The 144,179-nt window shown below is 39.4% G+C and overlaps 1 protein-coding gene across 1 annotated transcript; it reads left to right on the top strand.

Annotated features, from left to right (window-relative positions):
* The first annotated feature begins 39,347 nt into the window (after positions 1 to 39,347).
* On the top strand, positions 39,348 to 132,490 carry TACR1 (tachykinin receptor 1). Its single transcript, XM_060117406.1, has 5 exons — positions 39,348 to 39,736; positions 106,007 to 106,201; positions 123,241 to 123,391; positions 130,457 to 130,653; positions 132,199 to 132,490. Exons 1-5 carry the CDS (start codon positions 39,348 to 39,350, stop codon positions 132,488 to 132,490), a joined length of 1,224 nt encoding a protein of 407 aa, XP_059973389.1.
* The last annotated feature ends 11,689 nt before the right edge of the window (positions 132,491 to 144,179 follow it).

The raw sequence follows: 144,179 nt of genomic DNA, 5'->3' as shown, positions 1-144,179 counted from the left end.
GACAAAAGGATAGGGCTGGAACCTGCACCAGTGGGAGGGAGCCGTGAAGGAGAAACGGTTTCCACACACTAGGAGCCCCTTCGCGGGCGGAGACTGCGGGTGGCGGAGGGGGAAAGCTTCGGAGCTGCGGAGGAGACCGCAGCCACAGGGGTACGGAGGGCAAAGCAGAGAGATTCCCGCACAGAGGATCGGTGCCGACCGCCACTCACCAGCCCGAGAGGCTTGTCTCCTCACCCACCGGGACGGGCGGGGCTGGGAGCTGAGGCTCGGGCTTCAGTCAGAGCGCTGGCGGCGTGAACACAGCCTGAAGGGAGTTAGTGCGCCACGGCTGGCCGGGAGGGAGTCCAGGGAAAAGTCTGGAGCTGCCGAAGAGGCAAGAGGCTTTTCCTTCCCTCTTTGTTTCCTGGTGCGTGAGGAGAGGGGATTCAGAGCGCTGCTGAAAGGAGGCTCCAGAGACGGGCGCGAGGCGCAGCTGAAAGCGCGGACCCCAGAGACGGGCGTGGGACGCTGGGGCTGCTGCTGCCGCCACCAAGAAGCCTGTGTGCGAGCGCAGGTCACTCTCCACACCTCCCCTCCCGTTAGCCTGTGCTGCCCGCCACTGCCACGGTCCCGGGCTCCACAGACCACATCCCCGGGAGAACGCACGGGCGCGCCTCGTGCTGACGCAACGTCACGCCTCCGCCGACGCACGCTCGCCCCGCCTCCGTGCCCCTCCCTCCCCCGCGGCCTGAGGGAGCCAGAGCCCCCGAATCAGCGGCTCCTTTAACCCCGTCCTGTCTGAGCGAAGAACAGACGTCCTCCGGCGACCTCCACGCAGAGGCGGGGCCGAATCCAAAGCTGAGCCCCGGGAGCTGTGTGAACAAAGAAGACAAAGGGGAAATCTCTCCCAGCAGCCTCAGAAGCAGCGGATTAAAGCTCCGCAATCAACTTGATGTACCCTGCGTCTGTGGAGTACCTGAATAGACAACGAATCATCCCAAATTGAGGAGGTGGACTTTGAGAGCAAGATTTATGATTTTTTCCCCTTTTCCTCTTTTTGTGAGTGTGTACGTGTATGCTTCTGTGTGAGATTTTGTCTGTATACCTTTGCTTTCACCATTTGTCCTAGGGTTCTATCCGTCCGTTTTTCTTGGTTTTTGTTTTTTTTACTTAAAAAATTTTTTCTTAATAATTCTTTATTTTAATAACTTTATTTTATTTGACCTTACTTTATTTTCTTTTATCCCCTTTCTTTCTTTCTTTCTTTCTTTCTACTTTTTCTCCCTTTTATTCTGAGCCGTGTGGATGAAAGGCTCTTGGTGCTGCAGCCAGGAGTCAGTGCTGTGCCTCTGAGGTGGGAGAGCCAACTTCAGGACACTGGTCCAAAAGAGACTTCCGAGCTCCATGTAATATCAAACGGCGAAAATCTCCCATAGATCTCCATCTCAACACTGACACCTAGCTTATCTCAATGACCAGCAAGCTACAGTGCTGGACTCCCTGTGCCAAACAACTAGCAAGACAGGAACACAACCCCACCCATTAGCAGAGAGGCTGCCTAAAATCATAATAAGTCCACAGACACCCCAAAACACACCACCAGACGTGGACCTGCCCACCAGAAAGACAAGATCCAGCCTCATCCACCAGAACACAGGCACCCTCCAAAAGGAAGCCTACACAACCCACTGAACCAACTTTAGCCACTGGGGACAGACACCAAAAACGACGGGAACTACGAACCTGCAGCCTGCAAAAAGGAGACCCCCAAACACAGTAAGATAAGCAAAATGAGAAGACAGAAAAACACACAGCAGATGAAGGAGCAAGATGAAAACCCACCAGACCTAACAAATGAAGAGGAAATAGGCAGTCTCCCTGAAAAAGAATTCAGAATAATGATAGTAAAGATGATCCAAAATCTTGGAAATAGAATAGAGAAAATGCAAGAAACATTTAACAAGGACCTAGAAGAACTAAAGATGAAACAAGCAACGATGAACAACACAATAAATGAAATTAAAAATACTCTAGAATGGATCAATAGCAGAATAACTGAGGCAGAAGAACGGATAAGTGACCTGGAAAATAAAATAGTGGAAATAACTACTTCAGAGCAGAATAGAGAAAAAAGAATGAAAAGAACTGAGGACAGTCTCAGAGACCTCTGGGACAACATTAAATGCACCAACATTCAAATTATAGGGATTCCAGAAGAAGAAGAGAAAAAGAAAGGGACTGAGAAAATATTTGAAGAGATTATAGTTGAAAACTTCCCTAATATGGGAAAGGAAATAGTTAATCAAGTCCAGGAAGGACAGAGAGTCCCATACAGGATAAATCCAAGGAGAAACATGCCAAGACACATACTAATCAAACTGTCAAAAATTAAATGCAAAGAAAACATATTAAAAGCAGCAAGGGAAAAACAACAACTAACACACAAGGGAATCCCCATAAGGTTAACAGCTGATCTTTCAGCAGAAACTCTGCAAGCCAGAAGGGAGTGGCAGGACATATTTAAAGTGATGAAGGAGAACAACCTACAACCAAGATTACTCTACCCAGCAAGGATCCCATTCAGATTGGATGGAGAAATTAAAACCTTCACAGACAAGCAAAAGCTGAGAGAGTTCAGCACCACCAAACCAGCTTTACAACAAATGCTAAAGGATCTTCTCTAGGCAAGAAACACAAGAGAAGGAAAAGACCTATAATAACAAACCCACGCACATATGGTCACCTTATCTTTGATAAAGTGGCAGGAATGTACAGTGGAGAAAGGACAGCCTCTTCAATAAGTGGTGCTGGGAAAACTGGACAGGTACATGTAAAAGTAGGAGATTAGATCACTCCCTAACACCATACACAAAAATAAGCTCAAAATGGACTAAAGACCTAAATGTAAGGCCAGAAACTATCAAACTCTTAGGGGAAAAACATAGGCAGAACACGCTATGACATAAATCACATCAAGATCCTTTCTGACCCACCACCTAGAGAAATGGAAATAAAAACAAAAACAAACAAATGGGACCTAATGAAACTTCAAAGCTTTTGCACAGCAAAGGAAACCATAAACAAGATGAAAAGACAACCCTCAGAATGGGAGAAAATATTTGCAAATGAAGCAACTGACAAAGGATTCATCTCCAAAATTTACAAGCAGCTCATGCAGCTCAATAACAAAAAAAACCAACAACCCAATCCAAAAATGGGCAGAAGACCTAAATAGACATTTCTCCAAAGAAGATATACAGATTGCCAACAAACACATGAAAGAATGCTCAACATCATTAATGATTAGAGAAATGCAAATCAAAACTACAATGAGATATCACCTCACACCAGTCAGAATGGCCATCATCAAAAAATCTAGAAACAGTAAATGCTGCAGAGGATGTGGCGAAAAGGGAACACTCTTGCACTGCTGGTGGGAATGTGAATTGGCACAGCCACTATGGCTAACAGTATGGAGGTTCCTTTAAAAACTACAAATAGAACTACCATATGACCCAGCAGTCCAACTACTGGGCATATACCCTGAGAAAACCATAATTCAAAAAGAGTCATGTACCAAAATGTTCGCTGCAGCTCTATTTACAATAGCCCGGAGATGGAAACAACCTAAGTGTCCATCATTGGATGAATGGATAAAGAAGACGTGGCACATATATACAATGGAATATTACTCAGCCACAAAAAGGAACGAAATTGAGCTATTTGTAATGAGGTGGATGGAGCTAGAGTCTGTCATACAGAGTGAAGTAAGTCCGAAAGAGAAAGACAAATACCGTATGCTGACACATATATATGGAATTTAAGGGGAAAAAAATGTCATGAAGAACCTAGGGTTAAGACAGGAATAAAGACACAGACCTACTAGAGAATGGACTTGAGGATATGGGGAGGGGGAAGGGTAAGCTGTGACAAAGTGAGAGAGTGGCTTGGACATATATACACTACCAAACTTAAAATAGATAGCTAGTGGGAAGCAGCCGCGTAGCACAGGGAGATCAGCTTGGTGCTTTTGACCACCTACCTAGAGGGGTGGGATAGGGAGGGTGGGAGGGAGGGAGACGCAAGAGGGAAGAGATATGGGGACATATGTGTATGTATAACTGATTCACTTTGTTATAAAGAAGAAACAGACACACCATTGTAAAGCAATTATACTCCAATAAAGATGTTTATAAAAAAAAAACCTTGAGGTTATCATTAACTCTGTTCTGTCTCCACATATATATCCAAGATGTGGGTAAATCCAGTTGATGCTTTCTTCAAACTATATCCAGAAGAAGACCATTTCTCACTACCTCTATGTGGTGGCTCAAGCTGCTGTTCTTTTTTAGATTCTGCAGGAGTCTCCTGACTGGTCTCCCTGCTTCCACCCTCGCCTTCTTCCCTGGTTTCCACATAACATCTGAAGAGATTAATTTAAAACAAAGTCTACCTAAGTCACTCCTCTTCTCCAGAACTTCCAGTGGTTTCTCATCTCACAGAGTAAAATCCAAAGTCCTTGCCAGGCCCCCAAAGACCAGCTTCTGGTCATGTCTATGAATTCCTTCCCTTCTTCCACTGCACCCTCACTAGTTTCCTTCCCATTCCTCAGTCATTCGACCAGGCTCTTATCTTGGGTTTTTTCTCTTGATTTTCCACCTGTTTGGGAAGTTCTTCCAACAGGTTTCACAAGACTGACTTTTTAATTCCTTTAAACAGCTCCGCATTTTTCAGCTTCTCGGGAAGATCTTTCCTAACTCCCCTGTGTGAAGTAACATCTTCCCTCTGTTGTCTCACTATCTCTTCCATCTCTGCCTTATTTTTCTGCATAGCATGTATCACTACCTAATATGTGAGGTTGTAGTTTACTTGGATATTGTCTCTCTTTCCTGTGCTAGAATGTAAGCTTCACAAGAGCAGGAACTTCGCTGTGTGACTGCTATATTTTCAGGCGCATAGGATGCTCCCAGTAAATGTTTGTTGAATGAATGAATGGAGATGTACAACCAGTTCTGTGCTCTGGCCCTGGTCCTGCAATAAAGAGGACAAGCTCCTTGGCCTATTTGAAATATCTGAGGCAGTTGACCCCATACCTGGCCCTCTCCAACTCTCTTCCTTTAAATGGACCACCTTAACCCTCCAGTTCTCAGTGATGTCTCACTGAAAGGAACCATACTGTGCAATCTCTATCTCTGTAGCTTGCCTTGACGGTTGTGGAAGAAAGCCAATGTATTTGTGGAGTCTAATGAATTTTTCAAGTCATTGATTCCGGAATTCAAATGCATGTTTTGTTTTCCTATAACTGAATTTAATTTAGTTGTTAAGACTGTATTTCCACTAACCGTCGAAAACTTAATCATCAGTTCAAAGTAGCTCTGATAGTCTAGCTTTATGGCAATTCAAGATTTTTATACCTCCTTTTATTTTTGTCCTCTTTGGGACAAGATTGGAGCTGGGGAGGCTGAGCTATCTTCCTGTCATTAAAGGAGGGAACTTCTGTCCTATGTACCATCCTCTTTCCTTCTTGGCCCTGGTAAGATTCTCTTGTCAGATCCATACTCCTGTCTTTACCTCAGGACAAAAACACCACACCTTTCACCCTCCTCATCCTGAGCACAGACCCCTTTGGGATATTTCCTCTCAGAACTTCTTGCAGTTCCTTTGCATGGCTCAGGAAGTCTACGCTGGAAGTTATGGATGTATCCTTGTTTTATGGGGTCTGTACTTTATATAATTTGGGAATGGGGGCTTTTTAAAGAAATAAAACATACAAAATTAGGAAAAAGTGAATTTTTACTTTTAGAGAGAAGAAATTACAACAAATTTAACATTTAAAAAAGTTGAGATACCACAAACATTACAAAATCTAGAAAAATACTTTTACTTAATTTATTGTCTTAGCTCAGTAGTAATTTTGCTCCCCCCACCCTCTTTTCTAGCATGTTTTTCCATTACCTCTTAAGTTACAACAATTTTAGAATATTTTTTAAAGAAGTAGAATAGAAAGATAATTCAGTGTTTCCTTCAGGATGGTTGATAAAACATGTGGCTTCACAGGCAGACATAAGCTCTCTTGAACGTATTAATACAAGCTGTGCCTTCCTAATAAAGAGATTTTGGTAAATTCTATTTTGTATGCTTCTCATTAAAAAAAAAAAAGTTGAGTATGTTTCCAAGAAGAGAGAATGTCTATGTTGACAAGATGGTAGTGAGAACCAAACTGTCAGTTTACAATTTTACACATTGTTGTTTAGAAGAATTTCCCACAGATTAACCTCTGGTGCCATACATTTCAGCTATGGTTTCTTCTCCACTACCCACATTTTTCTGGTAGTTCTGGGCACTACAAGGTATATTCATATTATAATATGTTCTTTGACTCTGAATCTTTCCATCATGATGTCAGATAGGACAGCACAGTTTAAGGTAATAAGAGTATTCCTGGAAGATACTTCTACACTAAGGTGACTATGTAAAGTGTCTGCTAGCCATGTAAATATATCCAATACATGCAACTGGTATGTATTATCAACTAACCTTTCTTTTACACAGATCTCAAACATTTTACCCTATACAAGGGAATTGTGACTGAGAGGCAGATGGAAAAGAAAGAAACAGTAGTCTTAGGTGATTGCAGCTAAGATATCTTACTTGTGAACACATTTTGCCCCCCCCACCAGGCTTTATAAGAGGGAGGTCCAGAACTTAAGTCTCCTTAGCTTCACAGTAATTTACTCTTCCCTCTGCAGGGAAGTGCTGATTGTGTGAAGCTGCCCTTAGGCACATATACCCAAACTCTTCCCTGGGAAATTGCCACTCCACCATTCAAGAGCAATGTTGGATGAGACTTGAGACTCCCAGGCTATGCTCTGAAAAGTGAATTCCAAGGACACATCCTATGCTCTCATATTGGCCCTAAAAATATGTCTTAAGTTCCCATCACATATGCAGCACCTGAAACTTGAGGTAAGGACCTGATTCTATTCTTGGATATCCCAGCAGCATCAAAGTTCTCATTAACTTCCTGCTAGTTTTCCCTTATTGCTGGTGGAATTCTTACCTCATTTAAAGAAGAAAAATTTTATGATATTACACCTTTTCTTTTTCTAACTCTGTATGTTATGGTATAAACTCCACACCTTTTGTTCTCCAAGCTTGGTCCTTGTTCTTTCTAAGCTAGACCATTTTGTTTTAAGAATTCAAAATGAAAATTATTTCCCTCTCATAAACCCAGTTCTTATAAATCAATAGTGCACTGGCTTTCAAGACTATTCTCTTAACCCAAGATTTGAAAGTCTGTTTGAGAACCAAAAAGTCAAGAAAATGACTCTTTTTTGTCTATGTGTTTGCTTCCTCTGAGTGCTCTTTGGGAAAAAAAAAAGCTACTTCTGACAACTAAACAAGGGAAGGTAGACTATGGGACGGGAAAAAGCAATCTATCAACATCTCAACATATGTTTCTGCTTTAGAAAGTACTGATTTGGGCTTCTAGGTACCAGAAAGATTAACTAGAGTAATTGTGATAAATTATTATCAATGGGGGAGCTGTGATATCAGTAAGAGTCCCATTAGACACAAATAGAAAGGGATTTAGGTGCTTCCAAATTTTTGGAAGGGTTTAAAATAGCAGGTTCTAGGCTAGGTCTCTAGAAATGACTTTTGGAACAAAACTGACCAAGAGATCTGTACTTGTGCCATAATTAGAAATTTGGTAAATCAATAAGACATTGTACCCCATTCTGGCTCCAGGATCACACACCACTCCATTTCTAACTGAGGATCAAACAGCTGCCACCAGAGGAGTTAGCTCCTGGACATTTACATGCCAATTAGAGCCATAATTAGCAACATGGATGTCTCACATGCTGTCACCTCCTCCCTAAGAACTCGGTTCTAAATTCAGGCCTCACATGAATGCATCAGATCATTTTAGTGCAGAGACATCTGGAACATATAATTTTCAGCTTCCCAGCCTCTGTAGTAGAAAAGAGGAAGGCACACTAGGAGGAGGTTGGAAGAGATGTTAGCGTCCCAACTTGTCATCTACCTGCCAGAGCTGTGTACCTTATCCTACCTCTGGGAGCTACATCTTTGTCTCGTCCCTTCTGATTGGCATATAATCCATTCCACCTTGGATCTTCCCGGAGGTAAACCTATGTCTTCTTTTACCTGATGGAATTTCTATAAATAGCCCTAGGACTATTCATCCCCATGAGATAGCCTTGAATGTAAGTGTGTTCTTCCACTTCCATCCCATTTGTCTTAGATTCCGGGGTGTGACTTGTGTACAAACCAAATTTTGATGCTGGAAACAATCTAGCTTTACTTTCCAAATGACAAGTTTAAAAAAACTCATTTTGGTACAAACAATGCTCTCATAAAGGGTCCTAACATCAATGATTGAAATTCTGATTTCTTGACACAAAATTGGAGAGATTCAGGTTGTTTGTACTGTGAGAGTCTTACTTTTCTCAACAAACATGCATCTTGGCTATAAAATATTGTGTGGGGTCATGACCCCATTAAATTCTGTAAATTAAATTTCAATTGTTTATTATAGTAAATTATATCAGACCAAGAATAAAGGAGTCTATAGAAACAATATCATTTAATCATGGAGAAACTGAAAGCATTTTATTCATGATGGAGCATAAATAGCATGTTTAGATTTCATTATTTAATAAAAATTGATATAAATTAGCTTTTCTCCTAATTTAGTTTCATTCAGGCATTCCTTTTATTTCCTCTTAATTCACTCATTCATAGAGTCAGTACAGAAAGGTATGAAAGACATTAATCTTAATCTCATAATAATTTTAGCAAAGGTCCCTTGTTCATGTCTAGGTAGTATTTTACTTCCTTCCATTGTGACACTAAAATTCAATATGTTGGTAGGATGAGTGGTAGGAGAAATAGACACAGGTTATAACAATGCATACAGTTATCTGGAATCTTCCAACAATGTCATTAGGTGTCCTCTGGGACATGACCTTCCTTCCATCACCTTCTACCACCTGGCACTCAATGAGTTGGCCATACTTACATGAAAGCACTTCACATACTCCTTTTGACTTCAACACTGGCCTCACAGGGAACCCCTGTGGCTGTGCCTAGGCACTGTACACTTCTGCCTCCTGCACTTCTCTATTACCCGTATCAATCTACCATTCGACCCTGGGCCTTCTGATCCTTGAAAGTGTCCTGGGGTGGAGTGTTCCTCAGGTACTATAGAAGTGTCCCTTGGATGGAGGGACCCCCACCTCAGTGTGGATCAGGACTCCTGCCCACTTTTATCCCCTGTAGCTGGAGTACGGCAGAGTGCCCAGTTCCTCTCCCTTGTCTGTGAACAAGGACATGGACCCACATTATCAGGTAAGGAAATGTTGTAAGGATCTGTCTCCATACCAGGAATAAAAGTTGGCAATCAAACATTCATCCACTTATTTTCTTTGGAGCCTCTGTACTCCTCTGAATCCCTAGCTACCCCCCAACACACACACACACACACACACGCACACACACACACACAGACACACCCCTGTAAGCTATGAGAGCAGATGATTTTGAAATCTCATATGTCACCAACCCCATAGCAGAGTTCTTGGGTGACAGTGGGAGCTGCTGCCTCTGCAGCTGGTGCACAGATAAATTCAAACCTGCTATATATGTTTATTGAAGTATAGTTCATGTATTGGTTTGGCCAAAAAGTTCATTCAGATTTTTACATAAGATGTTATGGAAAAACCCAAACGAAATTTATGGCCAACCCAATAAAATATTACATAAGTTACAAGTGTACAATATAGTAATTCACAATTCTTAACGTTATACTCCATTTATAGTTATTTTAAAATATTGGCTATATTTCCTGTGTTATAAATATAAAGATGAATTTATCCTTATGCTTGTTTTATACATAACAGTTTGTACCTTTTAATCCCCTACCCCTATATTGCCCCTCCTCCCTTCCCTCTCCCTGTTGTTAACCACTAGCTTGTTCTCTATGTCTGTATGTCTGTTTCTCTTTTGTTATATTCATTTGTTTGTTGTATTTTTTAGATTCCATGTAAGTGATATCACACAGTACTTAAAACCGGCTATTTTTAAAAGGTCCATTTGCTGCTTTCAGTCAACCCATACTGTTGTTTACATATGGCCTTCCTGTTACTCTCTTGCTACCTTAATTTTGTTTGGTTTTGATTTAAAGCTTTGTTTTCATTGTACATGAAAAATTAAAAAAGGAAAACACAAAAAAGAAATCTCTCTACATTCTTACATCTATCTCTTGAGCCCAAGATGTCACAGTCCTTTCACAGCTTATTGCTTCAGCCTAGAATATTAATACATGTCTTTCTAAAAATTATGGAATATTCCAGACACAGAGAGTTGTAAAGAATGACATAACAAATGGCCAAGTGTCTACCATGTATCTGACTTAAGATGCAAAATATTATCAATGCATTTGAAGACTCCTGTATACTTCCTGATCAAATTTTCCTCTCCGCCACAGGTATTCTGATTTTATTCTGATACACATTTCTTAACTTTTCCTATGCTCTTTGGTCTATTTATTTTTAGGTAACGCAGTTAAACTGGGGAGTATTCCCTGGCTCTCCTTTGCCCCAGTGGTATCTGTTTTCAGCACGGACCTGTATAATGTCAGGGAATAGAGGGAGGTGTGGTCTTGATTTACAACGGAAAACCTGGCTTCTAAGGTATCTCACCAGATCCTCACACCTGGCCGCTTTCCAAGACGAGGACGTTGAGATGTCCATACATCCAACCAGCCCCTGAAAGTTGTCAATGTGCCCTCTACCGGCCATGAGCCTCTCCAGGACCAGAGAACTAACTTCACTGAAAATGAAAATCTCTTTTGAGGATGTACCAGGACCTGGGAAGCATCTTCTCTGATTCAACCAGAGTTTCACAAACTGTGCTTTGCATTTTCATCTGGAGAAATGTTTGCTTTGATAAAAAAAAAATGTCAAAGAAACTGAGCTTTAACTTTTATTCTTGCACATGTATATGTTTCAGTCACCATCTTTGTACATACAGATTGGTCCATAGTATAAATTCCTAGATATAAAATTTCAGGATTAAAGAAAATACACATTTCAAAGACTTTTGTACATATTAGAGATTACTCTTTGGAAAAATTGTGTCTATGCACACCTCAACGTTTGAGGGCAACCATGGCTTGATTATTCATTTTAGGTTGTGCTCTTTGCTACATATCAATTAACTTCAACTTATTGGTGGCATTATTAAAATTCTCTAACATTAAGTTTTGTCTACTTGATTTACCAGATTGGTTGGTAGTATGTCAAACTATCTCACTACTGTCTTTCAGCTTACGTTTATCTTACTAACAGTTTATGCTATTTGCACAGAATGATTTTTATAACTTCATGTGACCTATACATGTCATCAATTGTTAAATGATCAATTGTTAAATGTATGTGTGTGTGTGTGTACAGTAAATGTTGTTGAAGAAATGAATGACAGTGCCTAGCCAAGTCCCTGGTATGAGGTACATTTGAAATAAATCCTACCTACCTTTCAGGAGCCCTTTCTGTTACAAGAGTGGGCTGTCTCCTTTTATAATAGACTCTTTGTAAAGCTCCATCATTTCAAATGTGATTTTCTAATCTTCATATTAGTAGTTCCTCCTCGCTTATATTCTTCTTTCATATTCTTTAGGCTCTTTTATCTAATCAAAGGGTGAGACAAGTCTAACTTCCTCCTCACTTTGCCAGCCTGACAGCTGAGGCTTTGGTGGCTGCTTAGAGAGCAAGAATAAAGACCCCGTGGGCATGGGTCTTATAATTTACTGTGTGTAAGAACCACCCAGGGAGCTTGTTAAAGTTCAGAGTAGTGGGTCTCCCCACTATAGAAGCTGATTTGTTAGGTTGAGAGTTAGGTCCTGAAATCTGTATCTTAAAGCACAGCCAGGTGTTTTTGATACAAGGGGTCTTCAAATGACACTTTGAGGAGCACTCTCCATAGGACCCAATTTCTCCCACTATTTAGGGATTTTAGGACTGCCAAAGTTTGGAAGTTCAGCATGGGCTGACATTTTCCCTTCACTAGTATCTCAGATGGCTTATATTTGTTAATTTACAAGGGTAACCTTAATCTGCAAAAAGAAAATTAATCTCTGAAAGCTAATTAAGGGTGTTATCATAAATCTTCCTTCAGACACCAACATCTATAGGGGCTTGCTCTTCTGATTAGTGAGCTCAGGCCCAGAAGGTTTCCCTTCCAGTGTGTCTGCATGGGATATTGATTTTAAAGGCCAAAGAGGAACCTAGGGAATCTGACCCTGCAGCAGGAATTTCTAAAATACAAGATAGTGATATCATAAGTTTGGGCTGTAATAGTTGCTCTAAAACCATGTGCCACCTTGCAGAGGAATGACCATTTCAACATTCAAATCTTGTTGAGGGAATGGGAAGATGAGGGAGGAGCAAAGAAACAGATCAAGGAGAGTTCCCCTATTACTTGTGTCTTGCATCTGTGTAGAGGGTGGGGTCACCTATACATCTGAAGAAAGAAAAAGGGGGAGCGATCAGAATTACAAAGCAGTTGAGGCCAATGGTGAATCCTGTAAAAGTTCTCTGATTCCTCCCAAGCATCTTTTGTACCACATGGTGAATGCTTGATTAGAATCACAAAGACAAGTATCTTACTTATGCAGAGAACATGCATCATACAGACATGAGTTTTGAAAGACTACAGTGTTTCCATGTTTCTGGAATTAGTTGATCACATTGAAACATTGAGATTTCATATAAAAATCCAGGTTTCTGGTTTTCCCTGGAAAATGGGAAGATCTGAACACATTGGGCCCTCACTCTGTCTGGTAACCTTAGTTGGAGCTAAGGAACCAGCTGTCTCTGAGAGAGGCCTCTTAATCTTCCACATCTGCATTCCTCAACTATTGTTTTACCTACCAGTCACCAAGTGCTTTTGGCCTTACACATGATATTTAAAAGCTGCCTTTCACATGTAATGAATTCTTTTCAACTCATCTGAAAGGATATGGTTTCACACTCTTACAGTGAGTTTCCTGTCTTCCAGTAACTGTCCCTGTGGAAGAGGCCAGGGGGGCCAAAGGTATTCCCAAGTCAGCCCTTGTTTGCCTAGCAGAGATGCCTATCGATCCCCTCTTCTGCTGCTCTAATAATGACCTCCAGCAAGGGTGACTTCCAGCAAGAGTGACCAACTCATCCTGATTTGTTGGAGTTATTCCTCATTTTAACACTGAAAGTCCCACTTCCTGGAAAACTCCTCAACCCCAGGCAAGTTGGGACAGTTGCTCAACCTATCTCCAGTTGGCCAAAGGGACTTTGGAATTTGGGGCTGTGGGCATCAAGCTCGGAAGCACATTCTTGAGCTCCACCTGCCCTAGCTTTGGAAAGCTCAAAGCGTTGTCGGGAGAAGTTCTAAGCAACCTATCATAAGAAAACTTGTATGCTGACAAGGGAGGAGCAATTTATGATGTACTGTGTCTTTCTGTAGGAATGGGAAATTAGACTTCTTCCTATTCTTTCTTTGTATATTTAATGTAACTGAACAAGGAATTAATGGTTACGGATGGCCAACAATCTTACCTGGGTGCATCTGCCTCCTGCCCAGCTGGACACTCACTGTGTACCTGGACTCCTGGATCCAAGGGAGAAAGTTTTTCCTGTAATTATAAGGATGGTGGAGATTGGAAAAAGACTGCCTCCATAACACTCGCATCCAATTTTTGACTCAGACATTTCATTTCAAATGTTTTGGGGACTATTGTTTATGAAAGTGGAGGTTAGCCTGTGTCAACTTATAAGATCCAGATACATAGGTGTGGTACAAACCCATGATTGTATCTATCTATGAGTTTTATTTTGTTCACATTCTTACTTTCTTTTACAGTCTAAAAATTAATATGTACTTTTAATGGAAATATCCAAAACATTCAGACAAGTGTAAAGAGAAAAAATAATCCATTATTCCTCACATAAACTTTTATCAACTTTATAATTTTATTTAAAAAATTTTTTATTGAAGTATAGTTGGTTTACAATGTTGTGTTAGTTTCTGGTGTACAGTAAAGTGATTCAGTTACACGCCCACATATTTTTTTTCTTTTTCACATTATTTTCCATTAAAAGTTATTACAAACTATTGAATATAGTTCCCTGTGCCAGTGGTCCCCAACCTTTTTGGCAGCAGAGACGTGCTTCATGGAAGACAATTTTTCCATGGACAGTGGTAGGGGGGAGGTAGGGGGAGAGGGGATGGCTCAGGCGGTAATGTGAGCAATGGTTCAGGCAGTAATGCAAGTCATGGCGAGCGATGACGAGTGATGGGAAACAGCAGATGAAGCTTCACTCATTTACCCACCGTTCACCTCCTGCTCTGAAGCCCTCACCGGTCAGCAGCCCAGAGGTTGGGGACCACTGCCATATGCTATACAATAACTCCTTGTTGTTTATCTATTTTATATATAGTAGTGTGCATCTGTTAATCACAAGCTCCTAATTTATCCCTCCCCCCTTTCCCCTTTGGTAACCATAAGTTTGTTTTCTATGTCCATGAGTCTGTTTCTGTTTTGTAAACCAGTTCATTTGTATCATTTTTTAGATTCCACATATATGTGATATCATATGATATATGTCTTTGTCTGATTTACTTCACTTAGTATGATAATGTCTAGGTGCACCCATGTTGCTGCAAATGACATTATTTCATTCTTTTTATGGCTGAATAATATTCCATTGTATATATGTGCCACATTTTCTTTATCCATTCACCTGTTGATGGACACTTAGGTTGCTCCCATGTCTTGTCTATTGTAAATAGTGCTGCTATGAACTTTGGGGTGCATGTATCTTTTCAAATTAGAGAGTTGTTTTCGGATATATGCCCAGGAGTGGGATTGCTGGATCATATGGTAACTCATTTAGCTTTTTAAGGAATCTCCATACTGTTCTGCATAGTGGCTGCACCATTCCTACCAACAGTGTAGGAGGGTTCCCTTTTCTCCACACCCTCTCCAGCATTTATTACTTGTAGACCTTTCTTTTTTTGGCTGCATCAGATCTTAGTGTGGCAGGTGGGATCTTCATTGCAGTGTGTGGGTTTCTCTCTAGTTGTGGCGGGTGGGCTCCAGAGCACGCAGGCTCTAGTGTGCGTGGGCTTAGTTGCCCTGCAGCATGTGGGATCTTAGTTCCCTGACCAGGGATCGAACCCACGTCCCCTGCATTGGAAGGCGGATTCTTAACCACTAGACCACCAGGAAAGTTCCTATTTGTAAACTTTTTGATGATGCCCATTCTGACTGGTGTGAGGTGATACATCATAGTTTTGATTTGCATTTCTCTAATAATTAGCAATTCAACTTTATAATTTGAATCTTATAATTTGTATCATATAACTCGTATCTTCCTTCTTTCACTTAATGTTACTTCATTAGCAAAGATGCCATTAAAAAAATATTTCACAACTGAGAGAACATAGGTACAGAACCAGTGGAGATGATGCTGATGCTCGGCTAGCTGTGGAGTGGGAGCAAGGTCCTGGAGCTGCCTACTCTGCCAGGCTTTCACCCTCTAGTGACTAATACCTCAAAAATCTATGTCAGCATCAAATATACCTAGAGAGCAATATACTATAGTTATATATGTGGATATAATACATGCACATAGTTTTAAATTAGAAATCAAATGCTACTAAATGGCTACTAGAAGCTACGATTACTATCTTTTTCTTTTCTTCTGGCATTTATCTCTATATTTCAAATACACAAACATACATCACCTGCAATAAAGTCAATAAACATCTAAATGTACACACACACTCATATACACAGATATATACATGTGTCTGTTTGAATATTATTTATTGACTTTATTGTATTACAGGTGAAGTGTTTTGTGTCATTTGTTTATTTGTTACCACATTCTTTTTTATTCCTACTGTTCCATCCTCTTAATATGGCTATATGAAAGTTTGGGAGTCAGTCTGTATTCCTCAGTTTTATCATTTTGACTATGCAAACATTGTTCACTGCTGCTCCAAACTGAGTACTGTGATTACATCTTTCTTAGAGAAGTGGCTTAGAATCTGACAATCTGAGTTTGAATTCCACTCTGGTACCTTAGGTACATCACTGCTCTATTATTCCCTCACTGTATAATAGAGAGATCAAGAATATCAACTTGTTAGGGTGATTTTAAAGATTAAATGAGTTTACATGTAACAAGGCTTAGAACATTAGTCTCATATCAGGAGTATTCAATAAAATTTAGCTATAATTATTGCTCAACTTATTTTGTACTATGGTATTAATATTGCCCCACTAAAATTTTGGCTTTTGTTTTAATCTCTTAGTCTTTTCACACCATTTAATGGTTCTATAAAACACCTCAAACCAACTTCCTACACATTCAGATATATCAGGTAGTCTTTCAGGGTTGAGGGATTTATAAGAGCGGTAGGGCTTATGGTAAGCTGGAGGAGGTATCCACTCAGAGGTTCTCTGTCTGCTTGGTGCACAGCTGTCCCCAGAGCTCTTCTTGCCAACATCCTTGGATTTTCCTGGCCTTCCTTCTATCTGAGACCCTGGCTTACTGAGCCCTATGCTCTTCTCTTTTTGGTGTAACTCCTTGCTTTGGTAGAAATCATCCATCTGTGGCTTCTTGAGAATATTTGAGCCAGGCTAAATTCAGGCATAGTTTTTGAGATTTTGCTTGTCAAAATATGCCTTTATTCTATTTTTCTACTTAATTGACGGTTTGGTTAAATATAGACCTCTAGGTCAAAAATCTGATTTTTGAAGGTATTTTTGTTTTCTGGCCTATAGTGATCCTGTTGAGAAAGTCTACTGCCACTCTCATTCCAGTCTTTTGTCTGAGACCTGATTCTCCTTTCTGGAAGAATTTAGACTCTTCTATTTATCTCCAGTGTTCTGGGATTTCATAATCATGTTTGTGTGTTGTGGTTCCCCCCTTCCACCCCCACCCCCCATTCATTGTGCTGGGCACTCATTGGGCTGAGAAATCTGGAAATGAATATTTTTAGTTCTGGAAAATGTCCTTGCATTTCTTTTCTTTGATCATTTTCGTTCCCACTAATTTAATTAATTCTCCTGTTAGTAGGATGTTGGCCCTCCCAATGGGTTCCCTGATTTTCTGCCTTTCTCATCTTTGTCTTTTCTTCTGCTTTCCAGGAAATAGTCCCAGTTTTGTCTTCCAAACACTTTACTGGATGAATTCTTAGCTATCAGGTGTTTAAATTTCTAAGATGATAGCACCATTCGTTAGCAGCAAATTTAACTTTATGAATAGAACATAATTTACTTAAATTTTCTCCTAATATTGGGCACTTTGATAGATTACAAATTTTTATAGAAAATGAGGCAATAAACATGTAAATATATCTGCAACTATAGATCCAATGAATTCAATACAATTTTTCAAAAGTGAAAGTACTGAGACAAATAATATGAATATTTTAAAGTTCTTTGTTATTGACTTATTTTTCATTTCATTTTTTATTGAAATATAGTTGACATGCAATATTATTAGTTTCAGTTGTACTATATAGTGATTTGGTATTTTCACACATTATAAAATGATATCATGATAGGTGTAATAACCATCTGTCTCCATACAAAGTTATTACAATATTGCTAATGATATTCCTTATGCTATATATTACATCCTTATCACTTATTTTATAACTGGAGATTTGTAACTGTTAATCCAGTTCATCTACTTTATCCATTCCTCTATCATTGGACACTTAGGTTGCTTCCATATCTTGACTATTGTAAATAATGTTGCAATGAACATAGGGATGTATATATCTTTTTGAATTAGTGTTTTTATTTTCTTAAATAAATACCCAGAAATGAAATTCCTGGATCATATGACAGGTCTATTTTTAATTTTTTGAGGAAACTCCATATTGTTTTCCATAGTGGCAGCACCAATTTGCAAACCCACCAGCAGTGTACCAGGATTCCCTTTTCTCTACATCCTTGCCAACACTTGTTATTTGTTGCCTTACTGATAACTGCCATCTGACAGATGTGAGATAGTATCTCACTGTGGTTTTGGTTTGCATTTCCCTGATGATTAGTGACATCAGTCATCTTTTTTATGTGCCTGTTGGTCACCTGCATGTCTTTGGAAAAATGTCATTTCAGGTCCTCTGCCCATTTATTAATCAGATTGGGTTGTTTTTTGTTTTGTTCTTTTGTTTTTTGCTGTTGAGTTGTATGATATGAGTTCTTTGCATATTTTGGATATTAACCACTTATCGTATATATTGATTGTTAATACCTTCTCCCATTCAGTAGGCTGAATTTTCATTTTGTTGATGGTCTCCTTCACTGTGCAAAACTTTTTAGTTTAGTGTGCTCCCTTTTACTTATTTTTGCCTTTATTTCCCTTACCTGAGGAGACATAGCCAAAAAAATATGCCTAAGACTGATGACAAAGAATGTATTGCCTATGTATTCTTCTTGGAGTTTTATGGTTTCAGGTCTTTGAGTTTATTTTTGTACATGTTGTGAGAAAGTTTGATTATAGTTTTCCCAACATTATTTATTGAAGAGGGAGATTTTCCCCCAATGTAGATTAACTGACCATATAAGTGGGAGTTTAGTTCTGGCTGCTCTATTCTGTTCCATTGATCTATGTGTCTGTTTTTGTGTCAGCATTATGACACTGTTGTGATTAGTATAGCTTTGTAGTATATTTTGAAATTAGGGAGCAACTTTGTTCTTCTTTCTCAAGATTGCTTTGGCTACTTGGGTCTTTTGTGTTTCTACACAAATTTTAAAATATTTTGTTTTTGTTCTGTGAAAAATTACTTTGTATTTTGATATGGATTGCACTGAATCTGTAGATTGCCTTGTGTAGCATGTTTATTTTAACAATATTATTTCTTCCAATCCATGAGCACATTATATCTTTCCATTTGTTTGTGTCTTCTTCAACTTCTTTCATAAATGTCTTATTTTTTTTCCTTTTACCTCTTTGGTAAGATTTATTCCTACGTATATTCTTTTTTTATGCAGTTGTAAATGGAATTGTTTTCTTAATTTCTTTTTCTGATAGTTCTATATTAGCGTGTAGAAACACAACATATTTCTGTACATTCATTTTGTATTCTGCCTCTTTAATGAATTCATTTATTGTTTGAATAGTTTGTGGTGGCATCTTTATGATTTTCTATGTATAGTATCATGTCATCTGCAAACAGTGACAAATTTACTTCTTCCTTTTCAGTCTGAATTACTTTTTTCTTTTTCTTGTATGATTCCTATGGCTAGGACTTCCAATAGTATGTTGAACAAAAGTGGCAAGAGTGGGTATCCTTGTCTTGTCCTTGATCTTAGAGGAAAGACTTTCAGCTTTTAATCATTGAGTACGATGTTGGCTATCGGTTTGTCATATAAACCTTTATTACCTTTATTGTGTTCAGGTATGTACCTTATACCTCCTTTGTTGAGAGTTCTTATCATAAATGGGTGTTAAATTTTGTCCAAATCTTTTTCTGCATCTATTGAAATGATCATATGATTTTTTATTCTTCAATTTGTTAATATGGTGTATCCTATTGATTTGCAGAAAACTGAAGCATCTTTTTATCCCAGAGATAGATCCTACTTGATCAAGGTGTATAATACTTTTAATGTACTGTTGAATTCTGCTTGCTAATATTTTGTTGAGGATTTTTGCATCTATGTTTATCAGTGATTTTAGCCCATAATTTTCCTTTTTTTGTGGTATCTTTGTTCTGGCTTTGGTATCAGGGTGATGCTGGCCTCATAGAATGAGTTGGAAAGCATTCCTTCCTCTTCAAGTTTTTGGTATAACTTGAGAAAAATAAATGTAGAATTCCCCTATAAAGGCATCTGGTCTTGGACTTTTGTTTGTTGGGAGTTTCTTTACTACTGATTCAATTTCATTACTGGTAATTGGTCTGTTCATATTTTGTCTTTCTTCCTGATTCAATCTTGGGAGATAGTACATTTATAGGAATTTGTCCATATCTTCTAGGTTGTCCCTTTTTTTGGTGTATTATTGTTGATAATAATCTCTTATGATAATTTGTATTTATTTGGTATCAGGTGTAACTTCTTTTTCATTTCTGATTTTATTTATTTGGCTCTCTTTTTTTTTTTTCTTGCTGAGTCCAGCTAAGGTCATTTTTCTCCAGGTATTTTTTATTTTCCTCTTTGGTTTCTTCAGTGACCTATTGATTGTTTGGTAGCATATTGTTTAGCTTTCACATGTTTGTGGCAGGGTTTCTTCCAGTTTTTTCTTGTAGTTTATTTCCAGTTTCATAACATTGATGACCTATGGAATCATACTTGGAACCAAGATGGAAAAAATGCTTCATAGGATTTCAGTCTTCTTAAATTTACTGAGACTTGTTTTGTGATCTGGCATGTGATCTATCCTGGAGCATATTCCATGTGCACTTGAAAAGAATGTGTATTCTATTGTTTTTGGATGGAATGTTTATATATATATATATATTTACATAGTTATATATATATATTTATTAAGTTTACCTGTTCTAATGTATCATTTAAGTCCACTGTTTCCTTATTGATTTTACGTCTGGATGATCTGCACATTGATGTACATGGGTTGTTAAAGTTGCCTGTTATTAATGTGTTGCTGTCAACTTCTGTCTTTATGTTGTTAACATTAGCTTTATGTATTTAGGTGCTCTTATGTTGGGTGCATATATATTTACAATTGTTATATCTTCTTCTTGGATTGATTTTTTTATTATTATGTAATGTCCTTGCCTCTTGTTACTGTTTTTGTTTTAAAGTCTATTTATCTGATATAAGTATTACTACTGTGACTTTCTTTTCATTTCCATTTTCATGGAATACCTTTTCTCCAACTCCTCACTTTCAGTCTGTGTGTGTATCTTTAGATCTGACCTGAGGTGAGTCTTGTAGGTAGCATATATTTGGGTATTGTTTTTTATCCATTCATACACTCTATGTCTTTTGATTGGATCAGTTAGTCCAGTTACATTTAAAGTAATCATTGATAGGTTCATTTTACCATTATGTTCAACTGGAAAACATCTGATTATTTTTGTAGTAGTTGTTTTTGTTGTTTTGGTTTCTTTCTTTGTCTCCTTTTGCTCTCTTCCTTTTTTAATGTTTTTTTAAACTTTTATGTATGTATGTATGTGTGTATTTATTTATTTATTCAGGCTGCACTGTACAGCTTGTGGGATCTTAGTTCCTCAACAGGGATTGAACCCGGGCCCTGGCAGTGAAAGCACTGAGTCTTAACCACTGGACTGCCAGGGATTTACCGTCTTCCTTTGTTTTTTGGTGACTATTTTTTGTTTTATGTTTTGATTCCTTTGTCTTCTTTGTGTGTGTATCTAGTACAGATTTTTGGTTTGTAGTTACCATTAGGTTTATTTTTAACAATCTATATATTTACATATAATTATTTTAAGTTGCTGATCTCAAGTTTGAAAGCATTTAAACAACCCTGCATAATTACTCCTCTTTCCATGTTTACTGTTTTTGACATCATATTTACATGTTATTATCCCTTAAATATTTATTGTGGATCTATATGATTTTACTACTTTTGTCATTTAACCTTTCTACTAGCTTTGTAAGTGGTTGATCTACTACCTTTACTCTATATTTGCCTTACAAATGAGACATTTCCTCCTGTAAATTTTATTTTTCTAGTTGTGGCCTTTCTTTTCTGCTTAGAGAAGTCCCTTTAACATTTCTTGCGTGAAGCTGGTGTCATGGTGCTGGACTCTTTTAGCGTTTGCTTGTCTGGAAAACTTTTGCTCCCTTCTTCAAGTGTGAATTCTTGGTTGTAGGTTTCTCCCTTTCATCACTTTAAATATATCATTCCACTCTCTTCTGTCCTGCAGACTTTTTGCTGAAAATCAACTCATAGTCTTATGGGTGTTCCTTTCCTTGCATGTAACTAGTTGCTTTTCCTTTGCTGCTTTTAATATTCTCTCTTTATCTTTAACTTTTTGGCATTATAATTACAATGTATCTTGGTGTGGTCTTTTTTGGGTTGAGCCTGTTTGGAACTCTTTGTGATTCCTGGACCTGGAAGTCTGTTTCCTTTGCCAGATTAAGGAAATTGTTACTTCTTATGTCTTCAACTATGTTCTTTGCCTCTCTCTCTTTTGTCTTTCTGTGACACTTATAATGAGAAATTTAGGATGTTTGATGTTGTCACAGAAGTCTCTTAAACTGTCCTCATTTTTAAAAATTCTTCTTTTTTTCTGTTCAGCTTGAGTGATTTTCACTATTCTGTCTTCCAGTTTGCTGATTTGTTCCTCTGTATCATTCACCCTGTGCAGAGGCTGCCAACTGCTGGTGGGTAGGGATGGGTCTTGTCATGGCTGGCTGCACAGCCAAGGGGGTCTAGGTCCTGGTGCTGGGCCACTTGTGGGTAGGGCCAGGTCATGAGGTAGCTGGCTACAGAGTCTGAGGGGTCCTGGGATTAATTCTGGCCCAGTGGTGAGAGGAGCCAAGGTCTCAGTGTGACTGGCTCTGTGGTTAGTTGTCTTGGAGTTAGTGTCAGCCTGCTGATGAGTATGACCATGGACCAGAGGCGTCCCAAGACTGCTGTTGGCCTGATAGTTGTTGGGGCCTGACATGGCTTGCTGCAGGGTCCATGGTGTTCCAGATCTAGTGTAAGCACACTTGTGGGTAGGATCAGATCCTGAGGTGGTAGACTATGGGACCCAAAATGTCCCAGTGCTGGTGTCTGCACATTGATGGGTGGGGCCAAGGCCCAGAGAGTCTTGGGGATGGTACCAGACCACTAGTGGGAAAAGCTGGGTCCTTGGGTCTCTGGCTGTGGGGTTAGGGGTCCCTGAGATGGGTTGGCTCACTGGTGAATGGGGCCAGAATCTAAGGGGTTAGTTCTGGACCATGGATGGTGGAGTCAAGTTCCTGCATCTCTGGCTATAGGCCTGGGGTTCCTGAAGCTGGTTTTGGCCCAGTGGTGGCTGGAGATGAGGCCTGAGGGGTCCCAGAGCTGGTGTCTGTCCCCTGGTGTGAGAGGCCAGGTCCTGGGGCTAATGCTGGTCAAATGGTGGACACAGCTGGGTCCTGTGATCTCTGGCTATGAGAACGAGGAGTCCTGGAGCTGGTGGGTGGCTCTGTTGTTTGGCTCTGGGGCCCTGGGTGTCCTGAGGTTAGAGCAGTCCCACTGGTGCATGTGACCAGGCCATGGGCCCTTGGTGGGTGGGGCCAGCTCCACTAGCTCTGAGCTAGAGGTACTTTGGAGAATAAATAGGAAGTAATTGCATCCACCCTTGAAATTATGAGAAAGAAAGAGAACAGCAGCTATTGGAGGTGAGATAATGAATAAATATCAATAATTAAGTGTGAGCAGGAATTCGGAACAATAGATGACCATGAAATAATAAACAATCTTAGAATGGGGCAGGGGCTTAATCCACTGTACTTGAAAATGAAAGGAAGGATGACCTCAGAAGGCTAGATGACCTAGAAACATTTGGATTATACATTGTCATTATTTGCCTCATTTTTCTTCTCCTGCTGCACTCCATATCTAACTTATTCCCTTATTTGTTCCCCTAAATTGCATCTCTCTTTAGACTTACTTACCTGGAAATTGACTGGAATTATTATGACCTTTTTCAAGCCTAATAATTTATTGTCTACCCTTAGGAGACAGCTTATTTGACCCTAAATTTTTATAATAAATAAGAAACATGATCTTATTCTTTGTAATTATAGTTTCCAAGGGTGATTAAAACAGATTTCTAGCCATAGCTTATAATATGACTGAGACATGAGTCATAGACTCAGCAGTGAAGTAAGCTACTATCTTCTATCCTCCATTGTTTCGATAAGAAGCCAACCATGATTTACATCATTGTTCTACTGTATGAAATACATTATTTTTCTCTGGCTACTTTAATTTTTTTCCTTATCTTTAGATTTTACCAGTTTGACTATGTGTCTTGATGTAACTATCTGCTTGATGTTTGTGTGGCATTTTGAATCTCTAAGTTGATGACTTTCATAGATTGTATTCATTAGTTCTTTAAGAATTTTTTCTCCCTTCTTTCTCTTTTCCCCTTCCAGTACTCCAACTGTGTATGTATTAAGCTGCTAAATAAATGGTTCCACAGGTGTTTGAGGGGCTCTGATGATTTTAAGTCAATCTTTTTCTCTATAACCTTCAGATTAGATAATTCCTTTTGATCCATTTTCAAATCAACTGACTTCTGCTATTTCCAATCTATAGTAAAGTCAATCCAATGAATTTTCATTTCAATAATTTTATTTTTCAGCTCTAGCATTTACATTTGTTTCTTTAACATAGCATCTATTATGCTATTTTCCACTTGATTATTTATTGCTGAGATTTTCCACTTGATTATTTATTGCTCATATATTTTTCTTTAAGTTCTTAAACATATTTGTAAGAGCTGCTTTAAAGTTCTTTTTTGCTAATTACAGCATGTAGGTAAACTTGGGATTGGTTTTTATTTTCACTTCCTCCTTCTCCTTCAGTATGGCCATGATTTTCATGTTTCTTCACATGTCTCATGACTTTATTGAAAACTGGAGATTATGAGTTTTGGAGTTTTAACTGGAGATACTGTACATGTTGAGAGCTGCAAAGTGTCAAGGTGGTCAATCTAGCCAAACTAAATCCTTAGTTCACTTTTTGTGATAGTATAAGCAGGAGGTCAAAAAAAAAAGAGTATTGTTGGCTCTCCCAATGTTCCCAGTGACAAGGGTCAGTTGGATCACTGCAGCTGGGGAACCAAAAGTTCCTGCTATTTTCTGGAACTGGATGCCAGGATGAGAGAGAGGGGAAGAACTAGGACTGTAAAAGACTGAGTCAGAGTAGGGAAAAGTATCCTCTTGGAACTTTGATAAGGAAATCTTGGCAGAGGAGTCTGAACATGTCTTAGCTGAACATCCTCCCCACCCTCCTCCTTCCCCACATAAGGAGGTCTCTGAATGGAAGTGCCTGGGATAGAATTGAAGATATTCATAAGAGCATAGTCAGCCCAGGGATAGGAAGTGACTGAGTCCATTGCTACAACTACCTTCAGAGGACACAGGGCACTAGCTGTGCACCAAATCAGATGTGAAGAGAGCAGCTTTTCTCCCTATGAGGCTTGCTAGGTAAATTTTGTAACTGTCTATGGTCAGGCCTGAAATATCACACATAGGATTCTGACCTGCAGCTAACTCCAGTAGAGGCTTTAGATTCTGTCATGCTCCTCTGGAAAGTGATTTTTTTTTTCTAGCAAGAGTTAACTTGGCTAGACTCAAACTACAAACTGTCTTTGTTTCAATTGGCAGCTGCTAAAATCTTCATTTAGTTCTTTCAGCCTCTGGCTGCTGCTTTGTGATCAGGCTCCCTTGGGTCTCTCCCTTATTTGTGTAGTTTGGCAGCTAATCAAAGTTTTGGACATATTTTAAATGAATATTTTGGGGTTCAATCGCTCTGAAACATCGTTCCTTCTAGAATTTCTCCCATGTAATAAGTTGAGTTGTGGATATATCCACATTGCAATCTCAGGAACCTGTGAACTTTACCTTATATGGCAAAAGATGTGATTAAGTTAAGAATCTTGAGAGGAGAAATTTATCCTTGATCATTTTGGTGGGCCCTAAATGCAATCACATATATCATTATAAGGAAGAAGCGGAGGGAGTTTTGAGACAGACAAACAGAGGAGAAGACGGGCAGAAGAGGAAGAGTCAGAGATTCGAGTGATGTGCCTACAAATGAAGGAATGCCTGGAACCAAGAAGCTAGAAATGGTAAGGGATTGAGTTTCCCTAGAGCCACCAGAAGGAGCATGGTCCTGTAAACACCTTGATTTCATACTACTGATTTTCAGAACTATAAGAGAATAACTTTCTCTTGTTTCAAGCCACGCAGTTTGTGGTAATTTTTTACAGCAGCCAAAGGAAACAACTAAACCTCCTAACTTTCTGGATGCTCTGCCACTCTGACCTTTGTCCTCTGGCACCTCAAGACAGTAAGGCTGTTGAAGTCTGTGGTTTGGTAAATGGAAACAAGAATCATCAAGAAGGAAAAAATAAAGGGAGTTTCATGGTTAAGGTCCCACAGCAAGTTAATGGCCAATCGATGTCATCATTATTTATTTGTAGATGTGGTGTGATTTTTAGGCATTCAGACACTTTCCCTGTCCACGTTGCCTCTGTGGTGCCTAAAATCCTATCATCACTAAGGAGAAGTTTTATATGAATAGTAAAGAATTTCTGGCTTTTAGGGTCTTCCATTATGATGGAACTACTCTCGGATGAGGTAACAACTTCTTCCACAAATGAACATGACAGTGAAACTCTGTGGGGCTCCTGGGCATGGAAGCCTATGCACGTTTCCTCTTTCTTTTTTGAAGGGAATAGACTCCAGCTTCCATGACCTTCCCTGAGTTCCAAAGGGCAGATTCAAACAGCTGCTAATCAGGGAAGGGAAGGGATGCAGAGACAAGGGAGGGGCAATCAAGAAACAATAGTACAACCTTGGGGCAGTTCTAGTTCTGCTTCAAGGGATACACATAACAATATCTTTGAGCTCTTTACAGAACTAAAACTCCCAATAAATGAAAGACATCAGCATTCTTCATTCCAGAGAAGATCACCTTAGGCCAGATTAAAGGAACCGGGAAACTCATCAAGAGATTACCTGAAACTAGATTAAAGGAGTGCAGGCCCTGCACACATCCTAATCTGATCAGCAACCCCACTCTTGAACTTTTGCTATAAAAATCCTCATCGAAGCAATAAAGCTATTCGTTTCAGCATCAACAATATTGAAAACAAACTTAAAACAAGGCTCTGTGGGAAAGAGACAATGTTAGCCATCTTTGGGAGGGTAAGGACATGACCCATGTCCACTGATTTCTACTTCATTCCTTAGCTTCCACAATATTTAGCTTATATATTTAACACTCAGAACTAGGATCAAAGTGTGCTGTTGAGCCAGGCAGATTGAAGGGAAAAGATAGCCTAGGAATGGAAGAAGTGGCAGGAAGATATGTAAAGTAGCTGACCTAAAATTATCTACTAATTAAATTAAGGTGGATTAATTTCTCCAGAGGGTGGCAGGATGCTTTGTTTAGATGGGGTGAGGTAATTGAAGCTGTTCTGTAATTCATCACTGAAGTTACAGCTTATCACTCTTATTTCCCATGGAGGCCTAACCATAAGTAAGCAGAGTATGCTACCCAGAGGTTTGGAATGTGCTTGTTTTATTTCTATTCAAATGCAGTGCTGAACCCAAGTCTTGTGGTTATATGATTGCTAGAGTCTTCAGTGGAAGATTTAATTCCTCAGTACATCAGAATATGTCCAAGTTGTCATGGTAGTGCTGAGCATAGTTGGATATGAATGGCATAATCAATTAAGGAAATCATCAATCTATTAATAAATTAATAAACGCTAATTGACTGTAGAAAAGTGGGTTAAGCATTTTAGGGGGATATAAATAAGTATAAGAAGTCCCTGTCCTTAAATTATGTAGGAAATACTGAAAGGCCATTTTCAGTCCTATACACCTCACCTCACTGTACCAATATTAACCACAACCTGTAGCTTCATTCCAAGTCCATTATAGGTATATCAGGCACTCCTTTCCCTGAGAGAACTCTGGGAATCATTTGCCATCACCAGGCTGCTGTGAGTGACACATGCATGAGACTACATTAACATTGAGACACAACTTCCTCTTCTACCGCTGCATGGGGACTCTTCATTTAACTGGCCTTCTGCCTTAGTTCCTAGGTTTTTGTTTTATTTTATTTGTTTGTTCCTGTTCTTCTTATTAATGGAGCCCAGCCCTGAACACCAGCTCAGTCTCAAGGTACCTGCTACCCTTAGTCTCTTTGCCCTAGCACTAAAGCAAGATTTCTTCTACTTTGGCATTATCAACATTTAGGGTAGAATGATTCTTTGTTGTGGGTGGCTGTTCTGTGGATTGAAGGATGCTCTAGCAGCATCCTGGCCTCTAATCACTAGATGCCATTAGAACCAACTATTTCCCTCCCAGGTATGACAATCAAAAGTGTTTCCTCCAGATATTGCCAAATGTCTTGGTGGGGCAAAATCACCATGAATTCAGAATCCTTACTCTAGACCCTCCTATAAATCTCTCCATTGACTCAGAAAGACTTCCTTTATCTAGGAGTTGTTGACTATAATCATAAACTTCTTACCTTTACTTTTTTATCCTCCCACAAGTAGACTAAGCATTTAATATTTATTTTCTTAATGCTTAGGAGGCTAAGTACTTCCATCCTTGAGCCAAGCTCTACTGAAGATGGATGCTGACTGGAATCAGACTGAGGTTGACAATATCCTTTAGAGTTGATAATTTGGAGAGTTAGCTGGCTGGTTATGCTTAGTACACAAGTTGGCTTGTCCATCCCACTTCTACCTCCCCACCTGATAGAACAGGCTTGTACTTGCCTAACAACTGAGAACACTTAGTACACATTCAGATAGGGCCATGTTTTTTATGGCAAACATAAAACCACAAGAAGGTTCCTAACACTGTAAAGCAGTATACAATAAATGCAGAGTGAAAGATGGCTGCCATTAACTGGGATAATTGTGGAGCATCTGCAACTTGAATTGGGCTTTAAAGAAAGGGATGATTTGATGGAATAAAAGTAGGAGAGTAAAGGAGTTAGTAATTATAAGTGTTTCATGTGCAAAAATTAATATGAGCAGTGCAAAAATTTGGGAAAAACATGATATGCCTTGGAGGGCCAATGTTATGAGGAAATGACCCAGATAGGAAAGAATGAAGATGTTCAGCTGTGAAAATACACAAGAATTTTTCAACAGTAGTTTGAAGGTATGCCTGTCTAGAGTGATTATTATGTAAAAAAAATTTAAGTATCCCTTAGAAGACGCCTGTCTTCTGGCAGAGAGGACCTGAGAAAAGGTGTACTTGATCAGATACACTGTTCATCAACAAAAATACATTGGCAAAATTCTCCTAATTGTATGAAAAGAAATGAACAGGCAAGAAATTTATGAAGTTTTTGAGAAAAATGAATATGGGGACCTGTCTCCAATGTCAAGAGTGAAAGTTTGGGAAAGAGGAGATGAAGCTGGCAGAGTAGAGGGACATAGAGCTCAACCCCTCCTACAAATACATCAAAAATACATCTACATGTGGAAAAATTCTCACAGCATACCTATTGAAAGCTTGCAGAAGGTCTCATCCAACTAGAGCTGCAGGAAAGATCCCCATGTAACTGGGTAAAAAGGAGAAGAGGAATCGGGATGGGACCTGAGTTTCTGGGAGGGAGCTGTGAAAAAGGAAAGGTTCTTTCACTCTGGAGCCTCCTTCACTGGCTGGGAGGTTCATCAAGACAGATAGGGAGATTCAGGGGCTTGAGAGGAGAGTGTGGAAGCTGGCCTGAGGCCAAACAGGGTAGAGAGAGGCCAGCACAGATGGTCCTTGCCACATCATCACACTTCCCAGCCCGAAACATGTACCTGCTGGTGTGTTCAGTGACTGGCTGCTGAAACTCAAGCTTCAGTGGACTGACCTGGGGAGAAAACTCAGCTTTGCTGTGAAGAGACAGCCTGAAGGTCCTGGAGTGTAGCCTGGACCAAAACTGGAGCAGGATGGAATGCAGGTTCACCATAGGAGCCCCATTGTCAACATAGGAAGTGAAGGGCGTGGGTTACCATTGTAGCCTCATTGTGTGCTCACAGCAGGGGACAGCTCCCGCCATCACAGGTTTCGCAAACTTTGTGGGTGCACACATGGGGAGGCAGGGCTAAAATCAGAGCCAATTACCAGCACTCCCACTGTGGACATGGAGTTGTGGCTTTGGGGGATTTTTCCACTGGTGGCTTTGTGAATCTGCACACATGCCTGAGGTACATCTAAGCCAATTACGGGCACTCACACAGCAGAGGTGACACCTGAGGGCAGCATCAGCAACCGTGATCTTTTTGGGTGTGCACAGCAGGTGGCAGGCAGCATCACAGAGCTACACGTCCCAGAAGACAGCTCCTGGCGAAGAACCTGCAATGGCTCCTTTCCCAGAGGGAGCAATCCAGTCCCACCTACCTCACACTGAAGCTTATAATTGGATGTGGGGGCTTCTACTTCAATAACTGGGGAGCAGACTCTGTCTCTGACAGGGCATTGACAACCACAGAGCAAAGAGGTGGCCCCACCCAACATCCACTGCAGGCTCTGGTCACCACAATACCAAGCATACCCCCTATCAAGGGGACAAGGGTCAGCACAATCTGAGGAAAGATGTGGCAAACATCAATAACAAAAAACAAACCTTGAACCAAAAATACTGGACCCTCATAGTCTACACATGGCTGTTCCCAAATAAAAACAACCCTTCAATACCACAGTAGATAACTGTTTCTCCTAAATTCATAGAGTAAAATGAAAAAGCATAGGAACTGCCTTTTTCAATTAAAAAACAACAGAAATTCCCCTGAAAGAATAAACAATGAAACAAACCTCTGGTAGACCAGGCCACCAGAACCTGAATTCAAAAAGGAGGTAATAAAAATGCTGAAGGTACTAAGGAAGACTATTGATAGAAATGTGGATCACTATAGCAAGGAACTAGAAAATATAAAGAGGAGCCAATCAAAATTAGAAAACGAAATTACCAAGATAAAAACCAACCTAGAAGCAGTGAATAGAAGACTAAATGAAACAAGAAAACAAATAAGTTACCTGGAAGATAGAATAATGCAAATCACCCAATCAGAACATCAGACAGAAGGGGGGAAAAAAAAGAAAGCAATATATGAGATCTATGGGATAATATAAAATGACAACCAATTCATCATGGAGTTCCAGGAGGAAAGGAGAGAGAGAAGGGCATCAAAAATGTATTTGAAAAAAAAATGTATTTGAAGAAATTATGGCTGAAAACTTCCCAAACCTAAAGAAGGAAACAGATATCCAGGTACAGGAAGCATAAAGGGTCCCCAAAAGATGAACCCAAACAGACCCACACCAAGACATATAATATACATATTATTATAAACATACAATCAGAAAACATGTTCAGGTAAGACAGATGCTGAAAGAGTTACATGAACACCTGAATAAAACATTACAATAACAGTAAGTATCCTTAAGGAGATTCAAGAAACTAAACAAAAACATTTTGGCTAAAATACTCTACATCTGTATTAAAAGACCCAAGGGAAAGGTTTAGAAAAATCAAGTGCAAGAAATATATTTGAACACAAATCAGAAATACAAAAAAGATGGAATCCATGAGGAAATTTTAAAGAAACTTTCAGAATCACGTTCAAAAAAAATTTTTTTTACTGCAATTCACACAAGGCTGTAATGGAAATAAAAATTTCACAAAACAATACTTACCCTTACTCTATGTGTTATGCACTCTGACATTTCTATTCTGTTATTTCATTTTTTAGATACTAGTTACCACCAAGGGGTGAAGCATAGTTTTTAAAACATTCACAGAATGAATACAAGAGACATAGCATGACAAAAATAAGAGCACCAAAAGGAGAAAAAAAGGACTAATGGAAAAGAGGTAATAATTTCAAAAAATACTAGAAGAAAATTTTCTTGAGATGAAGAAAGGACTCATCTAGTTTCATGCTTCATTTTAAATAACAGACCCCTTTATTTCCAAAACTTGCTTAAAGAGAAGACTGACTCAAAGTACTTGATAAAAGCACAGACCACTGAGCCCCAATCCAGTCCTACCAATTTAGAATTTTTAGGAGAAAATGATAACATGTTTATTTAACAAGCAATTCAAGATATATATATACACTACCAAATGTAAGGTAGATAGATAGTGGGAAGCAGCCGCAGAGCACAGGGAGATCAGCTCGGTGCTTTGTGACCGTCTGGAGGGGTGGGATGGGGAGGGTGGGAGGGAGGGAGATGCATGAGGGAAGGGATGTGGGAACAGATGTATATGTATGACTGATTCACTTTGTTATAAAGCAGAAACTAATAAAAAAATAAAAAAGATATTCTTATCATCTGAGAAATTTGGAAAACACTTAGACCTCTTTTAAGCTCCCCAAACTTTAATGTGCATACGAGTCACCTACAGTCTTTTTTAAAATACATCTTTATTGGAGTATAATTGCTTTACAATGTTGTGTTAGTTTCTGCTGTATAACAAAGTGAATCAGCTATATGTATACATATATCCCCATATCCCCTCTTGCGTCTCCCTCCCACCCTCCCTCTCCCACCCCTCTAGGTGGTCTCAAAGTACTGAGATGATCTCCCTGTGCTATGCAGTTGCTTCCCACTAGCTATCTGTCTTACATTTGGTAATGTATATATATCAATGCTACTCTCTCACTTCATCCCACTTTACCCTTCTCCCTCCCCGTGTCCTCAGGTACATTCTCTACATCTGCGTTTTTATTTCCGTCTTTCCCCTAGGTTCATCAGAACCTTTTCTTTTTTTCAGATACCATATATATGTGTTAGCATATGATATTTGTTTTTATCTTTCTGACTTCACTCTGTATGACAGACTCTAGGTCCATCCACCTCACTGCAAATAACTCAGTTTGGTTTCTTTTATGGCTGAGTAATATTCCATTGTATACATGTTCCACATCTTCTTTATCCATTCATCTATTGATGGACACTTATGTTGCCTCCATGTCCTGGCTACTGTAAATAGTGCTGCAATGAACACTGTGTAATAAGACCTACAGTCTTATTAAAATGCCTACCTAGTTTGATAGTTCTGCATTGGCCCAAGCACTTACATTCCCAAGTAGATTCCAGGTGATGCCAATGTTGCTGGTTCAGGGACCAGGAGTAATACTTTGGCCATAGTTAAAGATTAGATGCTTCACAGTTCATTTTTTGATACATAACATTGATACCAAACCTTATCAAGATAGAAGAGGAAAAAAAGGTAGACATGAATCTCGCTTAGGCAAATAGATGCAAAATTGTTAAATAAAACATGAGCAATTTGATTCCAGCAATGTATCAAAGGAATGATATAGCTTCTGGCCAAGCAGAATTCGTGGCAGGAAGGTTAGGGTAGGTCAGTGTTTGGGTCAGTGTTGGGAAGTCTATCCATTTAATCCATTGTGTCAACAAGTTAGTGAAAAAAATTGCACACTCATATCAACAAATCCCGAAAAAGGCATTAAAAAAAAAGAAATGATATGACATTCCAATGAAAACTTCAAGGCAAAATATAGTAGAAGGAAGCTATTTAAACATAAAAGACTGTTTAGCAAATTTAACAACAAATATTATCCTAAATGGTAAAAAACCAAAGCCATCCTAATTAACTTCAGAAACTGTATGGAAATACCTGCTATCACTGTTTTGAATTCGACTTTGTCTTGGAAGGTAAAGGAAATTCAATGAGACAAGAAAATGCTAAAGGTGTGATTGAAAACTACAGAAACTCAAGTGGAAAACACTAGAATTTTCTTGAATAAGAAATTTAGTAGAATGGCTAGGTCACACTCACACAGACACATATAAACAAATACATATACACAGAAGTCAATAGGCTTTCTTTGATCTAGGGTAAAAAACGAAAATGTTTCATTTACAATAGAAACAAAACACATGGAAATACATTTAATCAAAAGACTGTATCTATTTTAACCAAAATTATAAAATCTTTTTTGAAAGGCATAAAACAAGACTTGAAGAAATAGAAAGGCATACCATGTTCTTGGAAGAAAAAATCTAGTATCGGGGGCCTCCCTGGTGGCGCAAGTGGTTGAGAGTCCGCCTGCCGATGCAGGGGATACGGGTTCGTGCCCCGGTCTGGGAGGATCCCATATGCCGCGGAGCGGCTGGGCCCGTGAGCCATGGCTGCTGAGCCTGCGCGTCCGGGGCCTGCGCGTCCGGAGCCTGTGCTCCGCAACGGGGGAGGCCACAACAGTGAGAGGCCCGCATACCGCAAAAAAAAAAAAAAAAAAATCTAGTATCAAAAATGTCAATTTTGGGCTTCCCTGGTGGCACAGTGGTTGAGAGCCTGCCTGCCGATGCAGGAGACACGGGTTCGTGACCCGGTCCGGGAAGATCCCACATGCTGCAGAGCGGCTGGACCCATGAGCCATGGCCGCTGAGCCTGCGCGTCCGGAGCCTGTGCTCCACAACAGGAGAGGCCACAACAGTGTGAGGCCCGCCTACCACAAAAAAAAAAAAAAGAAAAGAAAAAAGAAAAAAAGGTCAATTTTGTCAAAATCAAATAAATTACAGGCAGTTCCAATTAGAATAGTACAGTAGTCTATTTTTTTTGGAATTTTAAAAGTTGAATTAAAAATACTAAAATTTAAATGTGATGTCCCAAAATAGATAAGAAAACCATGAAATGAGCACTTATGTGAACTTGCCTTACCAGTATCAGAATATTTTATTTCTGTGTTAGTCAGGATAAGCTACTATATCATAGTGAGTAACAAATTAATCTCAAACCCTAGTGCTTTAACACAAGAAGAATTCATTTATTGCTTATGCTACATGTCCATAATGATTTGGCAGGAGACTGTGTTATGCAGTCACTCCGGAATTCCAGATGATTGGGACCTGTCCTCTTGTAGCTGCATCATTTGGGACTTGGCAGGAGACAATATATGGAGAAATCTCTCTCTCTCTCTCTCTCTCTCTCTCTCTCTCTCTCTCACTCACTCTCTTTCTTTTACTCCCTCCCCTGCCCCCCCCTACACACTTCTATGCTTTAGCCTGGAAGTGATACATATCATTTCCACTAACAACCTGTTGGCTGAATTAGTTGGCTCTGCCTCATTGCAAGGGGGCTAGGAAAAGTAGGAGCTCATATGAATTATATGTATAATGTTGCTATAGAAATAGATAAATATATCAGTGGGAAAGACTGGAGAATATAAATATTAAATCACATATATTCAAAAATTTATCCTATGACAAGGATAATGATTTAATTCACTATGAAAGTGGATAGAGCTGTGAAAATGAGCAAACTATATGAAAAAGTATGATATAAAATAGCAAACTCGAGGTGAATTAAAGGCCTTAATGTAAAAAAAAAGAAACAGTAAAAAACTGAAAAGAAAATCTAGGAAACAATGTGAAAAAAGCCAGGATTTGGGGAGGTTCTTTTAAGCCAGAACTTAAAAAACCCGAAAACTATTAAAGCAAATACAGAGTACTTAAAAATTGTTTACATTTTTATGGAAAATACATAAATTCAAGAGATAAATAATAACACTAGAAAAAATATTTGAAATATTCATGACATGCAAAGTGTTTATACCTATAACATACAAAGAGCACCTAGAAAAAAATGACCAGAAAGCAATCCAACAGAAAAAGGGACAAAGACAATTAGACAAATAGACAATTTATAAAAGGGAAAATCCACATAACCAAAAATATTAAAAGAAGTTGTCCAAATTCTCTAGTTGTCAGGAAAATAAACACTATGTATTAACAATGTTAACATATTTTACATATTTTAGACTGACAAAACTAAAAAATCCTTAATATCTATTACTGTAGGTGATGTGGGGAAAACAGTAATTTAATCACTAGTGAAATGTTATAGTGTTATACCTTTTTAGAAAGCAATCTGGCAACATAAAATAGAAACATACAACACATATACATATATGCATATGAATATAAACACAATCCATTACCTAGCAATTCCACTTGGAATCTATCCCATTGAAATAAAACATCGGACTGTGGAGACATAAAAATGTTTACAGCAGCATTGTCTTTAGCATCAAAAACTGGAAGCAAAGTGAATTTTAATACAAATAGGGAAGAGAGTGTATAAATTATGATGCATCTATACCACAAGAACAATAGTTAGCCATTGAAAAGAATGAGTTAAATCTACCTGTTGTCTCTGAAGCATCCAAACAATGTTTTGAGTGAGAAAAACAAAATTCAGGTGATAGTGAAAATCCTATATGTGTAAATGTATGGCTATTGTGCTTGTATTTCTGCCTATATGCTATTAAAGGGCCTGGACAAATAAGAAAGAATTTATACTAAGTTGTCAACAGAATTTTCTTTGAGCCTGGTGGGTCTGTGTTGTGTGCCAAGGAGGAAGTTCAGTAGAAAGGAGAGCTGAGGAAACAAATATCAACTCTTGGAGAAAAAAAGCATATATAGGATCTTACTGATAAAATTTTGCAAAGTTATTCCCTGTGTGGGGAAGGAGTGATGCCAGAGCAAGTCCCTGCTTAGAAGGTGTGTGTGTGTGTGTGTGTGTGTGTGTGTGTGTGTGTGAATTAAGGACAACTTTTGCTACTGTATGGCTGAGGCATTTTATTAATGTGAAACTATCATGAATATGCTTTGTTTTTTATGTGGGAAAGAAATTAACTTCAGCAAATCATATATACTTAGGACATGGCTACCAGTCATGAGGACCCAGGAACAGGAAGGAGCTACCTAGGGCAGCCTCACCTACTCTTCGGGGCCAGGAATGCAGACTCTTGAAGACCAGAGTAAGAAATGTAGGTGTTCTTCTGAGTTAGCTGGACCTTGTGGGACTTTAAGCAGGGTGACATGATTTGACATATGAAATGTATATATGGGATATTCTCCTCCCTTTCACACTCAGCCTCCTCTCATCCTTAACATTCTTCAGGCTTAACATTCAAATCCACAGATATGATTTTCTACACTCTTCCCTGGTTCCCCTCATTGTCTAGATTAATGCCTGCCTCTTCTCTTATCAGGTCTAATACCTTTGCTCGTCATAATACTGCCCATTTTGTGTAGGTAATTGTCTCTTTCTCTGTCACTATACTGTAAATGTTTTCTAGGCTATATCCACAGCACAGTAGTACCTGGTTCAAATTATCATCTTGCCCCACTAATGGAGGATTAATAGATAAATCCTGATTTTTTAGCATTTATTTTAAATTTATTTGTATTTAGCTTTGATTATATACTTAGGATTTATCCTCTTTCTCCCCACCCCACCCGCAAGCATTGAGTAAAATTCCTTTAGAAAAAGTCAGGCCGTCTCCACCGGACAGGGAGAAAGAGGGAAAGATAGCTTTAAGACAGCTTGGGAGGAGAAATTAAAGGTGGACAGACACATACATACTCACGCTCTCTGTCAGCTCTTCGAGGTGGTGGAAGCAGCAGTGAGAGATCCGGAGTGGAAGAGAAGGTGTTCCCTTCCACAAGAAGGCTCTCCTTTGCTGCCTCTCTGAATGGGGTGGGGTGGGGTGGGATGGGGCGGGGTGGGCACTGTTCTTTTCAAGGTATCACTGGAGTTTTCTTTTCAGGGTTTAAGGGTGCTTGGAGGACCAGGCAGTGCAATATGCGATTCATATAAACGCTGAAATTCCAGGATTCAACAAAAGCAGAGTGAACTAGCAGATTCCCCGAAAGCATCGGATTTTAGCCCGGCTTAAATCCATACAATACGTTTCTGAACATTAAAGCGCTTCCCGCGAGATACTTTGCTCCCTCTCAGGAGAAGCGCTCAACCAGGCAGAACGAGTGCATCAACTCGGCTCCCAGCTGAGTGCCGGCTTACTCAAATCCGAGCTTCCGCGCCCATCTCAGCCCACATCCCACAGTTCCGAGTCCCCGCAGTGAAAGGTGCGGGATCGGTCAGAGGGGTAGATGGCCCCCAGAAAGGCTCGGAAGATTCGAGTGCCCACGGAACCTCATCTCCCAGGGCGTCTGGCTGGAACGCCCTCAGAACCTCAGTCCACCTCGGTTTCTGCAAAACGGTTGGCACCTACTGGCGAGCCCCTCCCAGCTTCTCCCAGCGCCCTGTACCAACTTGGCCATTTGAAATGGTCTTGGACTAGGAGAAGAGGCCTCGACGCCCGCCAGGGGCGGGTCTGGGGTGGGGAGATAAGGCGAACAGACATGCCCTCTAGTATTTATGCAAACCTGGCAGCCGGGTGGGGAGAGGAGGAAGAGCCCCCGACGCCACCCCGGGACCGGCTCTGGCCCACAGGCCGGAGAGGCGCGGAGGCAGAGGCTGCTGGTCTCGGGACGGCCAACGCGAGGCCGCAGTGGGTGCTGGCAGAGAGCCCAGAGATGCGCGCCTGGGAGACATACCGCTTCGCAGGGAGCTCAGCCCAGTCCCCACTGCCTGCGCGGGGACCTCATCTGGAGAGCGCCACTGGAGCTTTTCATGGGGTGAGGGTTGGCTGGGGAAGGTGTCCCCAAAGCTTAGAACCTGTCACTGCTTCCCAGGGGAATCGGCCTGCTAGGGAAAGGAACTAGGTATTTTGGGAGTGTTTCGGGCTGGAGCGAGGCCCGGAGCGAGCGCTGGCACGTCGCCCCCACACTTGGCCAACTCCGACCGCCAGAAGCAGGGGCCTCTGCAGAGCTATGGCAGCATTCCTGCCCTCCCTGGATGTTGAGCGTCCATCGCTACAGCTCTTTTGCGAATCCTTCCTTTCCCCTTGGTTCATCTGGGGTTCCAGCTGCGGACCCCATCTGGCGCAGTTACTCCGAGGTGACCTATCTAGCACCCCCTCGAGGAGTGCGTGGGGAACCCGGCTTGCAGACTCTCACAGCAGGTAGCCGCAAAAGGCTTGGTGGCTGTGATGGTGCAGTGAGACAGCTGTCAACAGATGGTGCAGCTGCAGCTCTGCGCAAGGGGGCTGGCGAGCACGTAGCCAGGTACGGCCCCTTCCCAGTGACGTCTTCACAGTGGGTTATAAAGACCTCACGCGCAGGCTGCCGAGGTTCTGCTAACTCCCGAGCTGAGCAGGACCCGAGCCAAGAGGCGCCTGCAAAGCTGCAGACAGTGGCGGCGGTGGCGGTGGTAGTGAAAGCAAAGGAAGAAATCTCCAGCTGGGCGCAGGGCCCCGGAATTCCTGCCACAGGCTCTGAACTTTGACAGGTCGTGCTGTGACTAATACCCCCACCCCCACCTTCGCCCCGAAGTCCTCACGCAGCACAAGGCTTTGCCTTTCCCGCTGCAGATAGGAGGAATAACAGTTGCAAGCAGCAGCAGGTGCAGAAAGGTGGAGGATCTCTGCTTCCTGGAACCGTGACCCGTGGGATTTCTTTCTCTTTTCCAGCTCCACGCAGGAGAGACGCTGTCTCCAGATTACAGAACTCAAGTGCTTTCTGAAGCTCGAAAGTGGAGGAATTCAAAGCCACCAAGGGCATACAGCACATCTAGAAGCTTTTATCTTAGTGCCAAGTCTTCTGCTTACAAAGAAAGAGTTCAGCCCAGAAAGAGCCTGCAACCCTCCTGTCCTGGTTAAACAGGACTCTGACCCCAGGCGCTGGCTCAGGATCCTGCTGCAAAGGATTTGCGTGTGTGTGTACAGAGAGGAAGGTTTAATCGCTTAGCAGAAGAATGGATAACGTCCTCCCTGTGGACTCAGACCTCTTCCTAAACATCTCCACCAACACCTCGGAGCCCAACCAGTTTGTGCAGCCGGCCTGGCAAATTGTCCTTTGGGCAGCTGCCTACACAGTCATTGTGGTGACCTCCGTGGTGGGCAACGTGGTGGTGATGTGGATCATCTTGGCTCACAAGAGGATGAGGACAGTTACTAACTATTTCCTGGTGAACCTGGCCTTCGCAGAGGCCTCCATGGCTGCATTCAATACAGTGGTGAACTTCACTTATGCTGTCCACAACGAGTGGTACTATGGCCTGTTCTACTGCAAATTCCACAACTTCTTCCCCATTGCTGCTGTCTTTGCCAGTATCTACTCCATGACAGCTGTGGCCTTCGATAGGTGAGCTTGCCCTTTGTGGAAAAGGGAAAAAAATCCTTAAAGGAAGATAGCATTGCTATGGAGCTTCAGGGCTGGATAGTGCCTGGTTCAAGGTGGAGATTGGCCACCTGAACCCCTGGATTTATACTGACAGTTAGCTGAATCAGTTGTTGATGGGGGATTTTATCTTATCTCACGATTTTCTTTTCTATTTCTCTTTCTTTTTCTACTCTTTTTCACCCATCACCAGTCTCCCTTCCTTTATGTATACATCCCACCTTTTTTCTTCATTTCTCTCTTTTATTTTCCCCTTCTCCACTCATCTTGCTGACATTTTCCATTCAACTCCTACTTTGCTTCTTTCCATATATTCCTTCTCTCTTTTGCCTTTAAAGCCTGAAGGGGATACCCAGGCTGTGGCCAAGGGGCCAACCCCTGGCTAGGGCTTTGTGAATACTTGCAGGCCTGCTATTCAGCTGTACAGCCTTTTGATACCTTCCAGTTTTAAGTATACATAGGACAACTTTCTCATTTTCAATTTTTCCTGAATATTCAGGAACTTTCTGCTCCCAACACAACTCTCCAATATTATTTGGATGTGAAGAGCATTTTATTAGAATCATGAAATACTCAGGATTCTAATCCAGCTCTCTCTATCCTGCTAGGGGCTCTCATTCAGAAAAGAGAGGCAGTTATGTTGTTCTGAAGGAATTCCACAGTTAAGGATCCAAGAGTTTTTCTAAACTTCTCTGGCCATGTGAGGACAATGTTTTTAGCCTCTCTACATCTACAGAGAAACATGCTTGGCAAAGGCAATTAAAGGCAATTGAAAGCTCTTTCCCTCCTGCACCCAACAGGCTAGGGTTTGAGAGGCTGATGAAAAGTGAAAATGTTGGCATTTTCACATATTGGAGCTACAGTTCTGGAATGAAAGTGTCCTAAGGTGACATGATGGAAAATTGATCATTAGAGCACAACTCTATTTGTATTGACTTTTTTGTGGGTGTCCTAGGTCGCTAATGTGTATATCTATGGGTGTACAAGTGTTAAATGTTTACCTAGGATGTGGAGGTATGTTTAAAACACCTACCACTGTGATTGTAAAATGAGTTCTTTTGATGGCCTTGCTGAGATAAATGAATATGAGAAGCCCAATGAAGGAGCTAAGAGAAAAACTTCAAAAAAATCATTCCCAAATTACTGAATTCTTTTGCATAGATATTTGTAATTGATTTGAGGTCTTTTGCAGGTTCTGTAGTCAATGATCACTTTTAAAATCAGAGAAAACAATGTTTCCTTTGCAGTGATGTCCAAATGCTAATTTTTAAGTTCCCTTTATGCAACTCTTAAGTGCTTAATATGTTGGGTGTAAAATAAGTTGTGGTGAATCAATTTATACTTTAAATGTAGAAGGGAAGCCAATTACTCAAAGTGGTAGTGAAGTGAATTCTTTTGTAAATTTATCTCTTATGCTATTCTGGTTTTTAGATATTTGGTTTGCTGAAAGTGAGGTACCTGTAATCTTTCTGCACTGACTTGCTCTTTTAACTTCACATCAGCCCCCTTAAACTTAGAAAACTCACAGCATGATGTATAACTGATTATATGTGCAGTGAAACCTGGTGCCTTTTCGGCCTTACACACGCTGTCTTGATTATCCCTAAATTAGAGGGGAAGTTGGTATTTTTGCTACACCGGGTACTCGTGTGAGCTCAGGGGAGACCTGACAGTCAGCATGAGCCCAAGCATTCAGTAGCTGATGGAACACCAGAGGACAGCTCTCTTGCTTTGGCTTACACAGAAATGACATGTTCCACAGCCCTTCTCCTTCTCTTTGAACTTAGAAGGTTAGGGGCAAGATTCAGGGTCAAACTCTTCAGTGGGTTGGGCAAGGAGCCAGATTTTGGCTGCTTTGACTCTGGCATCACAGGCTCCACTGTTTCTCTCCAGGCAAACCATAGACCCTGACCCTTCATGACACCTGCTCAGTGAGGTCAGAGGATCTCTGGTGTCAGAGCTGAGAGCAATGACAACAAGAAATGTCACCTGTGCCTGATGTGCAGATTATCAATGGCATGCTCAGGGCTAGAGTTCAAGGTAGAGTTACGGATGATGCCTCAAGGCTGTGTCGCCAAGTCCTCCAAGTGTTCCTTCTGTTTTTCCTTGCTCAGCCTCATGAGCTGAGTAAATTAATCTCCTCAGGCCCTCTGATGAATCTAGCTCCACCACAGGCATGGTCATCAATTCTCTCCCAAGAATGCTTTAGAAAGGAAGAGACCTCCAGCTCTTTCCATATGAATGATCGCTTCTTTCTCCATCATGACAATGCAGACTTTGAGGAAAGGTTAAATTATCTTTTTGTATGCTCCTTGAGTTTTTAACAGGCAATCTTTGAATCATCTTAAAAATGAAAGCAACGTGGTTTTCCAGATTATAAAATTAAACCTTGTTCATGAAGGACATAGAAACAAAAATACAAATCAACCATTAATTCACAATGCAACAGTAACACCTGTTAACAGTTGAATTTCTTTTATGACTATTACACTACATAATTGAAGTCAGAGCCTAGATAATTTTGTAGCTTACTTTTTTCCATTGATATTAATGGAAAACATTAATAATATTTTCCCATGTTATTAAAAAGTCTTCAGTCACATAATCATAGTGGCTTCCTATTATTCCATTTTATGAATGTGCCATTATTACTTTAACCATCTCCCTACTGCTGGGAATCTAGGTGATGTCTAGATTTTTTGCCATTATGATTAAAGTACTAATAAACATTTCTGTATGATAATTTTATTCTGCTTTCTTGAATATTTCTTTAGGGTAGATTTCCCAGAAGTAGAATTACTGGGTCAAATGAAATGAAATTTTTAAAAACATTTCCTCCTAATTTTAAAAGATTATAAACTCTGTGCAGAGCAAGGAACATTTCTCTTCTGTCTTGTTTATCTTCTCAGAACAGAGAAGAGTGCTTGGCACTTAACAGTCACTACATGTTTATTGATTAAATGAATGAATGAATGAATAAAATAATACATGTTCCTGGAAGAACATCATCAATGGCATGCTCAGGGTTACATTAGGCATAAGGCTTCAAGGCTGTATCTCCAAGTCCTCCATTAAAAAAAAATGTAAAGATCTACAATTCCACTATTGACAGTTAACCTTTTAAAAGTCTGGAATGCTAGCTTATACTTTTTCTGTGTTATTTATACCACATAAAGTCACTCATACTTTTTAAGATAAATTTTGGATCATAATAAAAACAGTTTCAGCAGCTGTTTTTTTGTGTGTGTGTTCTGTTTTGTCCCTTAGCATCATATCATGGCCATTTTCCATGTCATGAAATAGTTTTCAAAATAGGATTTTTAATGGATGCATTATATTGCAAGGCTGTAATCATTTATTTAACCATTCCTCTATTTTTAGATGTATATTGTTTCCATTTTCAATGATTATGAGTAACTTGGAAATTAATATCCTTGACATAAATCTTTAGAGCATCCCTTGTTCTTTTCATAAAATAAACTCCTTAAAGTTAAATAGTTAGGTCAAACCGTCTTGGTAAACTATGCCAAATTTCCTTCTAGAAACAAAATGTAAGCAAAGAAAAAACTTCAGCTGCAGATTGTAGAACTAATTTGAATCTTTCTTGTAATCTTTCCATAGAATGAGGGGAGAGAGAGAATGAATGAGGTCCCCTTCAGAAGGAGTACTTATTTACTGAAGGCAATGACTACCTAGAATTTTTAAAAGCTGCAGAGATAAATATACTAAATAATATCATGTCTAACTCTAATTAAACTCCAAAAAAACACCAGGGATTTTACTTTTTAAAACTCCATAAGATTTTTAAATTCCTTCCTATTGTACAAACTAAAAGGTGTGTGTGATGTTTCATGAAATTAGAAGCTGGAGGACACTGAGAGGTGACACCATTTTTCAGGAGCCAGTGATGATGACTGGTTCTAGTTTTGTGGAGCAACATCTAAGAAGAGAGGAGGGGGGATCCAATCCTTAAGCCCCGCAAAACGGGCTACAAAGGCAAAAGGTAACCTGACTTGGAACTTAGCACACAGCAACAGGAAGCTCAGAAAAGCTTTGGTCTGATAACACTGCTTCTCTACCTGGTAGGGGCAGTTATAATTTCATCAAGATGAAAGGTGAAAGTTGCTCAATACTCAGATTGGCTCCAGATATGTTGTATTTGAGTGAAAGAAAACATCTAATGATGGTCTCTGGACAATATGAAATTTGGTCAGGACCAAAAATATAGTTCCTCAGATAGGGGTAATTGTTGAAGATAGAAGAGGGAATGAACTCTCTGAGAGATTAAAAGAGGAACCAAGAGTAAAGACATGCATAAATAACAAAACTCTGCCTATTAATTCCCTGGTATCCATTTCACTCTGTTCCAGTCATACTCAGCTACAAGTCTAAATAGCCTGCTTCCCAAGTCTCTGCTAGACCTGCAGTCTGTCCTTGAACCTCACCTTGTTGACAGACTTGGATCTCAGGGTAGTCCTTCTCCATCACCCAGAGACGAGTCTTAGATCCCAAGATCCTTTACACTAATTTAGATAGATCTTACAATCCATGACTAAGCACCTGAGTGTTGATGAGAATGTCCATTCACTAGAAGCTCATCCACAATAACTGACCCTGTCTTTCCAAATCAGGAATCTCGAATATCAGGGCTGATGCAGATCAACTTGAGTTGTTACATCTTGGATGAGTCATTTTGGCTGCAGAATTTTTCCTGGAGAGGTATAATGCCCACCTACTCTCTGGAGTTGCCCCACTGCACTTACCACATCCTCTCCCTATTCATATGACCCCCCCTGCAGTGTCCTGAATGGTCAAGGCCCTTGGTGGTGAGGATGGGGTTAGCTATCAGAAACATAAATAGGTTCAAATGGGGGAAAATAAAGAGCAATTCTCAATGTAAAAGCATGTAGTAGGAGCACAGGACTTTGTTATTATTATTGTTGTTGAATTAGCAAATGGCAGAATAATGATCGTGAGGGAGAAACACACGGTTAACCTTGGACAAAGATCATCAGTCCATCAAGGGATGGGCCCACCAGGTAAGGTGGTTCCTGAATCAGGGCTTCATGTCTTCCCTCAAAGGGCTTATACTACATAATGAGGCAAATAAGACTGATTTAAAGATAACTACAACATAAGGTGTTATGTGATAGGTTTCACAGGTATTGTACAGACAAATTCTATAGGAGGGAAGAGGAGGGAGGTTATCTAGCAACAGTGATCAAGGAAGACCTCAAATGGTGGCAACTGATTTGGACCTTGAAGATTAGATAAGATTTTTAGAGAAGAAGATAAATAATGATGACATTCTAGATAAAAGAAACAGTGTGACAAAAGTATGGAAGTAAAAAGTTGCAAAGTGTTTGGGGAGAATGACAGGCTGGCTCAACTGAAGCGAATTCACAACCGAATCAGGGAACAAATGGAGGAGTTGGTCAGAAGAAAATGAGTCGATTTTGTTGGATTTTGTGTGAAAATATAATGATTAGTTGGAAATGCCCAACAAGCAGTTTAAGAGATGGGGCTAGAGAATGAGAACCCAGGGACCAAAATGTTTACTTAGGAATTTTCCAAACAGATGGCTTATGGGAGAGTTGAAAATAGAGAACATCTCTTTTACCTATATATGTGTTTCCAGAGAAGAGACCAAAGATTCATGGAAATGTGCTATCAGGCCATAGGAGGGGAAAATGAAGAAACAGAGAGTTAGTGGAATAATCAGGATATGAGGAGTGACAAAAATTAAGAGAGGAAAATTGTGGTGGGTTATATTAATTATAGCGTCATTAGAATCCAAGGATGATGACATTGATTTTGGCAATTAGAGAACATAGGTGAGCTGTGATAGTGTCAGCAAAGTATGATAAGGGGGTATAAAGTTAGATGGCAGTGAGGGAAATGGCCTCTTCCTCATCCATCCATCCATCTATCCATTCATGAAACCATTTTTGAGCCCTTAACTATGTACCAGATGCTGAGGCAGTAAAACATTGCCTTTATCCTTCTGCTCTCTGTCTTCAGCTATTGACGAATTTATGAGCACCGTTATAACCCAATGTAATAAGTACCATGCAGAGGGAGTTTGGAGACAAAGCAAAGAACTGTCCTTCGGAAGATGGGAAACACTTACGGTAAAATAAAGCAAAGAAGAGGAGGGGAGGAGGAAAGAAAGCAAAGTACAGAGAAAACAATGTGGAGTTTGGGTTTTTAAAAATAAACTTCAAGAGCACTGGATCAGGGAATTATCATAAGTATTTATTAATGTTTGTCACTTGGAAACTAGAAAGGAGATTTTATGTTAATAAAATTTATAATGATACCTTATGATGCATGCTCTCCAATCCATTGTCTCATCAAATCTTCATTACCAATGGGGATTGTGTTTCCACCTTGTAAAGACTATTAGAAACAATTTCTTTTAGCATCATCCTCTCCACTCCCTCATAGCTTGGAGACCCATGCAATTTTCATCTATGTGCCTTAGATATCTGCCTGTATACTCCTGCTCAAGGTGGCTTTTGAGTGCTATATCATTTAAGGAAAGTGATGAAAGGGTCCTACTGTGTCAGAGATGATGTTAGAGCACTTTTGACAAGTTTTCACTCAAATAGTAATTCAACCCCACAACCTTCTAGACGAGGTCATTGTAAGAGGATCAAATTCTGCTTAAATATTTTACTCAATTTGTCTCATTTGTTAAATCCATTCCATTTTGAATCATTATAAAATTATTCCTTTTGTTGAAGGAATAATGCCCCTGATTTGGGTCTGCCCTTACTAGTATAATGTCTCTTCCATGTGGCCGTCTCTGATAGATCCCTCCTGAAGCTTCTCTATCCTTGGTTAACTGTCCCTGATTCCTTCATCTTTCCATCTTCGTTGGTCTCTACTTGCTATTCCTGTTTGCTAATGGTCCTTTTAAATTAGAGTTTAACTAATGTCAGGAACTGAACATTACCCTGTTACAATCACCTTGTCCATATCTTCCTGCTGTGGGGCTGGCATACTACCTGGTGACTTTGTCTTCTTAGACTTAGTTCAGGTGTCACCTCCACCAAGAAGCTGACCTTAATCTACAAGTCTAGATGAGGTGTCCTTTTTATATATTCCTATGTCATTTATGCAACTCTCTGTAACTTATTGGTCTCTCCCACACCTCCCTACCCACTAAATTGCAAACACCATGAAAACAGGAATGCTTTATCTGGTTTCCTCTTACCAGCAGCTATCCGGTTGCCTGGCACACAATAGGTACTCATTAAAGTGTTTATAGTGGTTGATATGACTGTACCTCTCTTCTGCACACATCAACCAAAATCTAAAAGCTAGATCCAATGCATCAGACAGACTTCAAAGCACACCTATGATGCTATGCTTTGAAGCAAAAGAAAAATCAGGCCAAATTTATGTCTACCACGGAGTTTTGCTACAATATAGAACACTTTTGGTTTAGAACTCCCTGTTCAAGAATAACTACATGTACTAATTCACCTTGTCTCTTCCATACTTCACTTGACTTGTCCCCACTGGATTCCTGACCCACACTCTGTCCCCAACAGGTATTACACCCCAGGAGAACACCTTTAGTTGAAAGAGGTGTTTATCATTTCTACCTTACCTCCAGTCTATCAAGGCATACTGATAACTGAGATATTTCATGAACACTTCTGTGGCCCAACTGTTGCCAACCCCTCTGGCTTTTTCTCCAACAGCCCTGCTAGCAACAGGAAGTGAACTCTCTGCTTTACTTAGCCTTCCTGAGGCAGGACCAGCAAAAACCTCTCTTCCATCCAGCCCTACAAGTCCTATAACTACAGTGGTTGTCTGAACACCTAGACTATACCATGTTAAAATACCACCACAGACACAGCAAAATTCCAGCAGAGTGGCCTGAGAACGTCATAGACCTGGAGGACAGATGGGGAAACTAACTTACATTGCCCAAACCTTCTCTCTTGCCACATTTAGAAGCTATGATTACAACTTATTAGAAGGGGAAATATGAGGCTCTATGGATAAGAACCCCAGGGATGAAAAGACGGTTTAATGATGCCCATGTGATATAAATCTTAGCATGAGTATTAATATATGAACTGCCTTAGGAACTTTGTCTAAGCAGCCTGGAGTCTGATGCCCTTTCCTTCTCTTTATAATTCTTTACTAAATCTACTTTCCAGTTCAGCTTTATCATTACGTTTAATATTTGGGACTCTCTGTGAAGTGCCTTTCATGTCCTTTGTATAAGAATGTCTTTTAATAACCTTACATCTGACCTTTGATTATGGAGTTTAGTGTAGGAAAGAGCACAAGCAGTGGATTCCAACAGTGGTTCTACCACTTACTAGGTATGTGAATATGGGCAAGATACTTAACCTCTCTGGGCCTCAATTTCCCCATCTGATAAAAGGGATATTAATAAAAGTTACCTTGTGGAATATTGTTGCAAGGAGAGAAGGAAAAGGAAAGGAATGGAAAGATCTGAAAAGTTCCTGATCTGTGATCTCCAATAAACACTGACACACCATTATAGCCATTATACACACCCATTTCTGTCAGCCTCCTCTTGGATTCCTTCTATATTAGGTATAACAGCAATAAGGTGAAACAATTATATCCTTCGCCCCAATAAATATAGTTTAAAATACTTCTAATTGGGTCACCAAACCTGTTGCTAAATGCCATCCAGCTTCTTTCCCACCTGTGGAGATGCACACACCTTCTACCAGAAGCCAAGCATTTGGATATTGTATACTGTTGACTCTTGAACAACAGGAGTTTGAATTGCATGGGTCCACTTATACCCAGATTTGTTTCAATAGTAAATAATATAGTTCTACTCAGTCAGTGACTTGTTGAATCCACAGATATGGAGGAACAGAAGGCAGGCTATAAATTATACTGTGGATTTTCAAGGGTTGGTTCCTCTGATCCCTGTATTGTTCAAGAGTCAACTGTATTACAGCCCAGAAAAACCAAATCATTTTCTTTTATACCATCTCCAAAATTACACAGTCACTTCCTACATCCTGTATGTCCCAAAGTCATCACCCTCACATGAAGCATCATTTTCATGTTTAATGACTAGGGAGAACTTGGTTATAGCAAAAAACTCTTACTTGCTGCATGTGTTTTCGTTGATACTTAATTTGTATTTCTTTTGCCTTTGAACACATCTTCTAAATCTTGGAAGTTTTCTTATAAATCTAGTTTGTATGTATTAAACATCCACTTTCCCTTGTCCTGGGACTAATGCTCAATTTACTATTAAGTATGAGATGGCGTCCTTCCACCTAAACATTTAGCAACATTTTCAAACTTAATCAATTGAACGATCTTACATATTTCCAATTAATCACAAAATTTTATAAATAAATCAAATAAGCTTAAAAATGTAAACATCACATTTAAACTTGTAAATTTCACTAAATATTTCAAACTATAATTGCAAACTTAATACATCTGGTTTTGTTAAAACTTCAGATCCCTAACTGGATGATTTATAAGTAGGAGAAACAAAATCTTTCTCAGAACTTACATAATTCCAGCAAAGCTAATAAATCAAAACTTCTAAATTAACATATCAAATTCTCTTAAAACATGTCAACCTCCTAAGAACTACACTTACAAATTCAATAAATGAGGTTCTCATGAGTATCTAAACAATGACTATGATATTACTTAGTTAAATCTTCTTAAGTATTTCACTTAAAATTATAAATCTGGTAGGTCAAATTCTCTAATATTTCAGATTCTCATTTCCAACATATTAAAAACAATCACACATAAAGTAACATATACTACTCATAAAACTTACTTCTGCACCCACACTTCTTACATAGAAGTACCACTTCTCCACTGTCTATTAACTTTTAAAAAAGGCCTTGCTATGGTTACAGAGTTACACAAGCAGAGGTGGCAGAATCATCTTCTCCTTAAGGGGCCACTGAGTTTCTGGAATCAGGGTTGAGTCAGAGATCTGAATCTGGGTGTGCCTTTCAGGGGTCTTGCCCAGAGCTGCCACCCAATACCCTGTGCCCTTTTCACAGTGGAGCTCTGCTGACTCAGTGCCCAAGGTACCACCCACACGTTGCTACTGGAATTGACTTTTGTAGGCCCACTATGTCTGGTATTTCTGTGGCTTCCTTCAAGTTTTACCCCTTACCAAATTTCATCTTAACATTTTATCATCTGATTTACCTAGATGGAATCACACAGAGCTTCAGACCATACTTAGTTCGCATCCAACTGCTTTACTACCTGAGTAGAACTAGCTGCATACTGTATTCTTTTTTATTTTACCTTCTTATCAACTTCCATTTTGGACTAGCTCATTGATATGGATAAAATGACAAAAAAAAAAAAAAAAACTACCATCTGTCCTGGTTCCTTCAGTTTCTTTTCTGAGACTTTGATGTCATGAAAAATATGTGCCAGAATTTTTATGGATGTATCCTGTCTCTTCACATGAATCATTGAAAACGGAAGGGCCTCCTTAGGGCCCACTGGGCCTTTGGCTTCTGGAACACACAGGGCTGAGTCCATGTTGACAGCCTGGAGGCTTCAGGACACAACAGGGTAGAGTTCATGCTAATGGGAGCCAAGTCTCCTCAGGACTTGCTGGGTCTTCAGCTTTGGGACATTGTGGGGTCCAGTTCACACTGATGGGAGCCCCGTCTCCTCTGGACCTGCTGGGAGGTGGTGCAGCTGAAGGAAAAGGTAATCCACAGGACCCAAGACATGGTAGCTACTAATATACTATTCCCATGGTGCCCCTTAATAACATGAGGACTCCCGGAAAGGAAACAAATATCACAATTTGGTTGAATTTGGTCTGGCCATGTGGCTGACAGGGTCTTTTTCCTTGGCCCGGTGTCAGGTTTGTGCCTCTGAGGTGGGAGAGGTGACTTCAGGATATTAGTCCACCAGAGACCTCCCAGCTCCACATAGTATCAAATGGTAAAAGCTCTCCCAGAGATCTCCATCTCAATGCTAAGACCCAGCTCCACTCAGTGATCAGCAAGCCACAGGTCTGGAAACCGTATGCCAAACAACGAGCAAGAAAGGAACACAACACCATCCATTAGCAGAGAGGCTGCCTCAAATCATAATAAGGTCACAGACACCCCAAAACACACCATCGAGGACAGTGCTGCCCACCAGAAAGACAAGATCCAGCCTCATCCACCAGAACACAGGCACCAGTCTCCTCCACCCGTAAAGCTGGAGTAGCAACCCACTGAAACAACCTTAGCCACTGGGGACAGACACCAAACACAGTGGGAACCACAAACCCACAGCTTGCAAACAGGAGTCCCTAAACACAGTAAGTTAAGCAAAATGAGAAGACAGAGAAATATGCAGCTGATGAAGGAGCAAAGTAAAAACCCACCAGACCAAACAAATGAAGAGGAAATAGACAGTCTACTTGGAAAAGAATTCAGAGTAATGATAGTAAAGATGAGCAAAAATCTTGAAAGTAAAATGGAGAAGATACAAGAAACGTTTAACAAGGAGCTAGAAGAACTAAAGAGCAAACAAACAATGATGAGCAAGACAATAAATGAAATTAAAAATTCTCTAGAAGGAATAAGTAGCAGAATGAATGAGGCAGAAGAAGGATAGGTGACCTGGAAGATACAATAGTGGAAATAAGTACTGCAGAGCAGAATAAAGAAAAAAGAATGAAAAGAATTGAGGACAATCTCAGAGACTTCTGAGACAACATTAAATGGAACAGAATTCAAATTAAAAGGGTCCCGGAAGAAGAAGAGAAAAAAAAAAAAAGGACTGAGAAAGTATTTGAGGAGATTATAGTTCAAAACTTCCTCGATATGTGAAAAGAAATAGACAATGAAGTCCAGGAAGCACAGAAAGTCACATACAGGATAAATCCAGGAGAAACATTCCAAGACACATAATAATGAAATTATCAAAAATTAAATACAAAGAAAAAATATTAAAAGCAGCAAGGGAAAAACAACAAATAAAATACAAGGGAATCCACATAAGGTTAACAGAAACTCTGAAAGACAGAAGAGAGTGGTAATACATATTTAAAGTAATGAAAGAGAAAAACCTACAACCAAGATTACTTTACTGAGCAAGAATCTCTTTCAGAATCAATGGAGAAATTAAAACCTTCACAGACAAGCAAAAGCTAAGAGAATTCAGCATCACCAAACAAGCTTTACAACAAATACTAAAGGAATATCTCCAGGCAGTAAACACAAGAGAAGAAAAAAATACCTACAATAACAAATGCAAAACAATTAAGAAAATGGTAAGAGGAACATATATATTGAAAATTACCTTAAAGGTAAATGGATTAAATGCTCCAACCAAAAGACACAGACTGACTGAATGGATACAAGAACAAGACCCATATAAATGCTGTCTACAAGAGACCCACCTCAGACCTAGGGACACATACAGACTAAAAGTGAGGGGATGGAAAAAGATATTCCATACAAATGGAAATCAAAAGAAAGCTGGAGTAGCAATTCTCATACCAGACAAAATAGACTTTACAATAGACTATTACAAGAGACAAAGAAGGACATTACATAATGAACAAGGGATCAATCCAAGAAGAAGATATAACAATTGTAAATATTTATGCACCCAACATAGGAGCACCTCAATACATAAGGCAAATGCTAACAGCCATAAAAAGGGAAATCGAAAGAAATACAATGATAGTAGTGAATTTTAACACCCCACTTTCACCAATGGACAGATCATCCAAAATGAAAATAAATAAGGAAACATAATCTTCAAATGACACATTAAACAAGATATATATATGGCTGATTCACTTTGTTATAAAGCAGAAACTAACACACCATTGTAAAGCAATTATACTTCAATAAAGATGTTAAAAAATTATTTTTTTTAAATGGAGGGGTAAGTGCCTGTTGGTTTGACAAATCCAGGCTCTCAGCGTGTTTCACATCTGTGCCTAGAGACGTTATGTGCCTCCTGTGTAAAAGGTCTAAACAGCAGTTTCCACTCCTTAGTGGCAAGGCTTTTATTCTTGGAGCCTGGAAGACTTGAATCATCCAAATGGATAATGAGATTTTCCTTTCTTCAGATCAGCTGGGTTACCCTATGTGAACAGAGTCTCATGGCTTTTTCACAGCTTTAGGCGTGCTGAGTTCCTTTACCTCACCTTCTTTCTCAGCATCATAGGTTTCAGATAACAAAATAAATGATGCTCTGTTCTTACAGCTGAACCCAGTACTCTAAGCCATATATGGACTGATGAGCATTCAACCTCACAAATCGCACAACTGCCTGCAGGGACAGTGCTGAACAGTCATACCAGCTACCCTTCCAATCTATCATAGAATATAACAGAGACATTAATTTTTTTTTTTTTTTGGCGATACGCGGGCCTCTCACTGTTGTGGCCTCTCCTGCTGCGGAGCACAGGCTCCGGACGCGCAGGCCCAGTGGCCATAGCTCACGGGCCCCGCCACTCCGCGGCATGTGGGATCTTCCTGGAACAGGGCACGAACCTGTGTCCCCTGCATTGGCAGGCGGACTCCCAACCACTGCACCACCAGGGAAGCCCCAGAGACATTAATTTTTAAAAGCATTATTTGTACATTTAGTGGCATGAGGTGAGATTAGGAGGATAAACTTAAATACCAAACTTGTACAATTACTTAATTAACTAAATTTTACTGTGGAGAAATTTCCTCTTGAATAATTAATATGTTTCATAAGAGTACTTGTCTGACTCTGAAAATGTTTTTAAAAACCTCATTAAATATTCTTCTATAAGATCATGTATAATGGTTACAAAGTGTTATAATTTTAATAATCCCATCTCCAAAAAATTTGTAGGTGTTTCTAACTTTTGCTACAATATGTGATTTGTTATTGGTACGTTTTAGCTAAATTTGCACACAGGCACAATTATTACGATAAATTCTTAGAAAAAAGGCTATTAAGGGTGTCAGATATTTATAAGGCTTTGGCTTCATTCTGCTAAATTGGTATTCAGAAAGTTTTAACAATTTAACAGGATGAATCAGAAAATATAGACCCATTGTATAGGAGTGCTACTTTCCCCATATTCCTAACAATTTCACAGATATATTTTCCAATTTTAAAGATTAAAATTGTTAATTATGATTGATTTCTTACTATTAAGATTGAATATTTTTGTATATTTATTATTCCTTTAGAATTCACTTTTTGTGCATTACCTACTTATGACCCTAGATTTTATTTTATTTTTCTTTTTCAAATTAAATTTAATTTTTTAATACAGCAGGTTCTTATTAGTTATCTATTTTATATATATTAATGTATATATGTCAATCTCAATCTCCCAATTAATCCCACCACCCCCACCCCCCCCCACACCTCTCTTTTCCTCCTTGGTGTCAATAGGTTTGTTTTCTACATCTGTGTCTCTATTTCTGCCTTACAAACTGGTTCATCTGTAACATTTCTCCAGATTCCACATATATGTATTAATGTAAGGCATTTCATTTACTCTTTCTCACTTTACTCTGTATGACAGTCTCTAGGTCCATCCACGTCTCTACAAATGACCTAATTTCATTCCTTTTTAATATTCCATTGCATATATGTACCACATCTTCTTTATCCATTCGTCTGTCAATGGGCATTTGAGTTTATTTTTGTGTATGGTGTAGGGAGTGTTCTTTTTTTTTTTTTTTCTTTTTTGCGGTATGCGGGCCTCTCACTGTTGTGGCCTCTCCCGTTGCGGAGCACAGGCTCCGGATGCGCAGGCCCAGCGGCCATGGCTCACGGGCCCAGCCGCTCCGCGGCATATGGGATCCTCCCAGATCGGGGCACGAACCCGTATCCCCTGCATCGGCAGGCGGACTCTCAACCACTGCGCCACCAGGGAGGCCCAAGGGAGTGTTCTTTTTTTTAAACATCTTTATTGGAATATAATTGCTTTACAATCGTGTGTTAGTTTCTGCTTTATAACAAAGTGAATCAGCTATACATATACACATATCCCCATATCTCCTCCTTTGGTGTCTCTCTCCCACCCTCCCTATCCCACCCCTGTAGGTGGTCACAAAGCACAGAGCTGATATCCCTATGATATGCGGTTCCTTCCCACCAGCTACCTATTTTACATTTGGTAGTATATATAAGTCCATGCCACTCTCTCACTTCATCCCAGCTTACCCTTCCCACTCCCCGTGTCTTCAAGTCCATTCTCTATGTCTGCATCTTTTTTCCTGTCCTGCCCCTAGGTTCTTCATAACATTTTTTTTTTTAGATTCGATATATACAGGTTAGTATAAGCTATTTGTTTTTCTCTTTCTGACTTACTTCACTCTATATGACAGACTCTATGTCCATCCACCTCACTACAAATAACTCAGTTCCGTTTCTTTTTATGGCTGAATAATATTCCATTGTATATATGTGCCACATCTTCTTTATCCATTCATCTGTCAATGAACACTTAGGTTGCTTCCATGTCCTGGCTACTGTAAATAGAGCTGAAATGAACATTGTGGTACATGACTCTTTTTGAATTATGCTTTTTTCAGGGTATATGCCCAGTAGTGAGAGTGCTGTGTAGTATGGTAGTTCTATTTGTAGTTTTTAAGGAACCTCCATACTGTTCTCCATAGTGGCTGTATTAATTTACATTGCCATGAACAGTGCACGAGGGTTCATTAGGGAAGGGTTCTAATTTCACTCTTTTACATGTAGCTGTCCAGTTTTCCCAGCACCACTTATTGAAGAGACGGTCTTTTCTCCATTGTATATCCTTGCCTCTTTTTTCATAGATTAGTTGACCATAGGTGCATGGGTTTGCCTCTGGACTTTCTAACCTGTTTCATTAATCTGTATTTCTGGTTTTGTGCCAGTACCATATTGTCTTGATTACTGTAGCTTTGCAGTATAGTCTGAAGTCAGGGAGTGTGATTCCTCCAGCTCCATTTTTTTCCATCAAGATTGCTTTGGCTATTCAGGGTTTTCTGTGTCTGCACACAAATTTGAAGACTTTTTGTTCTGGTTCTTTAAAAAAAAAAATGCTGTTGGTAATTTGAGAAGGATTGCATTGAATCTGTAATTATTTTGGGTAATGTAGTCATTTTCACAATATTGATTCTTCCATTCTAAGAACATGGTGTATCTCTCCATCGGTCTGTGTTGTCTTTGATTTCTTTCTTCAGCGTCTTATAGTTTTCTGAGTACAGGTCTTTTACCTCCTTATGTAGGTTTATTCCTAGGTATTTTATATTTGCAGTGGTGAATGGGATTGTTTACTTGATTTCTCTTTCTGATCTTTCATTGTTAGTGTATAGGAATGCAAGAGATTTCTGTGCATTAGTTTTGTATCCTTCAAATTTACCAAATACATTGATTAGCTCTAGTAGTTTTCTGATGGCATCTTTAGGATTATCTAAATATAGTATCATGTCATTTGCAAACAGTGATCATTTTTCTTCTTCTTTTCCAATTTGTATTTCTTTTTTTTTTCTTTTTCTTCTCTGATTGCCATGGCTAAGACTTCAAAACTATCTTGAATAATACTGGTGACAGTGGACATCCTTGTCTTGTTCCTGATCTTAGAGGAAATGCTTTCATTTTTTTCACCAAATTGAGAATGATATTTGCTGTTGGTTTGTCATATATGGCCTTTATTATGTTGAGGTAAGTTCCCTCTATGTCCACTTTCTGGCGTTTTTATTATAAATGGGTTGAATTTTGTCAAAAGCTTTTTCTGCATCTATTGAGATGATCATATGGTTTTTATTCTTCAGTTTGTTAATATGGTGTATCACATTGATTGATTTGCATATATTGAAGAATGCTTGCATCCCTGGGATAAATCCCACTTGATCATTTTATATGATCATTTTAATGTGTTTTTGGATTCTCTTTGCTAGTATTTTGTTGAGGATTTTGCATCTATATTCATCAGAGATATTAGTCTGTAATTTTCTTTTCTTTTTTTTCTTTTTTTTTTTTTGTAGTATCTTTGGTATTGGTATCAGGGTGATGGTTGCCTCGCAGAAGCAAGGGAGTTTGGGAATGGTCCTTCCTCTGCAATTTTTTGGAAGAGTTTGAGAAGGATAGGTGTTATCTCTTCTCTAAATGTTTGATAGAATTCGCCTGTGAAGCCATCTGTTCCTGGACTTTTGTTTGTTGGAGGGTTTTTAACCACAGTTTCAATTTCATTACCTGTGATTTGTCTGTTCATATTTTCTATTTCTTCCTGGTTCAGTCTTGGATGGTTATACCTTTCTAAGAAGTTGTCCATTTCTTCCAGGTTGTCCATTTTATTGGTCCTGAGTTGCTTGCAGTAGTCTCTTAAGACGCTTTGTATTTCTGTGGTGTCCATTGTATCTTCTCTTTTCTTAATTCTAATATTATTGTTTTGAGTCCCCGTCTTCTTTCCTGATTAGTCTGGCTAAATGCTTATCAATTTTGTTTATCTTCTCAAAGAACCAACTTTTAGTTTTATTGATCTTTGCTCTGTTTCCTTTGTTTCTATTTCATTACTTCTGCTCTGATCTTTATGTTTCTTTCCTTCTCCTAACTTTGGGTTTTGTTTGTTCTTCTTTTTCTATTTTCTTGAGGTGTAAAATTAGATTGTTTTTTTGAGATTTTTCTTGTTTCTTGAAGTAGGATTTTATTGCTATAAACTTCCCTCTTATAACTGCTTTTGCTGCATCCATGGGTTTCGGGTTGTCATGTTTTCATTGTCATTTGTTTTTAGGTATTTTTGAATTTCCTCTTTGATTTCTTCAGTGATCTCTTGGTTACTTAGTAACGTATTGTTTAGGCTGCATGTGTTTGTGTTTTTTATGTTTTTTCCCCTGTAATTTATTTCTAATCTCATAGCATTGTGTTTGGAAAAGATGATTTCAATTTTCTTAAATTTACTGAGGCTTGATTTGTGACCCAACATGTGATATATCCTGGAGAATACTTTGTGTGTATGTGAGAAGAAAGTTTAATCTGTTGTTTTCGGATGGAATGTCCTATAAATATCAATTAAATCTCTCTGGTCTATTGTGTCATTTAAAGCTTCTGTTTCCTTATTGATTTTCTGTCTGGATGATCTGTCCATTGGTGTAAGTGAGGTGTTAAAGTTCCCAACTATTATTGTGTTACTGTCAAATTCCTCTTTTATAGCTGTTATCATTTGCCTTATCTATTGTGGTGCCCCTATGTTCAGTGCATATATAGTTATATTTGTCATATCTTCTTCTTGGATTGATCCCTTGATCATTATGTAGTGTCCTTCCTTGTCTCTTGTAATATTCTCTATTCTAAAGTCTATTTTTTCTGATATGAGAATTGCTACTCCAGTTTTCTTTTGATTTCCATTTGCATGGAATATCTTTTTCAATCCCCTCACTTTCAGTCTGTATGTGTCCCTAGGTCTGAAGTGAGTCTCTTGTAGACAGCATATATATGGGTCTTGGTTTGTATCCATTCAGCAAGCCTGTGTCTTTTGTTTGGAGCATTTAATTCATTCACATTTAAAGAAATTATCAATATGTATGTTCCTGTTACCTTTTCCTTAATTGTTTTGTTTTTGTAGGTCCTTTTCTTCTCTTGTGTTTCCCACTTAGAGGAGTTCCTTTAGCATTTGTTGCAGAGCTGGTTTGGTGGTGCTGAATTCTCTTAGCTTTTGCTTGTCTGTAAAGCTTTTGATTTCTCTGTTGAATCTGAATGAGATCCTTACTGGGTAGAGTTACCTTCCTTGCAGATTCTTCCCTTTCATCACTTTAAATATATCGTGCCACTCCCTTCTGGCTTGTAGAGTTTCTGCTGAGAAATCAGCTGTTAACCTTATGGGAGCTCCTTTATATGTTATTTGTCATTTTTCCCTTGTTCCTTTTAATACTTTGTCTTTAATTTTTTTCAGTTTGATTACTGTGTGTCTCAGCATGTTTCTCCTTGGGTTTATCCTGCCTGGGACTCTCTGCAGTTTCTGGATTGGGTGGCCATTTTCTTTCCCATGTTAGGGAAGTTTTCAACTATAATCTCTTCAAATATTTTTTGGGTCCTTTCTCTGTCTCTTCTCCTTCTGGGACACTTATAATATGAATGTTTGTGCATTTAATGTTGTTCCAGTGGTTTCTTAGTCTATCTTCATTTCTTTTCATTCTTTTTTCTTTATTCTGTTCCACAGCAGTAAATTCCACCATTCTGTTTTCCAGGTCACTTATATGTTCTTCTGCCTCAGTTATTCTGCTATTGATTCCTTCTAGTATATTTTTCATTTCAGTTATTGTATTGCTCATCTCTGTTCTTCTTTAATTCTTCTAGGTCTTTGTTCTGTAATTCTTCTAGGTCTTTGTTACACATTTCTTACATCTTCTCGATCTTTGCCTCCATTCTTTTACCAAGGTCCTGGATCATCTTCACTATCATTATTCTGAATTCATTTTCTGAAGGTTGCCTATCTCCACTTCATTTCGTTGTTTTTCTGGGGTTTTATCTTGTTCCTTCATCTGGTACATAGTCCTCTGCCTTTTCATTTTGTCTATCTTTCTGCAAATGTGGTTTTTGTTCCACAGGGTGCAGGATTGTAGTTCTTGCTTCTGCTGTCTGCCCTCTGGTGGGTGAGGCTATCTAAGAGGCTTGTGCAATCTTCCTCATGACCCTGGATTTTAAAATTTACATCTCCATGTTTAAGTTACATATTAAATTGCAACAACTGTATATTAAGGATATAGCCTTTTGACTGTCATACACTGCAAATATTTTTCCATGTTTCTGGTTAAAATTTCAATTTCCTCTTCAGTGATATCTTAATTTAAATTATTTTTTTAATAGATACATCCATCTCTCTTTCCTTTTATGGTTTCTCCCTTTGGTTTTATGCTTAGAGAGCCCTTCCTCAACCTAAAAGTAAACAAATATGAAGAAACTACTTCATTTGCTTTTATATTTTAGAGATTTTTTTCTTAAATTGTTAATCCATCAGTAATTTAATTTAGATTATGTCTAATTTTTTAAATGCCATATATGTTTATCTGTTGTCCAAACACTATTTATTGAAAGATCATTTCCCTACTGATTTGAGATTTTTCCTTTGTTGGACTCCGAATTTTATGGATACTTGAGCTGTGTTTTGATTTATCTGTTTTGCTGCCTCACTATTCCTTTAATAGTACTGGCATGAAATTATTCATCTTGATAAATTCTGGTTTCATTATTTACAATTTCTCTATTGAAAAGTCCTAATTGAATTTTTGTTGGAAAAGCATTAAATGTATTAAATTTAGAAATTAACTTTAGCAGTAATTGTTGGCATATCAAGCTTTTTTTTCAATGTATACACATTGTGTATTTTCTATGTATTCAAGCCCATATGTTTTTTTATACATTTTTTGTGTTTTTCTTCATATAACACTTCACATTTCTTTAAACATTTAGCAATTTAATATTTTAAATTGCTAATTAAAATGCAATTATTTCCCCAAGGTTTTTTCTAATGGTTATTGTTGGTGTACTAGAAAGCTATTGATATTTTTTATAATCATTTTGAAACCATGTCTTAATGAACCTTGCATAGCTGAAATCCTGTTTTTCCTGTTGTTTTTCTCAGATTTTCCTGATAGTTGTATAGCCTATAAATTATTATATTTTATATTTTTATTTTATATACAGTGTCTGTGTCCTCCTCTAGCAAAAATTAGATCTTTCAGAACAATATTTGTTAAAACTGGTAATAGTAAGCATCTTTTCCTATCTCTGACTTTTAAGGAAAGTTTCTCTTAATAATACTGTCACTATGTTGGTTTGTTGGTTTAAGAAAGGCATTTTAAAATTACTTCATCAATTTCCTGTTTACCAAGAGAGTTAATCAGATCTAGATTTTTGAAAAGTATAGTTGATATCATGTTAGTTTCAGATGTACGGTGAAGTGATTCAGTTATACATACAGTATATATTATATATATAGTATATATATTATATATAGTATGTATAAATATGAAATATATATATATTTCATACTATTTTCCATTATAGTTTATTACAAGATGTTGAATATAATATCCTGTGCTATAGAGGAAATCCTGTTGCTTATTATTTTATGTATGGTAGTTTTTATCTGTTAATACCATACTCCTAATTTGTCTTTCCCCCCTTTCCCATAGTTTCACCTAGTTTGTTTTCTATATCTGTGAGTCTGTTTCTGTTTTGTATATACATGCACTTGTATATTTTTAGATTCCACATATAAGTGACATCATACATCATACAGTATTTGTCTTTTTCTGTCTGATTTTTTTCACTAAGTGTAATATTATCTAGGTCCATCCATATTGCTGCAAATGGCAAAATTTTCACTCTTTTTTATGGCTAAGTAAAATTCTATTTCATATATATATATATATATATATATATATATATATATATATATCTCACAGCTTATTAAGCCAATCATCTTTGATGGTTACTTGGGTTGTTTCCATTTCTTGGCTATTGTAAATAGTGCTACTATGAATATTGGGGTGTCTGTATCTTTTCAAATTAGACTTTTCATTTTTTTCCAGATATGTACCCAAGAGTGGGATTCCTGGGTCATGTGGTAGCTCTATTTTAATTTTTTAAGGAAACTCCATACTGTTTTCCACAACGGCTGCACCAATTTACATTCCCACCAACAGCGTAGGAGGGTTCCCTCTTATTCGCACTTTCTCCAGCATTTATTATTTGTAGTTTTTGATGATAGCTATTCTGACAGGTGTGAGGTGACACCACATGTGGTTTCAACTTACATTTCTCTGATGATTAGCAATGGTGAGCATGTTTTCATTTGCCTGTTGGCCATCAGTATGTCTTCTTTGGAGAAACGTCTATTTGGGTTTTCTGCCCATTTTCTGAATGGGTTTTTTTTTTTTGATTTTGAGTTTTATGCGTGGTTTGTATATTTTGGATATCAACCCCTGATGGGTCACATCATTTGCAAATATTTCTCCGTTTCCTAGGTTGTCTTTCATTTTCTTAATGGCTTTCTTCACTGTGAAAAACTTATAAGTTTGATTAGGTCCATTTCATTTATTTTTCCTTTTATTTACCTTGGGAGAGTGATCTAAGAAAATATTGTTACAGTTTATGTCCAAGACTGTTTTGCCTATGTTCTCTTCTAGGAGTTTTATAATGTCTTGTCTTATATTTAGGTTTTTAAACCATTTCAAGTTTATTTTTGTATTGGTGTAAGGGAGTGTTCTAATTTCATTGATTTACATGTGGCTGTCCAGCTTTCCCTGCACCACTTGTTGAAGATACTGTCTTTTCTCCATTGTATATTCTTGCCTTCTTTGTCATATATTAATTTACTGTAGGTCTGTGGGTTTATTTCTGGGCTCCCTATCCTGTTCCACTGATCTATATGTCTGTGTGCCAATACCATGCTCTTATGATTAACTTTATAGTATAGTCTGAAGACTGGAAGGGTTATGCCTACAGCTTTGCTCTTTTTCCTCAGGATTGCTTTCAATCTTCTGTGGTTTCATGTAAATTTTAGGGTTATTTGGCCTAGTTCTCTGAAAAGTGTTGTGGGTATTTTAATAGGGATTGCATTAAATTTGTAGATTGCTTTGGGTAGCATGGCCATTTTCACAATATTAATTCTTCCAATCCAAGAGCATGGGCTATCCTTCCATTTCTTTGAATCAACTCCAATTTCCTTTATCAAAAATGTTTTATAGTTTTCAGCATATAGGTCTTTCACTTCCTTGGTTAATTATATTCCTAGGTACTTTTTGGACCTAATTTTAAATGGGATTATTATTTTACTTTCTCTCCCTGATATTTTATTGTTCATGTAAAGAAATGCAAACAGATTTTTGTACATTAATCTTGTATCCTGCTTCCTTGATGAATTCATTTTGTTCTAATACTTTTGGGGTGGAGACTTTAGGATTTTTCTTTATGTAGAAAAAATGATGATTATGTCATCTGCAAATACAGTAAGATGCTTACATATGAATGAGTTCTGTTCTGAGAGTGCATTCTTAATCCCAATTTGTTTGTAAGTCCAACAAAGTTAGCCTAGGTACCCAGTTAACACAAGAGGCTATACAGTACTATACAGTAATAGGTTTATAATACTTTTCACACAAATAATACATAAAAAACAAACACAAAAAATAAAGAAAACATTTTTAATATTACAGTACACTACCTTGAAAAGTAGAGTAGTACAGTACAACAGGGGCTGGCACTGAGTGAACAGGCAAGAAGAGTTACTGACTGGAAGAGGGAGAGGAGGTGGGAGATGGTAGAGCTGAAGGATCATCAGCAATAGGAGATGGAGGGCAAGCTGCAATTTCACTCACTCCTGACGTTGATGGAATGCACGTTTGCATCCTTGAAAGTTCACATCTTGAAGGTTCGTATGTAAGGGACCTACTGTAGTGACAATTTGACCTCTTCCCTTCCAATTTGGATGCCATTCATTTCTTTTTCTTGTCTGATTGCTGTGGCTAAGACTCCAATGCTATGCGGAAGAGAAGTGGTGAAGTGGGCATTCTTGTCTTATTCCTGAATTTAACAGGAAGTGTTTCAGCTATTCACCATTGAGTACTATGTCAGCTGTGGGTTTGTCATAAATGGCTTTCATTATGTTGAGATTTGTTCTCTCTATTCCCAACTTGATGAGAATTTTATCATGAATAGATGTTGAATTTTGTCAAATGCTTTCTCTGCATTTATTGAGATGATCATGTGTTTTTTGTCTTTCCTTTTTTTAATATTCTGTATCACATTGATTGATGTATCCTTGCAAACCTGGAATGAATCCAACTTGATTATGGTGTATGAAGCTTTTTATGTCCTGTTGGATTTGGTTTGATAATGTTTTGTTGAGGATATTTGCATCTATATTCTTCAGAGGTATTGGTCTGTAATTTTCTTTATTTGTAGTATATTTGTCTGGTTTGGGTATCAGGGTGATTGTGGCTTCATACAGTGAATTTGAGAGTGTTCACTCCTTTTCAATTTTTTGAAATAGTTTAAGAAGGAAAAAAAGTATTAGTATAAGTTCTTTGTATGTTTGGTAGAATTCCCCAGTGAAGTGGTCTGATCCTGAATTTTTGTTTGGAGGGAGACTTTTTTTATTACAGATTCTATTCCACTTCTAGTGGTGATCTGTTCAAGTTATGTTTCTTCTTGACTCCGTTTTGGCAATCTGTCCATTTCTAGAAACTTGTCCATTTCTTCAATTTGTTAGCATATAACTATTCACAGTATTCTCTTATGATCTTTTTTTGAGGATTTTTGCATCTATGTTCATCAGTGATATTGGCCTGTAACTTTCTTTCTTTGTATTATCCTTGTCTGGCTTTGGTATCAGGGTGATGGTGGGGCTGGGGTTTGGGACATCGTAGCTTCAGGAATTGAGGTACTTGTGCTGCTACCTAGGATTTGGGCTGCCTCTCTGGTAGACTTCTTCTGGGGCCTATCTGCCCCAGATCTAATGCTAAGCTGTGGTGTGGAGTGGGAAGAGCTGTGGCACTCTTGTTGGGAAATAAATCACTGAGTACACCTGCCCAGGGCCTGTCTTCCTAAGATTCAGCACTTAGCCACTGTGTGTTCTTGTAGCATCAGCCAGTGCATGCACTGACAATTGTCTTCTGGGCTCAGCCTGGATCACAGCTCAGGCAACTTGCTGTGTCTCTGCATAAATAGACTGAATCTTTTCCCTGATCTTGCATCAGGCTGTGGTGTGGAGTTGAGTGGGGTTGGGGCATTCACCCCTTCAGACTGGGAAGTGCAGCAAGGTGGCAGCTGCCTATACAGGTCTCTCTCTGCCTTGATTGTTAGCAAGCCAGCACTGCTGGCCAGTAGAGTCAAGGCTTCCACAGCCCTTCTATCTTTCTCAATATATTTCTCAGCAAGCAAGGGGGCTTGTCTCCTCCATGCAGGACCCCAGGGCTCAGATGTGCAGTTTGTGAGTCAATCTTCTCTCTCCTCAGGGCGAGAGTCCACCTCTGTGGACCTTCTCATCCTTACAGATCCCTCCCAGGATAGCAGGTCCTGACCTGATGCCTTTTTTTTCACATCCTACCTGGTTATGTGGAGATTTTTCTTACAGCTTTGGTTGTATAGGAGATCTTTTGCCAGTTTCCTGTTAGTTTACTGTGAGAATTGTTCCACATGTAGATGTATTTTTGATGAGTTTGTGGGGGTAGGTGAGCTCCATGTCCACCTACTCCACCACCTTGTTCCCACTCCAGATCTAGACATTTAACTTACTAGTTTTTTTTTTTTTTTTTGAGGGGGGAGCATTCATCAATACATTTTTTTCTATTGCCTGGTTTCCTAGTTTTAAACTACTCTAGAGCTCCTAGAATAAACAGTATTTGGTCTTATGCTTGGATCTAAATTTGCTTGCTAATATTTTATTTAAATCTTTGTGTCTTTGCTGTAAAGACCAATTGCCATTTCACCTTTTTTGATGCTGTCTTTTCAAGTTTTTGTTTCAGAGCTATAAGTGAAATAGGTATTTTCTAAAATTTATTCTGTTGGCTGGAAATAAACGAACTTTGGCAAGAAGCTTATGTAGCTTCCCACTTTTTCTCTGTTTACTCATCACACAGTAGTACAGGGCATTTACCAGGTCCTCCAGATGAAGCAAAAGAAAAAAAATAACACAATAGGTTGTTGATTCAGAAAACCAGTGGGAGTGAGGTCGACACAGTAGTTTGCAGATATCACCCTCTCAGTTTAAAAGCCTCACCAACAAATGATATAAACACATGGAAAGAATCCAAGCCACACACGTTTGTGAGAATGATCAGTGCAAAACCAGCCCCAGGCAGAGCAGGAAAGATGCCAACAGTAGTTTTCGGTGAATTGAAGTCCTTAATTAGAGGGAGAGGCTGAGCCTTGATGCACCATCTTTTTTTTTTTTCCTGCCACAATATGCAGTGTCCCAGGAGAGACAACACCTCATGGGCAGACAGATTTGGGGAAAATGAAACAAATAAGCAAAATATAGCAGCAAATACTTTATCAACTTGGGAGTACATTTTGTAAGACATTCAACAAGGCTGTGGTTAGTAAAACTGCTTATATAAGGACCTCAGTTTAGAGAGCAAAATAAGCATTGCAATTTTTAAAATTAAACTTTATTTTTAAAACATGGAGTTTTACTTTTTCCAGACTCTCTCTTCCCAAAACAATATGAATAAGGCAAGCCAATATCACTGATGAACATAGATGCAAAACTCTCCAACAAAATACTAGCAATCCAAATCCAGTAATACATTAAAAGGATCATATACCATGATCAAGTAGGATTTATCCCAGTGATGCAAGGATATTTCAATATCCACAAATCAATCAGTATGATACACCGCATAACAAACTGACAAATAAAAACCATATGATCACCTCAATAGATGCAGAAAAATATTTTGACAAAATTCAATACCCATTTATGATAAAAACTCTCCAGAATGTGGGCATAAAGGGATCATACCTCAACATAATAAAGGCGATATATGACAAAGTGACAGCTAACAGCATACTCAATGGTGAAAAGCTGAAAACTTTCCTCTAAGATCAGGAACAAAACAAGGATGTCCACTCTCACTACTTTTATTCAACATAGTTTCAGAAGTCCTAGCCATGGCAATCAGAGAAGAAAAATAAATAAAAAGAATCCAAATTGGAAAAAAAGAAGTAAAACTGTCACTGTGGGCAGATGACATGATTCTATACATAGAAAATCTTGAAGACACCACCAGAAAACTACTAGAGCTCATCAATGAATTTAGGTAAAGTGGCAGGATACAAAATTAATACACAAAAATCTGTTGCATTTCTATACACAAACAATGAATGATCAGAAAGAGAAATTCAAGAAGCAATCCTATTTACTATCACACCAAGAAAAATAAAATACATAGGAATAAACCTACTTAAGTGGACAAAATTCCTGTGCCCCCAAAACTATGACTATATTAGTCTATGCTACTCTCTAACTTCATCCCAGCTTACCGTTCCCCCTCCCAGTGTCCTCAAGTCCATTCTCTACATCTGCATCATCATTCCTGTGCTGCCCCTAGGTTCTTCATAACCAATTTTTTTTCTTTTTTATATTCCATATATATGTGATAGAACACGGTATTTGTTTTTCTCTTTCTGACTTACTTCACTCTGTATGACAGACTCTAGGTCCATCCACCTCACTGCAAATAACTCAATTTTGATTCTTTTTATGGCTGAGGAATATTCCATTGTATATAGGTGCCACATCTTCTTTATCCATTCATCTGTCAATGGACACTTAAGTTGCTTCCATGTCCTAGCTATTGTAAATAGAGCTGCAATGAACATTATGGTACATGACTCTTTTTGAATTAGTTAAGGTATGCTACACGGTGTGCCTCTACCACATTTTTTTTTAATTCTATCATTTTTCTTAAAGAAGTATTTAGGTTAGGTCATGAAAACACTATATTTTTGGATGACTTTGACCTTCATAAAGCTGATTTTGTAAACTTTTAATTGTATGGCTGTCTTCTGAATTTGCAGATATCACAAAGGAATAACATTTTATTCTAAGATGCACTTTCAGAACCTTCTTTTGTTCATGATGTGCAAATAGATTTCCAGTATGCTTCTGAGTAATGTTAATGGGAAGATTTCCAAAATTTCCTCTTTTTCTTTTCTTTCCTTTTCTGTTTTTTTTTTAATAGTCTGTACTTGTTAGAGTCTTGGTTGGGCTTCTCCAACTCAGTTTTGACTAATTCATCCAATATTCACACTGGATTAGTGATTACCTGATTCACCCACTTACTCTTAATCCAGAACTGCTCAGGTTTTCTCTGCAAGCTGAAGAGAAGACATGGCTCAATTCCACAAGTTGAATTTGTACACAGGGTGTCCTTTTTTTTATTTGCAACTTTCCCTAGGAATTCATTTTTTTGGAAGTCTACATACTTGTTTATATGCAGCTGGTATTTTAGGGTCATTTTCTATTAACTTTTTAGCCATTAATGTTCTTGTCATGATAAATATGCCTGATCTGCTTCTGCTTTATATTATTTGTTGTTGTTATTGTTGTCTATTTACTGTTTTCTGGTTTATACCCTCTTTACTACATGAACTGTGTTTTCTTTGACTTTGTTTCCACTAGTGATTTGAAAGTTACATACTCTGTAGTTAACTTTTGGGGTTCCAATTGTACATTTAAAAAAATTTGACACTATTCTTCTTATCACTGCCAAGGCCAAGAATAAAACTGTATTTGTTGCATAGCTCTATGAAAAAGTAACATTTTAGCATGCATTTTTAATTCCTCTTTACTTTCCCTGACTCACCCAGCTTTAAAAGTTATATATGGGGCTTCCCTGGTGCCACAGTGGTTGAGAGTCTGCCTACCGATGCAGGGGACATGGATTTGTGCCCCGGTCCAGGAAGATCCCACATGCTGTGGAGCGGCTGGGCCCGTGAGCCATGGCTGCTGAGCCTGTGCTCTGCAGCGGGAGAGACCACGACGGTGAGAGGCCCGCGTGCCACAAAAAAAAAAAAAAAAAAAGTTATATATGGATTCTTTTTCTAGTGTAAAACCATTATATTGAGAGGCTTGGTAGGGGTATCAAAGAGCTGAGAGTGAAATCTGAAGTCCTCAGCCTCTCTGGGATCTCCCCAACCTTACTGTCACAGAAAGATATATATGGGACTTCATTTTTATTGGAATATAGTTGCTTTACAATGTTGTGTTAGTTTCTGCTGTACAACGAAATGAGTCAGCTATATGTATACATATATCCCCACCCTCTTGGACCTCCCTCCCACTCCCCCCACATCCCACCCATCTAGGTCATCACAGAGCACGAAGCTGAGCTCCAGTGCTATACAGTAGGTTCCCACTAGCTATGTTACACATGGTAGTGTATGTATGTCAATCCTAATCTCCCAATTCGTCCCACCCTCCCCTTCCCCCCTGTGTCCACATGACTCATGCTTTTATGCTATATATTTTCTCCTTTAAGAGCTATTTTTTAACATTTGTATTGTCTTATAGTAATATTAAACTACTATTAAATGTTGATTTTTATTTAAATTATTGCAGTGTTGGCCATAATCTTTTTAGTCAGCAACTTTCCTTTATTTGGACTCTGTGAGCTGTTTGTCTCCAATTAAATAATGTCTTTGGTGTTGCTGTTGTTGTTGTTGTTTACAAGGAAGGTATGGCTGGTATATTTTCTGAGCTTTTATGTTCCTGAGAACTTCTTTCTGTTGCCTGAACACGTTAATAGTAACTTAGGTAGAAGATTCTCAGACTATAAGATTTCTCCTCCCATAATTTTATAAATGTGGTTCCTTTGTTTTCTGGAATTTTATAGTAGGAAAGAATTATGAGACCAGCCTAATATTTTTTCCTATAGGCAAAATGTGTATCTTCTTGGATGGCTGGTATAATTCTTTTTTAACTCTTCTTCTTTTTAATTTATTAATTTATTTTTGGCTGTGTTGGGTCTTCATTGCTGAATGCGGGCTTTCTATTGTTGCAGCGAGCTGGGGCTACTCTTCATTTCAGTGTGCAGGCTTCTCATTGTGGTGGCTTCTCTTCTTGTGGAGCATGGGATCTAGGTGCGTGGGTTCCGTAGTTGTAGCTCATGGGTTCTAGAGCGCAGGGTCAGTAGTTATGGCACACGGGCTTAGTTGCTCCGCGGCATGTGAGATCTTCCTGGACCAAGGATTGAACCCATGTCCCCTTCATTGGCAGGCATATTCTTAACTACTGCACCATCAGGGAAGTCCCTATTTTTTAACTGTTGAAATAAGAAAAATATATATATCAAAGTGTCTCTAAGTGTGTATTCCCTCTCCCACATACATTGATTTTGTTTAGTATAAGCAGCCCTAGATATTTATTCAACTTAGGAACATTTTTCTTTTATGTCTGAAATCATTACTTCTGCTCAAATTATTTAGTTCTCCTGTTCAAGAACCCTAACTTCCTCATTATTTTTATTTTGTTGTCATTTTCCTTTTCATTCTGGAACAACTTCTAAAGCTGGTTCATTCATTTCTAATTTGCTTTTCTGCAATTGACTTACTCCAATGCTGAAATCACTTCTGTAGACATATTTTTAACTCCTTCAAAATTGTTTCTCATTTCAATCAACTCTTTTTTTCATTCCTGCCTCTTATTTTGGCTATATACTTCTTTTTTAATTTCAGCTTTTATTTCTTTGATCTCATCTTTCATCTGTTTCGTGGAGTTCATATTATCCTGAATACTTTTTAAAGCCCAAAGCAACTGCATTATAAAATTTATTTCTGTAAACCACAGTAAATCTTTTTTTCCCCCAAAACTGTGTTCTTTCTCTGCCTTTTGAGTATGTTCTCCTCCTTTCATAATACACACTCATAATTTATTGGCTCTAAGTTCAATTTTTTTCTATTTATTCATCTTTAAATGTGGAAAGTTCTTCTCAGGCTAAGGTTTACTGTAAGTGCCATATTTTTTTAACTTGGTTTCCCTCACTGTCCACATAATTGCTGATAAGATTCTCATTTCTGATCTTCAGATCAAGTCTTGTTTGATATTTATATGTTCTAGTTCTTTTTTTTTTTTTTTTTTTTTTTTACTGTTTTTCAGTCTTTTATTTAGTATTGCCAGGAGGAGACATCTAATTCTACTGCCTAGTTATCTTTTCATCAGTGACAATGATTCCTACACACTAGTTCTTAACTTACCTGACCCAGTGAATTGTAGGTTTCCTTGCCACATAGTAAATGCTCAGTAGATGTGTTCTCTAGTATTCAACAGAACTCCCAGAACATACCACAACTCCATCAGGCTCAGCTCCTTCCAGCTGCCAACCTGACCCTTCTAGATATAGGCACTCCCAGTAACACAGCATTGTGGGTAAGAACTGATGCAAGAACTGATGCAAGAAAACAGCAATTAATGCCAGGGAAGAAGTAGCAATATGGCTCCAGTTATTCTAGAAGGCAGATCTGGGTTAGCTTCTCTTTCTCCAGTAGAAAGACTCCATGTTTCTAAGGGAAGGATTTGTGGTAGACATATAGCTTTATAAAGCTATGAATGTCCTACCACCCTTTTCCTTTCTCCTACCTGTAAGTTTCCTCAGAACTGTGGTTGATAGAAATTCTTTTTGTTTCCTGGCATAAACTCGGGAATACTCAGAGTTTCCAGTTTTATTGAAAATAGTTTCATGGAATTGAAGAAGTTGGAGGAGAAAAAACATGATTTATTAGATTTTTTAATAAAAAGATAATACAACAATTAATTATTTAGACTTAACTGTGTTCAGTACTTACCAGTTGACCTTTTATAACACAGCATCACCATTTGTTTACTTTGATTTGTGTCTTAGCTGGTACAAGTACTTAATACTTCAAATGATTTAACTGGCATAGGCATATTGTTTGTGGTCTTCTTTCTGAACACTTTCAAGTCTAGAATTAGTTAATAGCCAAGCTAGACTAGAAATAGGTCTCCTATTCCTTGGCCTTGCCTACCAAATTAGCTGCTTTACTTATCTCTCAAAAAAAATACCAATAAAAACTTGTTTTATCAGCTCATGGTTGTTTTAAGAATTAAATGAGAAAATATATCTAAAGCACTTAGTACAAAACCCTTAGAATCGCTATTTCTGTTTTACAAATACAGAAGCAGATGCTCAGAGATTGACAACTTGCTGGAAGCCACAAAGCTTGTCAGAGGCAGAACCAGGGCTGGGACATGGGACAACTGAATTCAGAGCAGAGGCTCAACTCTCACTAAACAGCAAGCATCTCACAGACCACAGATTTCTCTTTTCAGTTTTGCTATCCTCTGGCATGTTACTTTGAGGAATACTCAGCTTTCAGGGCTCAGCTCCCAAATTAGATTATGTTGCAAACAGTCAGCTGTCTCCCTGTGCTATAGCACATGCTCAGCAGGCATTTCAACAAGAATTAATTGATGAAAATATATGACAATCACCCAAAGTTCACAAAAACAACTTTTACCCCTGCTGATAAAAACTAACAGATTCTAAGGTTAGAGTTTTACTTGAAGCTTGGATTAGAGACCCTCTCTTAGGACCATTTCCATTTATCTATTTAAATATATATTTTACCTTGGATAATAGCTGTGCTGTTGCTGCCCCTTATAGTAATCCCTTTTATTAAGTCAGACCCAAAGAATACACAATACGCCTGCTCCACTCAGGAAAAAGGCAGAGAGTAAAGGAGACTTGGGAAGTTTTGGAAATCTCTCCTTGTCCACTATTTCTAATCAAAATTATACTGATTAGGTAGTTACCTGGAATAATGCTTTCCCCACAAATGCCTAGGCATTCACACACCTGAAGATCTCAGAGACATTAACCTGAAATGAATTAGATCACAAAGTAATGAGGAGTGTTGGAGAACCAACCTGGGTCATAGTTAGAACTTCATATTCTCTCTGTCCTCAACTGTCTCTATGATCTTAGAGAAATTCTCAACATAGCAAGGCTTCCATTTTCTCATACACAAAATAAGGTTTAGACCTAACCTATGAGGTGATAATGAGAATTACATAAATCCATATGTGTCTATGCAAGTTCTCTGAGAAACCAGCTCTGAACTAAAGGTTATTTCCATGGGAACTTGGACTCAGAATGCTCCTACTTCCCTGTCTCTAGGTAGAAACACCATAAATTGCTTCACAGTTGTGAATTCTCTCTCAATAGTAAGAAGAGTTTCATTCAGGCTCCTTCCCACATCTTCCTGATAGTGGCCAGTAACCAGAACTGAAAGAATGGAATGAAATATTGAAACTGTTCACCTCAAATTGTCCACATCTTCCTGAATAAAATAAATACATTTATATATTTTTCCTTTTTGGGGGGAATATAGTTACCCCTGGGAGTGAGGGCAGTGCATCCCTGTGCCTGGCCTCTGCCCTGGGGTTCCCATTGATGCCACTTGTCAAGGTTCTGATCCAGGGCTATTTGGGTGTTGCCTGGACTATCTATGTCCCTTTTTATGGCACATTGTACATGAACTGATGGGGAACTAAGTGAGTGCAACCCTCCATTTTCAGCTCTTACTGGTACCTTCTCTGAGCCCACTAAGTCAAATCCTTGTCTTTGTAGGTCTTTAACTTATCTGGGTCCTCTCTTTTAGGAGTGTAAGAAAGAGAAGTGTGGGACCTAATCAAGCAGACAGGTGGCCTTTACTTCCATGGATGGATGAGGAAACTACAGTGGGCATGTGATACAAAGGAAAATGGAAGGGAAGATGATTTGTTCAGGTTTGGTGGAGTGGGGTCTAGCCTTCCTCCATGTCTCAGTTACCAGCTTCTTCCAAGTTAGCATTCTTTCCTCTTTCACTTTCCTTCTCAATGCTTCCCCAACCCCCATCTTACCACTATCACAAACTTGAAATAAAGCTGAGGAGACATCACTTCCAGCCTCTATTTCCAGTCACCAGTGATCCAGGGCAGTGACTGGGATGCTTTGGAGAGATGAGTCCTTTGGAGAGATGGATGGAGCACCCAGCCCCCACCCCCACTCCCATCATGATGGATGAAGAGGTATCAGCATCACCCTGTGGACATACAAAGGCTTTCTTATTTTCCTATTCAACTTAATAGAAATGCAATGTATCCTTACATTGCATTATCTCTTTATCTCCTTTAGGAGAAAACTAAACTTGAATGAACATAACAAAATACAATGTAAAAATACAAATTGGAGCAGGGGTTGGCAAAATTTCTGGAAAAGGTCAATATATTAGTTTCCTAGTTTTTAACAAGTTACCACAACTCAGGTGGCTTAAAACAACAGAATATTAGTTTCTCACAGTTCTGGGAATCAGAAGTGTAAAATCAAAGTGTTAGCAGGTATGCATTTCCTCCAAAGGCTCTACAGAAGAATCCTTACTTGCCTTTTCCAGCTTCTGGTGGTTCCAGGAGTTTCTTGGTTTGTGGCTATGTAATTTCAATCTCTGCCTCCATTGTCATATGGCCTTCTCCTCTGTGTCTGCATGCGTCATCACCTCTGTCTCTTACAAGAACACTTGTCATTGTATTTGAGGCCCATCCTGATAAATCTAGGATGATCTCATCTCAAGATCCTTAATTTCATCTGCAAAGACTCTTTTTCTAAATCAGGTGGCTTTCACAGGGGCTAGATATCAGGGCATGACAATATCTTTTGGGGGGACACCATTCAACCCATGACAGTCAGATAGTAAGTATTTTAGGCTTTATGGGCCATAAATGTTGCAACTACTTTATGTCCCAAATACTTGATTCTGCTACTGCAGCACAAAGGCAGCCATAGACAATGCATAAATAAATGAGTGTGGCTGTAGTCCAGGAAAATTTAATTTATGGACACTGAGATTCAAATTCCATAGAATTTTCACATTATGAAATATTTTCCTTTTTGTTTTTTTTATCAGCCATTAAAAAATGTAAAAACCATTCTTTGCCCATAGACCATATAAAAAGACAGGCAGTAGGCCAGATTTGGCCCACAGGCTGTAATTTGCTGATCCTGGGTTGGAATTATAGAATATATTTTAAATTATCTTGATTTCTTTTTGGAGGCCTCCATTAACCTTCAAATGAGGCCAACTATCTTTTCTGCGTCTTCATTATTCTAAAAGCTTCTGTGTCTTTTGACATACCTTGTGACTGCTCTCCTTTTCAAACCTCTTCCTCCAGCCATGTGGATATGATAAAATGTAAATGTGGCTTCACAAGAAATATGATAATGGAGGATAATATGGTGACTCTCTAAGGCAGGAAGGTGATGGTCTTGACCTTGTTTATGTGTATCTGAGCTATATGACCCATAAGAACAGGATATGGTGACTTCTATGGAAGGAATAGAATCTCCCACAAATGAACTTGGCCAGATGTGCCATTGGGGTGGGAGATGAATGGAGCTAATGACATTAGAGAGAGAGAAACAGAGAGAGAGAGAGGAGAGAAAGGGGAAAGAAGAGCATGTAAACAAAGAGAAGGGGAAATGGGGAAAAGAAGGGAGAGAAAAGAGAAAGAAAGATGAAATCAGGTTGCTAAAGGCAGAAGAGGAAGTTAAATCCAAATAATGCTAAGGTAGCTTGAGGCTTATTAAGCCATACCAGGAGAGAGAGCAATTAGAGACATCTTAGAGCTGAGGAGAATTAAGACGTGTTAGGAGCTGAAATCTCAAGAATGGAGAGAAATCCTTGAAGGCCAAGGGCAGGATGAACAAGAACACTGGATCTTAAGGAAAGTTCCTGACTGTTTGGGGGTTTGTTTTGTTATTTTTTAAATGGCAGACAAGGTGTAACAACCTTCTAAAATTAACAAAGTAAGTTGTATTTAGCAGCCCTTTCCTTTAGTATGGAGAAGTGGCGTCCAGGAGGACTGTGCTTGGTATGAATTTCTGTGAACAAAAGAATGGGGAAAGTTTAGATTTCCAGGGAGAAGGGGCGCTTCCTTAGGCCACCGTGACTGAGGTAGAAGTGGACTGGATGTGGGTTCTGAAGCCAGCTGCACAGGGTGGGCCAGAAGTGGTGATGGGGTCATAACAGGATCTGAGCAGTACTTTGGAGAGTGATTCAGGGGACTCCTCTGACAGCAAGGGGATGCAGGGTGGATGGACAGAGAGAGACTGGGTAAAGAAAACCAGAGGACATAAGACAGTTAAGAGTGTGGGGAGGAAGAGATTTTCTTCTACTCTTCTAGGTTCTCCTGGCTGGTCTAAGAGTTAAATTGACATGAGACAGATTAACAGGAGAAAATCAAATTTTACTAACATGGGAGAGACCCAGGAGAATTGAGTAACTTGCCAAAATGGCCTCAACCTTTATCTTAAATACCATCTTCAGCTAAAGACAAAAGAGGATGTTGGAGCTAGGGGTTTGGGACTTCACAGGGGAAGGCCATTCACATGGAGATGAAAAAGCAAATATTTGATTTAAAAAATTTGCTGGGCCATGCAGAGATAATGGGACACAGGGAGGAATTTTAACAAATGGACTTTTCTAGGTTCCTCCCTCTCTACACACCTAGTTCATACTATAATTATCTATGACGATAGCTGTCTTCCTAAAACATGTCCTCTGTCTACATTCTTTTAGGCATTTAGGGGGAAGGTCAAAGTTTCTTACTGATTCTTTTGGGACTTGAATGTTTTCAGCTTGAAATAATCTGCATGCCAGAGATATTTTGGGGTGGCAAGTTTTGTTTCCCTACAGTGGCCTCTGGCCTCAGTCCAGGCAGGATGAATAAGAGCCTGCACCACAGGTGATGAAAGGGAGAAGAAAGTTGGGAAACCCTTTTCAGAGAGGGACCATGGCTGGGCGGCTAACAGGCTGGCATTTTTCACTCAGATGTGCTGGGTTTGGTCTTGAATCCCTGGTGGTTTTTGCTTGGCTGATTATCTCCCTGGAGCCAAACTTCCAGTTAGAAACCTCCCAGAGTAGGCAGCTTCAGAAACACAGTTCTCCTTAATGACATGCTCAGTCTGGAGGGTCTAACTTCTCCCAAGTGGGCTCCTCAGGGGTGTTGCTGTTTGGGAGTTTTAAGGAACAGGACGTTCATACCTCAGCAGCAATAGTGTGACCCTCATTGTTGGAATCCAAGGGGAAGTCAGGAGCCTGGGAGGAAGGCAGCATCATGCTCAGCTTTCCTATGGGTCAAGCACTGCTTTGGGCACTAGGAGGGGAACCCGAGAGCTAGTGTTCCGCACAGCCAGCCCCCAACCCCCATCCTTCAATTAACCCCCGTCCTTCCGTTAACAAACAAGCTCAACCTTTATTGAAATCCTTCAGCCAGGCTAGTCCTTTACCAAGGCTGATGATGTCCTTATATAGCAGGGACACCTCAGTTGTTTTCTTTGTACAACACCCTGAATAAAGCTGAGTAGTGCTGTACAGAGTCAGCAACTTCAGTAAAATGTTTAATGAGTCTAGTTAGAGTATTTACATAATGACCTATAATTAGCGTGAGTAGAAGAGAGAACGTGCAAGGAGTCAAATTCTTACACATAGGAGTTAAGACTGTCTCCTCTGTTTTGTTCCCTGGGTTTTCCTGCCTGGATCTTCTGCCCTGATAAGTTAAAAGGGTTAGCAGCCGTGTGGAAGGAAATGGGGAATGTGTTGGCTGATTTTCAGGAATCTTGCTGCTGCTTCTCCCTCAGTGATATATACCTACTCTAAGAATTAAGAGGTTTGTTTTAATAGTCTTTGTTCTGATTCTAAAAACGAATCCTAGGTCCTTAGATCTGGAAGAGATCTCAGAGCACAGGCAGCCAACATTGGTATTTGACAAATGAAGTCAGTGACTCTCAGAAGGGAGTAACTTGTCCTGGGTGAGTTACCTCATTTCAATGTCAGGATTATCTTCCCTTTGGGTAATTTTTCAAAATGTCCCACTGCGGTATGGATGACGTCAGAAGATTCCTGTCAACTTCTGCTTCCATGCCATGCCACAGTATCTCATTAATTCAATCAAGGTGATTGTGACTATCGTGTCATTCCCAGTCGGCTATCCTGCTGAACTTTTGCTTAAAACAATTCTTCCAATAGGTCTTGGCCCCATCTCTCTTTGGGATTTAATAGTCATTGACCCATCTACTGAGGATGGCAGAGTGTGTTGTGTAGTCTGCTCTTCCAGGGAGCATGTCACTATTCCCTTAGAAATGAATTACTCAATGGGAAAAGAGTTCAAGTAATGAGGAGAGCTGTGATTGAAAGTCATGTTTAGTGGCATTTATCAATTGTGTATTAAGCATAATTGAACACCTATTGTGTATCAACTGCTAAGCTTGCTGTTTTCAGAGTCAGAAGGAATCAGACCTCTGACACTTCAACTCTTGGCTTTTTGGCTGAACTAAGAGCCTGGATGTCCATTTTCAGGGTTCCCATAGCCCTTTGAACATACATTTATTAAAGTTCTTATCTCACTGAGTTGTAATTCAGTGCTATCACGTTTCTTTCTTTCTTTCTTTCTTTTTTTTTACTAAACTCCAAGCTCTTCAAGAGCAACTCAGTGTCATTCATCTCTGTGAACCTTACCCCTAGCAAAGTGCCTGGTGTTTCATAGATGCTTAATGAATACATTTTGTAGGGATGGATGAAAGAAGGAATAAATGTGGGGCTAAGCCCATTATGTTATCACCACTTGACACTTGTCACTGAAATGTTCCATTAAGGGTTTGGAGAAATGTCAGTGCCGTGAATATTTGAGATCACAGCAACAGAGGGGAAGGACAATTGAAATGTCAGCTGGTTTGGGCCATGTGCCAAACATCCTGGGGTGGGGGGGGTGGTTGGTAGGGATGCTTTCCAGCTAAGTTCTGGGAAGGAACATAGTACTTATATAAGTGCTGGCATCTACTTACACAAACAGGAAAACACTCCACCACCTCACTTGACTGGAACTGGAATTCTGGTCTCCATTTGATGGCTGAAGCAATGCAGGGCATTGTAAAACATTTCAGATCTGTTGGTTTCCCTGGCAGCTTAATTTGAGTCAGTGCAGAAGCACAGAGCAGATCATGTGTCTGTATTAACAAGCCTGTAGAACCTCCCTTGGGCTGAAGAAACAGGACTACAGAGGAAGTGATGGGAAAATTTTTAAGGACCATTATCTCAGCGCCATCATCTTTAACACATTTCATGTTATAACATTGCCTAGAAGTTGGCCAGAACTAACAATAACACCTGTATAACATCTGTTTTATAGTGGTTTATAATTTGTAAAACATTTCACAGTCATTATCACACTTTTTTTGGCAACTGCAACTCCACTTTATAGAAGAGGAAATTGAGACTCATTAAGGTTTGTTGACTTCACACAGTAACTGGTAGATTCCATGTGTACTGTCTCCTCTGTGGTTATTAGCATCACAAGAAATTCAGTAATCCTCATCTCAACTTTGGCACTCCCCAATTCCACTGAAACTATTCTTGCCATTGTGACCAGCAATCTCCTAGAAGCCAAATATCATGGACTCTTCCATTTTTATCTTGCCTGATCCTCCTGTAACAAATGACCATGTGGACTACTTCCTACTTCTTAAGGCAGTCTTCTTTGGTTTCTATGATGCTGTTCCCTCCTGGTTTTCCTCCTCTGTCTTAAAACACACCTTTTCAATATCATTTACTGGCACCTCTGTCCCTGTGCACATTATGTTGGTATTCTCCAGGATTTGGTCTTTGGCCCTTTTCTCTTTGTACTCCACACTCTCCTAAGGAATCTCATCTATGTTCATGGCTACAACCATTAACTTGACAGTGGTAACTCCCAAATCTCTGTTGCCAGATCTCTTATCTGAATTCAAGTTGTATAAGTGATGTGATTGCTGCATCTCTCCACCTATATGTGCAAATTCCACACACTAGATTGTTCTAACATTACAGTATTGGATATGCCCATTCAGCAGGGTATAGTGTTTCTTCACGTATTCAACTTTTCATTATTTCTTTCAGTAAAGGAATATTTAGTAGTTTTCTTCATACAGATTTTACATAATTCAATTTACTTCTAAGTTTTATATACCTTCATGACTATTGTGATATGATCTTATTTCCATTATGATTTATAAATGGCTATGCTAGTATGTAAAGAATCTATTAATTGTTACACATTTGTTTTGAAACCATCTTCCGAAATCTCTAATTAGTTTTATCTGTTTTTCAGTTGATTCTTCTTGGTTTTGTAGATAGGTTATTATCTGCAAGTAATGATAGTTTTCTCTCACTTTACACTATTTAAGCCTCTTACTCCTTTTCTCATCTTAACTGCATGGGCTAGCCTAGAACAATATTACCACCAGCAATAATAATCATTAGGCCACTTCAATTTTTCATCATAAATCTTAATATCCTTTCACTACAAAATTAAATCTATGTATATACTTTATTTTATTGAGGGAATATCATTCTATTTCTATTTTACATTAGTAAATGATGTTAATTTTTATTAACCATCTTATAATTATCCAAAAAAAAGATATTTTTTCTCCTTTGATCTAGGCATATAATAGATGATATTAATAGATTTTCTGCTATTGAATTGTCTTTTCAGTAATTTTTTTTCTAGAAATTGCCCCATTTAATTTAAAAACTGAAAATTTTATTTACCTCAGGGGACCACATTCTAAATTTATTAATTATTGCCTCCCTTTCTAGAATTCCTATTATACTATATTTTTTCTCCTACACTCACCCCTCATATCTCTTATATTTTATGTATTATGTTTGCTTTGTCTTTTGCTTCTGAGTTTTGGGAAAATTTCTGAAACTGAACTTTTGAGTCACTGATGTGATTTTCTTTTTTCTTTTTTTTTTTTTTTTTTTTTGCGGTACGCAGGCCTCTCACTGCTGTGGCCTCTCCCACTGTGGAGCACAGGCTCCGGACTCACAGGCTCAGTGGCCATGGCTCACGGGCCCAGCTGCTCCCCAGCACGTGGGATCCTCCCAGACTGTGGCATGAACCCGCGTCCCCTGCATCGGCAGGCGGACCCTCAACCACTGTGCCACCATGGAAGCCCCACTGATATGATTTTCTATGCTATCTAATCTGTTATTCACTACTACCACTGGCAAATAAAATCTGAAATTTAAAAAGAATTTAAAATTTATAAGATAAATGTATGTTTTAAAAAATTAAATTAGTTTACAAATTTAAATGTTTAAGAACAATATTTCCTGACATCAGATTTTTGCCTTTAGATGGGGTGGGTGCTTAAATCCCAAGTTTTATTGAGAATATGAATCAATTTTGTTTTGTTTCTTGTTATAACTTTTACTTTTTGGAGTAAACTTCCTTCAGAGAACATTTATTCTAATTCTTCAGATGTATTTTCTTCATTCAAATTGCTGAATCATTTCATATAACTGATTTTTCTAACCCTGTTCATGGCTGTGAGTTACAATATTTTCTGTCAGAGATCATGGAGATACTTGTTCTAATCTTAAGTTTAAGAAAAAGAGAAAAGCAGAAGTCTGCAGCTTTAGTTTTGTAGGACTACAGTTGGCTGTGAAGGTTGGGAAAAGGCTATAGCTAGAAACATCTGCACAAAAGAGAACCTGGTGTTGTGATAAATAATTTCTTCAAGGCCATAGCATAAGTCCCTGGTTAACTCTGAACCCCACAGGCTATGTCCACACTTTTAATCATCACAACTCTCAATCCTGGAAGGGCTCCATCTATCAGCTCCCACTGTATTTCCTGAACACTTATGAAACCCATGCTTTTTGTCCCAATCATGGCCCCATGGAGTCCTGGGCCTGCTGCTCAAAGTTAAGAACACTTGTGCCAAGTCAGAATTCCCCTAAACTGTGGAAACTAAGAAAGTAATTACAAACGAAGGCAGTCTCATGGCGGGGAGCTTCACTGCTAAGTAGATGGGAAATCACTCCTCTTCTTCTTATGCACAGAACTGGAGGCATTGGTCACAAGTTAATGAAGACTACTAGCACCACATTTTTACAATATATTAGACAGTATAATGCTGTAAGTGCTCGGTCTCTAGAGCCACACTCCTTGGGTCCAAATGCTAACTCTTTTACTAGCTGTGTGACTGATGAACATAGTTACCTTCCCTGTGCTATGGTGTCTTCATCTGTACTAGGGGGATAATAATAACCCATCAGTGTGGATAGTGATAACACTCACCTATCATGGAGTACCATGATGTAAAGCATTCCAGACAATGGCTACACAGAGTAATCCTCGGTCATTGTTAACTCATGTAAAGGCTGTCATCACTTATGGTTCAAGGAAGGCATCACTCCCTGATTATTCTTTTTTATATTTCTTTGGATATTTCTATGGAAATTTGAGAAAGAGTAGAGTTAAATGTGTAAGCCCAAATGTCTATCTTGTTCCAGAAATTCTGAAGTAATCTTTCTGAAATGAAAGCTGATCATTTCACTCCCTGATTTAAACATTTAAATGTAGTCCATATCAAATAGGGTAAAATTCAAACTTGTTGGTGCCATCAACAAGGCCACCTGGAATCTAGCTCACCTTCCAGCCTTTTTTCTAACCTTCTCCTCTCTCATACCCCAGGCTCCAGCCCAACCAAACCTCTTGGTTCATCATGGTAGTGCACTTTATTTGCTCTATTGCAATTCTGAAGGCTCACTTCAGGTATTGCCTCCTCTGTGAAGCCCAGAGTTGTACCAGCAGACCCTTCCTTGGTATCCACACTGAACCCAGTGCAGGTTTCTCTATAATGTACATGTAAGGCTTTATTCTCAACTGCCATGGTTGTTGGAATCAACTAGGGAGCTTATCAACAATACAAATAATGGCTCTGGAAGATTCCAGTTCATTAGGTTAGGAATCCATATAAATTATAAAACAACTAAGGTGATTCTGAGGAGCAGTCAAATTTGGGTTAGTAGTACCTCCTCTATAGTTAACAACCGCCCTCTGGTTAACAAGCCTCCTCTCTTGTTAGGTCCTCCTTTCTGGTTAACCTACCCTCCCTTCTGATGAGCATGTTCTCCTCTCTGGTTAACTTGCCCTCTCCTCTGGTTAGCGAGCCCTACTCTCTCTAATAGGCCATGGATTTCTTTCAAGCAGGCACCATGTCTTATCTGTCTTATGTCCCCCAAATCGTACACAGTTCCAGGCACTTAAAAATGTGTTGTGTGAATGAATTAATGAATGAATTACTGAATCATCTTTCCCCTAAATGTTCCAGCCTACAGTCTCCGAGGTGTTTCTGTCTTTTATTGTTCATTGCTTTTGCCCACTCCCAGTTGAATATTGGGGACTTAACTGAGGAGCTTATAAGTGAGTCAGAAACCATTGTTTCTACCTTGGCAACATATGCCAGACTTGGTTGTCAAACTTAGAGTGAATCTTCTGTCTTCTTGAGAATGGAAACCCAGGGAATCAGAGGGGTTATTGAGTAGCAGCTTCCTCCTGAGACTTAAATATTTGGCAACTTCAGGCTTGGCATGAGGACTGGCATAAAAACAAAACAAACAAACAAACAAACAAGCAAACCTGAACACCTAGAAAGCACAAGCCAGCATCTTAAATGGACTTAGTGGTGTGCTAGACAGGACATAGGAGAAAGGCTAGAGACTCTAGAATTGAGCCATTCTCTCCTCCACTAGCTTCTACTGGCTGTGTTACTTTAGGCAAGTCATCAACTACTCTGAACCTCAGTGTTCTCATCCACATAAAAAGGGATGAATACAGGATATCACAGGGTTCATATGAGATTAAAAGGAATAGTATATGTGAAAGCATTGAGTATAGTGTAAGAAATATTTCCTCTCTCCTTTCTGTCATATCTTGGGTGTTGGCGTGGAAAATTGCAGCAGAACAGTAGAGAGCAACGAGAAACTTGGGCTTGGACTCTCACAGTGAGATGGGGCAGAGAGTGGGGTATGCAGCTGAAGGAAACTGGAGAGTTCAGTCTAGCAAGTAGACCACAGTTTCAGAAGGTATGAAAAACAGACCATTGAGATAGACCATGCAAGCCACCTTCTTAGAATATCCAAGAATATTCATAGGGTTTCTGTAACAGGAGATGGCATAACACGTTTTTGGCACATAAGAGTGCTCTTTGGGGAAAGGCCCATACCTCATTCATCTGTGTAGTTCTAGTGCCTATTGAGTGACTGATAGAAGACCAATAAATATCTGTATATTGAATAGTGGGAGGACAAAGTCATAGCTTGACACCATCTCTCCCTTGCTCTTTCCTAGTTCCTCAGTCCTCCAGATGATGTGTGATGTGAATAAATTGATGTTTACTGAGGGTCATACAGGCCATTTTGTTCATGCTCCTGCCTTCACACCTGGATGTGCTTAAGCCATTCTAGACAGACTTCTGTTTCCTGTGCTACTCTCCACAGTGCCTAGGATCCACATAGCTTGCTCTTGCATGGTGACTGAACTTTCTTCTCTCAGATAAAGTCATGAGTGTCACAAAACACTGTTATTAAGGAGGGTTTCCTGTTGGAGAGGCATCAAGTCCTGTTTAATGTGTCAGGAAAATTTATCATTTAAAGCTCCAAATGTTTTCTAAGGACGGTGGGTCCCATTATGAGTTAGCTTTGCTCTCCTGAGACCCTATGGATTTGGATTTGCAAACTGAAAGAACTGGAGGGTTCCACATTCTGAAGGGATAGTGACTTGGGATTTCTAAGGCAATCCAAGAGAAGAGAGAGAGCCAACAAGCTGATGTGAGTTACTCAGTGAGACACTCCTGTGATCTCTAAATCCCAGTTCTTACTAGACTCTCCAACTTGTATGGAAACCAATAAAAAGTGAGTTTTACATCCAGGTGAATGAGGGGAAAAAATAGCCTATGCACTTAAGAACTAGTTACAATGGGAACCATGAAAAGAAAGACCATGAGAATCCCCACACATCATGAATAGGGCCTTGAACTTTACCAAGATTACAAAACTAAGAGTTTGAGCCAAATTAATCTGTACCACTGAAGGGCAAGGTAGGGACATCTCAAGTAATACCTGTATCCTCTGAACTTGGCATCAATCTAGACACCACAAAGAATGCATAATTAACATGCAAACTGTCCTTGTCCTCAAGGGGCATACAGTCTCATTGTACAGACAAGACATAAAGCCATTGGACAATGTGCTTTCAGGCTGCATTTTAGTTTCAGTACAGTAATGGAGGTGATTAAAGAAAGGCCTTGAGCAGGGCTTCTTGAGAGGTCAACCTGAGTTGAGTCTTAAAAGGGAGGTGAGAGTATTGAGTATGACAGACTACAAGAACAGCTTTTTCAAGAGCTCCCTGTCAGAATTTAAAACAGACCAGTCAGGAAGTACCCAAGAAGAAAAAAACAGCTCTATACACTGCTCATTTTAAGCATATACCTCAAATAATTTGCCTGTGTAAACTTTGCAGGCAAATTTGGCTTCTTTTTTCCTTTTAATGACTTTTTAAAGTCATTTCACCAGATGGATATTTACCTGACTTGGTTCTTTTTCTAAAATAAAACAAAACAAAAACAAACAAGAATAAAACAAAACAAAAATTTTTGCTGTCACTTTTAGCATCCTACCTTCATTTTCTTTCGTCCTTGGCCTTTTTCTGGATTAATCTGAGTTGGAGAAACTCATGCACTTGCCGCTCACCCAATCCTCTACTCCCAGCAAAGTGTGTAGAGTGTCTAATAGACACGCTATTAATAATAGAGTGTCTACTCTCTACTCTCTTGTAATAGAGCAGGCTACTTTGAGAAATTCGGTTGTAACTTCCAAAGGCCAATGGGTAGAATTATTTCCATTTCCATTGTGGCCAGGAAACGTAGAGATAATCTTACAGTGTCCCAAAATTGACTCTGCATATGATGGGACTTCAATTTCCATTTTAATGGAAACATGTTGATTTAAAAGGAGCAAAAGGGCTTCCCTGGTGGCGCAGTGGTTGCGAGTCCGCCTGCTGATGCAGGGGACATGGGTTCGTGCCCCGGTCCGGGAAAATCCCACATGCCGTGGAGCAGCTGGGCCCGTGAGCCATGACCGCTGAGCCTGCGTGTCCAGAGCCTGTGCTCCACAACGGGAGAGTCCACAACAGTGAGAGGCCCGTGTACCACAAAAATAAAATAAAATAAAATAAAATAAATAAAATAAAATAAAAGGAGCAAAAGCATATTTCTGAATTATATGTCTTCTCTCCCCATTAACAACCTGGACGTGTATGGGCTACATTTTTATTCCAGTTCTGCTGGGGGGCACTGATCAGGGCTGTTGTGTACCTGATACCTGATCTTTCTTACCTCTCTGCCTTATTGATTCCCCTCCTGAATGAGATGTTAGTATCTTGGCTATGTCTCAAATAAACTTACAATTCAGGTTTTTGTTTCTTCCTCAGTGGAGCCTCTCAAATCCTTTATCTTCAGCTCAACAGGAAGGTAACTTTGTTATCAGATTATTGAATGCTGATGATTTACTTGCTTATATATGAGGGAAAGAAAGATCTGAAATATTCAATTATATACACAAAAGTTCCTGGTTCTCTATATGGGGAACCCAGTGTGACTGAAGTGCATAGAAAGATGCTGCTTTACACAGCTTCACTTAGTGGGAAGGAAAGCCCCGTGGGTCAGATAGAGCTAACCAGACCCGTTGTTATGCCTTTGTAGCCACAGCAGGGAAGCCAGAAGCATGGATTCTCCTTTACCACTCTCATTTTAGTAGAAAAATTACAGGTGCTGAAGTCAGACAGCCTGGACTCCAATCTTGCCTGATCCCTAACTCCAGCCCAATAGGCCTATTCAGACAACTCCCTCTGCCCCAATTCCTCACTAGCAATGGGACCTTGGGCATATAATGGAATTACTTTGTGTCTCAGTTTCCTTATGGACAAAATATAAGAGATAATACTTGGGTAACAGAACATTTTATAGGAAATAAAAAACCAGAATAATGCCTGGACAGCCCCAGTTAAACATCCCATATTGAATGCTTAAACAAATGCTCATTTGATTTCCCTTTCCTTTAGAAGTTTAAATTACTGATTTGACTGTTTAGTGCAGGGGTGGGCACACTATGACCAATGGCCCAAAGGCATCCAGCTACCTGTTTTTATAAGTGAAGTTTCACTGGAACACAGCCACACATGTGCATTTGTATGTTGCCTGTGGCTGTCACTCAACAGCAGTTGAGTGAAAAATGGCAGAGTTGAGTATTTGCAATAAAGGCCATATGGGGGGTCAGATCAAGATGGCAGAGTAGAAAGACATGGAACTTACCTCCCCCTGACAAACACATTAAAAATACATCTACATGTGGAACAATTCTCACTGAAAACCAACTGGAAACTGGCAGAAAGATTCCTGTACGACCAAGGCTGTAAGAAAAATCCATATATAATCAGGTAGGACGGGAAGAAAAGTGATGAGATCAGGACCTGTGCCCCTGGGAGGGGACTCGGAGGAAAAGGGAGATTACACAGACAGATACCCACCCTGGGGAGTGAGTGATGAGAGCCAGAGATTGGACGCCCCAATCCTGGGTCTTATGCAGGGAAGACGAGCTCCTTTGGCTGGTTGGAGGACCACTGGAACTTAGAGGAGGGCTGTGGGAAGGCTGAACTCCACTTGTGAGGAGTGCATGCATGCTGGCACGCCCTCAAGACAGAGTGGAGAGGGTGATTAGAAAACTCATCCAGTGGCTGCTGGGTTTCCTGCAACACCTTCAGCATTGCCCCAGCCCAAGCCAAGTGAACACTCCAACCGCACTCACTCCACGTCAGAGCTTCACACAGGATCTAGGGCTGCCACAACCAGGAAGAAAACTCAGCCATGGGACTCAGAGGTGACCTGGTCCTAGGATGGGACAGCAGTGGCCATTGTTGGGGCTTTTACTCAAGCAGCACCTCAGAAAAAACCCAGAACTCTGATAGCGACCACTTTACCACAACTCACACCCTGATATGACTGAAAGATCACACAGGCCTGCCTGATTTGCAGTACAGCTCCACAACAGGGCAGGGTGACAGAGGTTGGGGGGGTGATTGGCAGTGAGAGACAGAGGGGATTTGGACCCAATGCTGTGTCTGAGCAGAGTGAGAGAAATAATTGCTAATACAGGCTTCCCGTGCTTCAGCACTCTCCCCCTCCAGGGCAAAGGTACTGGTGCTAGGAGAGGGGAAAGCACACAGTTAAAAGGAAAAGAAGCCAGCTCAGGCCCATACTCACGGCTTCTGCCCCAGCAACTTAGGATCAGATCCCAACTCCAATAGGGCAGTGTTGGCCACTGAGCAGATGGAAACCCCACCTCACACATGGCTCCAGCTTTATCCCTTCTGTCTCCAACCCCACCTCCTTCCACCTCTTAGCACACCCTGAGGAAAGATGTATCTTGTCTCCATGTCAAATTCAGCTCACCCACCAAAGGCATTGGGCACACACATAGTCTGTATAGTGATGCTCTCAAATAAAAACACCCCTTCAAGACTGCCATAGGTAAATGATTCACCTAAATTCATAGAGGCAGAAAATGTTAAGCAAAATGAAAAGACAGAGGAGCTGGCTTCAATTGAAAATGCAAGAGAAAACTCCTGAAAGAATAAACAATAAAACAGAAATAAGCAATTTACCAAATAAAGAATTCAACTTTGGTAATAAGAAGGTTAACTGAATTAAGACCAAAACCAAAGACACTTTAAAAAACAGAAAGTTACAAACCAATATCTTTGATGAATATAGATGCAAAAATCCCCAATAAGGTGTCAGCAAATCAAATCCAACAATATATAAAAAGGATCATACACCATGATCAAATGGGATTTATTCCAGGGATGCAAGGATAGTCCAGTATTCACAAATCAAGCAAGGTGATACACAACATTAACAAAATGAAGGATAAAAATCACATGATCATCTTAAAAAGTTGGCAGAAGAACTGAATAGATATTTTTGTAAACAGAAAGTGCAGATGGTCAACAGGCACATGAAAAGATGCTGAACATTGTTAATCATCAGGGAAGTGCAAATCAAAATCATAATAAGATGTCACCATACACCTATCAGAATGATCATCATCAAAAAGAACACAAATAACAAATACTAGGATGTAGAGAAAAGGGAAACCTCCTACCCTGTTGGTGGGAATGTAGATTGGTGCAGCCATTGAGGAAAACAATGTGGAGATTTCTCAAAATACTAAAAATAGAACTTCCATATGACCCAGCAATTCCACTTCTGGGTATACATTCGAAAGATAGAAACACTAGATCAAAAAGATACATGCACCCTAATGCTCATAACAGAATTATTTACAATTGCTAAGTGTCCATCAACAGATGAATGGATGAAGGAGATATGGTATGTATATACAATGAAATATTACTCAGCCATTAAAAAGAATGAAATAATGCCAATTGCAGCAACATGGATGAAACTGGAGATTATCATATTAAGTGAAGTACGTTAGACAGGGAAAGACAAGTATCATGTAATATTGCTTATATGCAGAATCTTAAAGAAAATGATACAAACGAACTTGTTTACAAAACAGAAACAGACTCACAGACTTAGAGAATGAGCTTATGGTTACTGGGGGGAAAGGGGGAATAGACTGGGAGTTTGGGATTGGCATATAGACAGACTTTTTCTTGCTTCTTTGTTTCCTGGTGCTCTCATTAAGAGAGCCACTTAAAGGAGCTCCAGAGATGGATGCGAGCCGCGGCTATGAGCGTGGACACCCGAGATAAGCATGAGATGTTAAGGCTGCTGACGCAGCCACCAAGAAGCCTGTGTGCAAGCACAGGTCACTATCCACAACCCCCCTCCTGGGAGCCAGTGCAGCCCGCCACTGCCAGGATCCCGTGATCCAGGGACAACTTCCCAAGGAGAACATACGGCGCACCTCAGGCTGGTGCAATATCACGCTGGCCTCTGCCACCACAGGCTCACGCTGAACTACCTACCCCTCCCTCTACCCTGCCTGAGTGAGCCAGAGCCCCCAAATCAACTGCTCCTTTAACCTCGTCCTGTCTGAGCAAAGAACAGATGCCCTCAGGTGACCTACATGCATAGGCAGGGCCAAATCCAAAGCTGAAATGCAGGAGCTGTGCGAACAAGAGAAAGGGAAATCTCTCCCAGCAGCTTCAGAAGGAGCAGATTAAATCTTCAAAATCAACCTGATGTACCCAGCATCAGTGGAATACCTGAATAGGCAACAAATCATCCCAAATTGAGGAGGTGGACTTTGGGAGCAAAGATATATATATTTTTTTCCCTTTTTCTCTTTTTGTGAGTGTGTATGTGTAGGCTTCTGTGTGTGATTATGTCTGTATAGCTTTGCTTTTCCCAATTGTCCTGGGTTTGGTCTGTCCTTTTTTTTTTTTTTTTTTTTTTTTAGTATAGTTTTTAGTGCTTGTTATCATTGGTGGATTTGTTTTTTGGTTTGGTTGCACTCTTCTTTCTTTTTTTATTACTTAAAATTTTTTTTAATAATTATTTTTAGTTTTTATTTCAATAATTTTATTTTATTTTACTTTCCTCTTTCTTTCCTTCTTTTGGTCCTCACTTTTATTCTGAGCTGTGTGGATGACAGGATCTTGATACTCCAGTCAGGTGTCAGGGCTGGGCCTCCGAGGCAGGAGAACCAGGACATTGGTCCACAAGAGACCTCCCACTTCCATACAATATCAAATGGCGAAAATCCCTCAGAGATCTCCACATCAATGTCAAGACCCAGCTCAACTCAATGACCAGCAAGGTCCAGTGCTGGACACCCTAGGCAAAACAACTACGAAGACAGGAACACAAACCCACCCATTAGCAGAGAGGCTACCTAAAATCATAATAAGGCAACAGAAACCACAGAAACCAAAAAGTTCCACCAGAAGTGGATCTGCCCACAATAAAGACAAGACCCAGACTCATCAACTAGAATGCAGGCACTAGTCCCCTCCACCAGGGAACCTACACAGCCCACTAAATCAACCTTAGCCACTGGGGGCAGAAACCAAAAACAACAGGAATAACGAACCTGAAGCCAGTGAAAAGGAGACACCAAACACAGTATGTTAAGCAAATGAGAAGACATAGAAAAACACAGCAGATGAAGGACCAAGGTAAAAACCAACCACACCTAACAAATGAAGAGGAAATAGGCAGTCTACCTGAAAAATAATTCAGATTAATGATAGTAAAGATGATCCAAAATCTTGGAAATAGAATGCAGAAAATAAAAGAAACATTTAACAAGACCTAGAAGAAATAAAGAGCAAACAAACAGTGATGAACAACACAATAACTGAAATGAAAAATTTTCTAGAAAGGATCAATAGCAGAATAACTGAGGCAGAAGAACGGATAAGTGACCTGGGAGATAAAATAGTGAAAATAACTACTGCTGAGAAGAAAAAAGAAAAAAAGAAAAAGAAAAGAACAGAGGACAGCCTCAGAAACCTCTGGGACAATATTAAATGCACCAACATTCGCATTATAGGGGTCCCAGAAGAAGAAGAGAAAAAGAAAGGGACTGAGAAAATATTTGAAGAGATTATATATGAAAAGTTCCCTAATGTGGGAAAGGAAATAGTTAATCAAGTCCAGGAAGCACAGAGAGTCCCATACAGGATAAATCCAAGGAGAAACATGCCAAGACACATATAAATCAAACTATCAAAAATTAAATACAAAGAAAAAATACTAAAAGCAGCAAGGGAAAAACAACAAATAGCATACAAGGGAATCCCCATAAGGTTAACAGCTGATGTTTCAGCAGAATCTCTGCAAGCCAGAAGGGAGTGGCAGGACATATTTAAAGTGATGAAAGGGAATAACCTTCAACCAAGATTACTCTACCCAGCAAGGATCTCATTCAAATTTGACAGAGAAAATAAAACCTTTACAGACAAGCAAAAGTTAAGAGAATTCAGCACCACCAAACCAGCTTTACAACAAATGCTAAAGGAACTTATCTAGGCAGGAAACACAAAACAAGGAAAAGACCTAAAATAACAAACCCAAAACAATTCAGGAAATGGTAATAGAAATATACATATCGATAATTACCTTAAATGTAAGTGGATTAGATGTTCCCACCAGAAGACATAGACTGGCTGAATGGATACAAAAACAAGACCCATATTTATGCTGTCCACAAGAGACCCACTTCAGACCTAGGGACACATAAACACTGAAAGTGATGTCATGGAAAAAGTTATTCCATTCAAATGGAAATCAAAGAAAGCTGGAGTAGCAATTCTCATGTCAGACAAAATAGACTTTAAAATAAAGAGTATTAGAAGAAACAAAGAAAGACACTACATAATGATCAAGGGATCAATCCAAGAAGAAGATGTAACAATTGTAAATATTTACACACCCAACATAGGTGAACTTCAATACCTAAGGAAAATACTAACAGCTATAAAAGGGGAAATCAACAGTAACACAATCATAGTAGGGGCTTCTAACACCCCACTTTCACCAATGGAAAGATCATCAAAAATGAAAATAAATAGGGAAACAGAAGCTTTAAAGGATACTTTATACAAGATGGAATAATTGACATTTATAGGACATTCCATCCAAAAACAACAGAGTACACTTTCTTCTCAAGGAATCATGGAATATTCTCCATGATAGATCATACCTTGGGTCATAAATCAACCTTTGGTAAATTTAAGTAAATTGAAATCGTATCAAGTATCTTTTCCAACCACAGTGCTATGAGACTAGATATCAATTACAGGAAAAAATCTATAAAAAATACAAACACATGGAGGGTAAACAATACACTACTTAATAACCAAGAGATCATTGAAGAAATTAAAGAGGAAATCAAAAAATACCAAGAAACAAATGACAATGAAAACACCACGACCCAAAACCTATGGAATGCAGCAAAAGCTGTTCTAAGATGGAAGTTTATAGCAATACAATCCTACCTCAAGAAACAAGAAGCATCTCAATTAAACAACATAAACTTACAACTAAAGCAATTATAGAAAGAACAAAAAAAAAGTTAGCAGAAAGAAAGAAATCATAAATATCACATCAGACATAAATAAAAAAGAAATGAAGGAAACGATAGCAAAGATCAATAAAACTGAAGGCTGTTTTTTTTTGAGAAGATAAACAAAATTGACAAACCATTAGCCAGACTCATCAAGAAAAAAAGGGAGAAGACTCAAATCAATAGAATTAGAAATGAAAAAGGAGAAGTAACAACTGACACTGCAGAAATACAAAGGATCATGAGGGATTACTACAAGCACCTATATGCCAATAAAATGGACACCTGGAAGAAATGGACAAATTCTTTTTTTTTTTTTTTTTTTTTTTTTTTTGCGGTACGCAGGCCTCTCACTGCTGTGGCCTCTCCCATTGCGGAGCACAGGCTCCAGATGCACAGGCTCAGCGGCCACGGCTCACGGGCCCTGCTGCTCCGTGGCATGTGGGATCTTCCCGGACTGGGGCACAAACCCGTGTCCCCTGCATCGGCAGGTGGACTCTCAACCACTGCGCCACCAGGGAAGCCCTGGACAAATTCTTAGAAAAGCGCAACTTTCCAGGACTGAACCAGGAAGAAATAGAAAATATAAACAGACAAATCACAAGCACTGTGATTAAAACTCTTCCAACAAACAAAAGCCCAGGACCAGATGGCTTCAAGGGAGGATTCTCTCAAATATTTAGAGAAGAGCTAACACCTATCCTTCTCAAAATCTTCTAAAATATAGCAGCAGGAGGAACACTCCCAAACTCATTCTCTGAGGTCACCATTACCATGATAACAAAAACAGACAAAGATGTCACAAAAAAAAGAAATCTACAGGTCAATATCACTGATGAACATAGATGCAAAAATACTGAACAAAATGCTAGGAAACAGAATCCAACAGCACATTAAAGGGATCATACAGCATGGTCAAGTGAGATTTATCCCAGGAATGAACGGATTCTTGAATACACGCAGATGAATCAATGTGATAAACAATATTAACAGATTGAAGGAGAAAAACCATATGATCATCTCAATAGATACAGAAAAATCTTTTGACAAAGTTCAATACACTTTTATGATAAAAAAACCTCCAGAAAGTAGGCATAGAGGGAACTTACCTCAACACAATAAAGGCCATATATGACAAAGTGACAGCTAACATCATTCTCAATGGTGGAAAACTGAAACCATTTCCTCTAAGATGAGGTACAAGACAAGGTTGTCCACTCTCACCACTATTATTCAACATAGTATTGGAAGTTTTAGCCACAGCAATCAGAGAAGAAAAAGAAATAAAAGGAATCCAAATCAGAAAAAAATGAAGTAAAGCTATCACTCTTTGCAGATGACATGATACTACACATAAACAATCCTAAAGATGCTACCAGAAAACTACTAGAGCTAATCAATGAATTTGGTAAAGTAGCAGGATACAAATTAATGCACAGATATCTCCGGCATTTCTACACACTAATGAGTGAAAAATCTGAAAGAGAAATTAAGGAAACAGTCCCATTTACCATTGCAACAAAAGGAATAAAATACCTAGGAATAAACCTACCTAAGGAGACAAAAGACCTGTATGCAGTAAACTATAAGACACTGATGAAAGAAATTAAAGATGATACAAATAGATGGAGAAATATACCATGTTATTGGATTGGAAGAGTCAATGTTGTGAAAATGACTATACTACCCATAGCAATCTACAGATTCAGTGCAATCCCTATCAAACTACCAATGGCATTTTTTACAGAACTAGAACAAAAAATTTCACAATTTGTATGCAAATGAAAAAGACCCCAAATAGCAAAAGCCAACTTGAGGAAAATGTGGAGCTGGAGCAATCAGGCTCCTGGGCTTCAGATTATACTACAAAGCTACAGTAACCAGGAGAGTATGGTACTGGCACAAAACCAGAAATATAGATCAATGGAACAGGACAGAAAGCACAGAGATAAACCCATGTATATATGGTCACCTTAATTTTAATAAAGAAAGCAAGAGTATACAATGGAGAAAAGACTATCTCTTCAGTAAGTGGCGCTGGGAAAACTGGACAGGTACATGTAAAAGAATGAATTAGAACACTCCCTAACACTATACACAAAAATAAACTCAAAATGGATTAAAGACCTAAATGTAAGGCTAGACACTATAAAACTCTTAGAGGAAAACATAGTCAGAACACTCTATGACATAAATCACAGCAAGATGCTTTTGGACCCACTTGCTAGAGAAATGGAAATAAAAACAAAAATAAACAAATGGTACCTTATGAAACTTAAAAGCTTTTACACAGCAAAGGAAACCATAAACAAGGTGAAAAAACAACCCTCATAATTGGAGAAAATATTTGCAACTGACAAAGGATTAATCTCCAAATTTACAAGCAGCTCATACAGCTCAATATCAAAAAAAAAAAACAACCCAAAACCAAAAACAGAAAATAAAACAACTACCCAGTCCAAAACTGGGCAGACGACCTAAATAGATATTTCTCCAAATAAGATATACATATTGTCAACAAACATGAAAGGATGCTCAACATCACTAATCATCAGAGAAATGCAAATCAAACTTCAATGAGGTATCACCTCACACCAGTCAGAATGCCATCAGCAAAAAATCTACAAACAATAAATGCTGGTCAGGGTGTGGAGAAAAGGGAACCCTCTTACACTGTTGGTAGGAATGGAAATTGATACAGCCACTATGGAGAACAGTATGGACGCTCCTTAAGAAACTAAATTTATAACTACGATATGACCCAGCAATCTCACTACTGGGCATATACCCTGAGGAAACCATAATTCCAAAAGAGTCTTGTAACACAATGTCCGTTGCAGCTCTATTTATATTAGCTTGGACATGGAAGCAACCTAAGTGTCCATCAACAGATGAATGGAATAAGAAGATGTGGCAATATATATAATGGAATATTACTCAGCCATAAAATAAAACGAAACTGAGTTATGTGTGGTGAGGTGGATGGACCTAGAGACTGTCATACAGAGTGAAGTAAGTTAGAAAGATTAAGATAAATACCATATGCTAACACATATATATGGAATCTAAAAAAAAGGAGAAGAAAATGGTTCTGAAGAACCTAGGGGCAGGACAGGAATAAAGATGCAGATGTAGAGAATGGACTTGAGGACATGGGGAGTGGGAAGGGATGAAGTGAGAGAGTGGCATTGACTTCTTTATACTACCAAATGTAAGCTAGATATCTATTGGGATGCAGCTGCAAAGCACAGGGAGTTCAGCTTGGTGCTCTGTAACCACCTAGAGGGGTGGGATAGGGAGGGTGGGAGGAAGACACAAGGTGGAGGAGATATGAGGATATATGTATGTATATATATATATATATATATATATATATATATATATATATATATATATATAGCTGATTCACTTTGTTATAAAGCAGAATGTAACCACCTTTGTAAAGCAATTATACTCCAATGACATTGTTAAAAAAATTAAAAGATCAAAAGCTGTTTTTTTGCAAAGATAAATAGAATTGATAAACCTTTATCCAAACTCATCAAGAAATAAAGGGAGAGGGTTCAAATCACATAGAAGAAATGGACATAGTCTTAGAAAGGTATGACCTTCCAAGACTGAACCAGGAAGAAATAGAAAATATGAACAGGCCAATCACAAGTACTGAAATTGAAACTGTGATTAAAGTCTTCCAACAAACAAAAGTCCAGTACCAGATGTCTTCACAGGCGAATTCTATCAAACATTTAGAGACAAGTTAACACTTATCCCTCTCAAGCGCCTCCAAAAAATTGCAGAGGAAGGAATAATTGCAAACTCATTCTATGAGGCCGCCATCACACTGATACCAAAACCAGACAAAGATGCCACAGAAAAAGAAAATTATAGGCCAATATCACTGATGAACATAGATGTAAAAAATCCTCAAGAAAATACTAGCAATCGAAATCCAACAGTACATTATGATGTACTCCATGATCAATTGGATTTATCCCAGGGATGCCAGGGTTTTTCAATATCCACAAATCAATCAGTGTGATACACCACATAAAAAATTGAGGAATAAAACCCATATGATTGTCTAAATAGATGCAGAAACCCTTTTGACAAATTCAACACCCAATTATGACGAAAACCCTCCAGAAAGTAGTCATAGAAGGAACTTACCTCAACATAATAATGGCCATATATGACAAACCTAACACTAACATCATGCTCACTGGTGAAAAGCTGAAAGCATTTCCTCTAAGATCAGGAACAAGACAAGAAGGTCAACTCTCACCACTTTTATTCAACATAGTTTTGGAAGTCCTTGCCATGGCATTAAAGCAGAAAAAGAATAAAATAAATGCAAACTGGAAAGGAAGAAGTAAAACTCTCACAGTTTGCAGACGACATGATACTGTACCTAGAAAATCCTAAAGATGCCACCAGAAAAATACTAGAGCTCATCAATGAATTTGGTAACGTTTCAGGATACAAAATTAATACACAGATATCTCTTGCACTTCTCTACAGTAACAACAACAAAAGGTCAGAAAGAGAAATTTAAAAAACAATCTCATTTACCATTGCATCAAAAAGAATAAAACACCTAGGAATATAACTACCTAAGGATACAAAGGACCTGTACTCCAAAATCTGTAAGATGCTGATGAAAGTAATTGAAGGTGACACAAACAAATGGAAAGATATACCATATTCTGGATTGAAAGAAGCAATATTGTCAAAAAGACTCTCCTACCCAAGGCAATCTACAGAGTCAATGCCATCCCTATCAAATTACCAGTGGCATTTTTCACAGAACTAGAACAAAGTATGTTAAAATTTGTTTGGAGGCACAAAAGACACCGAATAGCCAAAACAATCTTGAGGAAAAAAACAGAGCTAGAGGAATCAGGCTCCTTGACTTTAGACTATACTATGAAACTACAGTCATCAAAACAGTATGGTACTGGCACAAAACCAGAAATATAGATCAATGGGATAGGATAGAAAGCCCAGAAATAAATTATGATGTACTCCATGCACCTATGGTCAATTAATCTCTGACAAAAGAGACAAGACTATACAATGGAAGAAAGACAGTCTCTTCAATAAATGATGCTGGGAAAACTGGACATCCACATGTAAAAAAATGAACTTACAACATTCTTTAACACCATATACAAAAATAAACTCAAAATGGATTAAAGCCTAAATGTAAGACTAAGACTGGTTACTATAAAACTCTTAGAGGAAAACTTAGGCAGAACATACTTTGACATAAATCACAGCAATATCTTTTTTGATCTGTCTCCTAGACAGATCAAACATAAACAAATGGGACCTAATTAAACTCAAAACCTTTTGCACAGCAAAGGAAACCATGAACAAAACAAAAAGACAACCCACAGAATGGGAGAAAGTATTTGCAAACAATGCAACTGACAAGGGATCAGTCTCCAAAATTTACAAACAGCTCATGTAACTCAATATGAAAAAAACAAACAATCCAATCAAAAAATGGGCTGAAGACCTAAACAGACATTTCTCCACATAAGACATACAGATGACCAAGAGGCACATGAAAAGATGTTCAATATCACTAAGTATTAGAGAAATACAAATCAAAACTACAATGAGATATCACCTCACACTTGTCAGAATGGCCATCATCAAAAAGTCTACAAACAGTAAATACTGGAGAGGGTGTGGAGAAAAGGGAACCCTCCTACACTGTTGGTGGGAACGTAAATTGGTACAGCCACTGTGGAGAACAGTATGGAGGTTCCTTAAGGAACTAAAAATAGAGCTACCATATGATCCAATAATCCCACTCTTTGGCATATATCCAGAGAAAAACATTGTTCAAAAGGATACATGCACCCTAATGTTCATTGTAGCACTGTTTACAATAGCCAGGACATGGAAGCAACCTAATTGTCCATCAACAGATGAATACATAAAGAAGATGTAGTATATATGAAATGGAATATTACTCAATCATTACAAAGAATGAAATAATGTGATTTGCAGCAACATGGATGGACCTGGAGATTATCATAGTAAGTGAAGTCAGACAGGGAAAGACAAATACCATATGATATCGCTTATATGCAGAATCTTTTAAAAATGATACAAATGTACTTATTTACAAAACAGAAACAGATTCACAGAGAAGGAACTTATGGTTACCAGAGGTGAAGGGTGGGTGGGAGGGATAGATTGCCATGTACACACTACTCTTGTATTTAAAATGGATAACCAACAAGTACCTACTGTATAGCACAGGGAACTCTGCTTAATGCTCTGTAATAATGTAAGTGGGAAAAGAATTTTAAAAAAGAATAGACACATGCATATTTATAACTGAATCACTTTGCTGTGCACCTGAAACTAATAGAACATTGTTAATCAACTATGCTCCAATAGAGTAAAATAAAAATTTAAAAAAAACACAGAGATTGATATCTGGATGTGAATGATCCAGAGACTATTAAATGCTAACCTACCCACACCAGCTACCCCAGCTCCTTTTAAAGCTTCCATTATAGAAAGTGGGATTGCTTAAAAGCCTTCATTACAAACAGATTGGTAGATTAAAATACCAGCATCCCTACTGACATCAGGTAGTGTGTGGTTTTAACTTGTTTGCTTTTCCTTTTATTTGTTTGTTTTTAATATGGAATAAATATCTTTGCCCATTTTTTAAAAAATGGTTGCCTTCATTGTCTATGTCTCCAGTGGGAGTCCCAGTTCCCTCTTACCTCTTTGAGGGGCTCTCTAAGATCAGCAAGTGGGTCTGACCCCGTCTCCTTTCAAATTACTGCTTCTGCAGTGGGTCTCAGAAAGTGTGAAATTTTGCATGTACCCTTCAAGCCCAGAGTCTGTTTCCCAAAGCCCTCCAGCTCTCCCATATGCAAACTTGGTTAGCCTTCAAACCCCAGTGTTTGGGGACTCACCTTCCCAGTAAAGGACCTCTGGGATTGGGAGCCCTATGGGGGACTTGGGCCCCTCACTCCTTGGGAAGAACCTCTGCAATTGTGATTATCCTCCTATTTGTTGGTCACCTCACCAGGATTGTGGGTCTTAACTATACCATGTCTTTGCCCCCCATCCCACCTGTATCCCTGTGGTTCCTTCTTTATATATTTAGATGTGGAAAACCTTTTTGGCTCATCTTCACGTCATTCTCACTAATTTTGCTGTGTCCATGGGAGGAGTCGAGCTCAGGGGCTTCCTACTCTGTCATCTTGGCTGCTCCTCAAAACACTCAGGATATTATATTTGGTTTAGACCTTTACTGCATTTTACCCATAGTTCATTTCAGTCCTTAGTCATGTACCCTTTTATGGTAACCCTGGCTGGAGACTCTACATCTGAATCGTATTTGAACCACATTGGTCCACTTGAATAGGACAACTTAGACAACAGTCAGCCACATCCCCTCCTTCAATTCACTCTAAATTGTCACAGGCTCTTGGTCCCATCTGTCTTTGTACCCATTTCTTATGGTCTTGTTTACTGCAATCTTGCTGTCATTTGGTACTTTTTGAAATGAGTCCGCCAACAGTGTTATGAATCTACTTGGGCTTGGAGGCAAAAAATTCATGTTATTTAGAGTTGTACATAACATAGCAGTGAGAATGTGAGAGGCTCTGCCATTACCACAGTGATTTAGTAGATGACTCTGTGTCATCTCTATTGGCTTCTCAAAGACCTCTTTGGTTATAAGTTGTGAGATTTGCCTTAGTTAAGTAGATAAAGTTGCTAGTCAAATGATCTGGCTAAATAAGTTCCCTGAATTCTGATGATTAAAGAAATGTCCTGGAAGAAAACCCCAACTGATGAAATATTAGCAACCTCAGGTAGAAAGACTATGTGCTCCTTATAATGGAAGGGAGGGGAGTAAGGGAAAGGATGAAGTGACCTCTTGTTCAGAGGAAGAGCCAAAGGGTGATGCCCTGTAGAAAGACTGAGTTTTGTTTTGTACAGTTCCCAACATATTGGTCAATGCAGAATTTATTTGACAAATAATTATTGAGAATTTAAGGGCTTAATGTCAAGATCTAGGAAATTCTGAAGACCTGGGTCCAGTGAGATCACTCCTGCAGGATGATCCTGGATGTCTGTATGACAGAAAACACTGAGCAATAATTATTCTCACATATGTTCAGACTGGGAGAAACAAAGGTATAATATGCATGTACTTCTCCTGCTGCATGTATTTTTATTCAACAACCATTTATGGAGCCCCTGCCATGTGCCAAGAAATTTGTATATTCATTTATTAAATTAAGCTTTCATTGAGTATTTACTATATCCTAGGCACTGAGGAAGCCAAGGATACCAGCATGAATAAGTCACAGCAACAACCATCCTCAAAGAATCTGTGGAGGATAAAGAGAGAAGAGATAGCCATGCTCTCAGCTGTCACCCCTCCTGGTCATTTGAACCCAGGGAGATGCAATCCCTCAAAGGAAACTTGTACCATCACAGGAAGAAGTGAGTGGGGATAAGGGAGGGAGAGCAAGGACTGGAATTGCAGGGGAAAGTGTAGAAGAAGGATGTGGAAAGACAGATCTCATAGCCGAGGAAAGACATTCTGTTTGCCAAATGACTTAGGGCTGGTATAGGTGAAAGTTATGAGAATACTGCAGCTTGTCAGAAGATTGGAATTCTTTCTCACAATAAGATTGTTTCACTCTGTGTTTTTAAAAATGTGCAGGCTTATATTTTGCCAGACTTAAAGCACTATATGGAAAGTTCTTTTTATAAAGCAAAATCATGCAAGAGGAAGACAGCACCTCAAGTTTTCATCAGAGAGGCCACATAAAATTCAAATCAGAGCTCATGGCCTGCCATGGGACTGAAACAACCTGAAGTGGAGAACATAATCTACATCTCACACAGCCTCCAGACAGTCTCTCTGGTAGCCTGATGATTAATGCATAAACTAGAAAGACATTTCATTGACTGCCTTCTAGTCCCATGAGCACAATGTAGTCAATAAATATTTATTGAATGTAATTTCCTGGGGCTTGCAGCACTTACTCTGTGATAACTTACTAGCGAATAAGCAAGAATTGTTCGGGGTGGTTACAAATAAATATATAAATGTATGTTAACGGAATCCAAAATACAAATGGACAGTAAGAAAGGAAATATGTATCCTTCTGCAGACAAGTCATCCAAGTGGTACTAGATTTGGGGTAAATAAGAAAGAAGTGCATTACACAAGCCCCAGAAGTGAGAATTGCAAGAGAGAGAAAGAAGAAAGGAAAAAAGGGAGGAAGGAGATTTATAAATGGCTCTATTTCATACAAATGAAAATATATACGTTTTTTAAAGTCAATCTTTTTTAGTGTCTCTGGCTTTATGTGTACAATACTTTCATCTGTCACTGAAATAGCTCCTACACTCAGGAAATGGCAGAGTTAACTGAAATGGGCTTCCAAATTACAATTTTTGCAATAAAAATAAAATATGGCTTTCTGCTATCCATTTGGAGCTACAGCACCAATATGCTTATGTGATCCCCCTTAAGCCCCAGTCACATTAGATTCTGAGCCATGTATCACCAATTCGTCCATGAGGATGACTGTTAGGTTAAATTTGTTTAAGTCTGAACATTTATTCTGAGTTAAAAGTAAATTAAAAATTTGCATTTGAGATAATATCTAAAAGGGACAGTGTAATCACCACATTCTCCCTTGTGCATCCTCTCTAAGCTCCTGTGAAGTCTGAGAATGCACAGACACAGTGAAAGCAAGAGCCTGGGAGGTGCTGAAGCTGAGACAGGCATCTTAACGGCCGCATGTCCAGCTTTGTAGGGGAAAGATCTTGTCTCTTGGAAATTCTTCAGTAAGTAATTCTACAATTTTAATGCAAACACTCAAAAGAGACTCTAGTCATGACCAACCAGGTCCAGCCCTTCAGCAAATTGGAAAGAAGACAATAGTGGTTGCACAAATCCACAGCCATTGGCTCTGATTCTAGGATTGCCACAACCACCACGTGACTAAAAAGGAAACAAAGGTTCCATTGCTGTCAGGCAGCAGGAAAAAGGGAGAACAAAGAGGGGAGTCAAGACTTCTCAGTATTCTTTTCAGGATACCACCCTAAGTATGGAAGGTCATCAGGTCTGCAGTATGCTGGACCTCCCTTGGAAGTAGCCAGACAATGCTTGATTCACTGCAGGTTGAGAGTTGTCTTTGCCCTTTCTTTTTAATTTATTTATTTGTTTATTTATTTATGTATTTATCTATTTATTTATTTATCGTGGTACACGGGCCTCTCACTGTTGTGGCCTCTCCCGTTGCGGAGCACAGACTCCAGACGCACAGGCTCAGCGGCCATGGCTCACGGGCCAAGCCACTCCGTGGTATGTGGGATCTTCCCGGACCAGGGCACGAACCCGTGTCCCCTGCATCGGCAGGCAGACTCTGAACCACTGCGCCACCAGGGAAGCCCTGCTCTTTCCTTTTTATATATAAATGTATTTATTATTTATTTATTTTTGTCTGCGTTGGGTCTTCCTTGTTGCATGCGGGCATTCTCTAGTTGCGGCGGGCGGAGGCTACTCTTCATTGTGGTGCGTGGGCTTCTCATTACAGCGTCTTCTCTTGTGGAGCACGGGCTCTAGGCACGCAGGCTTCGGTAGTTGTGGCATGTGGGCTCAGTATTTGTGGTTCACGGGCTCTAGAGCGCAGGCTCAGTAGTTGTGATGCACAGGTTTAGTTGCCCCGTGGCATGTGGCATCTTCCCAAACCAAGGCTCGAACCCGTGTCCCCTGCATTGGCAGGCAGATTCTTAACCACTGTGCCACCAGGGAAATCCCTGTCTTTGCCCTTTCAATGCTCTGTAGATGGTAGTTGAGTAACAGACTTTATGGCCACCAAATCAACCAGGGAAATTTGCCCAGAGATTTATAGATTACTACTCACCTCCACCACAATATCTTTTGCAAGTCTCTTTCTAATTCCGCTCTCTCCTGACTTCAAGACTACCTACACTTAGTGTCTTTTTGTTAAAGCATAATTATATGTCCCAAATAGGTGATAACATTTTCAGGGTCATGCTGACACTTTTGTGTGTTTGATAAAGGATGGGTACAGTGGCTTGCTGATATGTCATGACTAAAATATTCAAATAAGAGTGGAGACATGGGTATGAAATGTACAGTGTGAGAAGTCAATAATTATGTAATATCTTTTTATGTTGACAGACCATAACCAGACTTTTTATGGTGATCATTTTGAACTACATAGAAATATCCAATCACTATGCTGTATACCAGGAACTAACATAGTGTTATACTTCAAAAACAAACAAACTCATAGAAAAAGAAGGTCAGATTTGTGGTTTTCAGAGGTGGGGGTTGGGGGAGTGAGAATTGGATAGAAGTAGCCAAAAGGTAAAAACTTTTCATTATAAGATAAAAAAGTACTGGGGGTGTAATGTACAACATGATAAATATAATTGACACTGCTGTATGTTATATATGAAAGTTGTTACGAGAATAAATCCTAAGAGCTCTCATCACAAGGAAAAAAATTACTATCAACCCTTAGAATGTATATATATAAACCACTTTGGTGTACAGTAGAAACTAACACTATATTATAAATCAACAATACTTGAATAAAATAAATTTAAAAAAGACTACCTAACCACTTTCCAAAAGAGGGAGAAGGAAAAGATCCTGGGGATTTCCTTCCGGGGAGCTAACATCAGTTCTGATTACATGTGTAAAAGCTGACCTGAAGCATCCTAATATACTTTCATGTACTGAACACTGTCAGTTACAGAGCAGAGAAGGAAAGCCTAGGTCTCTAGCAAGAAAATCTGGGAAAAGGTGTTCTAAAGTTTAGGATGATAAAAGGACAATCAGGGAAGCCTTCATGAAAACTGAGCCATCAAGCTTCTCAGACAGGGAAGATCTAACTAGTCATAGCATGGAGAAGGGAAGAAGTCTCTGAATGCTTCTTGCCCTTCAAGCCAGATGCTCAGCAGGCTCACCCCAAATCCAGCAAAGCACACCCCTTTAAGCCTCTTCAATAATTCACCTGCCATTCCGAATCTGCAGCCTCCCTAAGGCTCTGAGGTATTTATCAGATTACCACTTGAGGTCACACATCCTACTGTCATGTTTTGTGGCTGTTTATTTATATGCATTTTCTCCTTGGAGAAATTAGAAGCTCGGAGTTCACAAGGAAACACCGTGCTCTGCGTGCGGCAGGTGCACAGTGTGAATTTGTAGTGCACATACTGAATGAAATTGCTTTCCTTTTAACCCTGGCCCCAGTTCCAGCCTAGAGATCCTAGAGTCCAAAGACTGTAAAAAAGAATTATGTGGAATTATTTGGAGCCAGCTGACAGCTGTTCTATTTGTCTGCTCATTTCTGAAGTCTCCATTGACTATTCAGTCCCATGGAAGCCAGAAACACCAGCCTGTCAGAGAATCAAATGCATGATTCGGAGACTTTGTCAGATACTTAAACCCCAAAGGCAGTATAAGACATAATTCCTACTCTGAAAAAAAATGCATATTTTAAGGGATGGATCCATGAACTCTGCAATAAATAATTGTTTTCACTGTAGACAATATTTATTGGCAGGTGTTAAGAGTGCAAAATAGTAACAAAGGGATGAGAAAAGAGGTTGCTATGGTTCCCCTTCCCCAAGTGAGGACCCTCTAACCAGGCCAGTGAGGTGGGAGTACTTGACTGCAGCCACTTTGAGTCCAGCATCCTCTGGAGAACAAGATTCCAGGCAGGAGGGGTCCTCACAACATGGGGGAAGGGAGCAGTACCCTAGAAGGGATGTGAGCTGTGTTCCATCCCAAGCTGCTTTGTTCCTGTCCACCACACACCTCAAAAGCTCGGCGCAGGGATGTTAGGGGACTGGGTTAAACCTATCCCTTTAAAAGGTAGATGACTTTTTCAATGCAGGAGGCAGAATTGATGTGACTATAACTGATATGAAATGCTGATTGGAATATTTGTTAATCCTAAAATCTCTGTTGAATCTCAAAGTCTATACACAAATTCAGACGTGGACACTCATTCAGATGACACCACTCAGTGCTTGATCCCAAGTAAGAGATGAAGAAATGGCTCCAGACCTAAAGTCATCATTCACTTTGCTTCCCTCTTCCTGCAGAGAGGTTTCATCTACCCTGGGCTTTGGTATGTTCAAGTGTGTCTGTCTCAGGATGTGGAGAGTCTCTTTCTCTTCATGAAGCATACTTTATTAGCCATACACTTACTTCTAGATGTTCAAAGAATTGGTGAAGATTTCTCTAGGAGCTGTTGGTTTTTTGTTGGCTTTAGGCCACTGCTTTCTCATTCGTACACATTCACTTCCCTTCAAACTGTATGGACCTGTACAGGATTGCCAGCCTTTTAAACTGCCACACCTGGACTTTAAAAACTACTATTTCTATCACCATTATTCCTTAATCCAAAAAAGGTAAAGATAGGCTTTACATTGACTAAATTCACAAAGTTGGTCTTATTTTTCTTATTTCACTGTAAGCCACTGACATATACTTAGGTATCATGTCCCTAGTATAAGGACAAGGATGAAAATTTCTCTCCTGGAATGTTGCTAGATGGGTTCTAAAATATTAGAAATACATGGCTGAGTTTAGCATTTATGTCATAAAAGTCATAAAGCTTAAGGATAGAATATGAAAAAGAAAATAATTGTAAAAATCACCAGGACTCAAAGGGTTTCTGGAGAATTTTTCACTGGGCAGGAACAATGCATAATCATTAATGCAGATTTTGGTGACCAAATTGGAATTTTGTCCTTTCTTCTCTGTTCCAGGTACATGGCCATCATCCATCCCCTCCAGCCCCGGCTGTCGGCCACAGCCACCAAGGTGGTCATCTGTGTCATCTGGGTCCTGGCTCTCCTCCTGGCCTTCCCCCAGGGCTACTACTCAACCACGGAGACCATGCCCAACCGAGTGGTGTGCATGATCGAATGGCCGGAGCATCCCAACAAGATTTATGAGAAAGTGTGAGTAGAGATGAATTTCAGTGCCTTCTTTGCCCTTTCTTGTTCCTTCTTTCTTTTGTTCTTTTGTTGGTTAGGATTTAATTTGTATGTTAGGATTTTATTTGTAAACATTTCTCACAACAACTCTGTGTCAGGTTGATGTGTCCATAATTATCAGGAGACTATTATGTCCCAAATACTATTCTGGACTTTGAATGAAAAGTTTTAAAATATAAGACCTGGATCCTGTTATAGCATACCATTTGGGCACACTACCGTGTCCCTCTTACCAGTGACTTTGCCCTGCCAGTGTCTGCATTTTTTTGCCTGGGAACTTTTTCCTAACCTATAGAATGCCATTTTGCCCTCTTGCACAGCATGCCAGAGTGTAAGGGAATTATCCTTCCCTCCACACTCCCAGCAGCTCTCAAAAACAACTGATGGGGGAACTTCTCTGGTGGTGCAGTGGTTAAGAATCCATCTGCCAATGCAGGGGACAGGGGTTCGAGCCCTGGTCTGGGAAGGTTCCACATACCGTGGAGCAACTAATCCAGTGCACCACAACTACTGAGCTTGTGCTCTGAAGCCTGCGAGCCACAACTACTGAAGCCCACACGCCTAGAGCTTGTGCTCCGCAACAAGTGATGCCAGCGCAATGAGAAGCCCACGCACTGCAATGAAGAGTAGCCCCCGCTCACTGCAACTAGAGAAAGCCTGCACACAGCAACAAAGACCCAACTCAACCAAAACCAAAAACAAAAACAAAAAAACAACCCCCCCACACACACAAACTGATGGGAGTTGGCATATGAACACCCCAGCTCCCTCCCCCTTCAGGTGGGAGGTCTCTGAGGTGTGTGTTTTACTGTGTTCAGGGTTTCCTCTTGGGATTAAGCTCGAGTCACCCTGGTAGCAGCTGGCTCAATGACACAGGCTTTGTTAGTCCCACTCCCTACTGGTGTTTCTTTCTCCTTCCAAATAAGTCATTTGCATCTGAATCTATCTCAGGATGTGTCTTTGGGGAAAATTAAACCAAAACACCTACGGTCTAGGATTTTGCAGCTGGAAAAATACCTATACGTGTGAAATGCATGGGAAGGCAAGGCCAGGACATTGAGAACTTATGAGTTACAGGTTCCCCACAGGACAGGCCTGCTTCTCTTCCAGCCACCTGACCGATCACATTTAGGGTTTTTTAAAGCTATCTTGGCACATTTTCCAAGATTTCTTATCTTAGAGGCAACATTAAAATGGTTTATTCTTTGTTTTGTTCTATTCAAGTGAGCAGCAATTTGACGTTTATATTATCATCAGTTTTCTGGATTCAAAGCACATTGATAACATGGCTCCTTTTGAAAGTCCTCTATAATTTTCCAACCTTGGGCTTATTAAGTGAATTGTAAAAGAAAGACCACTTGTGTTAGAATCAGAAGATCTGGGTTTTAATTACAAGATTGCCAGTTTCTAGCTATGTGACCCTGGGCAAGAACACAGTCTCTCCTCGTTGTTAAATGGAATATGATAAAGCGCTGCCTCACATAAAAAACTGTTTTGAAGAGCAAACAAGATAATGTATTCTCACCTTGTAAGCTATTAAATGCCATACAAAAGATAAGATACTGTTATTGAACTAAATTCATTAGACAGTATAATATAATCATTATAGACCTTTGAACTTATTAAATGGTAAAATGAGACACTGTACCTGTTGGCCCTCTAGATTTGAGGGTCCCAAAGCCTGTTGCACACAGAGTTACACTACTGCATCTGTTCCATGGAGCATGGAAATGTGGCTTGCCAGAAAGCGATACGTAAAGCTCAGACTTTGCCTTCCAGACACAGACAGCGGGATTTAATTGATCAGGCAGTGGGAGGATTAATGCTTAGCCTAGGAGATGTTGAACATTTTTCTTTCAAGTGAAACTACAAGCCTGAGCAGAGTCACAGCGGGAGAAAGAACATAACCTTACAAGTTGTACAGGAGGACTCATGAACATGTTCAAGCCAGAAGCTTCCCCCAAAAGGGAGGAAAAAACCCCTCTGAATTAAAACTCATTATATAAACTGCTTCAGAAACTGCCGTCAACTTCATGGACCTTAGCTCAGTTCTTAGTTCTTGTGATCTTTTCAAAGTCTGATCACCTTTCTTCAACTTTTTGCTTCAAATAAGCACAGTTCTTTTATCTTCCAACAAATTCAAATTTTAACTTGGAAATAAAGGCTATTTTCTCATAGATCTCTGGGATATCATGCAAGAAACAGTAGTGTTTACTGTTTTACTTTTAAACATTTTGCCATTTTATGCTTACTAATGATTAGAAAGTCCCTTTGAGACTCAACGTTTTGGACTGTCCTTTCAAGTTACTTTTAAAGAATTTTGGGTAACTGCTACTGGATGCATGGTTACGTTTGCCATTATTGTTTATTTCATGATTTTAACCTAAAAAAAATGGGCCTGGATTAAGAGCTCCTCATTTTATCTATTCAAGATGTATAAAATGTTTATAGATGCAGTAGTAAGTTGAAAGAGTCCATATTTGCCATTCACATATTGTCTGTGATACAAGCATAAGTGTAAGCTTTTGCAAACCTATTTTATTTTTGTCAGTATCTGTCATAATGCATCATGATATATTTTTTAGGGAATTTAAGTTCCATCAGTTCTAAACTAAGTACTTTATTATATTCTCTTCTATTAGAACTAATGATTGTCATTTCCACAGTACACAGTAATTCCAAATTTGAAACCATAAGGAAACTTTATTTTGAGACAGGGTAAGAGCATAGGCTTGAGAGTTAAATGAGTGATCAACTCCCAGCTACATCTCTCTCTAGTTGAGTCATAATGGTCAAGTTATTCAAGCTTCTAAGCCTAATAGTACAGTCCATATAGAGGTGTTGAGAGAAATAAATAAGGTACTTGCTTAGCTCAGTGCCATGCACATTGGAAAGAATCTAGTGAATGTTACCTACTGTTGTTAGCACCATTCATTGATCTGGGTACATGGGCAGAAAACTGGCAGCAGAGAGTGAGATGGGCAAATGCTTAGGCCCAATTCATCTGATGAATAATTTATGCCAGATAATTACACTAAAAGGTTTTGTGAAAATCTTAGATTGCTGCATTTGCCTTCTGGCTACATGGTTAACCTCTAACCCTGATCATTTATCATTTAGATCCTTATTAATACATGGATTAAATTAAGCACTTTTAAAGAAAGGCAATCCAATAAAAGGACAGGCAAAAGATATCCTTATATGTTAAATGACCAATTAATATATAAGGAGGCACACAACTTCATTCATCAACAGTGAAATGAAAAGTAAAACCATAATGAGATCTTACTATCTACCTATTAGACTAGCAAATGTTCAGAAGTCTGACTAAACTAAGCATTTAGAACTTTTGGTGAAGAACCTTAGTAGACTGCTAAAAGTAAACATTGATAAAACCACATTGGAAAACATTTTGTAGTATCTAGAAAAGAAGAAACTATTCACACCCCATAACCCTGCAATTTCACTCAGGGGTAATTAATTACCCTAGAAAAACTCATGCTATGAACCCACAAACATCTAGATATTGTTTATATCATCTTCATTCTTAAAGCCCTAAACTGGAGATATTCCAAATGTCCATCTTCAGTTAGATGGATATTTTAAATGTGGAACAAGCATGCAATGGAATATTATGTAGTTGACAGAATGAACAAAATGTAGCTCCATGCAGCATAAATGGCTCTTGTAAATAAGGTTTTCTGTTTTTTTTTTTTTTTTTTTTTTTTTTTTGCGGTACGCGGGCCTCTCACTGTTGTGGCCCCTCCCATTGTGGAGCACAGGCTCCGGACGCGCAGGCTCAGCGGCCATGGCTCACGGGCCCAGCCGCTCCGCGGCATATGGGATCCTCCCAGACCGGGGCACGAACCCGTATCCCCTGCATCGGCAGGCGGACTCTCAACCACTGCGCCACCAGGGAGGCCCTAAATAAGGTTTTAAAACAAGCAAAATGAAAGGTGGTAATACTACACTGCAAGCAGAAGTAGTCACCATGAAAGTGAAGACTGTGATTATCTTTCAAGGGAGAGAAAGGGATGTGATCAAGAAGGGACACTAGGAGTTGCTTCTGAGCATATGGCATTATATTTCTCCAGCACAATGGTAGTAGCATGAGTGTTTGCTTTAAAATTACTCATAATACCAAGTAGTTTGACTTATGCACTTTTTCTGGAATTTATGTTTCATTTTTATTTAACTTAAAATTAAATGTTGTCCAAAGGTTTTTGTTTTTGCAAGCTCTCAAGATACTGCTGCCATTGGGATAACCCCAAATTTCCTCCATAAGAAATTATCTTCTGAAGTGTGGGCTCTGCCTGGGGTGACATTCATAAGTATTCGTCTCTGAATTAGCCGAAGTATGGATGGGCCCCATTTCATTCTCATGGTTACTTGCATTTTGCCTTGCTAACTCCTATGTGTCATCCCATTTGGAATTTTTCCAATTGGTCTAAGGGAGGTTAGGACAAATTATTGTCCCTGGAAGGATGTGACAAATGTTAACCAGAGAACAAGCCCATAGTCTCTCCACAGCACTCATCCCTTGCTGCTATTATTCATAAGCACGTACCTCTGGGCTACAAAATGCTACAGATAGACTTGGTTCATCTTCCTGGAAAATCATTTAAAACTTCATTTTGCATTTAAAAATATAAATAAATTATGGGGTATAATGAAAATTCTTATAATTTCTTTAATCACCCATATTACTATCATTTACAAAGGCTCTAACATTTTGATGAATTTCCATCCAGGGAAATATTGTTCTTAGTTTCTTTTGAAGTGTATTGTGTACCTACAAGTCAACACAAATATAGATTGTTTTCCTTTTTGTAACACAAAATGTAGCTTATTATGCACATTGTTCTGTACCCTGTTTTTTTTTTTAACTTAATACGTCTTAGAGATCTTTTCATATCAGTTCATGAAGAGCTTCTCTATTCTTTTTTTCAGCTACACAGTACTCCATGTTATAAATGTACAATATTATTTAACCAGTCACTTTTAATGGACTTGAGATTGTCTCCAGCCTTTTGCTATTGGAGTGCTGTCATGAAAAACCTTTACATTTATCATGTAAGGCTATGTGGAGCATAAAAATCCCAAAAATGGAATAGCTGAGTCAAATTTTTATATTTGCCCTCCATACTAATTTACATTCCCACCAGAAATGTGTGAAAGTCTGTTTCTCCACAGCCTCATCAACAGACTGTATTATCAAGATTTTAGATTTTTACCCACTAAAGTTAAAAATACATTTCTTTTATTAGGAATGGGGTTGAATTTTTTTCATAGTTTGAATCATTTTTATTTACATTTTATAATCAGCCATTTACCATATCATAAAGAATTTCTTATGTCAACATGTTTCTACAATTTGATGTGAACATATATGTGTGTATGCATATGTAAATAATAGTTTTTTAAACTAATCTCCTTCTTTGAAAATTGATTATTCTAGTGATTTCCCTTAGCTGACTACTAAGACAAAACAGCAAACTTCATAAGCAGGCTGCTTCTAGCTACATCCCTAGATCCCTGCAGGGACAGGTTCAATGTCTTCTGCCATCCACTGTTTATGTCTACAATCTGCAGTTATGGAATGTTATTCTAACATTCATGAAACTGGAGACTTGAGTTCATTATTAATATAGTATTATCATAGTTTGTGATTGAGTCCTGCCATAATTTTAGCAACTTGGCAGCTGTGACTGCTCTCGTGAAACTGTGACACTACCTAGGAAGTCCTATAATGGTAGAGTGATTGACTGGTGAGGAAGAAAAATTTCACGGGTAACCAAAAGTAACTCTTCCCGATGGAGAAAAAAAGCACTGTAAAAGACAAATTAAAGTATAAAGAAGAAATATTTGGCTTTGCAAAATGCAAATTCAGTAGCTTTCAAAATTATTTGGATCCAAGCCCACTCTTGAGGATGCTATCCAGGCTGTCAAGTTGCCGTGGCCCTGGAAGGTTATGTGGTAATACCCCTGAGGACAAGGAAGATGAATGAGCCAATATTTCTTTATCAGAGGGCTCACCAATACGGCCAGGTAAAAGTCTGTAATAAGGATGAAAAATGAGAAATACATCCCAAAGAATGAGATTTAGGCAGCCTGGGGAATTTCAGCTTCCCTGAATCATTTATTAATATTGGTCATATGTCATTTTCTGTTAATTAAACTTCTTTGTACATAACTTTGTGGTAAAGTTTTAGCATGAAGTAAGATGTGCTTATCTGAATTACAAATATTACCAATAGTCCTGGGAAAGGAAACTATGTCAGAAAACAGCATCACTCATGACTATAATTACCTGGAGATTTTGTGGAAGTGTACATGAATGTGGATATATTAACTCTAATATAATTCTTTTATTTTTTATAAATTTATTCATTTTATTTATTTATTTTTGGCTGCATTGGGTCTTCATTGTTGCTCTCGGGCTTTCTCTAGTTGTGGCAACTGGGGGCTACTCTTCGTTGCAGTGCATGGGCTTCTCATTGTGGTAGCTTCTCTTCTTGCAGAGCATGGGCTCTAGGTGCATGGGCTTCAGTAGTTGTGGCATGAAAGCTCAGTAGTTGTGGCACACGGGTTTAGTTGCTCTGTGGCATGTGGGATCTTCCAAGACTAGGTCTCCAAGCCGTGTCCCCTGCGTTGGCAGGCAGATTCTTTTTTTTTTTTTAACATCTTTATTGGAGTATAATTGCTTTACAATGTTGTGTTAGTTTCTGCTGTATAGCAAAGTGAATCAGCTATACATATACATATATCCCTTCCCTCTTGCGTCTCCCTCCCATCTTCTCTATCCCACTCCTATAGGTGGTCACAAAGCACTGAGCTAATATCCCTGTGCTTGCAGCTGCTTTCCACTAGCTATCTATTTTACATTTGATAGTGTATATATGTAACTGCCACTCTCTCACTTCGTCCCACCTTCCCCCTCCCTGTGTCCTCAAGTCCATTCTCTACGTCTGGCAGGTGGATTTTTAACCACTGCACCACCAGAGAGGTCCTGTAATATAATTCTTTATTAGTACCAATTGTAACAGAAGACTGTCTTTATTTATAGCATTTTGTCTTTTGTATGTCATGTCCCATCATCTTAGCTGAAATATTTACATTTATACATATCCTTTAGTTTCATTAATAACAATGAAAATTAAAAATCAACTAACTGGTGGAGAATAAGAAGGAAAAAAGAATATTAGAAAAAGTACCTGCAGTTTACTTCCCCAATTTTCCACATTCTTCATTATTTCACAAATAAAAAACAAGTGTGGATCCTTTACCAAGCTGCTCCAGGCCTTGCCAAAAGGGTGTCAGCATATTTGTGGTTCCAGGACTGTTTATGCTAGCTTCTATGATTAATCTCCTCCCTGACACCCACTACATTTATATAGCCCAGCACTCCTAGTATTGTCACTGCTGTTGATGGAAAGCAGTTAAACTGATAAGGAAAAGTGCATTGATATTTCAGGGGAAAATGGTTGCATAAAAGCAAGTGTTTAACCCTGACTCTCGGACAAAATCGTTACAGTAAATAAAGTAAAAAAAAGAAGGAGAAGGAGAAGGAAAATCCTACATTAATGCAGAAACTAGGAAGGTTGCCATAAAAATGCCAGAAATTTCACTACCTTTCTGGTAGATATTGCACAGATAGAGACAAAGAGGAGGCAGTAGCTACCATGGGAAGTCATGTGCAATACATATGGCAACCCCTAATTTGGAGGTGAAAGTGTAAGCCTGAAAAAGATGGGACTACCAAATTTGGGATTCCTTTGTGCTGTCATGTTAAATTTCCAGAGATACCTGAACTTACTGAAAGAGAAAACACAACCAGGCCTGAAAGTGTAATTGAATGTAAGAGTAAATGGACAAGTTTCTACAAAACTGTAAATCACATTAATGCAGCTTGAGAGGGGAAGAATGAAAATACTGTTCAAGAGTTACAATTATAAAAGGCAATGGAATCAAAATTTGTGCAGAAAATTTCTTTCAAATACTTTATAAGCTCTTAATGAGTTCGGAACCATATGGAGAACTTGCTAATTTATTATACGTATTTGGTATGACCTAAATGTAAAAAGTTGACAAACTAAGCTTCAAAAACAAACATTTAGGCCAATTCCATTTCCAACTATAGATAAGAGATCCACACAAAAGAATTCAATATTATATTAAAATAGCAATGTTTTATTTTTTGAGCATGACTTCTTCCAGCAATAACGTTAGTAAGTTATCAGTAAATTGTTATTTTATTTTATCAAATGAATTGGTCAAAGGGAAGTATATATATATTTCTCAATAAATGTCAAAAATAAATTTTTTAAAAGGTAATATGTATTAAAGAAAAAAATAGTTTATATCAGCAATAATCCTTGAGAAAATAAAGTGAATAACACATCTTCTTTACAACAGAAACAAACAAAACCCCAGAAAATTAAGAAATAGGCATTATATGAAGAAAAACAAAAAATCATGCTATTTTAGACTTTACTGAATGGCATAACAGAATATTTGAGAAACACTTCACATGATCCAAAACGTGGAAAGTATCTAAGGGTATATAGGAAACAGTCTCCCTTCTATATACATTTTTTTTTTGTACACCAATGTTCATAGCAGCATTATTCACAATAGCCAAAAATGTGGAAACACCCTTCTGTCTTTATGTAATTCCATGAAGATATCAGTTCTTCTCAAACTATTCCAACAAGTATGTTTAGGTGGCTGATAAAGCAAATCATCTGAAAGAATAAATGGATAAAAATAGTTCAAGAAAATGTTGAAAAATAAGAATTAATTTTGATATCAGCAAAATAAAAAAAAGAAATATAAGAAGTGGCTTACTCTTTCAGATATGAAAATACTCAGTACTGAGGATAGAATTGGTCAATAAAAAACAGAATAGAAATCACACACACACACACACACACACACAGAGAGAAACCCAAGAATATAAAATTTTGTATATAGTATATGCTACAGATAACATGTGAATTCTGAAATGATTTTTCCATAATTTTTTTGGAAACCTGAGAACCCCAAATTCTGTAGGGTTTTGTAACTTGAATGAGTTTATAAGTAACCATTGTGTGTAACCACATAACTCACAGCTACCCACAACTTAGAGAGTCAAAATTACATTAGTGTACTGAAGCCTTTAAGAGGCTTTCCAGTTTTTAATTTTTAAATTTACTTCTTTATATAATATATTCATGTGGTTTAAAAATCAGTAAGTTTAAAAAGTAATCAGAAAAAAGATTTCTCCCTCTAACCACTGTTTAGTTACTTTTGAACTTTTAAATTTAAATTTAAATTTATTTTTTATACAGCAGGTTCTTATTAGTTATACATTTTATACATATTAGTGTATATATGTCAATCCCAATCTCCCAGTTCATCACAGCACCACCCCTACCCCGTCACTTTCCCCCCTTGGTGTCCATATGTTTGTTCTCTACATGTGTGTCTCTATTTCTGCCCTGTAAACTGGTTCATCTGTACCATTTTTCTAGGTTCCACATATATGCGTTAATATACGACATTTGTTTCTCTCTTTCTGACTTACCTTTCACTCTATATTACTGTCTCTAGATCCATCCACGTATCTACAAATGACCCAATTTCATTATTTTTTATGGCTGAGTAATATTCCATTGTATATATGTACCAAATCTTCTTTATCCATTCCTCTGTCAATGGGCATTTAAGTTGGTTCTATGACCTGGCTATTGTAAATAGTGCTGCAATGAACATTGGGGGGCATGTGTCTTTTTTAATTATGGTGTTCTCTGGCTATATGCCCAGTAGTGGGATTGTTGGGTCATATGGTAATTCTATTTTTAGTTTTTAAAGGAACCTCCATAGTGGCTGTATCATTTTACATTCCCACCAACAGTGCAAGAGGGTTCCCTTTTCTCCACACCCTCTCCAGAATTTCTTGTTTTTAGATTTTCTGATGATGTCCATTCTAACTGGTGTGAGGTGATACCTCGTTGTGGTTTTGATTTGCATTTCTCTAATAATTAGTGATGTTGAGCAGCTTTTCATGTGCTTCTTGGCCATCTGTATGTCTTCTTTGGAGGAATGTCTATTTAGGTCTCCTGCCCATTTTTTGATTGGGTTATTTGTTTTTTATAATATTGAGCTGCATGAGCTGTTTATATATTTTGAGATTAATCCTTTGTCCATTGATTCATTTTCAAATATTTTCTCCCATTCTGAGGGTTGTCTTTTCCTCTTGTTTGTAGTTTCCTTTTCTGTGCAAAAGCTTTTATGTTTCATTAGGTCTCATTTGTTTATTTTTGTTTTTATTTCCATTAGTCTAGGAGGTGGATCAAAAAGGATCTTCCTGTGATTTATGTCAAAGAGTATTCTGCTTATGTTTTCCTCTAAGAGTTTTACAGTGTCTGGTCTTACACTTAGGTTTCTAATCCATTTTGAGTTTATTTTTGTGTATGGTGTTAGAGAGGGTTCTAATTTCATTCTTTTACATGTAGCTGTCCAGTTTTCCCAGCACCACTTATTGAAGAGACTGCCTTTTCTCCATTGTATATCTTTGCCTCCTTTCTCATAGTTTAGTTGACCATAGGTGCTTGGGTTTATCTCTGGGCTTTCTATCCTATTCCATTGATCTATGCTTCTCTTTTTGTGCCAGTACCATATTTTCTTGATTACCGTAGCTTTGTAGTATAGTCTGAAGTCAGGGAGTCTGATTCCTCCAGCTCCGTTTGTTTCCCTGAAGACTGCTTTGGCTATTTGGGGCCTTTTGTGTCTCCATACAAATTTTAAGATTTTTTTTTGTTTTAGTTCTTTAAAAAAATGCCATTGGTAATTTGATAGGGATTGAATAGAATCTGTAGATTGCTTTGGGTAGTATAGTCATTTTCACAATATTGATTCTTCCAATCCAAGAACATGGTATATCTCTCCATCTGTTTTGTTCTTAGTTTCTTGTGAGCTTTCCAAAATTCCTTTCTGCTTATCAAAAAGGGTTTGACTATATATTCTAATTGTCTCCTTTCTTAACACGAAGTGTCATATATGACATACCATATTCTTGTTTTTTCCACTTACAGTTTAACTTAGATATCCTTTCCCCTTAATATTGAGCAAATAGTCTCATTTTTTTTCTTTACAGCTGCATAGTATTACTTTGTATAGAAAAAACATAACTTATTTATCTGGAATGATATTGATTTATATTTGGATTGCTCCTAGTGTTTTGCTATTTCAAATAATATTGTCATGAATAGGCTCCACTCTGATAATTTTTCAGTAAAGAAACCTGATGGTTTCGTTTAAACCTTGTGTTTCCCAAATTTACTTGATCATAGAATCCTTCTTTTGATTAACCCCTGATAACATCTCACAGAAATATTGTCCATAATATATATTCTGTTGAAACTCTGCACTAATCATAAAAATGTGTTTCTTTCTCACATCTTAAAATGAATATAAATTCCAAATATATTGGAAAGGAGTGAAAACTTTCAAAAAATAACACTCAAGACAAAACTAAAATGAAAGAGATGGTTGGTTTGAGTATAAACATAGATATAGATACAGGTATAGATACATTTGTTAAATACTGAATGCCAGGAAACTCCATGAGAGAGTTTGGCAAATGACAAAGTGAGGGAAAAAAACCCACAATGTATGAGACAAACCACTGATGTAATTAACATAGAGGAGACCTGAGCACCTGTGGTTGGAGCACCAAGTCCAAACCACTGGACTAACAGAGATCTTCAGGTCCCAGGAATATTAGTCAGTGTGAGCTCTCCCAGAGGCCCTCATGTCGGCAATGAGACCTGCCTCCATCCAACTGCCTGCAAACTCCAGTGGTGGAGGCCTCAGACCAAACAATCAGCAAGGCAGGAACACAGCCCCACCCATCAAAAAAATGAGATGACCAGAAAATATGTTACAGATGAAGGATTAAGGTAAAAACCTACAAGAGCAAATAAATGAAGAGGAAATAGGCAACATAACTGAAAAAAGAATTCAGAGTAACAATAGTAAAGATGATCCAAATAGAAATAGAAATGGAGGCATGGATTGAGAAAATAAAAGAAATGTTTAACAAGGATCTACAAGAACTAAAGAACAAACAGTGACGAAAACACAATAACTGAAATGAAAAATACACTAGAAGGAATCAATAGCAGAATAACTGAGGCAGAAGAATAGATAAGTGAACTGGAGGACAGAATGGTGAAAATAACTGCCATGGAATGGAATAAAGAAAAAAGACTGAAAAGAAATGAGAACACTCTCAGAGACCTCTGGGACAAATTAAATTCACCAAAATTCGAATTTTAGGGGTCCCAGAAGAAAAAGAGAAAAAGATATTTTCTGAGAAAATATTTGAAGAGATTATAGTCAAAAACTTCCCTGACATGGGAAAGGAAACAGCCACACAGGTCCAGGAAACACAGTCCCATACAGCATAAACCCAAGAAGAAACACACTAAGACACATATTAATCAAACTAAAAAACAAATATTCATATTCAAGGAAAAAATATTAAAAGCATCAAGAGAAAAGCAACAAATAATATAAAAGAGAATTCCCATAAGGTTATCAGCTGATTTTTCAGCAGAAACTCTGTAGGATCGAAGGGAGTGCCAAGATATATTTAAAGTGATGAAAGGCAAAATCCTACAACAAAGATTACTCTACCCAGCAAGGATCTCACTCAGATTCAACAGAGAAATGTAAAGCTTTACAGACAAGCAAAAGCTAAGAGAATTCAGCACCACCAAACCAACTTTCCAACAAATGCTAAAGGAGCTTCTCTAAGTGGGAAACACAAGAGAAGAAAAGGGCCTACAAAAACAAACCCTGAACCAGAACCAGCAGCAGCATCACCTGGGAACTTGTTATAAATGCAGATTCTCAGACTTACCTCAGGCATGCTAAGTTGGAAACTGGGTGGGGCCCAGAGTGGGGCCTAGCCCTCCATATTTGTATAAGCCCTCTAGGTGATTCTGAGGCTGGTTTAAGTTTGAGAACCACTGGTCCAAGGTAAGGAGTACCTGTGACTTGACTGCAGTATTCTCCCATCACATCCCTGATTCCAAAAATATGCTCAGCACTCTGAGGGAAAGACCCCACAAAGCTCAGTTAACATGTTTTTATCACCAAGTAAGTATTGGTCTTCAAAAGGGAGGGCTGTTCTTACAGATAGAAGAAGTAGATGCAACCTGCACGTTCCCAGGGTCTCCCTGACACCATAGTCTCCAAACATTTTGATTTCAAGCAGTATCTATACAGCAATCAGGAAGAGGGACTGAGATCAGGTAGGAAACCAGTATGCAGTCACTGCTGCGGTGACTAGAGAACTGAGGCTCCCAAGAAGTCTTCCAGATGAGACAATCAAAGTGAACATTGAAAGTCTGGTAAGACTGGAACAGCCTGTCTGCATTGAACAGCCTGTCTGCACAGAACAGCCTGTCTGCACGGAACAGCCTGTATGCACAGAACAGCCTGTCTGCGTGGAACAACCTATCTGTACATAACAGCTTGCACTAAACACCCTGCTTTGCTGAATCTGTGGCTTGTTACTTTAAGAACTCTTCAAGTTTCTTCAAGTTGCAAATTTTAGCATTCAGAGGAGGCAGAATAAGTGGAAAAACTGTGGGGCTTTGCAAAGAAGTGATTGAAAACAAACTATTGATAAAGGAGAAATTGAGTGAATAAGTGGGTTTTCCTTTTTGGAAAAAAAATATTGCAGAAAATAAGCATAAATAGTAGAAGAAAATATCACTGGGTGACTAGAGCTAATCAATGAATTTGGTAAAGTTGCAGGATACAAAATTAATGCACAGAAATCTCTGGCATTCCTATACACTAAGAATGAAAGATCAGAAAGAGAAATTAAGGAAATAATCACATTCACCATTGCAACAAAAAGAATAAAATACCTAGGAATAAACCTACCTAAGGAGGTAAAATACCTGTACTCAGAAAACTATAAGACACTGATGAAAGAAATCAAAGATGACACAAACAGATGGAGAGATATACCATGTTCTTGGATTGGAAGAATCAATATTGTGAAAATGACTTTACTACCTAAAGCAATCTACACATTCAATTCAATCCCTATCGAATTACCGGGGGCATTTTTTACAGAACTAGAACAACAACAAAAAAAAATCTTAAAATTTGTATGGAGACAAATAACCCTGAATAGCCAAAGCAGTCTTGAGGGGAAAAAAAACGGAGGTGGAGGAGTCAGACTCCCTGACTTCAGACTATACTACAAAGCTACAGTAATCAAGATAGTATGGTACTGGCACAAAAAAAGAAGTACATATCTATGGAACAGGATAGAAACCCAGAGGTAAACCCGTGCACCTATGGTCACCTTATTTTTGATAAAGGAGGCAAGAATATACAATGGAGAAAAGACAGTCTCTTCAATAAGTGGTGTTGGGAAAACTGGACAGCTACATGTAAAAGAATGAAATTAGAACCCTCCCTAACACCATACACAAAAATAAACTCAAAATGGATGTAAATGTAAGACCAGACACTATAAAAATCTTAGAGGAAAACATAGGCAGAACACTCTTTGACATAAATCACAGCACGATCTTTTTTGATCCACCTCCTAGAGTAATGGAAGTAAAAACAAAAATAAACAAATGGGACCTAATGAAACTTAAACGCTTTTGCACAGCCAAGGAAACTACAAACAAGATGAAAAGAAAACCCTCAGAATGGGAGAAAATATTTGAAAATGAATCAATGGACAAAGGATTAATCTCCAAAATATATAAATAGCTCATGCAGCTCAATATTAATAAAACAAATAACCCAATCAAAAAATGGGCAGAAGACTTAAATAGACATTTCTCCAAAGAAGACATACAGATGGCCAAGAAGCACGTGAAAAGCTGTTCAACATCACTAATTATTAGAGAAATGCAAATCAAAACCACAATGAGGTATCACCTCACACCAGTCAGAATGGGCATCATCAGAAAATCTACAAAGAACAAATGTTGGAGAGGGTGTGGAGAAAAGGGAGCCCTCTTGCACTGTTGGTGGGAATATAAATTGATACAGCCACTATGGAGAACAGTATGGAGGTTCCCTTAAAAACTAAAAATAGAATTACCATGTGACCCAGCAATCCCACTACTGGACATATACGTAGAGAAAACCATAATTCAAAAAGACACATGCTCCCTGATGTTCATTGCAGCACTATTTACAATAGCCAGGTCATGGAAGCAACCTAAATGCCCATCGACAGAGGAATGGATAAAGATTTGGTACATATATACAATGGAATATTACTCAGCCATAAAAAGGAATGAAATTGGGTCACGTGTAGAGACGTGGATGGATCTAGAGACTGTCATACAGAGTGAAGTAAGTGAGAAAGCAAAAAACAAATATTGTATATTAACTTATATATGTGGAGCCTAGAAAAATGGTACAGATGAACCGGTTTGCAGGGCAGAAATAGAGACACAGTGTAGAGAAGAAACATATGGACACCAAGGGGGAAAAGTGGTGGTGGTGATGGTGGTGGTTGGGTGAATTGGGAGATTGGGATTGACATGTATACACTAATGTGTATAAAATAGATAATTAATAAGAACCTACTCTATAAAAAATAAATAAAATTAAATTAAAAAATTAAAAAATATATATATCACTGGGTGACTTTTCTCCAGTGACAAGAAGCTGGCTCTGTGATCACAGTCCTGCGTTCTAATCTCAGCTCCTCATTTTACCAGCTGTGAATTTCAGAAAGTTAATTAAATTCTAAGCTTTGGTTTCCTTATCTACAAAATGGGATTATGATAGTATCTACCTAATCATTTGTTTTGAGGATTAAAGAAGATAATGCCAGTAAAGTACATGGCACTGTGCTCTTCACTCAATAAAGTCTAACTTCCAGTTCAGCTATTAATACTATCATTAATGTTATTATGAACACAGTGACCTAGAGTAAACCCCTTACAATATTAGCTGTTCTTCTTCTTCTTCTTCTTCTTCTTCTTCTTATTATTATTATTATTATTATTATTATCAGGAATGCTGAGGCTTTGCATTAAACTCACATCAGAGGGAAAGGCCTATAACTAGCCAGACATGCCAAGGACCATCTGAGAAAAAATACTCTTTCTCAAAATTCAAATAACTTACTAAAATGTCCAACTTACAATGAGCTTCATCTTAAACAGAATAGGATAAGTTGTGCTGTTGTAAGAAACCTCAAAATCTGTTGTTTAACACTGCAAAGGTTTGTTTCTTTCTCATATTCCAATCAGACTCAAATCATTTGGTATCTGTACTCTAAGTGGTAATTCAGAGACCCAGACAGCTTCCATCTGGAGATATATATTTAAGGACCAGGCCTAGAAGTAGCTTAAACTTTGTGGCTCTCACCTACTGATCCTTATTCTAGGATAACTCTTATCTCTCTCCAAGATAATTATGCTTATATCCGTGAAGCCATTTGTCATTTAGGATAGATTGTCTCATTAACCATGATGATGGTTCTCATCTGAATGTACTAGTTAGTCTATGTCCCTGCACCAAAATTGACCCTAAGTTTAAATCTGACAAGTATGCATTGAGCAGTAAAATCACCTCCTTTATTCTAGAGCATATACTTCCATTAACGCAGCCTTAGATTGCATTTTCTCTTTGGAGGGAGAGGTAAGCAATATTGAACTTAACATCAGCTAAAATTGCCATAGATATACAACAGATTCAGTTCCCTCTGATCAGTGTTTGTTCTTCTCTTTTCATTCTGAATAGGAATCTCCATTATGGAAAATGTCCATAAGAAAAACATAAGTTGAAGGGATTTGCTTTCTCTACTTTTTCCATTAACATATCACCCATCCATCCAATGCAGGCGGCTAGCCTTATCATCAAAGCTTATTAATGGCAAATGCTGAGAAATGTAACCATCAAGGCTTGACCAACCCTATTATTTCTTGAACTGACCCCTTCCATCCACCTTGTTGCAGGTACCACATCTGTGTGACCGTGTTGATCTACTTCCTGCCCCTGCTGGTGATAGGTTATGCATACACTGTAGTGGGCATCACACTGTGGGCCAGCGAGATCCCTGGGGACTCCTCTGACCGTTACCACGAGCAAGTCTCTGCCAAGCGCAAGGTGAGCAAAGGGCAAGCAGCACTTAACCCACCCTGGCATACGTGACAGACAGGCAAGCTTATGAGCCCCAGAGCCTCAGGAGACCCAGAGGCAGCAGGCACAAAACTTCCCTGGGTCCTGGGAACAATAGAAGGGAGTGGAGGAAAGGGGAGGGAAGAGATCTTTCTTCAATGTTTTCAGAACCTAGGCCTGCCTGTACAGGTATAAGCCACCTCACTCTCACCTTAAGGCTAATTGAAAACTGTCAAGTCATTAAAACACAAACACACATATTTAACTACAAAAGCATGAAGATATATTCAGTTCTCTTTTATTATTAAAATTTGACAAAATAGTACATTTACTTGGTTCAAACATCAAAAAGTACTAAAAGAAACAAAATTATGGTGATGGAGAACAGACTAGGAGTTGCCAGGATTAGTACTGCGGGAAGAGTCTGTCTACAAAGGGATAGCATGAGTGAGTTTCTTTGTGATGATGGAGCAGCTATGTATCCTGATTACTGTGGGTTTTTCACTTATCTCTGCATATGATACAATTTCATAGAACTATACACCAAAGAAAATGCATGTAAAAACTGGCAAAATCCAAATGCAGTCTGTTAATAGTATTGCACTATCATCAGTTTCCTGATTTTGATCATGTGGCATAGTTATGTAAGATGATATCATTGGGAGAAGCTGTGTGATGGGTACCTGGGAACTCTCTGACCTATTTTTGCAACTTCTTGGGAGTCTTAAATTATTCGAAAATTAAAAGTCAAAAAATATATTGAGTCTTACCAAGAAAGGGCTCCCTCCTTTCTAGGTCCTCCATCTACACAGTTCCCAAATGTGTATGCACGCACACACACACACACACTATGATAACCACAGTTGTTGTTAATCCTTTCAGATATTGTAATGCATTTATAAGCCAAATAAATATATATTCTTTTCTTTCTTACACAAATAGTAAATACACGTTGTTCTTCCTCTCATTTTTATATTTAACAATATCCACAAAATCTTCAAAAATCAATATAGAAAGAGATTTCTCATTCTTTATTTTTCTCTTTCGGTACTTCTTTGCATAGTATTTCATTGTGTGGACGCTAGATAGCTTTTCTTTTTTATTGAAATATAGTTGACTTACAATAGTATGTTAATTTCAGGTGTATTACATAATGATTTGACACTTGCATCCACTAACACCACAATAATTCTAGTAACCATCTGTCCCCATACAAAGTTATTAAAATATTACCGACCATATTCTTTATGCTGCTTATTACATCCCCATGACTTATTTAAGGTTTGTACCCCTTAATCCCCTTCACCCATTTCACCCACCTGCCCATCCCCCTTCTTTCTGGCAACCACCCTCTTATTCTCTACATCTTTATGAGTCTGCTTTTGTTTTGTTTGTTTCTTTGTTTTGTTTTTTAGATTCCACATATAAGTGAGATCATGTGATATTTGACTTTCTCTTAGGATAATACCCTCTATATTCATCCATGTTGTCCCAAATGACAAGATTTTTTAATGTCTGGGTAATATTCCATTGTGTGTGTGTGTGTGTGTGTGTGTGTGTGTGTGTGTGTGTATATAATATATTTTTATATCCATTCCTCTATCAATGGACACTTAGGTTGCTTCCATATCTTGGCTATTGTAAATAATGCTCCTATAAACATCAGGGTGCATGTATCTTTTCAAAGTGTTTTTGTTTCCTTTGGATAAATACCCAGGGGTGTAGTTGCTGGATCATACGGTAGTTCTATTTTCAATTTGTTGAGGAATCTCCATACTGTTTTCCAGAGTGGCTGCACCAATTTACATTTCCACCAACAGTTTACAAAGGCTCATTTTTCTCCACATCCTTGCCAATGCTTGTTATCTGCTGTCTTTGTGATATAGCCATTCTGACATGTGTGAAGTGATATCTCATTGTGGTTTTGGTTTGATGAGTGATGTTGGGCATCTTTACATGTGCCTTTTGGCCAACTGTATGCCTTATTTGGAAAAACATCTCTTCAGGTCCCTGCCATTTTTTAATGCAGTTGTTTGGTTTTTTTGATGTTGAGTTATAGTAGTTCTTTGTATAGTTTAGATATTAATCCCCTATCAGATATATTATTTGCAAATATTCAGTAAGCTGCCTTTTTGTTTTGTTTATAGTTTCCTTCACTGTGCAAAAGCTTTTCACTTTGATGTAGTCCCATTTGTTAATTTTAGCTCTTGTTTCTTTTGTCTGAGGAGACAAATAAAAAAAACTGCTAACGCCAGTGTCAAAAGGGTGCTTTCTGTTTTCTTCTAGAAGTTTTGTGGTTTCAGGTCTTCCATTTAAGTTTTTAATCCAGTTTGAATTTATTTTTATATATGATGTGAGAATGTAATCCAGTTTTGTTTTTTTTTTTTTTTTTGCATGTAGCAGTCAACTTTTCCCAACATGGTTTTTTGAAGAGGCTGTATTTTCCCCACTATAATTCTTGCCTCCTTTCTCATAGATTAATTGACCATACGGGGGTGGGTTTATTTCTGGGATCTCTATTCTGTTCTTTTGAGCTCTGTGTCTGTTTTGTGCCAGTACCATATTGTTTTGATTACTGTAGCTTTTAGTATGTTTTTGAAATCAAGAGCATAATGTCTCCAGCTTTGTTCTTCTTTCTCAAGATTGCTATGGCTATTTGGGGTCTTTTGTGTTTCTGTATAAGTTTTAGAATTATTTGTTGTAGTTCTGTGAACTTGCCTTTGGTATTTTGATAGATTGCATTGAATCTGTAGGTTGTCTTGGGTAGTATGGTCATTTTAACAATATTAATTCTTCCAATCTGTGAGCATGTTATATCTTGGTTTTTGCTTGTGTCCCCTTCAATTTATTTTATCAGTGCCTTATGTACAAGTACAAGTTGTCTACCTCCTTGGTTAGGTTTATTCTTAGGTATTTTATTCTTTTTGATGCAATTGTAAATGGGACTGTTTTCTTAATTTCTCCTTCTGATATTTCAGTGTTAGTATATAGAAATGCAACAGATTTCTGTATATTAATTTTGTATCCTGAAACTTTATTGAATTTGTTTATCAGTTTTAATGGTTTTTGGTGGCTTCCTTAGGATATTCAATGTATAGTATCCTGTCATCTGCAAACAGTGACAGTTTGACTCCTTCCTTTCTAATTTGGATATCTTTTATTTCTTTTTCTTGTCTGATTGATTTGTATAGAACTCCCAATACTACATTGAATAAAAGGAGTGAGAGTGGGCAAGCTTTTCTTGTTCCTGATCTTAGAGGAAATGCTTTCACCTTTTCACCACTGAGTATGATGTTAGCTATGGGTTTGTCATATATGGCCTTTATACGTTGAGGTATGTTCCCTCTATACCTACTTTGTTGAGAGTTTTTGTCATAAAAAGATACTGAATTTTGTCAAAAGTTTTTTCTGTATCTATGAAAATGATCATATGATTTTTATTCTTCAATTTGTTAGTGTGATGTAACACATTGACTAATTTGCTGATGTTGAAACATCCTTGCATCCCAGGCACAAATTCCACTCAATCATTGTGTATGATCCTTCTAATGTATTGTTGAATTCTGTTTGCTAATATTTTGTTGAGGATTTTGCATCCATGTTCATCAGTTATATTGGTCTGTAATGTACTTATTGCCATTTTGTTAATTGTTTTCTGGTTGTTTTTATAGTTCTTTTTTCTTCTCTCTTTTTTGCTCTCTTACCTTGTGGTTTAATGTCTGCCTTTAATGTTATGTTTGGATTCCTTTCTATTTTTTTCATGTGTATCTATTAGAGATTTTTTGGTTTGTGGTTACCATGAGGTTTATATATAGCAAACTATATATACATACACATGTGATTTTTATTTTTTATTTTTGGCTGCGTTGGGTCTTCATTGTTACATGCAGACTTTCTCTAGTTGCGGGTTGTGGGGGTTACTCTTCGTTGTGGTGTGAGGGCTTCTCACTGTGGTGGCTTCTCTTGTGGAGCACGGGCTCTAGGTGTGCAGGCTTCAGTAGTTGTGGCATGCGAACTCAGTAGTTGTGGCTCACGGGTTCTAGAGTGCAGGCTCAGTAGTTGTGGTGCATGGGCACTGTGGCATGTGGGATCTTCCCAGACCAGGGCTCGAACCTGTGTCCCCCACATTGTCAGGCAGATTCTTAACCACTGCACCAAAGGGAAGTCCCACATGTGATTATTTTTAAGTTGGTGACCACTTAAGTCTGAACACATTCTAACCACCCTTCATTTTTATTTGCCCCCCCCTCACATTTAATGTTTTTGACATCATATTTTACATCTTTTTGTTTTGTGTATCCCTTAACTACTTATTGTGGATATAGATGATTTTACTACTTTTGTCTTTAATCTTTCTACTAGCTTTATAAGTGGTTGATCTACTATCTTTATTGTATGTTTGCTTTAACCAATGAGATTTTTCCTCTCATAATTTTCATATTTCTGGTTGTGGTTTTTTCTTTTCCCCTTAGAGAAGTCCCTTTAACATTTCTCGTTAAGCCAGTTTAGCGGTGCTAAATTCTTTTAGCTGTTGCTTGTCTTAAAATTTTTATCTCTCCTTCAAATCTGAATGATAGCCTTGCCAGATAGAATATTCTTGGTTGCATGTTTTATCCTTTCATCACTTTGAATATATGGGGCCACTCCCTTCTGGCCTGCAAAATTTCTACTGAAAAGTCAGCTGACAGTCTTATGGGAGTTCCCATATATGTAACTATTTGTTTCCTCTTGCTGCTCTTAATATTCTCTCTTTATCTTTAATATATGCCATATTAATATGATGTGTATTGGTGTGGACTGCTTTGGGTTCATCTTGTTTGGGACTCTTTGTGCTTCTTGGACATGGATGTCTGTTCCCTTTCCCAGATTGGGGAACTTTTCAGCTATTATTCCTTCAAATAAGTTCTTTGATGCTTTCTCTCTCTCTTTTCCTTCTTGGACCTCTATGATGCAAATATTTGTACACTTTGGTTGTCCCAGAGGTCTCTTAAACTACACTCATTTTTTGTTAATTATTTTCTTTTTTAATTTTTTGTTCAGCTTGGGTGTCTCCCAGTTTGCTGATCCACTCCTCGGTATCACCTAATCCACTAGAGATTCCTTCTAGTGAATTTTTAATTGCAGTTATTGTATTCTTCAGCTCTGTTCGATTCTTCTTTATATTTTCTAATTTTATTTAAATTCTCATTGTGTTTATCCATTCTTCTCTCAAGTTCATTGAGCATATTTATTATCATTACTTTGAAATCTTTTTCAAGTAGCTTGTTTATCTCCACCTCATTTAGTTCTTTTTCTGAGGTTTTGTCTTATGCCTTTGTTGAGAACATATTCCTCTGTCTCCTCAAATTGTGTGTATTTATTCCTCTGTGCTTATTTCTGTGCATTAGGTAAGTTGGTTACATGTTCTGATCTTGGAGAAGTGGCCTTGTGTTGGAACTGTCCTGTGGGGCCCAGCAGTACACTCTCCTCTGATCAACAGAGCTATATGCTCTAGGTGTGCCACCTATGTGTGCTGTGTGGGCCGTTCTGTTGTGGTGGGACTGACTACTGTGGGCATGCTGGTAGGTGAGGCTGGCCCCCAGCCCAGTTCACTGCCGACCCTGCCTTTTGACTGTTGGCCCACTGGTGCACAGGGCCAGGTCCTGGGGCAGCTGGCTGTGGGTCTATGAGGGCCCTGGGGCTGGTACCAGCCCACTGGTGGGTGGGTAACCTCCCAGAGCTGATAGGCTAGAAGAAGAACTCCAAAATGACATTTGCCAAAACCAGTGTCCTCATGGTAGAATGCGCTCCCTAAAATGGCTGCCACTGGTGGTTTTGTCCCCAGGGATGTTCCCAATTGCCTCCTTCTTCTCCAGGAGGCTCTTCAAGGTCAGCAAGTGGGTCTGGCTCAGGCTCCTCTCAAATCACTGCCTCTGTGCTGAGACTCAGAGCATGTGAGATTTTTTTGTGCACTCTTTAAGAGCAGAATCTCTGTTTCCTACAGCTCTCTAGTCCTCCTGTGTGCAAGTCCTGCTGGCCTTCAAAGCAAGAGATTGTGAGGGTTTGTCTTCCCAGTGCAGGACCCCTTAGCTGGGGAACCTGATGTGGAGCTCAGACCTCTTGCTCCTTGGGGAGGACCTCTGCAATTGTGATCATCCTTCCATTTGGGGGTGACTTCCCCAGGGGTATGGGTCTTGACTATACTGCACCTCTGTCCCTCCTATCCATCTCACTGTGATTCCTTATTTATATCTTTAGTTCAAGAAAATCTTTTCTGCTAGTCTTCAGGTCGTTCTCATTAATAGCTGCTCTGTAACTAGTTGGTGTGCCCATGGGAGGAGGTGAGCTCAGTGTCTTCCTACTCCACTATCTTGGCCACACCTCTCTTAGGTCATTTTTTCTCTGAAGGTTTCTTGGGAATAAAAAGGAATGGGTTATATCACCCAGTATTCATAAAACCATGTTATTAATATCCCCTTTAAACATCTGACACTCCCTTGCTGCAGCTGTCCAAATCCCACCCCTTCTCTTTCCCTCTCCCTGAGTCTTCACACGTAGAAGCCTGCTCTGGCTCATTGCCCCTTTCCCTCTGCTGCTTCCTCCCCATTCCTGGGTCTTTCCCTCCTGAACACCCATTCCCCTTTGCTCATTAATCTGGTCTCCCTTGGCTTCTCCAGTCATTGCCCAGAAGTATGGTATAACACAGAAGTTCTCAAACATGAGTGCACATCAGAATAATCAGAAGGCTTGTCAAAGTCTGAATTCTGGGACCCACACACTCAAACTTTTTGATTCAGTTCGCCTGGAATGGGGTCCAAGAATTTGCATTTCTGACAAGTACTCAAGTTATGGTTATGTTGCTGGTCCTGGGGCCATCCTCTGAGAATCACTGACATAATCAATGTCCTTTGGTACCACATACAAATGGTCCTTCCTCCACCTTGAAAGGTGTTATTATAATTACTTTACACTCCATATCACACTGTGCACAGTCAGAGGGAAGGATAAGAGAGAAAATAACCATGAGAAAGGTAGGATGTGCTGGTGGTCTCACCTGTCTCACCCTCTTGCCAGGTGGTTAAGATGATGATTGTTGTTGTATGCACCTTTGCCATCTGCTGGTTGCCCTTCCACATCTTCTTCCTCCTGCCTTATATCAACCCTGATCTCTACCTGGAGAAGTTTATTCAGCAGGTTTACCTGGCCATCATGTGGCTGGCCATGAGCTCTACCATGTACAACCCCATCATCTACTGCTGCCTCAATGACAGGTAAGAACCCCATCCCCCATACTCTCTCCAGGACAAGAAACTAATCATCACACTGTTCAATCCCTGCTGACTGAACCATGCGATGATTAGTTCTCTGTAGTCTTTATCACTCTCTCTTGTCTTACAGCTGGCTTTCCTCATGTAGGTTGGCTACTTGGGGACTACAAAGACAAATTGTCTTCTTGTCACCATGCAGGAATATGAGCCCTGAGGAGACTTTTTTTTCTTTTCCAAGATGAACCAGAAATCCATGCTTTTATGTGAAATCTTCTGACTTTTAAACACTCGTTACTAAGTCAGTAGTAGAGGGTGGGGTGCAGGGGCAGATAAAAAATCCTCTGTGATTAATATATATAAAGCAGGTTGCAAGCTGGATCAAGTTCATGAATTGCTCGATCTGTTCTATGGATTCCATGCACAGAGGGTTGTCCATGCAGACAGAGAGAAAGAGAATCAGAGAGAGAGAGAGAGTCAGAGAGTGATAGTGAGAGAGAGACTGAGAGAGAACAAGAGAGAAAGAGAGAGATTGACGTCCCTAGAATAATTATCCACCACATGGCATCTTTTCCCTTCTCTGGTCTCTCACTTTCTTCTTCCCATCCCATCATAAAATCTGGGCAGCTTTGTCCAGTTTCTTCCAGCACTTCCAGCAGGACAGGGTAAGCAAAAAGAAGTCAGAGCCTCAAAGGCCTGATTCTGCCTTTACTTGGCCACAGGGGCCATGAGAGCCTTCCCTGAAGTGGAAGCCAACCTCAGAAAAGTAAGAGAAGGGAGAGCCATCTAGAATGGTGTTCAGCAATAGGGAATTCACCACTGTGTGCAGAGTCCCCAAGAGGCAGCTGGTATGCCATGGTGGCAGTTCACTCATCTGGAGCACCATCTCAGCCTCTGTGAAAAAGGAGGCAGGAGAAGGAGGGGAGGGGGAGGGAAAAAAGCCTTGTCGCATTTATAGCCAACAGTTATCAGCCTATAACGTGCCTTCTCTGAATGAGACACTCAGGTGTTATGAATTTGGGGACAGATATTCCCTGGGACTTGTCCAAATGGTCTTGTTTGTCTAACTCATGGATTTATCTTTCTTCTAGGAGCCTCATAACATGCCTAAACATTTCTAAGTTTAATCTCCCAAAAGCTCATTCTGAAGGGACATGACTGGCAGAAAGTCAGTGGGCTACTTGAAGGAAAGGACTGAGTCTTGACACAGTATTGTGCATATAGTAAACACTTGGTGAATATTTTTACTGATGTTGAACTGACCCAAAATCAGCTGACCCTGAACGAGTGGAGGCAGCATATTTTAACAGCCACCCTAAGTACAGACATGCATTTCACATGAACTTGGGTTCTAGTCCTGGATTTGACCTTGATCACTGACCTTTGAATCTTTTTACCCTTAGCATCTTCAGCTGTCAATTAATTTAAAAAATAATAACACAGTGTCTCATTTGGGTATGTCCACGTATTAAAGAGCTACCACAATGGTGGGAATACCCTCTGAAAGCAGGCCATACTCAAGGATTACCTCTCCTTCCACTCTCTCTTCAGGTTCCGTCTGGGCTTCAAGCAAGCCTTTCGGTGCTGCCCTTTCATTAGTGCTGGTGACTATGAGGGGCTCGAAATGAAATCCACTAGGTACCTCCAGACGCAGAGCAGTGTGTATAAAGTCAGCCGCCTGGAGACCACTGTCTCCACAGTGGTGGGAGCCCATGAGGAAGACCTGGAGGAAGGCCCCAAGGCCATGCCCTCATCCCTGGACAAGACCTCCAATGACTCCTCTCGAAGTGACTCTAAGACCATGATGGAGAACTTCAGCTTCTACTCCAACATGCTCTCCTAGACTACAGGGCCTTCAGTAGGCGCAGTCACCTTTGTCTTTGTCTTGCTTCATTTCATGCATGGATAAATCCTCAATATAGAGACCATAAGAAACACTCTTGCAGCTTGTGAAAGGGTCAGAATAGTTTAGGAAAAACACTCTATTCTGGAGTCAAAAACCTGCATTCTTCTATGTCTTTGCCACCCACATGCTGTGTGACCCAAAACAAATCATCGAACTTCTCTGAGCCTGTACAATGGGAAGGTTAGACTCGATTTTCTCTACAATCCATTCCAAGATTCTAGAATTAACTTTAATTGCATGTTGGCAATCATTTCAGGGTAATTCCTGCAATGCAGCAACAGATCCGACTGATCTGTTTGCCTAGAGCTGCATCTTATTTCAATAAAGGTGTTCTCAGTCTTTTTTTTTTTTTTTTTTTTTTTTGCGATATGTGGGCCTCTCACTGTTGTGGCCTCTCCCGTTGCGGAGCACAGGCTCCGGATGCGCAGGCCCAGCGGCCATGGCTCACGGGCCCAGCCGCTCCGCGGCATATGGGATCCTCCCAGACCGGGGCACGAACCCGTATCCCCTGCATCGGCAGGCGGACTCTTAACCACTGCGCCACCAGGGAGGCCCTCTCAGTCTTGCTTAGATTATTTTCCTTTAGCTGGTGGCTCATACTGCATCAGCCTCTGCTTGATAAGGTGAACAAAAGGAGGAGCCACATAAAATCTGAATGAAAGATGTAACACTCTCTTCTAAGGACCCATGAAAAGAAGGCATACTTCTGCCCCTTTTTGGCATCTCAATATCTCAGTGCAGTATGGGATTGAGAGCCTCAAGTTTATCTGCATTATGTCCCCAGTGACTGTCCTGAGCAATCAATGCAGATAGAATATGTCCACTGATACTAGCTAATGTCTGTTATGAACCAAGACTCAGGAGAACTGTGCAATACTTAATCTATCTGATCCTTTCTTTTCTTATTTGTAAAACTATGAGCTGAACTACATCATCTAGGTGTCCTTTTGAATTTTAACATTCATTGGTTCAATGATTGTATGAGTCTTTTTGTTGTTGTTGTTCAACCAAAAATTTGTAGTCTCAGGAAGAATAGAAGAAGTCCAGCGAATTAACACCTAGAGATGTAGCAACTGCTAAGACCATGTATCAGTATCCACATATGACATTCTCTGATTTATCCTAAAACTGTGAGCACTTTCCTTCTCCTGAAGATTTTGGCCTTTGACAGAGCAGAGGACTTCGTGTCAAATCCTACATCTCTCTATAAGGCTTTAACAGGCTAAGTCTCCCAGCTGGAGAATGCCACCAGGGAAGAAAAACATGTAGGCTCCCTGCTCTGGCCTTTTGGGTATCTTAGGGCAGGGGCACTCACCTAGATTTTTAGCTTTATACTAGCATAAGGCATGAGTTCAGATGCCCAGTGACTGAGGAGGCTGCACCCTGCAACAACACTTGTGGGAAGAGGCCACCTTGCATCTTCCCTTTAGACTCTCTGAATCTCCCCTTCCTGCTGGCCTCCTGTCTAAAAGAGGTGGGATGATCAATCAACCCTACAGAAGAGTCAGTTGACAGAGAGTCATGAACTTAAAGCTTCGTGTCCTGACACAGTTTGGGGGTTATAGCAGGTGAGTGTGTAGTTTCTTTCTGTCTCCCAGATCTGTGCTTTGTCCAGATGTGGCTGAAAGCAGAAACCTCATGTAACTACCATAAATGCCTTCTTCGTGGTTTGAAGAATACATGCACATATTCTGCATCCATCATGTTGAGGGAGAACCGTGCTGCACATAGGGTTTACAGCCTTTACCAGCTGTGCTGGCCCTAACCCTACCAGGGCATTGACAGGCCAGGAAGAAGCTATATAGTAACAGTATAAGCCAGAAAGACCTGACAGTCATATCCTCCAAAGCAACATGAGAAGGATTAAATAAACTAAGAAAACCAGCTCAGTGCAAATATAGGAATGAAACACATAATTTAGGGGCAACAAAAGTCAGTGCCCAAAGCATTAGTCTTACTTCTGATAAAGGATCATGCCATGTATGGATTATCCACTTCAGAGGGATGTAAAGAACTGGCATGATAATGAGAAGTACCTAAGAAGAAAGTGTTAATGAATAGGGGATATCCCCTCTATGGAAGAGGTTAGAGTTGAATTCAACAAGGTTTATTGAGCACTGGCTCTGGACTTGGCCCTGAGCTGGGGACACACAGCTCCTTCTGTTCTTGAGGAGCCTACCGACAGGCCATTGTTAACTCACCAGTCTTAGTGGGTCTAGGCTGCCCAGCAGGCATGGAGGAAGTTGAGAAGCAGATTTTCCACAGGATTCTAAAGACCCACACTCAACATGGGTAATCGGGCCAAAGACCTTAAGATAGCCTTTTGCAGTGAGAGCCCTCTGAGGTAATTCCAAAGAGAGCATCAGCCAATCCAGGGGAACTGAAGGGATGCGTTTGGACAGCATCATCACTGCACATAATAGGAGTGTACAGTTTCAAATATGGCAGAACATTTGCTCTGAGAGAGCCCAGCAAGCCTTCCTCTGACCCACTCTCCAACACCCATTTAACTTATAAAATTGTTGTCTCCTCCCATGTGTGAGAAACACCATGATCTGCACTGTGCATTTGTCTCATTCTCATAGAAATCTGTCATCCTGTGTTTATCTCCTAAGTGTTTTTCCTTGATATTCTGTTCAGTAGTAATAGAATATAAGGCATCATGGGGCTATCACTGTTATGTTACTTCCAAAATGTGGGATCCAGTTGCTGTCAGTGAGCTATTTGTATTGTGCTGATTCCTCCTCATTCTTCCACGGAGAGAAGCTGATGTATATAATGGACTCTCAGTAGTACCATAGCAACTGAGGGTTGGAGAGGGACACTATATGGCAAGAACTAAAGGATAAGGGTCCTTGTCTTCCTCACCTCCCACTGGAGTGCTAAGACATACTGGAATGTCCTTTCTCTTGGAAGGACTGAGTGGAACCCTTGGAAAAGTGGACTTGGTAGCTAACCTTATTGACCTGGTTTCAGGAAGAATCATGTAAGTGGAGAGGGGTAGTTCTTGAAGTTTCTATGTTTTCCAACCTGAGATCATAGAAAGAATCTCCATATAGAAATAAAGTATGTTTTTAACTGTTTCATGTCACTGTCTCATCTCCAGGGAAACTAAGCACCCTACAAGACGCTGAACGGGGTGGTACTATGAATCTTAATAAATTGCAAAGACCAAAGAATGGAACCCAACACCCAGAAAACTCCTAACTCTGTGACAAAATGGGTTGGCAAGATGTGGGAAGTTTCCAGATGGGGATCTGGGAAGGTAATATGGGATTGTATGAAGTGACCAACAGTGTCACCTATGAGTAGAGCTGTATCAGTTCAGGTCCTCCTAGAAGCAGACACCAAGATAGAGTCAGAAGTGCAAGAGATTTATTGAGGGAACACTTGGGAAAGATAAGGGGTGAGGAAGGTAAGCAGGGGAGGCCTTGAGACCACTATGCAGATCTGACACCTGTGAAAAAAGGGGGAGGGGAAGGTTGGGCAGGAGGAGCTTCCATATGAGGAGCAGCCCTGAGAAAGTCTCAGCTGGCCCACCAGTGTGCAAAGGGTGCCCAGAGAAAAGCCCAGCGGGCAGAAATGGCCAGGCCTGGTACCCTCAACATGCTGGGTCACTGACTGGGAGCTCTCCGGGGAGAGGGTGGTCTGCTCTTGAACGCTGTGGTGGTCCCTGAAATTACAGCAGCTGGAGGCAGGCAGCTGATGGCGCTCCCACTGCCGGGCGTCTCCTGAAGGGACATCTGTACCATCACTTCCACAGGTGCCACCAGAGCTTTTGTCCCGCCCCCTCTGTTTGAAAACACGTATCAGGAAACCCTTGGCAGTATTAGAAACTTCAATGGTTAATCTCCGTAAGCCCGGGCAACCTGAACGGAAGCCCAGGAAGTAGGGGCCACCCTGTACCACCTCACTCCTCAGGCATGCATCCTCAAAAGAGTGATGAACAGCTGTCAGCAAACTTGCGATGACAAAGATTGTAAAGCCTTTTACAAGAGGGAGGGTTTTTTTTAACATCTTTATTGGAGTATAATCGCTTTACAATGGTGTGTTAGTTTCTGCTTTATAACAAAGTGAATCAGTTATACATATACATATGTTCCCATATCTCCTCCCTCTTGCGTCTTCCTCCCACCCTCCCTATCCCACCCCTCTAGGTGGTCACAAAGCACCGAGCTGATCTCCCTGTGCTATGCGGCTGCTTCCCACTAGCTATCTATTTTACATTTGGTAGTGTATATATGTCCATGCCACTCTCTCACTTCGTCCCAGCTTACCCTTCCCCCTCCCCGTGTCCTCAAGTCCATTCTCTACGTCTGCGTTAAAAGAGGGAGCTTTGAGGAGAATCTAGATATCTTCACAATACGATGAGTATCAGAAACAAATAGTAAAGATGTTTCTGTTTAAACTACGGCATCTTAAGTTGAGGTGCCTGGATAAGCTTCAAGAAATCCACAACCTCCCTTCAAGGCCTTCACAAATCATATGTAAAACACTCTGTGTGTGTGTGTGTGTGCAATAAAGGGTGCAAAACCTGAATCTTCTCAGAAGAAATCATTCATCCTCCACTCTCTAGAGAAGGAGAGAAAATAAATTGTTTATGGGAGAGGGGTGAGGAGCCCTGAGGCCTTCAGAGCACATTGAGAGGCAGGTGAACCCTGGGAGAATCAGAGTGGCTGCCATGAAACTTGAAACAACTTTGGAACAAAATCATAATTCACCTCAGGCGCCCAGATGTGTTAAAGCTGTAGAACATCCTTAAAGATGTTGTGGCAGTAAAAACACCAAATTCATGATTAAGGGGTGTGCTCACTTTTCCATGGAAAGATGGATATTTGTTAGCTGAAGAAAGACTAACCTTAGTTACAGGTCAACAAATGATACCAGCTGTGGAGTATTGACATTCTTGTGGAAATGCAAGCACGTTTTCATTTAGTCCTGTGTAGGCACATGTGACCTCATACGCGCTGAAGGTGCTTAGCTTTAGGAGCCAGTCTGGCTTTGGTAATTCTCCCTGCATAGCTGCCTCAGATTCTTTTCATGAGTAAATGGATTTCTTCAGCTCTGGAACCCAAGAGGGGGTTTCAGTCAAGGACTCAAACAGAGGCAGGCGAGGTAGGGACACACCAAGAGCGTTCCTCTCCATCTTCAAAAGTGAAGGGAGCACTTGACTGTAGAAACTGCTTTCCTGAACTCCACAGGCAATGTTCTGAGACACCCTCATTTATCTTTACCAGTTAGGAAAACAGGGAGGAAGTGGAATGAGGCATGGAAGGGCACATCTCATGAACACCAAATTCAACATAAAATTCAACCTTTGGTTCTGGCTTCTTTCTCGAGCAGTGCAGCTAGCAAGGAGAAAAGGCTGCTAATTAGAAACAAGTGACAAAGTGTTTCAGCAATGACATAAGCCCCACCGGGGGTGCTGCCCTTGCCTCACCACGTGCTAGCATGTTAGCAGTATCTATTTCACGAGCTTCAGAGATTTTCACACAGACGGATTCAAACCCAAGTCCTCTGCATTGTGTTCACATGTCCTTTGTCTCTTTCCTCTTCTTTTTATGTCCAGTATCCTTTTGTACTCCACTCTTTAGTCCAACATTATTTTCATCCCTAGAAACTCTCTCCTCCTAACATAATCCCTGCTGAAATCTCTAGGTTTTAATCCCACTACTCCGGATGCCTTCTTAGTACACAGTTTAATAAAGAGCATATTTGGTGTAATAGTGAAAACCCACCATCCCTAACAAATTCCCATTTCCTATCTCAAGTACCCTCTTGCCCACTTCATATACCCACTCACCCAGTCTTTTCTTTCACCCCCTAACCTCACCTCCCACTCACCCATTTTCTGAAATTAAGAGGGCTTTCAGAGCAAGACTCTGAATTAGTGCTAACACTCAAAAGAAGCAGCTGAAGCAAGAGATCCAGCCACTAAGCTGGGCCGGGAGAACAGCAGACTGAAGAGGGATGCCAGGTTCCAGCGCTGCCATCTCCTAACCATGCCAATACATGAAGTTAAAGAAGAATGTTAGTGCAGGAAGAGGCCAGGCAGCGCATGCTCACTGCCCAGAAAGCTCGTTCTGGATCTGGCCGCGCTCCTCTGCCCTTTTCTGACTCTTTGACCCATGTCCATTGCCCTCTTGTTCCATAACCACCGCCTGGAGGAGTACCTGTTTTGGCAAAAGTGTCCTACGGGACAATAACTATTCCTGAAACATGGCAGCCACCTGGGCTGGTCCAGATAGTCAAAAAGAGATGTTATTATGGATGATTATGAACATAATTCTGCGTTGAACTCAGAAATTTGGGGACAACATAAACACTATCTCAAAAAGAGAGGCAGAACTTTTCTGCTTATTTTATACCTATAAGGACTTGACAGCTGAAAATTCAACTTCATCCAATGAAGATTTGCCATGATGTAGCAGGCACTCTGTGGGGGGTTGGAAATATAAATTTCAATAGCACATGGTCCCTGCCCTCAAAAAACTTACAGTCCAGAGGGGTAGACAGAGTTTCACCACAGTCCAGTGGGAGGAATGTCAAAGTAGAGCTGCTGGAAAGAACTCTTGAAGTTTTACCACAACAAATGTTGTCGAAGGACAACAAAATCTTAAGCACAATGTTTTCCTCAGTGGCAACGCACATACAGTCACTCACAGAAAATGTTTTCCTGTCTCATTGACTGACTTCCACAAACTCCTAAGTTTTCTCATATCAGATGGATATCCTTACTTTTTTAGGTTGTGAAGTTCCAAATTCTTTAACCCTCTTTCAATTGTTGATTTTTCAATTGGGTTTACTGTTAATTTTAAATCCTCCCAAATCAAAAGGCAGTCCCTCAGTAGTCTCAGTTGAACCTGACCACCACTACCTGTACCCTCACCTCTCTCCAGGTTCCACCTTTGGACCACAGGACTGCTTTCGGCTGCCCTCTGGAGGACTCTATATAAAGGCACAGGTTACAGATTGAAATGAATGAAATATCCAACACTAAAGCCAAATGCCCTCTGCCATCAGGTGGTGATGTCACTTTAATGTGTCCCAGGAGCCAATGCCATAAGCATGACTCTCCTGTGCCTGGGTGTTTGGGTTATAGATTCAAAGAAAGAAGACACACATTAGGATATGTGGACGTGAAAATGGGGACTTCTCATACAATTGTACTCATCACACATACAATCACCTTTGTTCCCATCAGAGCAGCTCCCAATCTGATTATGGGAGCCAATCATGGGGCTCCACCATGGACTCCTCATGTCATTATCCTTCTCTCCTCTCTGATCTGAAGATCCAACATCCCTAACCATGGTGGGCATTCTGCCAACTCTGGAATACCCTTGTGTTGATCCTAATGTTCCAGTGGGAGTTGTCATAATGGGAGTGAAGAACAATGGAGAGATATGACCACATGGATAAGCAGAGTAGGTGACACGGCATCTCAGCAGCCCACTCAGAGATACCATGCAACCCGTCTCTTTAAAAAATAACAAGCTTGGGGGAGGAGCTTCAAGATGGCAGTAGAGTAAGACGTGGAGATTACCTTCCTCCCCACAAATACATCAGAAATACATCTACATGGGGAACAATTTCTACAGAACACCTACTGAACGCTGGCAGAAGACCTCAGACCTCCCAAAACGCAAGAAACTCCCCACGTACCTGGGCAGGGCAAAAGAAAAAACAGAGACAAGGAATAGGGACGGGACCTGCACGAGTGGGAAGGAGCTGTGAAGGAGGAAAGGTTTCCATACACTAGGAAGCCCCTTCCCGGGTAGAGACTGCGGGTGGCGGAGGCAGGAAGCTTCGGAGCCGCGGAGGAGAGAGCAGCTACAGGGGTGCGGAGGGCAAAGCGGAGAGATTCCCGCACAGAGGATCGGTGCCGACCGCCACTCACCAGTCCGGGAGGCTTATCTGATCACCCACTGGGACGGGTTGTGGCAGGGAGCTGAGGCTCAGGCTTCACAGGTCGGATCCCAGGGAAAGGACTGGGGTTGGCTGCGTGAACACAGCCTGAAGGGGACTGGTGCACCACAGCTACCTGGGAGGGAGTCCAGGAAAAACTCTGGAGCTGCCAAAGAGGCAAGAGACTTTTTCTTGCTTCATTGTTTCCTGGTGCGCGAAGAGAGGGAATTAAGAGCACCACTTAAAGGAGCTCCAGAGATGGTCGCGAGCCGTGGCAATCAGCGCGGAGCACAGAGACGGGCATGAGATGCTAAGGTTGCTGCTGTAGCCACCAAGAAGCCTGTGTGCAAGCACAAGTCACTATCCACACCTCCCCTGCTGGGAGCCTCTGCAGCCCACCACTGCCAGGGTCCCGTGATCCAGGGACAACTTCCCTGGGAGAACACACGGTGCGCCTCAGGCTGGTGCAAGGTCACGCCTGCCTCTGCTGCCACAGGCTCACCCCACATTCCGTGCCCCTCCCTCCCCCCCGGCCTGAGTGAGCCAGAGCCCCTGAAACAGCTGATCCTTTAACCCCGTTCTGTCTGAGCGAAGAACAGATGCCCTCAGGCGACCTAAATGCAGGGGCAGGGCCAAATCCAAAGCTGAAACCCAGGAGCTGTACGAACAAAGAAGATAAAGGGAAATTTCTCCCAGCAGCCTAAGGAGCAGCAGATTAAATTTCCATAATCAACTTGATGTACCCTGCATCTCTGGAATACCTGAATAGACAAAATATCATCCCAACTTGAGGAGGTGGACTTTGGGAGCAACGATATATATATATATATTTCCCTTTTCTCTTCTTGTGAGTGTGTATGTGTATGCTTCTGTGTGTGATTTTGTCTGTATAGCTTTGCTTTTACCATTTGTCCTAGGGTTCTGTCTGTCCATTTTTTTGTTTTGTTTTCGGATTTTTTTGTATAGTTTTTAGCACTTTTTATCATTGGTGGATTTGATTTTTGGTTTGGTTGCTCTCTTCTTTCTTTCTTTCTTTCTTTCTTTTTATTATTTAAAAACATTTTTTAATAATTATTTTTTATTTTAGTAACTTTATTTTATTTTACTATATTTTATCTTCTTCTTTCCTTCATCTTTCTATTTTTTCTCCCTGCTATTCTGAGCCGTGTGGATGACAGGTTCTTGGTGCTGTAGACAGGTGTCAGTGCTGTGCATCTGAGGTGGGAGAGCCAAGTTCAGGTCACTGGTCCACAAGAGACCTCCCAGCTCCACGTAATATCAAATGGTGAAACTCTCCCAGAGATCTCCATCTCAGTGCCAAGACTCAGCTGCACTCAACGACCAGCAAGCTACAGTGCTGGACACCCTATGCCAAACAAGTAGCAAGACAGGAACACAACCACATCCATTAGCAGAGAGGCTGCCTAAAATCATAATAAGGCCACAGTCACCCCAAAAGACACCACCAGACGTGGAACTGTCCACCAGAAATACAAGATCAGCTTCATCCACCAGAACACGGGCACTAGTCCCCTCTGCCAGGAACACTACACAACCCACTGAACCAACCTTAGCAACTGGGGACAGACACCCAAAACAATAGGAACTATGAAGCTGCAGCCAGCGGAAATGAGACCTCAAACACAGTAAGTTAAGCAAAATGAGAAGACAGAGAAACACAGAGGGGATGAAGGAGCAAGGCAAAAACCCACCATACTTAGCAAATGACGAGGAAATAGGCAGTCTACCTGAAAAAGAATTCAGAATAATGATAGTAAAGATGATCCAAAATCTTGGAAATAGAATGGAGAAAATACAAGAAACATTTAACAATGACCTAGAAAAACTAAAGAGCAAACAAACAGTGGTGAACAACACAAAAAGTGAAATTAAAAATTCTTTACAAAGGATCAATAGCAGAATAACTGAGGCAGAAGAATGGATAGGTGACCTGGAATATAAAATAGTGGAAATAACCACTGCAGAGCAGAATAAAGAAAAAAGAATGAAAAGAATTGAGGACACTCTCAGAGACCTCTGTGACAACAGTAAACGCACCAACATTCGAATGATAGGGGTCAAAGAAGAAGAGAAAAAGAAAGTGATGGAAAATATATTTGAAGAGATTATAGTTGAAACTTCCATAATATGGGAAAGGAAATAGTTAATCAAGTCCAGGAAGCACAGAGAGTCCCATACAGGATAAATCCTAGGAGAAACATGCAAAGACACATATTAATCAAACTATAAAACATTAAATACAAAGAAAAAATATTAAAGGCAGCAAGGGAAAAACAACAAATAACACACAAGGGCATCCCCATAAGGTTAACAGCTGATCCTTCAGCAGAAACTCTGAAAGCCAGAAGGGAGTGGCAGGACATATTTAAAGTGATGAAGGAGAAAAACCTGCAACCAAGATTACTCTACCCAGCAAGGATCTCATTCAGATTTGATGGAGAAATTAAAACCTTTAAAGACAAGCAAGATCTGAGAGAGTTCAGCACCACCAAACCAGCTTTACAACAAATGCTAGAGGACCTTCTCTAGGCAAGAAACACAACAGAAGGAAAAGACCTACAATAACAAAACCAAAACAATTAAGAAAATGGGAAGAGGAACATACATATCCATAATTACCTTAAATGGAAATGGATTAAATGCTCCCACCAAAAGACACAGATTGGCTGAATGGGTACCAAAACAAGACCCATATATATATGCTGTCTACAAGAGACCCACTTCAGACCTAGAAACACATGCAGACTGAAAGTGAGGGGATGGAAAAAGATATTCCATGCAAATGGAAACCAAAAGAAAGCTGGAATAGCAATTCTCATATCAGACAAAATAGACTTTAAAATAAAGACCATTAGAAGAGACAAAGAAGGACACTACATAATGATCAAGGGATCAATCCAAGAAGAAGATGTAACTACTGTAAATATTTACGCACCCAACATAGGAGCACCTCAATACATAAGGCAAATACTAACAGCCATAAAAGGGGAAATTGACAGTAACACATTCATAGTAGGGGACTTTCACACCCCATTTTCACCAATGGACAGATCATCCAAAGTGAAAATAAAAATGGAAACACAAGCTTTAAATGATACATTAAAGAAGATGGACTTAATTGATATGTATAGGACATTCCATTCGAAAACAACAGAATACACATTTTTCTCAAGTGCTCATGGAACATTTTCCAGGATAGATCATATCTTGGGTCACAAATCAAGCCTTGGTAAATTTAAGAAAATTGAAATTGTATCAAGTATCTTTTCCGACCATAATGCCATGAGACTAGAAATCAATTCCAGGAAAAGATCTGTAAAAAATAAAAACACATGGAAGCTAAACAATACACTACTTAATAATGAAGTGATCACTGAAGAAATCAAAGAGGAAATAAAAAAATACCTAGAAACAAATGACAATGGAGGCACGATGACCCAAAAACTATGGGATGCAGCAAAAGCAGTTCTAAGAGGGAAGTTTATAGCAATACAATCCTACCTCAAGAAAGAGAAACATCTTGAATAAACAACCTAACCTTGCACCTAAAGCAATTAGAGAAAGAAGAACAAAAAAAACCCCAAAGTTAGCAGAAGGAAGGAAATCATAAAGATCAGATGAGAAATAAATGAAAAAGAAATGAAGGAAATGATAGCAAAGATCAATAAAACTAAAACCTGGTTCTTTGAGAAGATAA

Source organism: Mesoplodon densirostris, chromosome 14 (assembly GCF_025265405.1).
Source record: "Mesoplodon densirostris isolate mMesDen1 chromosome 14, mMesDen1 primary haplotype, whole genome shotgun sequence".
Classification (NCBI taxonomy): Eukaryota; Metazoa; Chordata; class Mammalia; order Artiodactyla; family Ziphiidae; genus Mesoplodon; species Mesoplodon densirostris.
This window is presented reverse-complemented; position numbering and strand designations above follow the sequence as displayed.

What these genes read in the sequence shown, in the direction of transcription:
- TACR1 (XM_060117406.1), top strand. Translation starts at nt 39,348, where the DNA reads ATGGATAACGTCCTCCCTGTGGACTCAGACCTCTTCCTAAACATCTCC. An exon ending in ACAGCTGTGGCCTTCGATAG is followed by an intron (nt 39,737 to 106,006) that starts GTGAGCTTGCCC and finishes TCTCTGTTCCAG; the next exon opens with GTACATGGCCATCATCCATC. An exon ending in AACAAGATTTATGAGAAAGT is followed by an intron (nt 106,202 to 123,240) that starts GTGAGTAGAGAT and finishes ACCTTGTTGCAG; the next exon opens with GTACCACATCTGTGTGACCG.